General features: G+C 37.6%; 1 long non-coding RNA gene across 2 annotated transcripts; it reads right to left on the bottom strand.

Annotated features, from left to right (window-relative positions):
* Nucleotides 1-75,171: 75,171 nt before the first annotated feature.
* Nucleotides 75,172-124,504, bottom strand: LOC138826084 (uncharacterized). Of its 2 annotated transcripts, none has more exons than XR_011371556.1 (4): nt 124,418-124,504; nt 82,970-83,098; nt 80,072-80,178; nt 75,172-75,443 (listed from the first exon to the last, which is right to left on the bottom strand). It is a non-coding gene; the product is annotated as an uncharacterized lncRNA (long non-coding RNA). The 2 variants fall into 2 exon arrangements; XR_011371557.1 differs by lacking the exon at nt 124,418-124,504 and adding an exon at nt 85,053-85,120.
* Between the last annotated feature and the right edge of the window lie 19,675 nt (nt 124,505-144,179).

The following is a 144,179-nucleotide window of genomic DNA, read 5'->3' as shown; positions in this document are numbered from 1 at the left end:
AAATAGAAGTGTGTAAATAATAACTACTCCTCCTGGGACTATTATTAAGGATAAAAATCCAGGATATTCTCTCTGGCTTTCAGAACATAGCTGCCTCTTTCTTGGCCCATTCCTACTCCCAGAGCCACAATTCATAGCAGATAGTTTTGAATCTGAGCATCTGCTCACTGCCCCATAGTCCCTACAAAGCAGCATTTGAGTTTGTTATTGCCTTAGTTAATCCTCTGAACATGAAGAAACTTCCAAGCAGATTTTGTTATAGTTTCTTGTATATGCATGGGAACACACCCTTCTGTCACAATTTTCCCATCTGGCACAAATGCTCTCATGAATCTGTGCATATTATCAAACAAATATGCCCACATCTCTACATATAAGGGATAATCCAGACATTCTAGTTCTAAGAAGGAGGGTTAAGAACATAGGGAATATACAAGTTTCCAATAACCCATTAAGGAATATTGTGAGTTTTGGTTCTGCAATGATTCCCCCAGAACTCTGATGCACATAGAGAAATGTAAATTATCATCTATGTTCAGCAAATGCTAACGATGACAGTGAGCAGATGTCATCGTGTCTTCAGAAGTGTGCATAGGTGTCTCAGTGCTTCTTGATCAGTCAGAGCCCAACAACCTCAGGTCTTTCTCTACCACTTATCAACATTCTCTCCATAGTATCAGTCCTTCCTGTGTGACATCTCTAGTTATGACCTGATAGAACTGTTTCCATATGGTCACCTAGAGGCTCCACTATAGTTCTCTGCCAGTGCCATGTATCCCTTATACAAAGGAAGCCAGATTAGAAGTTTTTACCCATCCCAACATTTAAGCATTACCACCAATATCAGCATATGGTATTATTTTATATGCAGTTAAATGCATTCATTAAGGATGGAGCACAGAATGATCCTCAATAAACACTGAAGTAATGAACAAATTTCAGAACTACTGGTGCTACTACCAGCGCTACTTGCCCCTCAAAGTAAGCATTGAGCAAATATCTGTTGAATGTATATAATGTATATGCGTGCGGGTGTGTATGAATGGATATATTGCATAAAAGGTTAAATGAATTTAAGAATGATGATTTCTGGATTCCTTAATGTTTAAAGATAACATCACTTAAAATTAGCTGAATCATACTGGTATTGGCAGTTTAGAAACTAACAAAAGTTAGAATGTGCCATTATGCTGATGATGATTCATTCACATAAATAAATAAAAGATGGTCATCAAACTACTTTGGCTGTACTGTTTATGACAGTGCTGATTATGATCCACAAATTTAACAATTTATAGAGCCTAATTTTTAATTTGCTGCTTTAAACTAAAACTTAAAAGTCAGAGAACATATTTTACTAAATTGTGAACTATTAAAGAGTTTGATATATATATACATATAATATATAATGAATGTTCTTAATTGATGCAAAATACGACATCTAGATTTAAAATATAGCCAGGTGCCAGTGGCTCATGCCTGTAATCCTGGATACGCAAGAGGCTGAGATCTGAAGATCAAGTGTTGAATCCAGCCCAGGCAGAAAAGTCCATGTGAGACTCTTGTCTCCAAATAACCACTCAAAAACTGGAAGTGGAGCTGTGGCTCAAAGTGGTAGAGGGCTAGCTTCTCTCTCTCTCTCTCTCTCTCTCTCTCTCTCTCTCTCTCTCTCTCTCTCTCTCTCTCTCTCTCTCTCTCTCTCTCTCTCTCTCTCTCTCTCTCTCCACATATATGTGTGGGTGTGTGTGATGCAGATATATAACCATATATACATATATGTATATATTTAATTTATATGTACATGCATATGGATATATGTATAGGTTGTATAAGCATAGATACATATAAACATATATACAAATGTATATACATGTGTATAGGTTATACATATTTTGGGGTTATATATACATATGTATATATGGTGATATACATGTGTATGTATATACATATATATTTATATATATGGTTATAACTAGTCAGAAATTCAAGATTTAGGTTATAGTAATACTTTTGGGAAATGGAAAATTATTATCTGGTTTCTAAATAAACTTTATTCTTCCCTAATCACTTATGTGCTGGATATTGCTGTAGATTGTGTGGATTCTGGAATATTTTTATTGTTACTATAAAGATGATGAGAGTACATTTCTTTTTGGATGTCACCTCTTCCATTCATTGTTCTCTCCCAGTGTTTTGGACAAGACAAAAGTCTCTGTCTTCAAAGACTTTAAGTTCTTATGAGAAAGACAAGAAAGAATAACCATTACAAGAAACGTCTGCTTAGAATTTCATCATAATGGTATTCCTTCTTTATATTGCTCATATTCTTTGTCCTTGTTTTATAAATTGAAATGGTATTACAAATCAAAAATCATGATAGCATACCAATAAATAGAAGTAGGTCATTATTAGATTTAATTAGAACTGATCTCTATTTTAAGATGACATTGTATTTCACTTTGAAAGATATTATGACTTCTGCATACTTTTGAACTTTAACAGTAATAACAATTGTCAAAGTTGACTGATGTCTAAATCAGTTGTATTACATCAGCAAACTAGGTCTAACAGTGTGGACTTAATCACATATGGCTATTTTAAATACATATGCATGGAATAGAAAAAAAGATCATTTTGTTCCACAACATGTTTGCATTAGGATGAATAACATATTTTGTGTGAGTTCATTGCAACTTGACATTTTCTCTTGAGGAATCTGGAGCAATTTGTTCCTGGAATGGCTTAGCTTATCATAGCACTCTTGCTTTGAAAATATCACTAATTAAATATTTATGTTCAGTCACATAAATTGAGGCTCACTATGATAAACTTCATGGTCTAATCACCCTGATTGTTATCTTTCCAACCCTTCCTTGATGACTTAATGGAATAATATGTGTTAAAATTACTAAATATCAACATAGCCAACTAAAATATCATATCAAAATAAAATAGTCATATTGTAAAAAGTAATATATAACAAAAGTCCTACAATAAGAAAATATTCATAGGTAATTTACTTTTGGCTATACAATATATTATAATGAACAGATTTGTTCACTCTGATTCTCTTAAAGTTTTATTTCATCTATTGGATCTCTCAAAGTCTATAAACAATAGTTACCGCAATCAATTAAAACTCAATGATGGCAGTGCCTGATTTGGATGTTTCTCTAGCCACATATCTTAGGCTAAAAATTTGGCAGGAAAGCAGAAATGCCATGCTAAAACAGCACTACTTACCCTGGGGATGTTTTTAAATTTTATATTCATTACACACTCTTGGTCTTTGTGTTCTTGATTGTGGCTAAAAGAAGCAAAGTAAGACGAGTGAGAATAGCAAAGGCAAGACATAAGCAGGTAACCTGTGGAGAGCAACACTGAAGGAAAATGTGCTATCATCCAAACACTTAACATAATTTGAAGCAGTGAGTAGTTTGTGTCTAAAATTTTTACACAGTATGTGTTTGCAATTTTTCAGAAGCAACAGCTTAAAAATACCTGTTTGATTGAAATCATCAGGTTCTATCTAATGTAGACCTGCCAGAATCATTTGGCCTCACATATAAACATTTTATGAGACTTGGGAATTATAATTTTATAAGATATATAATAATATTATATGATATATATTATGTCATATTATATAATATTGTATACAGAAATTGTAATATTGATTTTTAATAGTCTATACAAAAAATGTTAAAAGGTATGTGATTTATAAAAGGTATTTTAAAACCATCTTTTAGTACCAAAACATGAGACACAGGAGCTAAAGGAGAAAAAAATGTCATAGGAATTCCAGGAAAATGTGAGTGACAAGGACGGGGCGGGGGGGGGGGGTGGGGGGGAGGGAGAAACATGACCTCTCTGCCTATCTATATGCTATTTTCAAGCAACTTTGCATCGTAAGTGTAAAATCTCATTAGAAATAACAAGCAAAGGATAGGAAGATCATTCACTTTTTCAAAAATAAAGAATTATATGTCTCCCCATATAAAATATATGTCTCCTCATATAAAATTATGAGAACTGGGCAGTGACCGTATAAACCTATCCATTTGAATGCAATCAGTTTGCAGTTTAGTTGATATGGGAAGTTCTTGTTTTTCTCTTTTATGTTGTTGTTTATTGTACCTTTAGGTGGTGACTTATCTATTGGGAGGCTCTCCACAAGTGAACCATCATTACCAGCAATAACCCAAAGAAGTACAGGGCAAAATCATCCTCCCTCTCAGATGAAACAACTGATTTTAAGTGAATCAAATGATTCTGTGCATAATCCAAGTAGTACCACTTGCTAGATTGACTATTAGATATAATGAAATTCAGAAATATTATTTTTAAGGTTTAGTGCTAGATAAAACACCAGGAAGATAATTTTTCCCATATGTTTTCTTTTCCTATGATTCTGAAAGGGGCAGTGAATCACAAAAATATCCAATGCATTCATTTTATTCCCATAAATAGCATATGTTTCATGCAAGTTGGAGGCACATTACTTCATATAATTGAGTGGCAAGTGGGACTCAGGCTTCCTGGATAGTTTTATCCTTCATAGAACTATAAATTCTAATCTCTATCACACGCCGTCTAAACAAATGTTTTATTGCTGAGTGAACTTGGGGCAATAATTTATACTGTGGGGAGATGTAAAGATTCCCTATGCTGCAAGAGGGCAAAAGGCTTAAAAAATGTATTCCATCTAGCTGTGTTACAAAGTATGAGACTAGATTCTTTTTGATTTATAAATCTAATAGGCACGGGCAGTATATTATAGAAGATATTGGCTTCCAAGTAAACTTAGAACATATTCTTTATGACCGAATATATTTCTTTCAATTGTAGTCAGCAAAATATGACACATTAACTGGCCAAGGAAGAAGGGGGGGGGGGGGAAGCCTTATCAAAGACAAAAATATCTAGAGTGTTCTCAGATTTCCCTGTAGAAGCAAATCTTTAACTGATTTACCTGGAGTCAAAATTCTTTTCCTAAACTGTATTCAGATCATACACATATGCAAAAAGATCTAGTAAAACTATCAGTATCTTTCAAGAGTTAATTTAAAAATAAAATATTAGATTTTCAGCAAATCCTGTTCCAAGAAATTATTCTATTGGTCTTCTTTTTTTCTTTTTTCTTTCTTTCTTTCTTTCTTTTTCTTTTGTCAGATGTGGGGCTTGAACTCAAGGCCTGGTTGCTGTCCCTGGGGCTTCAAGACTAGAGTTCTATGACTTGAGCCACAGTTCTACTTCCATTTATTTTGGTAGTCAATTGGAGATAAGAGTCTCACAAACTCTACAGCCCATCAGGCTTTGTACCACAATCCTCAGATCTTATCCTCTTGAGTAGTTAGAATTACAGATGTGAGCTACCAACACCTGGCTCTCTACTGACATTTAAGATGAGATAAGAACTAGATTATTGAAACATTTTTATTGCAAGTAACAAGCATCCATCCTGAAAGAGTTAAGTAGAGATTATATTAATGATAAGATGCTGGTTACCTAAGAAAACCCAAAATGAGGAGTAGGACAAGATCTCCACAAAAACAGAACTCGTAACCTGGTATACCCATGTAGCTATTCTTGTCCTATGTACTCTTTTCTTTAAAGTTGCTCTGTTCTTCTCTTCCCTCCCTATAAAGCCTTTTATCTTCTCAAGATCCTGTTCAGGCATACATTCTTACATCATTTTTATCTACAAATTCAAATGGAACCAATCAATCCCTCATTGCAGAATTCAGAAGCTCATGTTGAGTCTGCAGCATGAATTTGTGGGAGATTTTAACTAATGACATTATTTTTAACTGTAAAACATTCTCTCTGTAATTTATGAAATGGTCGGGGACTACATCTCCTCTGAAACTTTCCATACCTGTTTATAAATTCAATTTAGCATATATATAAGATTTGTGATATCACCTCCACATTGGTGGACTTGTAGATTTCAATTATTAAAAAAAAAGAGGAAGAAAGTTTCTGATTGTTACAGATGTTTTATCTTCTCAACCCTACAAGGAAACTTTATGCTACATAAATCATGTAGCAAACTTACATCAAAGTTATGTTAAGCAATTTATTGACAAGCAATGACAATAGATTCAAGACTCAGGTCATTAAAATCCATGGATGGACAATTAAGTGACCAGCTAAATAAAATTCTCAGTAAAAAATTAAAATTTCTGGTAATATTTTAGTATGAAAATTTAACAGTACTGTTTCTAATGTACAAATATGCACAAACAAACACAAATGGACTCAAATTTCTAATTAAGAATTATATTTTTCTCATTCAGATTAGATTGTTATCTAACATCTAGTTTTCATAAAAGCTTAGTAAATAAACACATGTGTTTGATGGGGACATATTGTATTCATGCACTAAACCCTTATTGACACTCCTTGTAAATTAATAAGCGCTAAAAAAAAAACTTTTCAAAACATTAGAAATAAACATGATTCCTTAAAATAATAATAAAAGACAAAGTTTAAATTTCCTTTTCTAAATTTCTACTCAGATATTTCAAGTTTAAAAATTTTTTAAACTACTACTAGACTGGGAAGTTGGCTCAGTGGTAGAGTGCTTGACTTGCATGCATGAGGCCCTGGGTTTGATTCCTCAGCACCACACAAACAGGAAAAGCCGGAAGTGGCACTGTGGCTCAAGTGGTAGAGCACTAACCTTGAGCTGAAGAGCTGAGAGACAGTGCCCAGGCCCCAGAGTTCAGGGCCCACAACTGAAAAAAAAAAAAACCTACTACTGAGATTTCCTTATAAATATATTCATCATTGTTATTTAAGAATTTATATTTGTTGGTACCAAATCTGCATGTAATTCATACCTCAATTTTTACTTAATTAAAAACTTGAAAATTAAAAAATTATGCAATAAATATAATAAAAATTGGTTAACCAGAAATGTTGAAATACAGTCTTGTGATTTTTAGAAGTTTACTTCAAAAAGATATTAGGATTATTAATTAAGGATAGAAGTTGAAAAGCATTAAACCATTAAAGCATTCATTTAGCTAATGAGATTGAGACAAATGTGGCATTATGTTAACCAAACAAATTTTATTCAGGAGGCAAAAATGAATTAATATCTACACCGGCAGCACTGAATATTTTACAAAATAGTTGATCCATGAAATCTCTTAGGCAGGTTTTAAAATATGTGAATGTGGTGTTATATTATTAGCTTTGCAAACATTAGAACAAAAAGACCATTTCTTGTGAGCTAATTATTTAAGTCAAATAAGACAGAAACCATAACATCTAAACAAATTTACATATCTCTGTCTCCTCATCGAACAGTGCACATGTCACCTTTGGCCTGAGAACTGAGTGGCAGACTGCTTTGGGAAGCACGTGACTGTGCTCTCCTGGGAGTCAATGTGTTGTGCTTCCTGCTTTGCCTCTTCAAGGTCAATGTCATGTGATTACCATTCCCCACTTCATTTTCCTCCTGAACCTGCAGTGAGACAGCATGTCCCCTTCTCTCCATGTGCTTTCATTCCAAAAATTATAAATTAGACCTACGCTTGATCTTTAAAGACTGGTGAATTTTACGATAATTTGTGGTGATTCTTTAAGCTTTCAAGTTTTTTTTTAATTGAGTAAAAAAACTGAACCAGGGATGGCATAGTAATAATTTTTAAATGTGTGACTTGTTTGAATAGGCTAATGAAAAATAAACTTTTTTAATAAGTTTTTTATTGTGAAAATAGCATACAGAGGGGATTACAATTACATGAGCAAGGTAATAAGTACATTTCTTATCAAGCATTGTTGCCTCCTCCTTTATTTCCTCTTACCATCCCTTCCCAACTCCTGCACCCCCCCTCCCCTCATTCCCTACCCCTTCACCCCACCACACCAAAGTTGTAAAGCTCGTTTTTCGACATAACATCTCATTGTTGCAATGGGTCCACCTGTATCCCTCTTTAAACAATTTGTTTCTTTCCCTTCCCCTCCCCAAATTTTACCAACATCAAATACAGTGAAAACAGGGGTTATACCGTGGGGGAGGGACATACAAAGCAACAAAACAATCACCTTATAAATATGTTAGAAACAATAGCAAGAAAGAAAAAAACACCTGTGTCCTTATCTGGGGTTCAGTCTTTTAAAACCAATATATTTTAAAGCACAGAGCATGTCTGTCATGTTTCTCGTTATTTTGATGGCACCTGTCATGTGGCAACTCCCTCACAGGCCCTCCCCAGAAGCCAAACAGATGAGATCACCCAATTGTGGACTTCCAGAGTCCAAACTGTAACTAACATAAACTTCTTTATATGTACCCTCCCTAAGGGATTTTATTGTAGCAACAGCAAATAGACTAAGAAGGTATATATAAACATCAAAACACTATGGGGTAGCAGAATTTTTTTTAAAAAACTTTCCTAAAATATCCCAATATTTTTCCACCTTGTTATTTTTAAAAGTGGAAAGTAATCCATGCGTTGTTTTAAATGTGTAGTTTGATACAGTCCTTTGGTATAGATAAGTACAGTATTTGCTCATTCTTCTTTATCTTATGTCTAACAATTTCTCAAGTCTCAGAAGACTCTGCTGATGATGAGTCTAAGTCTAACTGATCCATTCTCCTTTCTGTTCCTCTCATGTTGGATCTGAACTTTCGGCTTTGATATTTCAATTGAAGGCATATTCCAATCAGTATACCTGATTCTACTTCTTTGAATATATTTCACAAAATTTTGCCTGCAAAAAAAAACAATTTTTAAGGAGTAAAGTGAAAACTTCATATCATTATTTTGATTAGCTTGCTTTGGCTATCTTCATAGAATTCATAGAGTGGTAGAAACTGTCACTCTGCAATAAATGTCTCCTGCTGCCTTAAACACTCAGGTTTCACATCTCACTGTATATGCAGCACAAGAGGTTTATTGCCTTACACAACATCTCCAGTCATGGAATTATTACTTACAGTGTTGACTTGTTTGAAAAGGAGAATATGGCTCTTCAGAACCATTGGCAGGTATTTTCCTCAACCAGGAGAACAGACTCACAAATTAGAAAGAAGATAAAAACTGTAGGTTGAGACATTAACTTGGTTTTATTACTAGCCCCAGAAAAAAATTCCTTTTTCAAATATCAAATCTGAGACAAAATAAGAAAAAGGAATTAAGACCTATGAGTGAAAGTTTGCAAATATTTCCAAAGAACACATATAAAAATCCATATTTCTAAAACTCTTGCAACTTAACTCTACATGGGGACATATTTTTTTCTTTTTTGTTAGTATCTCCCCATGATTCTGTTGTATCGTTCATAGATCTCAAAGCATAAAGGAGAGGACTTTTCATTTCACTGACATTACAGGAAATTAAACATTGAATTCCTATGACACTGAATCTATGTGCTGACATAAGAATTCCTTTGGCTTATAGAATTTAAAATCAGGTATTGTAGCAAGATCTAAATCATGTCTCAGAAAAATGGGTCTCCCAAGGCTCTAGATTGAGTTTCTGTCCTCCTCTTATGTTGAAATCCTACCTTTCACTGCGATGATAATTTGGATGAAAAGCCTTCAGAGACAGTAGCATAGGGCCCCTTTAGAAGACAGGAAGAGACCTTGCCCTCCCCTCTGACTCTATTGTATGATAAGAGACAACTGTGAGCCCTCATAAAGCCCTAACTATGCCACCATCCAGACCTTAGACTTCTAAACTCCACAACCCTAAGAAATAAGTATGTGTTATTTAAGCCTCCCTATCTATGCTATTTCATTACAGCAACCTGAACCAACAGAGACACCCATTTAATGTTTTCTTTGACATGTAAAAGATGGGCCCCGAGGTAAAATGAATAAATAAGAATCTCTACCCAGGCACATGGTGGCTCATGCTTGTAATCCAAGCTATTCAGGAAGCTGAGATCTGAGGTAACGGTTTTTAGCCAACCTGGGCAAAAAGTCCCTGTAAGATTCTTAGCTCCAATTAACCACTCAAAAACCAGACATGGGACTGTGGCTCAAAGTGGTAGAGTGCTAGCCTTGAGATAAATGAGCTCAGGGACAGCGCCCATGCCCTGAGTTCAAGTCCCACAACATACCAAAAAAAAGAATCTTAACTAGATAAAATACTAGGCTTCTTACCACAAAAGTATCCTCATATAAAGTAACATTATTTGTCGATTTTCAAAGCAACAGAGGCCTGTCAGAAAAATAATGATGATGTAAAAGAGAAGATTTGAAAAGCAATGATTGTTAATGGGGTTTCTCTTATTGAACAGCAATGAAGCAATATCAGTTAAGCTTTTACTATATGTAAACTGGGAGGGTCAAGTTTTGTTTTATTTCTGTCATGGATCTTCAATTCAGGTCCTGGAATCTGTCCCTGAGATTTTCTGCTCAAGATCAGTACTCTACTACTTTGAACTACAGCTCCATATCCAGTTTTCTGGTGATTAATTGAAGATAAGAGTCTCATAGACTTTCTTGCCCAGGTTGGCTTTAAATTGTGATTCTTAAATCTCAGCTTCCTGAGTAACTAGGATTACAGGCAAGAGCCACCAGCGCCTGATGAGTTTTAATTATTTTTTATTCACCATTTAATTTCTAGAAAATTTATCCTATGGAAAATCATTTAAAATGTGCAGCAAAGTTATACAGTAGAAAGTCCAATTAAACACAAAACAGAATTATAGATTTTGTATAAAAATGAATAATGACAGTAGGCATGTAAAAACACAATGTGCCATCTGTTCAAATAATGTAAATGAATATGCAATGATAATAAAAAGTAGTCATGAAATACTACTTGAAAATATAAGTTACAAACTGTAGACCACATGACATAATATGCATAGAACATTCCATCCAATACACTGTTCCATCTAGAACACACTGTACACAGAACATTCTCTAGAACTGATCAGATACTAGGCCACAAAACATGTCTTAATAAATTTAAGAAGACTGAAATCATATAAAATCTCTTTATCGCCAGGCCCAAAGAAGCATAGGTCCCATGGTTTCCCTTATTTGCAATATCTAGTATAGATATGAGTCAAGCAGAAAAGGTCAGATAATGTGATGTTAGGAAAATGAACCCTTAAATATGTATTTTAATGTTTTCGTTTCTTTCATGTATATGTTTCTAACGCATTTATAAGATTATTTCTTTGTTGCTTTGTATGTCCCTCCCCCACAGTGTAACCCCCGCTTTCACTATATTTGATGTCAGTATAACATGTGGAGGAGATGGGGGCAAACAAGTCGTTCAAGGATTCAGGTGGACCTGTTGCAACAATGAGAAGTACAAAATGTCATGTCAAAACCAGCTTTACAATGTCGGTGGGGGGGGGGAGGGGGGTATAATTGGGTGGGGGGAGGGGGGAGGCTGGGAAGGGAGGTGAAGGGTAAACAAAGGAGGAGGCTGCAATGCTTGGTAAGAAATGTATGCATTATTCTGCCCATGTAATTGTAGCCCCTCTGTACAGTATGTTCTCAAATAAAATAAAATAATATTAAAAAAAAATCTCTTTATCGTCCTCAATGGTATGAAACAAGAAACCAATAATGAGAGGAACTTTTAAAAAGCAACTAGTATAGGGAAATTTTAAAACAACCCATTAGGTCAGTAAAGAAAATAAAATTAAAACATGTCTTGAGATAAACAAAAAGGAAAATATAACATACCAAAACTGATGAAATATGGTTTAAAAAATTCTAAGAGGGAAGTTTATCGCTGGTAAGAGCTACAGGAGGAGCAGGAGGAAGAGGAGAAGGAGAAGGAAAAAGAGGAGGATGAAGAGGAGAAAGAAGATCTCAAATAACCTAATTTTGTACTTCAAGGAACTAAAAAGGCAAGAACAAACTAAGCCAGAAATTACTAGAAGGAATTTTTTTTAATCACAGCAGAAATAAATGAAATAGAAACTAGAAATAATAGAAAAGATGAACAAAACTAAGTTGAGGGATATTTTTAAGGATAAAGACCTATCTTTATCTAGATTAATACAAAAAGAGACTCAATTTTTTTTAATTAAGATAAACAGGGAGATCTCAAAACTAATAAAAGAGAAATGTATAGCCGGGCTCCGATGGATCACAACTGTAATCCTAACTACTCAGTAGGCTGAGATCTGAGGATCACAGTTCCCTTGATCTGAGGATCAAAGTCCCTGAGACTCTTACCTCCAATAAACCACTAAAAACCAGAAGTGGTGCTGAGGCTCAAGCAGAAGAGTGCTCACCTTGAGCTGAAGAGCACAAACAAGGACAGAAGAGCCCAGGCCCAAAGTTCAAGCCCCATAACTGATGAGAGAGAGAGAGAGAGAGAGAGAGAGAGAGAGAGAGAGAGAGAGAGAGAGAGAGAGAGAGAGAGAGAGAGAGAGAGAAAGACAGAGAGAGAGAGAGAGAGAGAGAGAAATGTAAAGGATTCTAAGAAATTATTGTGAGTATATCAAGAAGTTGGATAACCTAAAAGAAATAGATAAATTTTTTATACAACCTACCAATACAAACTTTAAAATAGTTAAATTTAAATTTTCAATAATGAACAAGGAAATTGAATCAGTAATAAAAATTTTTCCTAGCAAATTTTCATAGAAAAGCTGAAGCTGATTTTCTGCAGAAGTCTCTCAAACATTCAAAAAGCACTCTACACAGTCCATGCCTTTCGATGGCTTTATTATTTTTTTCAATATTATGATGACTTGTTTTTAGAATCTATAACCCCATTTTGACACCTAATACACAAATTTTCTGCAAAATAATTTCCACCATTGCTCCATTTTAATTAGTGCCAGCCCTAAAGTCAAATGATTCCTTATAAAACTATCAAGAAATAAATTGCATTACTGAGAATCACACAACCACTGTAACAGCATGGTGATAATGTCCCATACATCAAAAATGACAGCCCATTTTCCATCCACTATTATAAAAAGGTATGACTGATATAAAGTCATTGCATTTTCTGAGTTCATACTACATCCTAGAGCCAACCTGTCTCCTAGTTTGTCAATTTTTTCTAAATGAAGCAAATAAGTCTGCCACTGGCTCATGCAGATAAAAGCTCTTTCATACTGGCCTAAACATTATACCATTAGTACACTAAGCAGCTTTCCCCCTACCAAAACAACTAGATTTGACTGTTACTACTTAGTTTATTTCCCCTTAACTGTTTTCCACAGAACAGATCTCTGATATCAGGAGAATATAGTCTTTCTGTCTTATGAAGATAATAATAATAGCACATACTTAACAATTTGTTGAGAATTTTATGTAATGCAAAACAACACGATGTCAAACACTCAGTGTTCAATAGCATTGCAATTATTTTTAGTTCTTATATTGGGAAAACAGAGTAAGAATCAAGACCAAAGAAAAAATAGGAAAAGCAACAAGAATTCAAGACAGTGGAGCTTACTTTATTGCTAAGATGTGTCTCCCTAGGCACTTTTTTTAAAATGTAAACTCAACAGAGGTTCCATATAAGAATTTGAGTAGAGGTGGAGGAACTACTATCACATAGATTTCTTGGCTAGAGCTTGAGACCCTGAAAATAAAGGATGCCAGGAAAGAAAGGGAGAAAGAAGGAAGGAAGGAAGGAAGGAAGGAAAGAAGGAAAGAAAGAAAGAAAGAAAGAAAGAAAGAAAGAAAGAAAGAAAGAAAGAAAGAAAGAAAGAAAGAAAGAAAGAAAGAAAGAAAGAAAGAAAGAAGGAAGGAAAGAAAGAAAGAAAGGAAAGAAAGAAAGGAAGGGAAGGAAGGGAAGGAAAGAAGGAAGGAAGGAAGGAAGGAAGGAAGGAAGGAAGGAAGGGAGGAAGGAAGGAAGGAGGAAGGAAGGAAGGAGGAAGGAAGGAACGAAGGAATGAATCAGCATTTGGAAGATGTGATGTGATCTAAGGGTAAAAAATCAGTATTACCTGTGCAGAAGTTTATGGATTATAAACTATATCTATAAAAACTGTAACTATAATTTTATGGGATATATATTCTACATATAATTATGAGTTATAATTATGTGTTCATCCATAATTCTATAATTGAAAGCATAGACACCATCCATTCCTACTGACCCCTCTCAAATTGCAGTTAAACACCCAGTTGCTGAAACTAATTACCCACCTTGTGGTGATCCTTTATGGCCTCAGTAAATTGACACAAAAGGAAAAAACAAAAGAGCCTTCACTTATTTACTCCAGAAGAGTAAATATTGCACAAAGGAACTTAGAAACCTAAGAACAAGTAAAACGTAACAAAGACTTGAGGTTTTACTTTTTTGCAAGGATGCTTTTACATTCTTTGTATATTCAATACATAATTTTTAGTCTCTACTATTAGTGGGATATGACTTCAGGGCATTGTTATAGGACTCAATACTTTAGTTTTCATGGTAGAACTTCTGCCACTAGACACAGACTTCCAGTGGTTTGAGGCACAATGCAGGCCACCAGACAGAGTCCACCTAGTGGAATTCTGGCAAGGTTAGTCATTAAAGGTCATCCAGAAGATAAGAACACATTTTCTTTTTTGCTCTTTTACCATGTGTTGGACTTTATCTTACTGTCAAACTCCTTGGCGGGTTTAAGCACAATAGGAACTGGAAACAAAATTATATCATTTAATTCTTTCAATAGCTAGATAAGTGGGAAAAAATCACTTTTTTAGAGGAGACTGATGTTGGCACTAGCAGAGATAAAATTCAGAAATAAATCTAGACCTCTTCAACTCATTATTGTGTATTTCCCTATCTGCACTAGAAGTATAGTTGCACCTGCTCACACCTAATAATTGGTTAGAGTAAGTGCACTAGATAAATTCACATAATATACTGTCACATAAGAATCTCTATGGTAAAGCAAAGAAACCTTGATTCTGGGCTCTAACCACACATAGATTTCTTCAAAATACCTGGGATTGAGAGCTCAGGGCATGATCTATTAGTTAATCAAGCACTTCTCAAGTTAAAAATGCTTTGTGAACTAACTACCTAACAGACTTTATTTTAACAGAGAAAAAAAACCAACAGGGTTGTTTTAAAAGCAGCAGAAACATATCCACAATAAAAACAAATATGCAATCGATTCCTGAAATATTGTCGGCAGGGAAATGTATTTGATTTCATAATATACAGAATATTTTAAATCCATGATAGAAGAAATACGATAGGAGTCAATGTGAAGTCATTTTCACCAAAATAAATTTGGATTTCTTTCTCCAGGATGCTAAAGATTATTAGTAGAGTCATGGAGGAATGAAACGAAGAAAGAAGAAATACACATGACAGCTTGCAAATCACACAAAGAAAGAACAACAGGCACGTTGCAACATGAATTGAACATAGGCCACAGATTCCAACAGGCTGAGGCCTTCATATAACCAGCCTTGGAAGAAGGGAAAGCCCTCACTAGAATCCTCAAAAGCCAGTGTGAGGTTTGCTACAGCTTCAGTACATGGGCATCAGATGCCAGAGGCCTCAGCTTTGGAATGCAGAGTTTCACCAGAGTTCCCACTTTCTTGGGAGCTTTTAGGCTTCCAAGTGTGTCCTTGAACTTGAGCTGATCCAACCCATCCTTATTGTCAAAGGTTCAATCAAAAACTGCCAGATTTTTTAACTGAGTCCTATTGGCTGCTCTGTTTGTCCATCCTGAAGATGATCGTAGTGGGCCCTATGCATATGATCAGAGTCCAGCCTTTGATCATATAAGACAATGTAATAAATGATATATATATATATATATATATATATATATATTGGGTGTGCATGTGTGCAGATGTACACAATCACAATCACATATATTCTATATATTTAGAACTTTTCCTCCAAAGTACACTGGCAAATATAATACCCTTACTCTATGAGTCAACATTTCAATCTCAATATATTCTGGGGTTTTGTTTGGTTGGTTGATTTTTACATTTTATATGTTTTTGTGTGTTTCAGTAAAACTTTATTGATAAGAGCAGATACAGGGCTTACTTTGAAGTTTTACAAGGAAGAAAGGCCTTCATATTTCTTGTGAGTATCCCACCTAAGAGAAAAACCAGTGTCAGGAAGTAGCCAACTGTGGCAGCCACTTGGAGTCCTGACTATCATTGTATCTCTGCATTTTCATTTTGAAGTGTTTTTCATTTCATTTTATATTTTTGTGGTGGTGATTACTTTGTTTGTTTGTTTTTGGCAAACTGGCTTTAAACTCCTCATACTACTGTCTCACCTCCTAGTTACTGGGATTATAAGTGTGCATCACCAGGCCGTGGTTCCTACATTTAGGTTTCCTTTTCTTTCCTGTTTCTCTTTCCACATTTTTATTTTTATTTTATTTATTTTATTGGTCAGTCATGGGGCTTGAACTCTGGGCTTGAGCGCTGTCCCTGGGCTCTTCAGCTCAAGGCAAGTGCTCTACCACTTGAGCTACAGCGCCACTTCCTCCACATTTTTATGTAGACGGGATTCACATACAGGCATACAATGTACCTTAATCATATTCACCCAAAGCATAATTCTTCCACTTCCTCTTTCCTCTTCCCAATTCAATTTCAACAAACTTCATGGTTCCATTTGGACATAAAGTATTTTGACTGTGTTCACCCTCCTCCACCTTCTCCGATTGCCGTACCTGCCTACTAATAAGTACATGACAGACAGATTCTGTTTTACCTCTTTCATTTTATTTTATTTTATTTATTTATTTATTTTTTTTGGTGGTCATGGGGCTTGAACTCTGGGCCTGGGCGCTGTCCCTCAGCTCTTCAGCTCAAGGCGAGTGCTCTACCACTTGAGCTACAGCGCCACTTCCGGTTTTCTGGTGGTTTATTGGAGATAGGAGTCTCACGGTCTCTCCTGCCCGGGCTGGCTTTGAACCGCGATTCTCAGATCTCAGCCTCCTGAGTAGCTAGGATTACAGGCGTGAGCCACCAGCGCCCAGCTCTTTCATTTATTTTTTAGGGATGCTAATTGTTCAAAGTAATGTTCACCATGGTATTTCTCACATGTATATTTAGTGCTTTTGTATGATTGACCCTCTCATTTCCTTCCACTTTGCTATTCTCCCCACTACCTAGTATGTAACATCTTTCAGTGAGTTTTCTCTTGCTATCTTCCTTCTGAAATGTAAAGCATTTCTGGATATTTCACCCTCTAACATTCTCCCCTTTATTGTTTCAAACAGTGTCCTAGTAACTCGGGAGGCTGCGATCTGACAATTGTAGTTCAAAGCTAGCCCAATCATGGAAAGTCATTGCAACTCTTATCTCCTATTAACCACACACACACACACACACACACACACACACACACACACACACACACACAATAGAAGTAAAGCTGTGGCTCTAGTGCAAGCAAAGCACTAGCACTGAGTAAATAAGCTTAGGGACAGTACCCAGACAGTGAGTTCAAACCAGTATTGGCACAAAAAGGAAAAAGAAAAGAAAACATGCCCAACAAAAATTTTCATAGAAAAGAACGACTTGCGTGATAATTTCTTCTTAGCTATTTTCCTCATAAAAGCCCAAAACTATAAAGGACTATGGGTATATAAATAAGAAAATATAATGTATAGTGGAATACACTCAGCGATAAAAAGAAACAACACATATGTAACAGAACAGGTGAATCTGAAAAACATAGTAAATATATGTTGTATCACTCCATTTATTTAAAAAATCTGCAGACAGGCAAAACTAATGTTTGAAAATGACACCAGACCCACGGTGAATATTCAGAATAGATAAGAAATCTTGTTTTGAGTCGTGAAAGCTTGAGAATCTTTTTTTTAAAAAACTTAGGAACTTTACTGCCACAAAACCTAACCCATCTTTTGCTACAATCACAAAGTAAAATCACCCCTGCCTCCTTGAAAACACATAGCAACATAAAACCAACCATCCTTTGCAAATCCAATTCTTAAACAGAAAGAACATTGTGAAAATATTAGTTCATAACCAGTCCACATAGGAAAGACAAATGTCCCTACTTAGGAAATGCAGAAGTTGGTTAAGGCATTTCGTGATACAACATGATGAGGAGAAAAGAACCATGGTTCAGAGATGTATGTCACTGAGAGTACACATAATGGACAGGGTGAAATTTAGTCTTGTTAACAACAGAAAGCAATGGTAGCAAGACCTTAGCAAAGAAGGGGTGAACACTCCAGGCTGCAATCGATATCCAGTGGCCGTCAAAGGAGCTATGATTTGAGTTGGTTCAAAAGATGAATTGCTCTTTTATCGACAGCATTTCGCTCCTGTGACCAGTCTACAGAATTGGATGGAAGCTAAAGGGTTGGCAAATTATCAGGGAAAACACATTCATCTCAGGAGAAAACATTTTTGTGAAGATTTTTGTAAATAATGTTTTTATTACAACACTTAGAAACCACAAGATCCATTCTCTACAGATTAGTTAATCCTAAAACTATAAACCTATTTATAATGATGGCCTGGAAGGGTCATTGCAGCAATTATTTCTCTTTTTGATCCCCAAGGATTCTTGACATTTGATTAAATTTTGCGGAAACTTCCTCAACTTTCTTATACTTAACTTTATCAAACTCCAGCAGACTTTTCTTTTGCCTTATAAGTGCTGACATATTGGGGTTACATAATGGTTAGATTTCTGAAATATTAGACTTGTTTTTCTAAAATTTTAATTAAGTGGTTACAAAAGATGATACCAAAAAAAAAACTTGAACCAGTGTCTGGTACATAACAGATTCTCTCCTCGCCTCTCTTTGCTATATAAACAGCATGTCATTACAAAACTCACAATTTCATATTTTAAACTTTGGTACAGTAATAATTAACCTTCCATATAATACAAAGTGTTTTGAAAAGAAAAAACAGCAGTATTACCTCCAAAATCACCTTTCCAGTTGTCAGAACACATCTCTCCCAGAAGCCAGGGGAAAATGAGAAAGTGATTTCTTAGGGTCATGTTTTTCTAAAACATAATCTGCCATTTTTCTCAGTGTGATATATCAGATTCAGTATGTCTTCTTCCAAGGTTTGAGACCCAAACCTCTCAGTGTTTTAATCATTAAAAACATGTAATGTGTCAATCATCACTTGCCGCTGTACCGTAGCACTTATATTGAAAATCTCCTATGAAGCATGCTGAGGTTTCTGTTTATGTTGCTCATACTTTTCCACCTCTCCTTTTACAGCTGACAAGCCATAACAAATGTGATTTTATTGTCCATATTGACAAGCTGCAGACAATATTTGAAATAAAAGAAACAAGCTATCTATTCCCGAATTCACTTCTCATAAGCCAGTAGTTCTGTTGTGCCCAGGTCGCAGGACCCCCACCAAGAAGACCACGCAGAGTCAGACTTTACAGCTGTTTTAAGGTTTTATTTAGACCAGCTGCAGCTCGGGCTTCGTCCTACTCCGACACAGCAGAGTCTAGGAGGAGAGCCCTGAGCTAAGGATTTGCAGGGCTTATATAGGCACACACCACCACGTGTTGCTCTGCTAGACAGAATTTGCTGATCTTAGGTTTAGTTTAAAACAGCAACAAGTGGTCACTGCCTCAAAACTTTAACCCTTCAGTTCATTCCACAGATGACATATTCTTTGTTGACATTTATTTAAATATATGTTTTATTGTAAAAATACTGTACAGAGGGGTTACAGTTACATGAGCAAGGTAATGAGTCCATTTCCTATTGAGCATTGTTACCCCTCCTCCTTTGTTTTCCCCTACCATCCCTTTCCTCCCCACCTCAAGACTCCTCCCTCCCCAACCCCAAAGTTTTAAAGTTCGTTTTCAACATAGTGTCTTACACATCTCATTGTTACAATGGGTCAACCTGTATCCTTATTTCAGCATTTTGTTATTTCCCTTCCCCTCCCCAAATTATAAAAATATATATACAAGATGCAGAGCAAGAATGACATTGCCCCATTTGTTAGGAAATGGAAAGAGTTAGAGAAAATTATATTAAGTGAAGTAAGCCAGGCCCAAAGAAACATAGGTTCTGTGGTTTCTCTTATTTGCATGACTAGTATATGTCTAGGACAAGCAGAAAAGGTCAAAAACTATGTAAGATGATGCTATATAAGATGATACTAAGTGAAATGAACCCCAAGATAGTAACACAAGAGGTTTTTTTCTTTCTTGCTATTGTTTTTAACATACTTATAATGTACTATGTGATTTTTTTTGTTTGTTTTGTATGTTCTTCCCCCATGGTATAACCCATTTTCACTGTATTTGTTGACATTTTTTAACCAATGAGTTTTTGGTCAACAATACTTTTTTTCTACAAAGAAACTGAGTGTTGGGCTGGGAAGGTGGCTCAGTGATAGAATGCTTTCCTTGCATGCATGAGGCCTTGGGTTCGATTCCTCAGCACCACATAAGCAGAAAAAGCTGGAAGTGGCATAATGGCTCAAGTGGTAGAGCACTAGCCTTAAGCTGAAGAGCTGAGGGACAGTGCCCAGGCCCAGAGTTCAAGCCCCACGACTGACAAAAAAAGAAAGAAAGAAACTGAGCGACTGTGCAATCTATTATAACATCTATACACATATAGATAGATATTTATATAATCTGTACAACATTATTTACTTCAGGAAATATTTATTGCTTTATAATTAATGTGCTAGTAGGGAAAGATCAGACTTTCACCTAAGAAACACTGGTTTCATATTCTGACTGTATCATAATGGATTATGTGGCTTATAGGCAAGTACTAAATATGTAGTACCCTCAGTTCCCTCATCTTTAAAGTAGGATTCTTAGTAGCTGTCACAAAGGACTTTTATATAAAATGACAGGAATAGTGCATGAAAATTTCTTTTTATAGGACCTGACATATTGTAGATAGTCAATAAATATTACTTTCTACAATAGCAATCTTACCAAATTCTTTTCTTTTCAATTACCTAATGAGTGTAATGTCCACCCTTTTTTACTTAAGTAACCCCATGACACTAGTTCTGAGTGATAAAACTGTTGACCAAAACCGAGAACAAAGGTCTACTAAGTCTTTTCTCCTACCATAGTCAAAAAATAGAATTCTTCTCTTACTAACATATTTCCATAACTAAGATCAATATATTGCAATTAAAGGTACAAAACAGCCTTCTACATCTATTCTATGCCTATGAATATTCATACCACCAGTAATAGTTTCCATACCAGGAAAAAAAATCATTTGAATTGTGGCTATAAAACTAGGCCCTCAGGCTGGGAAGGTGGCTCAGTGGTAGAGTGCATGAGGCCCTGGGTTCGATTCCTCAGCATCATATAAACAGAAAAAGCCAGAAGTGGCACTGTGGCTCAAGTGGTAAAGAGCTAAGGGACCACATCCAGGTCCAGAGCTCAAGCCCCACAACCAACAACAACAAAAGAAATCCTTAACTTTGGGCTGATTTGAAAATCTCTGTCAAATGATCCTTTTTTAAAAATTTTTATTTATTTTTTATTGTGAAAATACTGTACAGAGGGGTTACAATTACATGGGCAAGATAATGAGTACATTTCTTATCAAGCATTGTAGCCTCCTCCTTTGTTTCCCCTTCCCATCCCTTCCCATCCTCCCCCCCCCCCCACCAAAGTTGTAAAGTTCGTTTTCAACATAAGGACTTGTACTTCTCGTTGCAACAGGTCCACCTGTATCCTTATCTAAACGACTTGTTTTTAATGGATCCTTAATTGATTCTTCCAGGGAGGGTCGTTGTTTTCCGTAGAACAAGAAATCATCAGGAAAGATGCATTGTCCTTAGCACAGCTCTGTTGTGTTTATCCATGTCAGTTTCTTAACACACTAGGACAGAAGCAGTCAGGACAACCCTTTTCCAGTGTTTTTGGGAAACCCTGGGATTTAAAGAAACTCATTCGCTGTTACTCAAATATTAAATGTGAAGAAACTAGAAAATTTGAAAAACTTTGTTTGAAGGAATTATTATGAAAGGCCATTTGTTCCAGATTAAATGCAAATGTGATTTTGAGTAACATTTGGCTGTTTATTAATAATCAAAATAAAGAATGCTAGTCATCTCTATTATTTGTTAATGCTCTTCTTTCATGATTTTCCATGGCATTATAATGGTGCTGGCTTTCAAAATGAGCACTCGGAGAAGCAAATTCTCTGCAATGAATTTCAGTTTTGTACCTGTTTGTAACAGGCATTTTGATCTTCCCCTCAAACCTTTTTGTAAGCATGGAGAAACACAAGTATAATGTATTCGTGCAAGAAATTGCATTGGAATTTTAGCTGAGTTGTTCTTGATGCTTATTAATATGTCATTACAAAAGGACTTTTTTCATACTGAGCAATGATCTTTCTTTTACAAGTAAGGAAGATTTATTTGGGCCTTTCAGACATCTCAGTCCATGTTCTCTTGGTCTATTTGCTGTGGATCTGTCTTGGATTTGTTTTGCTCGTACTTTACCACCTGTACTATTTCAGCCTGCAAACCCTAACAAACATGATTTTGTTTTCCATATTGACAAGCAGCAGACAATATGTAAAATAAAAGTGACAAGGGATCAGTTCCAGAATTCTCTGAATGTAAAATAAAAGTGACAAGGGATCTGTTCCAGAATTCTCTGATAGTGAAAATCATGGTGGGAGAATATGGTTTTTTTCTTGGTCTCGTTGCTTCCTGGCTTCCATGACAGGAAAGAGAAGCCGAGGTCCAGGCTTCTCTTTTAAGGGCATGTGCCCAACAAACTAACTTCCTTTCTCTAGACTCTACCTTTTAAAGATTCCACCTCTCCCATCAGGGTGGTTGGAGCCAAGTTTTCATGGCAGACAGGCTAGATTCAGACTATAACACCAGACAACAAAGTGCTAATTGATTTATTCTGTTGATACTGGAAGTTTCCCGTCAGTACATTTTGTTGGGAAAGTACTTAAAACTCATCAGATTGCTTTTCTTCCTCCTTGACCTGTTTAATAGAATTTGTTCAAGTCACATGCAGATCTAAATTCACACTTGGATTTCACAACATTGGAAGGAGCCAGAGTACACCTCAAGTGCTTTCATGTTATTAAGATGCCACTGAAAAGAAAACAGAACTTGAGAATTTGAAGATGGGGTAAAAAAAAATCTTGTATTTCAGCAAAGGTTATTTCTGCTAGAGAGGTGAGATGTATTTGCTGCATCAGTGAGCCAGATAAAATCCACCATTCTTGATGGAGGTCAACAGACTTCAAAAAATATTTGCTTAAACAAACGATGTCCCTTGCAAGGCTCCTTGAAGCTTTCTTTATAGGGGCAAAGTTCAGCCTCCACATTCAATCTAATTATACAAAAGTTATATCACTGTCTGTGCTAAATAGGAATATTCTGTCTACTCCATACTGACCTGCCAACCCTTTGAGGGCTGTGTCAGTATAAATTTACAAACTGAAAGGCTGCACCTTTCACAAATGACATGTGTAGAAAATTTGAATGGGGCTCTGTCAGATAAATATAAAAAGTCTACATAAGCATGCAATGCCTAAGTATGAAAGCAGGGCACACACTACTATCATGATTTATATATGATGGCTCTGAAATTTTAAAAAGAATTGGTTAAAATAAGGGAATCAAGGATTTATTCCATATCAAAGAATCGAGGAAGTTCAATCTCTATAAATGCTAGGCTGTACCTGAAAAGTAGAGTAAAATAAAGCCACCTAATTAAACCAATGGAAACATAAGGAAACTGTTGAAATACAATGAGAATAGGCCAGAGTTACTACCATCTTTGACAGTACATGATTTGGGGATATGCAGGAGGATTTTAATCTCATTGTAGAACACAAGACATCCCTGGCTTTCTTCAAATGAGAATATATTCAGAATATCAGAAAGAGAAATAATACTCTCTACACTCAAGCACTTGATCAGTCAATTTTATTCTAGAACCCTCATTGTACTTTCTTTTAAATTACATATAAGCACAGACGCGTATTTTTTAGCACAGGCACTTTAAGAGCTGCTCTGCAGCTGGTCTTGATCAGTCCTCGGATGCAACCCTGTGTTTCTCATGTAAGGCCATGTTGCTCTACATGTACAAAACACCGGGAAAATGCTCACGCAAAGCCCAATTTTCATGTCATTCTGCTATTTGTTTCCCTTCACTGCTGTATTACTACTTTCTCACATCCTCTCTCAGACTCTACAGATACTCTCACTACCTCTTTACTGCTCTTTCACTATGAAAATTCTTTCCTATCTTCCAACATTCTCCCTCCACAATTCTTTCTCTTCTTCCATTTTCCACAAAGCTCCTCTGTTGCTCATGAAGATCTAAAATAAGTTGGAAACAAACTATTTGTGCTAAAACACCCAAGCAAAGAATGTTTGATGTGACACTTCCCTCGTGCCCAGTACTTTTAACTTTCTCAAACACACTCACATTTTTATCCTGAATACATTCTGGAATAAATACACATTTATCCTGAATACATTCTGGAATACATTCTGTTAAAAAAAAATCATGATTTTTGCTGGGCACCTGTGGCTCATGCCTATAATCCTAGCAACTCAGGAGGCTGAGATCTGAGGATCACAGCAAGAAAGTCCATGAGACTCTGATCTCCAATAAACAACCAGAAAAGTGGCCCTGTGGCTCAAAGTACTAGAGCACTAGCCTTGAGCAAGAGAGTTCAGGGACAGAGCCCAGTCCCTGAATTCAAGCCCCACAACTGACAAAAAGAAAAGAGAAAGAAAAAAATCATTTATATAACCTCAAGAATATTTTCCTCAAAATTTATACCAGGAGCAAACATATAAAACAGATGAAAACAGAAGTTATTGTTGATCTATGGCAGAGAGATGTAAACCCCAGCCCTTTATAGCCTCTCTCACTGAATAGTTCCAGGCATTCGTCCTCAGAATCTTAAAACTTGATTCTCAGAGGGAAGACTCAAAGCCAGTGATGACTCTAACATCCTTCCACAGTATAAGACAAACTAAGGTCAAAAACACAATTCCGGTACTAGTGGTTCACACCTATAATCTTTGCTACTCAAGGGGCTGAAATCTGAGAATCTCAGTCCAGACCCAGCCCAAGAAGACAAATGCAAGAGACTATTCTCCACCAGAAAACCAGAAGTGGCACTGTGCAGCAAAAAAGTGCAGCAAAAAACTGCAATTGGAGACTTGATTCTAGTGCTAGAGCAACAGCCTTGATCAAAAAGCTCAGAGAGTGGCTTAAGTGGTAGTGCAGAAGCATTCGGCAAAAACAGCTCAAGCACAGGTCCCAGGCCCTTCACAATGATACATAAATAAGTAAATAAATAAATAAAAATAAAACATGTATGCTCTTCTCACCCATTCCCAGTATTCTATGGTCCATTCTTGTAAAAAGGAACAGAGGACAAAATCACTACAAAACTCTTTTCCTTCTACATCCAAAACTTTTGATGAACTCTGGTACCTGGAATACCCCAATGTAATCTCTGACCTACCTGTGCAAAGGAAGCAGATATTGCCAGTACAGGAGAAGATTTATTCTTCTATTTTTTTTAATGTTTTGATGTGCAGCTCACACTTGTAATACTAGTTATTCAAGAGGCTGAGATCTGAGGACCATAGTTTGAAGCCAGACTGGGCAGAAAAGCCTATGAGACTCTTATGTCCAATTAATTACCCCCAAAAAAGCCAGAAATGGTGCTATGGCTAGAAGGGTTGAACATTCGCCTTGAGCAAAATAGCTCACAGAACAGCACCCAGGGCCTGAATTCAAGCCCCAGGACCAGCACAAAAAGAAAAAATAATTAATTAATAATAAATGTTCTAGTAAACTACTACAAAAAGCATAATCACAAAGGTTGTTAATACTTATAACTTAGTAATGGTCAATAAGTTAATTAAATAGCAATGCTGGAATTCAGCCTATGCAACGTAGATTTGGAAGTTCTACTGGCCACAAAACAATACTGTTTCACTTATGGTAATAACTGAGCTCTACCACTCCAGTCATTTCTGCTAAAATTCTAACATGGTAAATGGCTTTTGATGTAGTCCAATGATGTTGGCTGGTCTGTGAGCTAGATATAGATCCCTTCTATCTGACTCATGGCATGACTCCAACCAGAACCCAAAAATCCAAATCTATCACTTTGTGATACTGTAAGATAATCAGTGGTGCTGTTTTAAACTATTGAGTTTGTTGATAATTTGATATTAAAAGATATACAACTAAGACCCAGCGAGTTATCTTTGGGTAGCTTTCCCTCATATGCTTTATCCAGTCTGTTGGTGAATAGTGTTGTTTCTTCTTTCAAAAGATAGCTAGAATCTGATCACTTGTAAATGCCTACACTGAGACATCCTGATAAATGCCTCCATAATCTTTCTTATGCATTTTTATTGTTATTATAAAGGTGATTTACAAAAGGGTTACCGTTAAGTCAGACAGAGTTCTTTTTGAACAATGCCACCCCTTCCCATTTCTCTCCCAATTTTTCCCTCCTGTCCTCACCCACAAATTGTATAGTTCATTTTCAGTACAGCATCTAGTGAATGTGTCCATAATCTTACACTGAAATATTATTTTAAAAATTAAAACCATACTCAGGAATAGAAGACAAAGGCAAAATGTCTATGTGCATCTGATCATATAAAATAATATTTACCGAAACAAACTCCAGAAAATGGAAACAAGAGGATTTTTTTCTGTGTTGCTGTTTTTGTTCTCTTTCCTTTCCATCTGTATATTCGTTTATCTGTCTTTGAAAGGATAAGATGGGAACAGAAACAGAGAGACAAAGAATAAACAAATGCAGCAGTGATACTCATTGGACACACTGTTGAAAATGAACTATACAACTTGTGGGAGGAAAAAACAAACTGGAAGAGAGTGAAGGAAGGGGTGACATTGTCCAAAAAGAAAGGTACTCTTATCTAGCTTATGTAACTGTAACTGCTGTGTACATCACCTTTAAGATAACCATTTTTTAAATCCTATTAAAAACATTAAAAACCTTTTAACGGGCTTCTCCCAAGGCTCTTAAGAGTCTAGCCTTAATACAACAACCAGAATGATTCTTGTTAAAGTAAAAATCAAGCTTTGCAGCAATGGCAGCCACCTGATCCTGAGCAGCATTAAAACGTATAGGTGACTAAAATCTGACTAAGATCCGGTCTGTCTTCATCTTTACGTTTCCAGTTACTCACAGCTAAAGCCAAGAACAATCTTGCGTGTTAGAAAGCAGTAAAATATGCAAATATATGTGTCAAAGAAAATGCTGTCCTTTCCTAGAAGAGAGATAATAGCTGTTGACCCACACAGGCCCAGGGTTTATCCTGTTGCTGAATTTGTCTTTTTTTCATTTCCTTTCCAAAGCTACAGAAATGAGGATATGACCTTAGAAATGGGGTATCCATGGCAAAGGAAGAAAATAAAAACAAAAATCCTCAATTCTTAACATTTGACATCTACAGAAATTGAAAAGCACTTCATAGAGTTTAAAGATTTCTATAATATCTAAACTGCAGCACTAGACTTGGGAAAAATATGAGAGTTTCTGCCCAATTAAAATTGATTGAACTGATAATGTTTCAGTAGAAGCACGTATCCAAACTCCCCAAACAGGAGCAGGAGCCTACAGAGTACACTTTCCAATCTGAATTCAGATGATCATGTAAAGAAGAAACATATTAAACAGGCAAGAGAGTAATACTTCAAATGTACAGTAGTACTTAACAACAAAAAGACAGATTTATGATTATGCAATTTTTCCTTTCACAGTTTGATGTCTTGGATCTTAAAGAAAAAAATCAAAGAATAATATAAAGCATGTTTAAAGGAATACACATAAAAAAACCGTATACAGAACTGACTGATATATATATTCCTATGAACATTACAACTTGATTATTGAATAAAAGAGTATTGACAGAGTAGGAAAGCTTCTATTTGCTATATCTGTTTTTAATTTTAGTCTATGAGGAAAATGAGCTCAATGTGGTAAATTGAAAAATAAGTCATAAATAATTTAAAACAAAATGGCCTGAATAAGTACAGATACCTTATAACCAGGAAAGAAAAATAATGTTGCCTCTGATAAAGTTTGCTCCTGTATTTAATTTGGTTGAGACCAAAAGTAATCTGAAACTCAAACTCAAGGAAGATACATAATAGGTGGCTGAATGTTTCAAGAACTGAGCCATTTAGATAAGAAAAAAAATGGCACTCATCTTTCAAAGACTGCATACATTTCAAACATTTTGCTTCACTGGTTTGGAGAAATAAGACATTCATTAGTTTTGTGGTATTCCTGATAAAACTTCATATGCATATGTTACAATAATATTAGTTCTGAGAATAACTTTTATATCAGAAAAAGGGGGCCATAAAGGACATAGCTAGCAAGATCAATAGAAAGCCCACGGATTGGGAGAAGATCTTCACTAGCCATACAATGGACAAGGGTCTCATATCTAAAATATACTTGGAACTCAAAAAATTAAATCCTCCAACAACAAATCCTCAAAAAAACAACTGCCCAATAAATAAGTGGGCTAAAGACTTAAAGAGAAACTTCTCTGAAGAAGAAAGAAGGATGGCCAATAGACACATGAAGAAATGCTCAACATCCCTAGCCATAAAAGAAATGCAAATCAAAACAACAGTAAGATACTACCTCGCCCTTGTTAGAATGGCTAAAATCAAGAACTCTAATAACAGATGCTGGAGGGGATGTGGACAGAAGGGAACCTTACTTTCTTTGTTGGTGGGAGTGTAAACTTGTTCAACCACTTTGGAAAGTAGTATGGAGGTTCCTCAAAAGACTCCACATAGAGCTCCCCTATGACCCAGTAATCCCACATTTGGGCATTTACCCAAATGTTTACAAACAAAACCACACTAAAACTACCAGCACGACTATGTTTATTGCAGCACTATTTATATAGCTAAGATATGGAACCAACCCAGATGCCCCTCAGTAGATGAATGGATCAAGAAAATGTGGTATATACACAATGGAATTCTATGCCTCCATCAGAAAGAATGGCATTGCCCCATTTGTTAGGAAATGGAAAGACTTGGAAAAAATTATATTAAGTGAAGTAAGCCAAGCCCAAAGAAACATAGGTCCCATGGTTTCCCTTATTTGCAATATCTAGTATATGTATGAGTCAAGCAGAAAAGGTCAGATAAGGTGATGTTAGGAAAATGAACCCTAAGATATGTATTCAAATGTTTTTTTTTCTTTCATGCATTTGTTTCTAATGCATTTATAAAATAATTTCTTTGTTGCTTTGTATGTACCTCCCCCACAGTATAGCCCCTGCTTTCACTGTATTTGATATTGGTATAATTTGTGGAGGGGAAGGGCAAAAACAAGTCGTTTAAATAAGGATACAGGTGGCCCCGTTGCAACAATGAGAAGTACAAGTTGTCACGTCGAAAACGAACTTTTCAACTTTGGTGGTGGAGGGGGAGGGGAAGGATTGGGGGGGGGGGAGGGGAAGGATTGGGGGGGAGGCTGGGAAGGGATGGGAAGGGGAAACAAAGGAGGAGGCTACAATGCTTCATAAGAAATATACTCATTATCTTGCCCATGTAATTGTAACCCCTCTGTACAGTATTTTCACAATAAAAAAAATAAATAAGGATACAGGTGGACCCGTTGCAACAATGAGAAGTACAAGCTGTCATGTCGAAAACGAACTTTACAACTTTGGTGTGGGGGTGGGGGAGGATTGGGTGGGGGGGGGTGGGGGGAGGCTGGGAAGGGATAGGAAGGGGAAACAAAGGAGGAGGCTACAATGCTCGATAAGAAATGTACTCATTATCTTGCCCATGTAATTGTAACCCCTCCGTACAGTATTTTCACAATAAAAAATAAATAAAAATTTAAAAAAATAAAACCAAAAAGAAAAAGGGGGCCATAATGCACAATTACTAATTAGTTTATATGTTAACTTTTCTGTCATATTTTCTTTTGAGGGACCATTATTCTACCTGCTTTTGAAATCAAAGATATTATTAATTTTAACAGAATCTGTAACTGAAGTTCAATGTGGGTAAATATGACTTCTAAAATATTACCAGTTCTCATTTTTAAGTGAAATATTATTGATTTTTACTTATTACTCAGATAAATATATGTTTAATGGGGAAAACTTAGAAAATATGGATATGACCAAAAGTCACCTAAATGCTACCACAAAAAATAATGAACACTAACATTTTTACTTTATGTTTCTCATCTTTATTTCTGAACCTCAAAAGTTGTCCGAGGGGCTTACAATTTAACATGTCCATCTAAGAGTCCAGTTCTTTTTTTTTATTTTTTATTTATTTATTTTTTTTTGTCGGTCGTGGGGCCTGAACTCTGGGCCTGGGCTCTGTCCCCTCAGCTCTTCAGCTCAAGGCTAGCGCTCTACCACTTGAGCCACAGCGCCACTTCCGGTTTTTTTTTCTGGTGGTTTATTGGAGATAGGAGTCTCACGGTCTTTCTTGCCCGGGCTGGCTTTGAACCGCGATCCTCAGATCTCAGCCTCCAGAGTAGCTAGGATTACAGGCGTGAGCTACCGGCGCCAGGCCAGTTCTTTTTGATCGGAGTCATCCCTCTCATTATTCTCCCACATACACATTTTATGTTTCTGATTTCCTTAATACATTGAGTACATTGAGTGTACATTGTGTACATTGAGTAGTTGATATCTTTTCCAGATGTTATTTTTACAAAAATAGTCTTACAATGTTCACTAAGAATTAACTATATCTTGAGTCCTCTGTTCTATTTTTCCCTACAGGACTTCTGTGGGTTTTATTTAGACTCTTGATTAATTTTGCCTTGAGTGAAAAAGCCAAGCAAAAACACGAGGAGCACAAGGTCCTGAGTTCAAGCCATATTACTGAAACATGGAGAGAGAAGAAAGAGAGAGATAGAGCTTCTTAAGTGGGAAAAATAGAAATTTACTTCTATTTTTAACTATTGTTTTACAAACTATTTTAAGAGTTATTCTATTGTATAGATATGTTCGAAATTGTCATTGCATTTGATTCCATTGTCCCACATCTTGTATATACATTTTTCTAATTTGGAGAGGGGAAGGGAAATAAAATGCTGAAATAAGGATACAGGATGACCCATTGTAACAATAGGATGTACAAGACAGTACGTTGAAAATGAGTTTTACAACTTTGCACGTCAGGGGGCAAGGGGGAGGGGGAGGGAGGAGTTGGGAAGATGGGGAGGAAAGAGATGGTAGGGGAAAAATAAAGGAAGATGTAACAATGCTCCATAGGAAATGGACTTGTTGCCTTGCTCATGTAACAGTAAACCCTCTGTACAGTATCTTTACAATAAAAAATGTATATTAAAAAAGAAATCCATAAATAATCAAAAAGAAGTGTGATAATGATTCAAATGTCATTCTAAATCCATCTGATCATTTCACTTTCTGTATTGGAAGTCATAAAATTGGTAGAGGTTTTTAGCTATCCACCAAAATCTATTCTTCCTTTCTTCCTTAAGTCATTTGTGGGAACCATATCTCCTAATTCCTCTGAAGAACATATATCATCTCCAGCCCTTGATTTTAAAACACTGTGTATATGCTTTCCTGCAATGTTTCTCCCCCAACTATCCCTGCCTATGGTTCAAGTGAAACTAGAAATCTGTATTAACTTTGAATTAATCAAATAGAGGAGACTTCCCCTATACCACTCTGGGACAAATGTGAGGAAGAGAAAATAATCTATTTGTCCTTAAAATTATATTATTGATATTGTCGGATCACTTTGCTACGCTAGCTAATACATCTAATTTACTTTTTATCCAATGGAGGCTTATTTACAACAAATGTTAACCTCATTTTGTCAGCACCTATTGAAACTTCCTCTGCCTAAAATCTTTAGATCTGTATCAGAAAGCACAATCATTACTTCCATTTCTCAGTCTCTGGCAATAGTGTGGAATGAGCCCCATTCTTCAGTTTGTTCAGTTTGTTCAATTCAAATTAGGAAGATTCTCATTGTTTTCTGTTTCTAGTGTGTGAGCATTCAATAAAACAAGGAATCATCCATACTCACCTCTAAAAACTCATTTTAGCTAGGACCCAGTCCTATCATTGATATCTCATTGTTTTGTATGTAATTATAACCATAATATATGGATTCTCAAAGCACTGGAATTCAAGTGAAGCACATTGTTTTTGCAGAAGTGGAAGGTGATCAGAGTGGTTAAATTGCTTTGCCCAGCATCACACAGATGCCAAAATCATTGAAAAAGAAAATTAGAGCAGAGAAATACTGATTTCAAATCAAGAATGCCTTCTACTCTAAAAGATGAAAGCCAAATGAATCCATTTTCCCAAAGTTCTGACTTTAAATCTCCAGCTACATCATTTTCCCCATGCAACCAGCACTTCAAACACACTATGGTAGCCCCAAATGCTCTACCAACCAATGCAAAAAACTCTACATTATCTCTGAAACAAGCCAGATTGCAATCATTCATTCATTGAACAAGTCCCACAGACTTGGTACTGGTAAGTAGGGTACAATTCCTGCCTAAAGAAGCATGTATCAGAAAAATAAGTAATTGTTATATTACTGAATTGATGAAGTATGGAGACTCAGGGAAAAGTAAGGTTTTCCTGGCTTTATAAATTTACAATCACTAATCCAGTTTTGAACGTTAATAACTTTTCAAAGTTTTCCTGCGGGAGGTGAGGGCAGGAATGCCTCAAATCTGATTCTTAACACAATTTGTAGACCACAGCCACATGGAGAAGAAGAGCCGAATGGGAGTACTACACAAAACAGAGTACCAATTTGACACCTGGCCCTGTTCCCCTTCAAATTCATTACCCTCTCTTCTGCCCACATTCTTTTTCATTACTCCAATTGCTGTTCCAAGTGACAAGACAATACTAGTGATGACCATGAAAACATGTAAAATCTTACAGGCCCCAGAGACTTCAATTTAAATAAAAGTTGCTGGGAAGAACTTCATTTTTCTTCCAATTGACGCCTCTTCTTTGCCATCACATTAATATTCTCTGCAAAAGTAAAATATATGACGCTGAAATGATTCGGTTTTTTCATGCATGAGGGACCATGATTTTAAAACTTTTCTCTACAACGCCTTCAAAGACTGATGAAGCTTTGAACCATTTGTCTTGATGTTGGAGGAAATGAGACTGCAGTGAGACCTGCTACATCAGACTCGATAGTTAAATAATGAGTTTTCCCAATTGAAGGCACAAGTTCCCATGACATCGTGTACCACTGGCCTTCAAAAACACCTCAACTATAAATATGGAGGCTTGTTGCGTCCTATCAAATGTTTAAATTACTACTGAAGTTATTTATGTCCCATGTATAATAATAAAATAACATATACGATGTGTATTAAAATGGTATCCTAGGGCTGGGAATGTGGCTTTGTGGTAAAGTGCTTCCCTAGCATGCATGAAGTTCTGGGTTCAATTCCTCAGTACCACATAAACAGAAAAAGCCGGAAGTGTCATTATGGCTCAAGTAGTAGAGTGCTAGCCTTGAGCAAAAGAAGTTCAGGAACAGTGCCCAGGCTCTGAGTTCAAGTCCTAGGACTGGTAAAAAAAAAAAATGGTATCATAAAGCTTTAAAACTATGTAATATATATATAAGAGAATATACTAATTCAAAAATTATATATATATATATATATATTAACCACTTCCCAAGAAAACAAAATTTATATATAGTATATATATATATAAAATGATGGTGTTCAAACTACCTAACATACCATTATAAAGAAATCTTCCTTTCAAAAGTGTACATTTTGAAAGTTCATAATAATACACCACTTTGTTAGCCTCATACAATAAAATTTTAAGCAAAGATTATTAAAATATGACATGGAACACAATCAAGTTTTTCTACATATAGCTGAATAAAAAAGAGTTTATTAATAATGAAAAGCAAAGATACACTGGCTCTGAAAAGATGAAAAAAATAATTAAAAGAAAAGTAAACATGCCAGTATTAGTAAAACTATTATTCAGTGGATAAATTAAATTGTAAGTTTTGATTGAGGGATCTTATCAATGTAGCTAAGTTTCAAAATAAAAGTTTACACAAACAAAAAATCAAGAGGCATTGTACTTAAAAATTAACATATTAGGAAGTGGCGCTGTAGCTCAAGTGGTAGAGCGCTTGCCTTGAGCTGAAGAGCTGAGGGACAACGCCCAGGCCCAGAGTTCAAGCCCCACAACCGACAAAAAAAAAAAGAAAAATTAACATATTAAATATTAACCCCTTTATACAACCACTTAGGATAATAGTAAAAAAAAATTTTTTTAATTACTATATTAAAAACATAGTATAACCCCTGCTTTCACTGTATTTGATGATGGTATAATTTGTGGAGGGGAAGGGCAAAAACAACACATTTAAATAGGGATAGAGGTGGACCCATTGCAACAATGAGATGTACAAGTCGTTATGTCAAAACAACGAAGTTTACAACTTTGGCATTGTGGGGCGGGGAGATGGGAAGGGAAGGGAAGGGGAAACAAAGGAGGAGGAAACAATGTTTGATAAGAAATATATTCATTATCTTGCCTGTGTAATTGTAACCACTCTATACGGTATTTTCAAAATTAAAAATAAAATAAAAATAAATAAAAATAAAAACAACAGATGCAATATAACCAGATAGATAAGAGTTTTCATAACCAAACTTTTCTTGATTTGTGGTAAATTATGACTTGAAGAACAAGATATTTAAATTTTTCCTATAGAATTAAATCACTTTATAAATATTAGAAGGGCAATAATAGTGCTTTTTTCATCACTACTTTAAAAGGTAATTTGTGTGAAATTGTTCTCATCTGAGAGTTAATGTACTCCAGTGGCTTCTGCTATTCTTGCCTCTTGCCTCCAATCACTGGAGTCAACTTCCATTTGTTTCAAGAAAATGAGTAGTTACATAGATATAATTATGGAAAGTTTAAAAAGCAAAAATAATCTTACCACTCAGAATTCTCATATAATACGAGAACATAATATAAACGTAAGACAAAGTTCCTCGTTCATATTTATAATCACATAAACCAGAGAGAGAGGGAAAAAACACAATTTAACATGATAGACTGTTTCGTGTCTCACATTGATTGTTTGATGTTACACATCTTTCTGAATTGTTTTAAGTACCAACTTCAAGAGTATAAATCAAGCCAGATATAGTGATGTATACCAGTAATTCCATCTACTCAAGATGCAAAGACAGTAGGATCGTTGGTTTAAGGCCATCCCTGCAAAAGGTAGCTTTTTTTTTTCCTTTGAGAACCTGCCTCAAAAACAATATAAAGCAAAAACAATGGGGTATAATTCAAGGGGTAGAGTTGCCTAGTATAAAGGGCTAAATTCAATCTACATCAGTATACACAGAGAGAGAGAGAGAGATTTTAAAACAAACATTAATAACATGTTACATCAGTGAAATACATTTATTCCCTGAACAACCACCCCATCTTATTAGGTCTTTAAAATGCATCTAAAGTTTGAGTTTCAAACAAATTCTGTCTCTGTAAATGTATCCCCAGAAACTGAAACACTCAACTTCCTAAGGGAGTTTCTTGCACACCTTAAACTCAGGTTTGCTTCTTTTTTTATATAAGTTTTTGTTGTGAAAAAACTGTACAGAGGGGTTACAATTATATGAGCAAAGTAATGAATACATTTCTTACCAAGCATTGTTGCCTCCTCCTTTGTTTTTCCCCTACCATCCCTTCGCTCCCACTTCCACAACTACAATCCCCCCTCTCACCTAAATTGTAAAGTTCATTGTTCAACAGTGTCTTGTACATCTCATTGTTACAATGGGTCAAACTGTATCCCTATTTAAACCTTTTGTTTTTTCCCTTTTCCTCCCCAAATTATACTGACATCAAATATAGTGAAAACAGGGGTTATACTGTGGGGTTCATTTAGGTTAACATTATCTGATCTGGTCATATGTACATAGCTTTTGAATTTTTCTGCTTGTCCCAAACATATATTAGTTATTGCAAATAAGGGAAACCATAGGACCTATGTTTCTTTGATCCAGGCATACTTCACTTAATATAATTTTTTCCAAGTCTTTCCATTTCCTAACAAATGGGGCACTGTCATTCTTTCTGATGGAGGCATAGAATTCCATTGTGTATCTATATCACATTTTCTTGATCCATTCATCTACTGAGGGGCATCTAGGTTGGTTCCATATCTTAGCTATGGTAAATAATGCTGAGATAAGCATGGTTGTGCTGGTAGCTTTAGTATGGTCTTGTTTGTGATCATTTGGGTAAATGTCCAAAAGTGGGATTGCTAGGTCATAGGGGAGCTCTATGTGGAGTTTTTTGAGGAACCTCCATCCTACTTTCCAAAGTGGTTGAACAAATTTACACTCCCCCCAACAATGCAGTAGGGGATTCTTCTGGCCACATCCCCTCCAGCACCTGTTGTTATTAGAGTTCTTTTTTATAGCCATTCTAACTGGGGTGAGGTGGAATCTCAATGTTGTTTTGATTTGCATTTCTTTTATGGCTAGAGAGGTTGAGCATTTCTTCCTGTCTTTATTGGCCATTCTTATTTCCTCTGCAGAGAAGTTTCTCTTTGTCTTTAGGCCACTTATTTATAGGGCAGTTGTTTCTTTGAGGATTGTTGTTAGGGGATTTAATTTTTTTAGTTCCAAGTATATTTTAGATATGAGACCCTTGTCCGTTGTATGGCTAGTGAAGATCTTCTCCCAATCCATGGGCTTTCTATTGAGCTTGCTAGCTATGTCCTTTGCCATGCAGAAGCTCTGCAGTTTCATGCAATCCCATTTGTCCAACCTTTCTTTCATTTGTTGTGTTTCTGGATCTCTATTAAGAAAATTTTGGCCTATGCTAAGTAGTCCTAAGGTTTCTCCTATTCCATCCTGCAATGTTTTCAGGGTGTCTGCTTTGACTCCAAGATCTTTGATCCATTCCGAGTTGATTCTGGTGCAGGGTGATATATAAGGATCTAGTTTTAGTTTTCTACAGGTGATTAACCAATTTTGCCAGCACCATTTCCTGAAGAGGCTGTCTTTCTTCCATTCTACTTTTTTAGCTCCCTTATCGAGGATTAGATGGCTATAGGTCTGTGGGTTCATTTGTGGATTTTCAATTCTATGCCATCGGTCCTGAGGTCTCTTCTTGTGCCAGTATTAAGCTGTTTTGATTACTATGGCTTTGTAGTAGAGTTTGAAATTTGGTATTGATATTCCTCCAGCACTGTTCTTTCTATTGAGGATCATTTTTGCTATTTGGGTCTTTTATTGTTCCATATGAATTTTTGGATTGCCTCTTCTATTTCCTTGAAGAATGAGGTTGGAATACTGATAGGTATCGCATTGAATTTGTAGATAGCCTGCATCAAATTGGGTGAGCCCCAGTCAACAACCCAAAGCACACTTAGCTTAATAAACTATTTCCTTAAAAAGGTAACATGTTTCACCTACAGTGTCATTACTGGTCAATTCCTAAGCAATCATGTCTATATAGTGTTTGAACAAGTCTTCAATTGCATAATTTGTCCTGTAAGATCTATACAACTTCTTGTTAATATGTGTGGCAGTGCTAACTGCCCTCCTTTCATCAACATCAACACATCAACCTGTCTGTAGTCCCAAATCTCCCTGAGATTTTTTGACTCAGAGCTACTATTTGAGCAACAGCTCCACTTACAGACTTTTGGTAATTAATTGGAGGTAAGAGTTTCAGAAATGTTCCTGCCTGGGCTGACTTTGAGTCCCAATCCTCAGATCTGAGGCTCCAGAGTGGCTAGGATTACAGAAGCGAGCCACTGGCACCTGACCAATTTCTCCTTTATTAAACTCATCTTTTCTTATATTTTACCCGCTGTGAAAATCCCCTGTCATTTCTTTGAAAAAGGACTGTTCAGACTTTCCAGACTTTCCTTCTGCAAACCGAGTAAAATAAAGTTCAATGCCACATACTGAGCCATTCATTTTTCACCCAACTAAATGTGTTGAGAATTGAGTCAAATCTGCTTCCCTCTATTTTAATCTATCAATGTCACTTCTAGAAGAACCCTCAGGACAAAGACAAATTTCCTTTCCATGTGACAATCATTCAGACAGCCTATACCACTGCTCAATAAAGAAGGTATCAGCTACAAAGTAACTACTGAGCACTTAAAATGACCTGATCAAAATTGAGGTGCAATTTATGTTAGTGTAAAATAAACATAAGATTTGACATACACTTTAATAAATTAATAAAATAAGGAATGTAGCTGGGTTGCTGGTGGCTTATAACTGTAATCCCAGCTACTCAGGACACTGATATCCAACAGATTGTGATTAGAGGCTAGCCCAAATAGAAAAGCTCATGAGAGGACTGGGAAGGTGGCTCAGTGGTAGAGCACTTGCCTTGCATGCCTGAGGCCCTGGGTTCGATTCCTCAGCACCACATAAGCAAAAAGAAAAAAGCCAGAAGTGGTGCTGTGGCTCAAGTGGTAGAGAAGTAGCCTTGAGCTGAAGAGCTGAGGGACAGCGCCCAGGCCCAGAGTTCACGCCCCACGACTGGACCCCCCCCCCCAAAAAAAGAAAAGAAAGAAAGAAAAGCTCATGAGAAGGCTGGGTGCTGGTGGCGTGTAATCCTAGCTACTCAGGAGGCTGAGATCTGAAGATCATGGTTCAAAGCCAGCCCAGGCAGGAAAGTCCATGAGATTCTTATCTCCAATAAACCACTGGAAAACCGGAAGTGGTGCTGTGGCTCAAACGGTAGCGCACTCGCGTTGAGCTGAAGAGCGCAAGGACAGCGCCCAAGCCCAGATTTCAAGCCCCACGACCACACACAAAAAAAAAAAAAGTCATGAGACTCCATATTCAAAATAACCAGCAAAATGCTAGGCAGAGGACATGTTTTAAGTGATAGAGTGCCACCTGAGCATGAAATTTGATTAATCATACGGTCTTGAGTTCAGACCGCTACTGACAAATCAATGTGCAAATATCTCATTAGCATGCTAATATATTGCATGTTAAAATAATATTTGAGGTATAGTTGATAAAATAAACTAAGTTTTGACACTATTAAGATTTGAACTCAGAGCCTCCAATTTGCTACTCTGGCATGACATTGAGTCAACTCTTCAGGCATTTTTTGTCAGGCATGGGGCTTGAACTCTGGGCCTGAGCCTTGTCCCTCAACTTTTCAGGTCAAGGCTAGCGCTCTACCACTTGAGCCACAGCAACACTTCTGGTTTTCTGGAGGTTATTTGGAGGTAAGAGTCTCTTCCTGCCCAGGTAGGCTTAGAACCATTATCCTCAGATCTCAGCCTTCTGAATAGCTAGGATTACAGGCATGAGCCTCCAGCACCTGGCTCCAACCATTTTTAATTGGTTCCTTTTTGAATAAGGTCTTGCTTCATACCCAGGACTACATGTAAGAATTTCTTGTCAATGCTGAGATCATAGACCCATAGTAATGCATCTGACAGTGCTCCATGGGGATGGAGTCTTGCAGATTTTTCTACCTGGCTAACCTGAACCTCTGATCCCCCTAACTTCTACCTCCAATGTATCTTTGAATGACAGGTGCATGCCACTGCACCTAGCCTATGGGTTGAGAAGAGATCCTACCAACATTTCTGTACTTCACACAAAATGCTTTTTTATTTTATTTATTTTTTATTGTAAAGATACTGTACAGTGGGGTTACAGTTACATGAGTAAGGTAATGAGTTCATTTCCTATCGAGCATTGTTGCCTCCTCCTTTGTTTTTCCCCTATCATTCCTTCCCTCCCCACCTCCCCAATTCCTCCCTCTCCTCTTCCCAAAGTTGTAAAGTTCGTTTGCAACATAATGTCTTGACATCTCTTTGTTACAGTAGGTCAACTTGTATCCTTGTTTCAGCATTTTGTTGTTTCCCTTCCCCTCCCCAAATTAGAAAAATGTATATACAAGATGCAGGGCACCAGAATCAAATACAGAGATAACAAGGGATATACCATAGTGGGAAGAACATACAAAAGAAACAAAACAAGAATGGCTATAATCAAGAATTCTAATAACAAGAGATACTGGAGGGGATGTGGCCAGAAGGGAAACCTACTGCATTGTTGGTGGAAGTGTAATCTTGTTCAACGACTTTGGAAAGCAGTATGGAGGTTCCTCAAAAGACTCCACATAGAGCTCCCCTATGACCCTGAAATCCCACTTTGGGGCATTTACCTAAATGATCACAAACAAGGCCATACTAAGGCTACCAGCACAACTATGTTTATTGCAGCATTATTTACCATAGCTAAGATATGGAACCAACCCAGATTTCCCTCCGTAGAGAAATGGATCAAAAGAAATTATTTACCTGTTATTGTGGCTATTAGAAAACTTTAAAACACCCCCATGGCTTGCATATGTGGCCTACATAGTATTTTCATTAGACAACTTATCCCGGGGCTCTAGTCACCTTTCCAGACCATCTCCCCTTATTCAGACTATGCAGCGACATATCCTCCAGTCATTTTCTAACAACCCAGTTTTCTGACATCTTCACATTTCTAGCTCTTTCATCTGACATATTTCAGCTTGCTGAAATTTCAAATAAACCATTTACCCAGAATCAAATAAACTAGGGTAGACGGAAGTTCTTTATCTCTTGCTTGGGGAATTATACTTTCATTTATCAGAAATGTATATCACTACTATATTATAATAATTTTTTCATATGACTTGCTTTTAAACAAATTCTTACCCACTTAATGTCTAAATTATTTGTTTACTCAACACACATACATGTGCACACAAGCAAAACAAAATATATATTGCTGTTATTATTTCAGCCATGCTATCAAAAACTTTATTTTGAAGAATGCCTCTGCTATCGAGATGTTGAGAACAAACAATTTTGAAAGAAGAAGGTGAGATCCATTGGGACACTGAACTACAGAAAATAGCTTAGGATGACATTGAACTTTAACTACACCCCCAACTTTTATCTAGCTGAGGTTACAAAGCCAGTAAGTGAGTCTATATCCTAGCTTTATCACCTGAACTCAAAATACATTTACAATGTTCATCCTTTCTACTGGCTTATGAAACCCTTTATTAAAAATAAGTCAGTGTTAAATTTAAATAAATCCTTTATACATATTTATGAACTATATGAAAATGAATCGGCATTAAGCTTACAAAATTTTAGTCTCCATAGATTAAATTTTCTTCTTTTGAAATTTGTAGTATATTTCCACTTGTAGACTATTGATAGATACCCAAAATAGACTGGTATACTATAAAAAGAATGTACTCAAGAGGAACATAGTTCTTTAGGACTACAACATTTGAACAAGTTGCTTCTCCATAGAGATTCAGGTTTTCTCATCAATAAAATGAGAATGATGAAATCACTTGCTGAGTAAAGACAATGAAAATGTGAAATTGTAGGGTGTGATGCTTTAAAAGAATGGAATTGTTACCAAAAACAAAATAAAATCCTGACCAGGGTGCTAGTAGCTCATACCTGTAATCCTAACTACTCAGGAGGCTGACAGCTCAGGATCACGGTTCAAAATCAGCCCAGGCAAAAAAATCTGTGTGATTCTTATCTCCAATAAACTATTCAGAAAAAGTTCTGTGACTCAAATGAGAGATCTCTAGCCTGGAAAAACAAAGAGGCTTGGAGACAGTACCTAGGCCCTGAGTTCAAGCCCCAGGACTGGCAAAAAATAAAAATAAAACCATGAAGCAAATATGACAAAACAGTAAATCCATATGATGGATACATGAGTACAGGGCATATTATCTTCTGTACTTATTAGTGTGTTAAAAATAATTTCATCATTTTTAACATATGAATAATTGAACATAGCTTACCGTAATTCTAGCAATATAGTAATAATAGTAGATTATTACATGGTTATCTCAAATTATTACAAAACTTACAGGTAACCAATAATGTCAGTATTCCTAGGCTGAAAGAGACCACATGTCATATGAAGAACACACCTTCAAATCTGTACTTACATCTCTATTTTAGTTCTTACTCAGCCTCTAGAAAGCCTGGTACAGACTTGGAAGATTTTATTGCTTCTAGGAGCTTTGTGATAAATTAAATCAAATAAATATCAAAAGAATATTATGAGAATTATACATCATGTACTGTGTATCACATACCTGACACTGTGTCCAAGTAAATTCATAGTTGTTATTATTAGTACCTTGAGATGTGATTGTTTTCCAGATGTTAACAAGTATTTATTTAAATTAGCAGTACACCTTTCCTTGATCTTTTTAAAATACTTTTGTTGTTGCCTAATCACATCTTTAGGTATCATTTTTTCATTATTCTGCTAGCTAAGTGACATTTGATGTCTACTCCTCCCAAATTGCTCATTTTTAATTAGCCAACCAGTCTTATTCAATCAACTGAAGTGATGTTTCATGCCATGTAACTTTTCTCCTTTCCTACTCCCTCCCTCCTCATCCAGATACTTCATTGACTCCCATCTGGGCTATTACAATGAATACTAACTCCTGTTTCTTCCATCCAATCAATTCTCGACACCAATGTCAAATTAATCTTCTACAGTTCAGAACAAGTTGTTCTCCTGCTAAAAACCTTCAAAGACTCCCCATTGTCCATAGAATAGAAATCTTTCCCTTACTTTCTTACCCTTCATGAAATGGTCTGAACTTTCTTTTCCAATTTAATTTCCCACAGCTTTCTGGATGTATACCCTCCAGGCAAGTGGGTAAAAGACATTTCAGGAAATCATGGTTTCTGACTTTCTGATGCATATGAGTTATTCAAGATAAAAAAGAAAGCTGAAAGGAAATTGAATAAATAATAAATTAATTCAATGAAAGTATCATTTTATCCTATTTCTTAGTTGAATTTCCTGGTTAGTAAAGTATTAAATTTATTGCTGGTGACACAGGCTATTTTAACCAGGGGCACTTAATTTTTTTCTTTGCTATTGAGCATATATTCTTGCCTTCTAAAGTAATATAGGAAAACATTTTTGTTTCCTTATTCAGTTATCTGTCAGGATCACAGAATTAAGAGAAGCATCAACATGCATCAGTCCAGTCGCTGCACAAATGGTAAAAAATAAAGTTCACAGAGCAGCCATTCAAACTTCTCTAGGACAAAGTTACACAGAAGAGCGCACAAGCTTTAGTTGAAAGGATGTACTATAGACATGTTACTAATTCTTGCTTTAGAGTCAGACTAGATTAAGGTCTAGTCCCTGTTCTTCAGAATAAAACAATACCTTATAGCAGCTGGTACCTGTCAGTCCTATTTGTGTAACTTGGTAAGCAAATATACATAGATCATGGGCAATACAATGATGAAGGATTGATATAAGAGAAAGTGTGAATTTTTAAGAAAAGAAAAATGCTATTTAAACTCTACTCTAGTGAAGGAAATCTAGAAAAATAATAGAAAAATTCTTTGCTCATGGAGAAATCCTTACTTCTGCAATATACTACCACTCTATGGAATATAGTCAACACAACTTAGAAACTATCCGGTCTTTTGTGTGGTTTAGAGAGAAAGAAGCAAAACTCCATTAAGTCCAAGGACCTGTCTATGGGCACTGGAAGTTTCTCATATAGTTCGGACTGTCTCCTGGTCCAGTGTCCATCCCTCTATATGATGAAGCCTTCTGCGATCTTCCCAGGATTAATGAAGTGAAGCCAATGGTTTCCTGGAGTGATTACTTGCTTTAGCACAAATTGTCATTTATTTTGCAGAGTATCACAAGGAGCCATCTTCTCAACTAACTCATTACCACCTAAGTTATGATTGGAGCTCACACTGGTTTTTAGTAAGCACATTTTATAAAAGATTGGCGAGGGAGGTGGGATGAATGTGTCTCTTATGCCTACTAACAAAACCACGTCTTGAAAATAACACACATTGCAAAATTAAAACTGAAGTGCATAGTTGCCTAACATAGTGCATAGTTTCACTCAAAAGAAGTATCACATGCATGATGTTCTACTACTGTGTGTTTCCTACATGAAGCTGCAGCAAACAGTATGGATTAAATAACCTCCCCAAAGCCTTATAAGTTGAGCATCATCTGCATATTTTCTCTAACAGCAGTGAGTTAAAGAAAAAGCAATCCAATAAAAATTCCGTGAGGGCCTCCTTAGAGCTGCCTGGATCTAAGGAAAACACCTTAGAAGAGTCATTCCTGTGAGTAGCCTTCCAGAGAGTAGCTAGCTCACACTTTGAGATTACTGATACTTATTTTTCCTAGACTTCTCTTATAGGCTGCTAGACCTTGAAATAACTACGGAAAAGGAAGATTCCTTTGTCTGACCTGACTTGGAGAAGAAATGAACCTCACATAACAAAAAGAGTAAAGGTCTTTGGTTTAGTTTGTTGTTGTTTTTTCAGTTGCAAACTGTCTCATGTATAAGCTCATACGAATATCTCAATTATCTCCATCTTTAAAATGCATATAAGGAGACCTACTTGAGGGAATGATGCTTTTTTTCACAGTGTGGATTAAATGAGATAGTATGTAAAAAATCATTCATCAAAATGTGTGGCATTCCATAGGCGTTTTCAATTTAAAATATTACTTGAAAATATCATACTTGGGGGATCATGGCAATACTCTATTTTTGTGTTGGGATTATTTTTAAACAAGTCCATTTCAAAATCCTGTAACTCTTTGGAAAACTATAATTGTATTACCATAATTGGTATACAAGCATTTTGCAACTGTGAAATTGTAGATTATGCTTAGAGGATTCGTGTCCCTCAAAAATTTATATCCACCTGGAACCTCAAAATGTGACCTCATTTGGAAATAGTAGTCCTGTCCATATAATTAAGGAACTTGAAATGAAGCCACCCTGAACTCTGGGGAGCCATAAATTCAATGACTGATGACTTTGTCCTTAGAAGAAGAGGAGGGCTGTGTTTGGTGGCACAGACGTGTAATCCTGAAGGTACTTGAAGTTAGAAGGAGGATGCTAGTCTGAGGCTGCCCTGGAGAAAAGCATGAGACCCTGTATGACAAACAACCTAAAAAACAAGACATGGGGGCCTGACTCAAGTGTTAGAGCCCTTGTCTTACAAGTACAATGTCCTGAATTGATTCCTTGGTACCATCCAAAAAAAAAAAAAAATAGGAGAAGGAGAAGGAAGAAGAGCAAACAGAGAGACATTGAGAGCATACTATGTGAAGAAGAGACATTGAGAGAATACTATGGCAGAGCTTGGAGTAAGACAGCTAAAGTCAAGGAATGCCAGCATACCAGCAGCTGCTAGGCACTGGATCCTAGCCAGAGGCTAGATAGGATTCCCCCTAAAGCTTTCAGGGGAGCATGGTCGGTCAATACCTTGATGTCAAACTTCTAGTGTCAAGAATTGTGTGAGGAAAAATATGTGGCATTGTTTTAAGCCATCAAATTTACGGTAATTTGTTATAGCAGCCACAGGAGTCCACTAGAGCATGATTGTTTTCTATGCAATAAAGAACAAAACTTTTAAAATTACAGTTTTAGTCCCCAGGGAGACAAGAACCAGTCCGGTTTCTAATTTAGTAATCTTATTTCAGAATTCATTTTTATGTCTACTGATTAACAGCAGCAGCAACAAAATAAGGTTCCTACTGTTCTTTTGCGAAGTCCTTTTATTATATTTTTGGTTCCCTCATTAATGCATTAAATAAAAATTTAATATACACTTATATTTGGTAGGAGAATTATGATTTTATCACCCTAAGAATTACATTTTGATAAAGCACAAGATGATGATGAGTCATGATGAAACTGTCAGATGATGTTGAGGATGGAAAGAGTTCACTGTCCTCATTGTGGCCAACCTGCACAAGGGAACGAAAGGGGGTGGTATGCAGCCTCTGGAGGCAGCCCATGTGTCAACATGAGGCCAGGTAACTGTGAGAGCCCCTCAAGCCACTAAGAGTGGTGTGTTGTAGTAGAGACTGAGCTCTAGAATGATCTCGAGGGTACTGGAACTCAGATTTTAGGGAAATAATACCAGAAGTTCCCACCAGCTATCTTTTTTTTTTTAATTTTTATTGTAAAGATACTATACAGAGGGTTACAGTTAGATGAGCAAGGTAATGAGTACACTTCCTAATGAGCATTGTTACCCCCTCCATTGTTTTCCCCCTCCCGTCCCTTCCCTCCCTACCTTCCCCGAGGTTCTTTTTCTTTTTAATTGTCATTAACTGATTACATAATCTCCCAAATTTCACAGTATTGTGGATTAATGATGCTCATTTAAAGTCATAAGTTCATTCTAACTTTCCTGGAGCAAATTGTCTATCACAGTCTATAACATATAACAGTATACACATATACACCATACATGTGATCAGCAGCATGGGGATATTTAGTAGTGGTTCGACCAGATGCGTGGGAGTTCTTTGTTTCTTAAGTCCTGTTAATTTTGTCGTATCACCTAACATTTTGGATTTAGCATCCACTTATCAGGGAGACCCTGTACCGTTTGTCTCTTTGCTCTTGGCTTACCTCGCTCAACATGATTCCTTCTAGCTCCATCCATTTCCCTGCAAATGCCATTATTTTGTCACTTCTAATGGCAGAGCCATCTCTTAAAGAGCTTCCCACACTGGACCAACCCAAGGAGGCTTCATGGAAGATTCATTCTGCAGCAAGTTTTATATGAAAATAACCCAAAGTAAATTGCTTCCATATATCCAGATGTGACGTTCTTCTAGGTGAAGGCTGATAATCATAAAGAGAAATTTTATTACACTTGAAGTTGCGAGGTCTGCCGCTCTCAGAATATAGATTTACAAAAACCATGCTTTATCATCATGATAAGCAGGGAAATGATTCCATACTCAAAAACTTGAACCAAGAAAAAATGTGTCACTATGGAAGAGTTTGCATACTGTTGTGAGACGCTTTATATTAGTTTTCTCCTAAAAGAAGAAGAAAATAAAGGAATAATGACAGAAAATAATAAAATATTCCTTTAACCTGTGTTCCTTTGGCCTCCAAAACCCCATCTTGCCAGGCTATGATTACTTTGGAAAGAAGTGATGAAGCATAATACTCCTGGCCGGAAAGAGGAATGTGTCATTAGGGAGCAATTCAGCCCTTCTCCCACTGCAGTCAGCCAGGCTCAGAGTCTCTCAGTCCATTCCACACCTGGGGTGGCAGGTTACTCCACCCCTCGCAAGCAATCTGTGCTGATTACCGCAGAAATGGGGATGTCCATCTTCCCCTCTGTTTCATTATAAAATAAATGGATGGCTTTCGGTTGTTGATCACCCTGGGTAAAGCATTTTATCCATTTCAGAGCAATTAAGAGTGGTAATTGCCCCAGGGCTATTCCCCCCCACTCTTCATTTCTTGCTTAAGAGAGGTCAACAGCATGGCCTCCCTTCCTGTGCCCTCCCCTGGAGTCTCTGAGGAAGCAAAGCCGAGAAAGTCACACTCCAGGGACACAGCTCCATTTTTGACAGCAATTTTCTCACTATGCTCCCCTTGCTGCAGGCTAAATTACCCATCAGATTAGTAACACCCAAATGACAGGCTCTGCAGAAATCCTCCTGGGGCAGGGTGTGAGTAGCATGAGTCTTAAGACAGGAGTCACTTACTGAGCCTCTAACACAGCCCCGGCTCTTCAGGGAACAGAAGGAGAATATTGGCATCTGCACTGATGTGTTTTCATAGGATCTATGTCAACATTACTTCTGTTAAGACCTAGGGAAGATGAGTGACTACTTGCCTGTTTTAATAATTAAGGTGAATGCTTTTTTAAAAAAAAAACTCCATAAATCTGAAATATGGAATATAGTATAGTTATTTAAAATGTTTGTAAAGGACTTTTATTGGCATAGAAATGCTAGAACCTCCTCATATTGAGGGAAAAAAACTAAGCCAAAACTCATTTTTCATTATGTTCAACCTTTACTAAAAAGGAAATTCATCAATGTTTAAGTGGTCATCTAGCTGAGTTTACTTTCTTCTTTGTATATTTCTTAATTTTCCAAAAGGGAAAATAATTACTTTATGATTACATTGTTCGTCTATTATATGTAATACATTATATATAATAATGTATACTATCTAAATGAATATATATCATATATTTATATAGCATATATAATGTCTAAACAAATAAATATATTACGTGTTATATGTAATATGTGCTATTACATATAAAACCTGAATGTGTGGATATATTTCCATTGAAAGTGTCTTGAAGCTACTTCTCTCTTAGGAATTCTGTAGCTCTCACCATCTTTTTGTCCTACCTTTCTCCCAAACTGGCAAGTTCAACTTAGCTCCCCAAAGAAAGACTTTGTTTGAATGCTACCTATAAAGAAAACTAGGTCAGTTGTAGAAGTACTAAAGAGAGAGAAGGTAAGTTCTGTGTCCTCAAAGACCAAAAAAAAGCCTTTGACCACCAGGATGGGTACTTGAGAAATGCTTATATCCCCTGCTGGATTTATAGTTCATCTTGGGCTTCATTTCCAACCCCAGTGATTTAAAACCCTACCTCAAAACAGATTTTCTTCTTTCTGTAACTTCAGCTTTTAAAACCTATAAGCATGATGATGAATCTGTTAACCCAGCCCTGTCTTCAATCCAGGCTAGCTTCAATTGCATATCAGTTAACAGCAGCTAAAATATTAGAGAATCGATAACCAAACAACATTCTGTGACAATGTCTACAAGTGTAACCCATCAATCATTCATTAGGCATGTGACCTCAGAGACTGGGGGTAAACTCCCTTACTGATATTATGTAGGAAACAACAAAATTAAACATACTAAACATATACCTTGATTATAAGTCTTCTGAAGGTTGTAAACATGCTAATGTGCATTGCACTGCTCATATAGGAAGGTGATGTATCAAGCATTTCCCCAAAATAAGGGCTTGAACTCAGTGGCTTCAGCATCTTGCTTAGCTTGCTTGCTCCTGGCTGAAGGTCTATCACTTGAGCCATGTTTCTGCCTGGACTGGCATGGGACCACAATTCTTTAAGTCTCAGCCCCATAAGCAACTAGGATGATAGACAGGAACTACTGGAGCTTAGTCTGAAACTGGTTTTGTTGTTGTTGTTGTTGTTGTTGTTGTTTTAATTCTCTTGAAACTCTATAAAGTTTCGAGAAGTACTATCCCAAAGGGTTGAAGCAGTTTGTGAGTTTCCAAATGGGCTTTTCAATATGTGGCACTGAATCAGAATGAATCAAGCAGCCTAACCAACAGCACTCCGGTGAGTGGGTAGTTGGGGTAGCAAAAGGTTAAACAACAGACCAAGAAGAAAAGAAAACCTCAGCCTCGCCCATTGTTTTGTGCATGCTCTTAATAGTGGAACGTGGTAAGATTAATCTTTCCTAGAGAAGAGCCCCAGAGACTCCATCCTGCTTTATTCATATTCCAGTATCTTTCCTCCTCCCTTACCTCCAGAGAGTACGATAAAAACTGCTTTAAACTGAACATTGATGGCCACCTAAGAAAATCTCAGACTCAAATATTTTTGTTGAGCTAGTGGTATGGCTTGCTGTTAGTGAACTCATGTCACATCTAAAAGTAGCAGCTGCCTATCTATTAACAGATGGCTACCATGAAGAAATGCAGTTCAGAATTTCCAGATGGTTGGTATTGTGAGAAGCAATGAAATATGCATTTTAATAATTTCACTGTGTATAATTCAATATTCCATAAAATTCCCCATTTACAGCACATGCATCTAGTGTATTCACACAGTTGAGTAGCCATCACCACGATCTGATTTTATCAAGTTATTAAATTAACCATTCATGTTTAAATTAAGGCTCAAATATATTTAGGATAAGATACAAATGCAAAAAAGAAAGTATATGTACTATCCATATTCAGCATTTAAGCTATAAATTGGTAGCCTCAGGTGCAGAAAAAAATTAAACAATTGCCATATATCCCTGCCTCTTTCTGAAATGATAACTGGTAGAAGAAAGCTAGAATAAATGTGGCTATCATTCTAATTGGAAACGCAGTTATTACACAACTCAGTCCAAGTCTATATACCTGAAGAAGGAAACCTGAGAAGCTTAAATTTGAAAGTGCTAAAATACAACAAAGATAAGAACCAAGTCTGATTCATCCTAACACTACCGGTATGTATCACAGCATCTGACAGATGCCTCAGGTTAGATCTATGATGACTCAACTCAAAATTTTGCATCTAAAAGTGGGATTGTGTTCTTTTTACTAATTACTAGCACTATCTATCAACAAGAATGTAAAAGAAGATATTCTGGGCTAGATGAGAAGTCATACTAGAACCCTATTAAACTCCATGACTTAGCTCCCTTGGAACATTGTGTAGGGAATCAGAAATTCATTTTTTAAAACTTTCCTTGATCTTACAACTGTGCAGGAAGCAGAACCCTAAAACTCTAACCATTACAAAGACATCTGGCCAACAAGTATTCATTATATAATCATAGGATGAGACGAAGTAATATAGCCCTGAAAACCATGGGAGTCACAAAATTAGGGATAGGAACTGAACAAATTTGTTCTTGCTGAACAGAACAACAAATTGGTCCAGGAAATTTATTCAGGATCATTATCCAGAAGTATTATCCTCTAGCTCATAAAGCCCTGAGCAAAGCCAAGTCAAAAGCCATACCCAACTCAAAGCAACCACAGAAGCGTGGCTAATACTCTCTCTAGCTCATGGTCACAGTGACCATCAGCATCCTAAGCAGGAAGACTAAATTTGATCTCAAATACCCATACACCTCTAGCCCATACAAAATAGGGTGTCTCCTACAGGGACTCCTCAAGCCCTTTGAACCTACTCTAGACAGGGAAAAAAAATCCAATTCATCAGTCTTGCTGGATGGCAACTCAAATGCAAAGTTATAATCAGAAAAGTCTGATTGGTTTGGAACACTGGATGTTACAATGAACTGAATATTTACATGTTTGAAGGATCAAGATTAGAAAAGACTGGTAGGAAAGGAAAGAAGAAAAAGTAGGGGAAAGTAACTAGTGTTTTCATTTTAGGCTATGTAGCCACTAATTACGGGTCAAAAATATGATGAAAAACTAACAATATCTGGATTCTATTATTTATGAATTTCTAACATTAAGGCCAAGTAAATTTTCTTTGCAAAAATATGAGATTGGATCACCTATACTAATTCATAACTCAGATCTATCTAAAAAGCTACAAGTAAGCCTGGCCCTCAATTCAAGCCCCACAACCAGCAAAAAAAAAAAAAAAAAAAAAAAGCAACAAAGGAAGTATTACTATTTCCTCCTACTAGGAGAGCATGGAGAAAATCATCCACCTCATTGGCCAATTACAGATACAAATATTGGTTATAACAAAGGATTTTTAAAGAGGCTGCCTGTTAAAATTACACACACTAAACAAAATGTAAATGTTTTTAAGGAAGAGTTTCTTATCTATAAATATAAATATTATATAAAACATGCATTACACATGTATAAATATGTCTTCTTAATTAGTCAGATATTTTTCTATAATCTGCTTCAATAAGCTTTTCTTCTTGCTATTTCCACCCACACATTCCACTGCTAAAGACTTTGGGAATTCTACCAAAATTTACCATTAATTTTATTGTTTATTTTTTTCCTTTGGAAGCTGCATTTGTCTACTTAAGGAGTGTGAGCAATTTCTCCACCAACATACTATCAGCTATCTGTAAATATGGGCATGTAGGCAGCATCTTTCCCCACAGTGGTTTTTACTTGCTTGCCCTTTCTCTAGATAACTTCAGAGTCTGAACAACAGGAAGAGAATGTGGATCGGCCATGCATGCAAGAAGTGGTGGGTCTGGACCTCAGTGTACATTCTCCATGCCTTCTCATGAAAAATATTAAGAACCCAGAGAAATCAAAAAGAAATTTCTAACCTGCACACCTTCTTTCTCTATGATGTGGTATTTTGTAAGAACTAGCCATCTCACTCTAGGTCACCATCAACCCCCTTGAAACGTGAGAGATGAAGAGTTATTAGAAGTTTAATTTCATCTTACCCCCTAAGCCTTTTCTTCTCCATGACACTCACACTGACAGTTTAAAGAAAACGGGGAGGGGGAGTGGCAAAATTCTTTCGGGGGAGGGGGGGAGAATTATCCACAGTTCTTAACTAAAAAGTGAATTTTATGACAATGTCTGATCAGAGGTTAAAACTGGCACCGAAAATGATACTTTCCGTAAAAAATGTAAATCAGACAGTCCAATTGCTACAACCAGACAACTTTTTTTGGTGCTCATTTACATACAGTATAATTTCACTTGTCCTTAACACAGACATCTCGGTCCTTCAGATCCAAAGGAGAGAGAAAGGAAATCTAGGCTTTCATGTTTCCAACAATTTCTCTTAACTTAGTCTTCAAAGTATCATTTGTCAAGAGGCTTTTAAGGCATTGCTGACTTATTTTTAATAGGCATTCTTCTTGCATGTTGAGTTATTTGATTCATATTCCTTTTATTTTCTTGTTTTGAATTATTTGATTCATATTCCTTTTATTCTAAATTCTCCTGACCAGCTAGATATAAATTAGAGAGCATTCACATTCAAGTTCACATAACAGAGATTTTTATTTAAGGCATGTAATATGATGTTTTGATATTCATATGAAATAATTTCTCAGCCAGGCTACTGTAAGGTTACTGTAAGGTTCAGCCAATAGGAGACTGCCCAATGGTTCAGGCAGAAAAGAGTTTGGGGGGGGGGGGGGCGGGGAGGAGCTACTGCCAGCCTGCACAAGGTGGAGGTTTGCAGGGGAAGGAATGCAACGGGGTGAGGGGAGAGAGGGAGGAGGAGCAAAGGAAAGGCCACAAGGGCGCTAGAGGCAACCAAACAAAAGGGGCGGAGCTAATGATGGAAACTGATATATAGGGAGAGGAGGTGTGGCCGCAAGGAAGACCTCAGGGGGAGACCTCCTATTTCTCCCCAGGTATGCCAGTTACCTGGGCAGGGGCAAGGACTTTCTAGGGAAGGAACCGCATGTGCACTAAGGGAGACCAATGGGAAAGAGGCCATTTTTCCCCAGGCAGACCTAACAGTTACCTTTGTTTGTGTGGCAAACAGTACCTAGAATCTCCTCTCAGCAAATGTCTACAATATATTATTGTTAGCTGTAGTCCTCATGCTATAGATAGACCTTCAGATTTATTCAACGTCTATAACTACAATATTGTGCTATAGACTTCTCCTACCCATTCTCCCAAGCCAGTTTTATCCCTCTCTGCTCACTCAATACTTGGAAGCCATTCTTATCGTCTCTGCTTCTATATATAGGTCACTTGTGCCTATTCCACATAGAAGCAAAATCATGAAGCACTTGTTTTTCATAGCGGTGTTCTTTTTTAATTTTTTAATATATTTCTATTGTATAGATACTGTACAGAGGGATTACAGTCACCTGAGTAAGGTAATGAGTACATTTCCTATCCAGCATTGTTACCCCCTCCTTTGTTTTTTCCCTACCATCCCTTCCCTCCTCACCTCCCTAACTTCTCCCTCTCTTTCCCCCCCAAAGCTGTAAAGTTCGTTTTCAACACAGTGTCTTGTATGTCTCATTGCTACAATGGGTCAATTGTATCCTTGTTTCAGCATTTTGTTATTTCCCTTTCTGGAAAGAATGACATCGACCCATTTGTTAGGAAATGGAAAGACTTGGAAAAAATTATATTAAGTGAAGTAAGCCAGGCCCAAGAAACATAGGTCCCATGGTTTCCCTTATTTGCAATAACGAGTACATATGTAGGACAAGCACAAAAAGTCAAAAGCCATGTACAGATGACCAGATAAGATGATGTTAAGCAAAGTGAACCCCAAGATAGGGACACAAATATTTTTTTCTTTCTTGCTATTGTTTCTAACATATTTATAATGTACCATGTGATGTTTTGTTTCTTTGTAAGTTCCTCCCCCAAGTATAACCCCTGCTTTCACTGTATTTGATGTCGGTGCCCTGCATCTCATATATACACTTCTCTAATTCAGGGAGGGGAAGGGAAAAAACAAAACGTTTAAATAGGGATACAGGTTGACCCACTGTAAAAATGAGATATACAAAACACTATGTTGAAAACAAACTTTACAGGGGGGGGGTGGTAGTTGTAGAGGTGGGAGGGAAGGGATGGTAGGAGAAAAACAAAGGAGGAGGCGATGATGCTCAATAGGAAATATACTCACTACCTAGCTCATGTAACTGTGCCCCTCTGTATAGTACTTTTACAATAAAAAAAAAAACATATATACAAGATACAGGACACTAATAGGGACACAGAGGTTTTATCTTTGTTGCTGTTGTTTTTAATGTACTTAGCAGAGTTCTTTAGGTCCATGCAAATGGCAGGATCTCCTTTTCAGAGGCTGGATAAAATTTCATTGTAGGATTTAGAAAGTGGCTCAGTGGTAGAGTACTTGCCTTGCATGCATAAGGCCCTGGGTTGGATTCCTCAGCACTACCTAAGCAGAAAAAGCCGGAAGTGGTGCTATGACTCAAATGGTCTAGCCTTGAGCTGAAGAGGAGAAGGACAGCACCCAGGCCCAGAGTTCAGGCCCCATAACCAACCAAAAAAAAAAAAATCCAGTGTGTTTATATTAATACATCATCTTTACCCACTCAGTCTCTTAAGTTGTTTTCATATCTTCACTATTGTGAATACTATGCAATCAACTTGAGAGACCAGAGATCTTTATAAGATGATAATTTCACTTCCTTTGAGCATATAAGCAGAAAGAGATTCCTGGGTCTTGACAATAAAGCTAAGCCAAAGTGGAAAGACCTATAGCCTTTGTTCTTCCACATGCCACCAGGGAGCCTGTTGAAAAACAATGTAGAATGTCACATTCTATCCACTCTAAGCTTACTAAATCAGCATCCTAATGCCAACAATTCTTCAGAATTCCCCAGCCTCATTCCTATGTACATTAATTGATGAAAAGCACTTCTGTAAGCTATTTAATTGATGTGTACTTTTATGCCATAATGTGTAGATTTCAATATTTAATCAAGAAGAAATAAACAGTAAGTTCTTTTTCTTAACATGGTACTGGGTTACATACAATTGGGTTTCCATAGTTGGAATATATACTTTTTAAAGGTTTAAGCTTTAATATAAATTAGTGCAAAAAAAAAAAGCAAATAGCACAACATTTAATCTAGGTCCAGAAAAGACAAGTGATTTACCAGCAGCCACACAGCCTTTTAGTGGTGGTATTAAAAAAAAAAAAAAGGCAGCCATGCCTGTTATTTTGGTGTGTTACCATGTCTACCAAAGTGTTACATCCTATTATGCTGGCCAAAAGTGGAAGTGCAGGAGGGAGGGACTAAAACAATTTATTACTGGCTCTGTGTGTATTTTCTCATTTGATCTTGACAATAAAAGTACAATACCAATAAATCATTATTCTTATTTTAAAGATGAAAATACTGAAACTTTAGGCTTATGTACTGGAATGGCAATTTCACTTCTTTTCTTTTTTTATTTTTTTGTCAGCCATGGGGCTTGAACTCGGGGCCTGGGTGCTGTCCCTCAGCTCTTCAGCTCAAGGCAAGCACTCTATCGCTTGAGCTACAGTGCCACTTCCAGTTTTCTAGTGGTTTCTTGGAGATAAGAATCTCACAGACTTTTCTGCCAGGGCTGGCTTTGAACTGTGATCCTCAGATCTCAGCCTCCTGAGTAGCTAGGATTATAGGTGTGAGCCACCAGTACCCAGCTTCAATTTCACTTCTTAGGGGATCAGGTGATACCTCTGACCATCATGTCATTAATCCCATGATTTTTTTAATGGCAGTATTCATTCCCCTTTTATCTTTAATCCACAGAACCCAGCATACTTGTTAATACAATATGTGACCTTTAATTCATTTATTCTTTCAACATACCTCACTACCTTTCATTCCCTTGTGGTGATGGCCAAATGAGAGCAAAGAGAATCTATGTCTCATAACTCAGCCCTGTGTGGACTGATTTCTTTTACAAATTCATTATTTCACATTTCCAAAGAACTCATAGAACCTTGCACAAGAGTTCATAATGATTAGCCAAAAGCCATGACCTTTTTCTAGAAGCAATGATTTTCATTTTCCTTACTGGTCAAATGAATGGAAAAGTCTAATATCTAGTTCTATCAAATACATTTTCATGGGAATTCCACTTTATATTTATTGTAAGACTCAAATAATATAGGTCACAAGAAGGTCAGACAAGATAGAATGTGAGAACTCCTGTGTCAGGAAAGGGGATGAGGAAGATATGGACTAAATCAGGTGATTCATAAGGCCTCGCTCATGGATATCAAGGAACAAGGTCTGGTCTGGACATAAAAAATAGAAGATGCATCTGATTCTAGATTTGGAACTGACTCTCACCATGTTATATAAACTACTTGTCAGACTCCCTGCTACTTTTAAGAATGGCTTTGTTATCTACAAAATATGTATATATATATATATGGATATATATCCATATATATATCCATATAAAAATGTAACATTTTAATGCAAATACTCCAACACTGCATTTATTTATTTCTGACAGAATACTGGCTTACGCTTGAGTTTTATGAGTAACTAACATATCTAAGGATGGACCACGTCACTTGCGGTCCTGCCATGTGTCCACAATTCTCAATTTAGGCAAATACTTCGGGATTGTTTCAGCTATTTTTCTTAGCTTTCTACTCATTTTCACACACCAATTTGGGTTCAGTGTTCATGTCTGGGTAATGGTCTTCAATTTTAATTCTGTCATTAAAACAGATCATCTGTTCTTCCCAATGTGTTTTCCAATGATATCAAAAGCAGATTTATCTACAACTACTACACAAAACACTGGGAAGTTCAGTGAAAAAGACTAATTTATAGACCACACCAGATGAGAACTCTCCCCAGAGCAACACAAACTTATTGTGTTTGGCCATCCAAACTCTGGATGATCTTCATGCTCTGCATCTGTGCCCAGGTCTATCAGTGCTCATGATGTGTTCTCTATAACATGGTTGGTGGCCCTGTCCTGCTGGGACTGGCTTTAAGCCACAGTTTTATTTCTTTATTATTGCCTTTCAAAGGAATCTTCACCATTTGTAGTTATGCAAAAGTTTCACAGTGGCCTGATTATTAGCTGAATGCTGTTGTTAGGATATATGTTCTTTGAAGAACAAAAATGTTCCTGGTGTCATCCTCAGTATTAATCGCAGTATTAATAACCTGAAGTCTGTAGACTGGATACTTTTGCTTTGTTCTTTCATCAAAAAGAAAACAATATCAATATTTTAACCATAGCTTTTATACTAAATATAAGTTCCTTAAAGTGGCTGTGACTCAGTTTACCCAATGATAATGAAATGGTTGGAACTGGGTGCTAGGGACTCATATCTATAATCCTAGCTACTCAGAAAGCTGAGATGTGAGGACTGAGGTTTAAAACCAGCCCAGACAGAAAAAGTCTCTGAGAATCTTATTTCCAATTAAACCAAAAAAAAAAAAAAAGCCCAGAAGTGGCAGTATGGCTCAAGTGGTATAGCACTAGCCTTGCACAAAAAGCCAAGCAAGAGCAAAAGGTCTTAAGTTCAAGTCCCAATACCAGCACAAGGATGGAAGGAAGGAAGGAAGGTGGAAGGAAGGAAGGAAGGAGGAAGGAAGGAAGGACTTTTTGCAATGTAAGAAATAGAGAAGTCTCAGAATTTGCTAAATATGTTTATCTGAAATATAAAAAAAATCCTCCCAGATGAAACATCTCCCAGTTATTCTATAAGAACAAAGACAGTGAAGTTTGCTGCAATGACAGGTGCAGCATCTACTGTAGAATCAGGAAGATAAATCTACCTCTCACATATTCACTCTAGAAAAACAGCACTTCCTCTCCTGACAGACATTAAAATGCCCCTTGTGACACCTAATAGGAATAACTGTTTAACCCTGGCTAAAGTGGACTGTCAATACTTATTGCATTGACCTGTTAGCTTCAAAAAAAAAATAAAAACCTCACAAGGTTAACTGTGCAATAATTCAATGACATTTATCTAAGGATAAGAATATTATGAGATTACAGTCCAGAAAATAATACAGATGTCACACTTGTTATAGCTGTTCAGCAAAAATAAAAAAAAAATTACAGCTGTGCTGCTTTGCGTACCCTGTGTGAAATATTTATCCTGGGGAACTGCTGTTCTCAGATTAATGTCATTCAATCATACTTCAAAGGGTTGACAGTGATTTCCCTCTTCCTTGCTAAGGTCCTGCCTAATGCCATATGCCAGAAGGGCCTCCTCTATAGCACCATCAGAGCCCTTTTACCAAAAAAAAAAAAAAAAAAAAAGTGTGGAGGAGCTATCTTCCCTTCAAGATAAAGAGAGGGCATCAGCTTTACACTGTCTCTCTCTCTCTCTCTCTCTCTCTCTCTCACACACACACACACACACACACACACACACACACACACACACACAAAATAGCATGAACTCTGGAGCCCAAATGAGCAGATAGCTTAAATGAACTCCTTATATGCATTAATAGAATGCTTAAATGAATTCCTTATAAGAAACCATTAAAAAAAAAAAAAAAAAAAAAACCTATCAGTCAACACTATGCCTGAAATTCCAGGCAAGCTAAAGTGCCTTCAGGGAAAACAGGAGTTGTTTTCAGGAGGAAATTGAACTGGTGGTGGTTTTTTCAATGTCCTTGCCTCTGCTCTCTTCACATATTGTAAACATTCCCTTATTAAGTAATCCCTATATAAGAGAGATCTGAACATACCAAATGTTTGTCTTTGCTTCAGATCAAGAATAAACAAGCATAAGAGCCATCTGTGTCATTCTCCATATTTAGTGCTGATCAGGCCACTCTGGGTTGAGTTTTGGGGATTTTTTTTTAAGATTTTCCTCAGGCTCTTCATGGGTGAAAACATAAGTCATGTGGAACAAGTCAGCCATTACAAAGGCCTCGATGAGGTAATCATCCAGCAACAAAATCCTCTGGGAATCAACCCCCTTCTGAGAGAATGAACAATGTTTGCTAACATGGGCAGAAATAAAGCCCTCAATTATCACTTTCACCCTGTGATAAAACCAGAGTGGTTTGTATAGTGTGTACCCTCAATAGTGACTGAAACATTTTTATTTATTCTGTACCTACTATGTTTCTAAAATGGATAAAATGATATTTATATTGTCATCTGGGACAGCAAAGACATAATAATATAATCAAAAGTCAATATTAGAAAAAATGCAGCCATTAAAAGACATTAGGGCTGGAGATGTAGCTCAGTGGTAGAGAATTCACCTAGCTTGGGCAAAGACCTATGTTCCATTCCCAATACCACAAAAATAAAAAAACAACCTGGCACCTGTGGCTCATACCTGTAATCCTAGCTCCTCAGGAGGCTGAGATCTGAGGATCACAGATCATAGCTAACCCCAACAGAAAAGCCCCTGTGAGACTTTTATCTCCAATTAACTACTCAAAAAACAGAAGTGGAGCTGTGACTCAAGTGGTAGAGCATTAGTCTTGAGCACAAAGAGGCTCAGGGAAAGATCCCAGGCCCTGAGTTCAAGCCCCACAATTGACCAAAAAAAAAAGTGAAAAAACAAAAGACCTGTATTATAGACTTTTAAGTTCTTTGCAGACTTTAGAAAAGAAAGCAATAAGCTAAGAAAAACACTGAAGGCTTTTTGAAGGAAATGTATACTGATCTATTCCTATATAGAGAGTGGGTAACAACAACAATCTCTCTCATTAATTTTTTTCACTTCATACATCTTGTCTTTGGGAAATGTCACTCTCCTTTTATCAGAATCCTCAAATAGAAAAGGAGTAATAGTGGGAATCAAAGAACAATACTCAGTGTCAATAAGAGAACACAACTTATAATTTGTGTTTAATCTCAAGTTTTCCTTCAGTACTAGTGCAAAAAAAGAGCTCTGGTATCTTCTATACTGAACTAAAAAAAAAAATTCTTGGCACACCCAATCCCACACATTGTCATGCATTGAAGTTAGACCTGTCTGTTATCATGTAATAGAAAGAATATTCTTAAGTCCTATTTAGAGACTTCCCTTCCCCTCCTACTCATGAAGTGTTCATTTCATAAAGAAATAAGCTGGTACTGTTCTTAACCAAGTGAAAAATAGGCATTTTCTCTCACAGGTGTTCCTCAGAAGGGACCAGGCTGGTCCCAGAGCTTCTCTGTATCTGATTTTCTGATTCCCCAAGAGGTTACCTATTCCTTTCTAGCATGGGACAATTTCAATAAATGACTATCAGGGCTTCCTTATTGTTCAGAAAAGGTCAATGGAAAGCTGAATTTTTCCCTTTATCAAAAAAGAAAAATGTGAAATACATAATTTGAAATTTGAATTTATCCAAGTGTGTTGTAATCTAAATTCTCATAGTAAGTAAACAGAAAGAATTTTACAAGTCAAACCAGAATATCTGTCAATAACTGTGAATATTCCTCAAAATAAAGATGCCCCAAACTTCACATTGATGGTTGTCTATTCTTAAAGGATTGGTCTAGCGTCTTTTTCTGTCTCAACAAATTCCCCAAAACTTGACAGATTAAAAAACCCAGTAGCTACTATTTTAGACTTCTGTATATGAGAAGCCCAACGCCTCAATGGGTTAAACCCAAATGGGTTAAACTAGGGCTGCATTTCCTACTGAAAGCTCTAAGGGATGATCTACTTCAGCTTTTTAACTTGAGTGCCTCTCACTTATAGAACTCAGGACCCATTTCCCTGCTGGCCATGAGCCAAACTGCTTCTTTCCAGTCCCTTACACTGGATGCTCTGTATCTCAAAACCAGCAGCAGAATATCTAACCCAACACCAGTCTTACTTTCACCAGAGAAATTTCACCTAATTCTGTGTTGAATGACTCCCATGATTAGATTCAATATTAGATTATAGATAACCCTGTATAATCTTCCAATCTTAACATCTATTACCTTAACTATATCCAAGAAGTACCTTTCGACTATAAAGCTGACAAAATAGAAAGATTAGATATGGATATCTTTGGGAGAAAGAGTGTCATTTTAACTGTGGATAGTTTTGCCCAGCAAAAACACATTTCACCCTAGGGAGAAACATTGGTTTTGCTGATTTAGGCATTGGTTTTCTTTATCAGTGGAAAAGGTGATATTTTAACTGCTGGACTTCTTTAATTAGCACAGTTTTCTAATCATCCGAGCTGCCTCTAGTCACAGTAGCTTTGGAAGACATGTATTTTAAGGGACTAACTGTTAGCACACTAGAGAAAGTAATCACTATTTCTGTCTTGATTAACTCTACTGGGAAGTCTTCAGTTCTATGAGACTGAGCTCCACCAAAGCATAGATTCCTGTTCAAATTTTGTAACCTTCACATTTCCTCAGACATCCTCCTTCACCACTGGATGGAATACTGGATGAAAGTCTCTCACGACCATGATGGCAAGTTTTGTGTTCATCTTATTTAATATGAATCATCAATGCCAAGCACGCCATCTGGCCCAAAGGCCTTCCAGCAAATTTTTGTTAAGAAAGGAAAATTGTAATTGAATGAACGAATGAAATAGATTAAGAGAGCTTTTGAGTGGAATCAGTACAAGTAAACTGCAAGAAAAATTTCAGATTGTAACTCATTTAATGAGTCCTGAAAGTTTTCCATTCAAATCAGAACTTGATAAAAATAGAAGTATAAATTTGTCTGGATACAATCCACACTGCCAAAGCATTAAACCATTTATTTCTTAAGTTTTCAATTGTCTAGCAAAGAGTAGCTGAATCAATTCTTAGTCAATACTTAGTCCATAATAACCAAGTAAAAGTCAGAGTCTAATTGAAGCCAAAGTGTTCAGATTTTGCTAACTAAAATACGTACTTAATTGGATAGTCAGCAAATATTGCATTTTTGTTGCATCATAGAGACAATAGAACAAAGGATTGGATTCAATGCCACAAATGGTCCACTAAGACCATTCCCAGGACAATAGAGACATAGAGACAATAGAACAAAGGATTGGATTCAATGCCACAAAAACATATTGTATTAGAGGTCCACTAAGACCATTCCCAGGATCAATAATTCATGAGAAGTCACAGGACTTAGTGTACAGTCATACTTCTATGATTTATTACAGCCAGAAGATATGACACAAACCCAGAACCAAGTTCAGAGAAAACTAGGCACAAGCATCCATCTTCTCCTAGTAGAGTCCTCCAGGACATGCCAATACTCACAATTACTTGTGACAACAAAAGTGAAATTTGTCTACTAGGGAAGATGCCCAAATTTTAATGATCACCTGGGCACCCATTACATAGGACAGAGGAAATAGGTGCTCAGCATAGACTACGACATTTGCACAGTTCAGCAGTGAGGCAGTGAGCTGTGAGGGTAATGGAAACCCTCCAAAATTTTCATATGGCAACAAAGAGCCTATGGTGACTGACCTCAGCCTTTCAAAAGGAGGCTATTAGGCCCAACTGCATTAACTCTTTTCTGAAGAAAATTGAATTTACCATAAATGTGTAGTATCCTCAGCCCTCATATACCAAACAATGTATATCTGATTGATTTTCCCACTGTTCCTCAAACTGTGAGTCTTTCATGTTTCTGAATGATTGCTAATGCTGTTAGATAAACAAGGAAGCATTCAAACAGAAATCCGTATGACAAAATTGGTTAGTGTTAAAATCCTGATAAATTTTACATTGACTTAGGGAAATAAATTTGTGTTACATCAAGAAAGATGAATATTATCATGACATTAATAGGTAGCTCTGAAATATACAACAATTTAAATTCAATCATGTGAAACTGTTTAAAGAGATGTTTTATGCAAGATGTTTGAGAATACATTTAAGAAAATAAATGCATTATGGATATAAATTTATGAATAAAAGAGCTTGCATAGAAACTAGTAAACTAATTTTTAGAATATTAAAGCTAAGTTGTTAAACAGATAATTTATCTTACATATATTTATTTACATTGGTGTCATATATCTCTTTGTATATACTTGATATATAATGGTAATATACAATCTACAATTTTTTTTGGTTGGTCATGGGACTTAAACTCTGGGCCAGGGTATTGTCCCTGAACTGTTCAGCTTAAGGCTAGGCTCTACCACTTGAGCCACAGCACCACTTCCAGTTTTCTAGTGGTTTATTGGAGGTAAGAGTCTCCTGGACTTTCTAGCCTGGGCTGGCTTTGAACTGCGATCCTCAGATCTCAGCCTCCTGAGTAGCTAGGATTATAGGCATTAGCCACCCATGCCTGGCTAATCTACACATTTAAAAAAAATAACTTTATCTTTTGTTTATGTAGTACTAAGGAATCAAACCCAGGGACTCAGGCATGGTAGGCAAGCACTCTACCATGAAGCCACTAAGCCACATTCCCAGCCCACCACATTTTATTACTGCTCTTTTATTCCTACACTGTTTTACAAGATTTATTTATATTTGTATGTATTTGCTTGTGTTACAAAAGTTCCAGCTACTCAGGGTCATTATTGTTACAGAACTATTTTATGTCATTATCTGCTGGGCACAGAGGTAATGGATCAGAATCTAGTCTAAATTAGCATTTCCTTTTTACATTTTCTTTATTTTTTTATAATTTTTTATCTTTAAATCATTGTGCCAAGAGGGTTCAATACAACATGTCAGTTTAAGAATACAATGCATCTTGATCAATGTCACTAATTAGCATTTCTTGTCATGGAGATTTTAGTGCCTTGTCAGTAATATGAATAAGACCTGATTTGGCCCTGCTATGGATGGGGTTTGGTTCCCTGCAGTTTAACTTCTTTTGCAATGATTCTGACTAGATTCCTGGTCAGAAACTTTTCTCTATAAATCAGAGTGGTAGTCTTCTTTTTCTTGCATTTTTTAGCACTTTCTATAAAAGAGAAGTTTCCTCTATGTGAAATGCTTGAGAACAGAAGCATTTCACCGTTTGGGAGTTTTGTGATTTGAGAATATTGCATATACATAATGAGATCCCTTGGGGACAAGACCTAAGTTCAAACATAAAATTCATTTGTTTCATATATACTATATACACATAGCCTGAAAACAATTTAAGCATATTTAATAGTCCTGCATTTGAAACAAACTTTTATGGTGTAACATCGTATCAGCCCTCAAAAAAGTTTGTATTTTTGCAGTGTTTCAGATTTCAGATTCTCAGATTGCAGCTGCCAAACTTCAAGTAATCTGGAAGAATACCAGTTAATTGGCTTTAACATAGTAGTAAGTAATCAATTTATCTGTTCCTAGAATGGAACCTATATCAGATATTTTCTTAGCATACTTCTGACTGGCATGTGAACTTCAAAGCTACTAATCTATACTTCTTTATTAAATAATGAACACATTTATTTCTTTCAATAAGTTGGTTGTCCTGTTCTATCAGTTAATTTCCATTCAGTGGTAGAATTGCTTTGAATAAGATGCCAGTGTGTCAGCCAGTACGGGGATATTTTTAATGGCAATAATTATCATTTATCAACTTCTGCTAATATTAGGCATAAAACCATATACCTGACACACATTATTTGACACAATCTTCATAATAACTATCTTGGGTCCCTTCACATTCTTATTTCACAAGAGGCTTAATAATGAAGTCACTTGCTAAAGGTCACGCCATATAAATGGTAGAATTCCAGAGCTGGAATTCCAATAAAAATCTGATGATTGCTAAAGCTAAGAGGATAAACATTGTAGTTCATGGCTATTCAATGTGGATGCAGGGTCATTTTTTTTCTCACTTACAAGGAGATAGCAGTCTTTCAATACCACTGACAGGTACAGATGCCACAAATCACATGGATAAATAAGCTTTAACTTGTTTCTTTTTTGTACTCTTGTTCAGATTAATTTATTCATGTTTTACACCTAATACATAGATTGCAACTGGCATGTGATGAAACAACTGGAGTGAAGAAATAAGAACTCGGCTTAAAATCTTAAGTCTGCTGTATTATTTCATACCCTTCAAGGGGTGAGAAAGTGGAAGGGAGCGGATAAGTGGCTGGTAAATAGTTGCACCAATTCTCCCATATTCATGTTAGTAGATTATTTAGTCTTCTCCACAGAAGTAAGAGGAGACACTGTTGTTTCAGAGAAAAAAGCTGGAGAAAGAATCAGATGAAGGTTCTCATCTAATGAAACTGACTGGCTCTAAACTGAACTGAGATCCTTTCATATGGATGATCCCAAGAGCTCTTCTAACAACCAGAAGGATGTGTATCTCCATTTGAAAACATCAGCCCTGTCTCTTCTACTATGTCAAGACTAGATTTTCTAGTTATTTCATTTCAAAATCAATGACAATTTTTGTTTACACTTCTTCTTACAAATTTATCCAAGTACATCATATTTACGGCTCTGAGAGAAGAACATTGCTGCTATAGAACCGATGCCTCTAACAACATTAACATTTTTCCCTGATAATGAATAGGAAGAGACATACAAACCATAAGAAATAAGGAAACTCCTGAAACTCGGCACACAGCTGTTTTAATGGAGCATGATTAGGAAAAGAACTAAGAGCTAGATGTGATTCAAAGAAGCTGTTACACCCAAAGAGAAGAAGCCAAAGGCTGAAGAGGCTGCATCATTTTATTCTATCCTTACTGGGCAAATTGTGAGTGGTGTACAGTGCTAAGGACAGGAGTTGAAAAATGAATCCCGTCTTAGTCCATTCTGGCTGCTGTAGCAAAATACCATAAATTAGGTGGCTTTTGTATTACAGAAATGCATTTCTCACAGTTTTGGAAGAAAGTAAAATTATCAAGGTGCTTGCAGATCTGGTCAAGGCCCAGATGCTATTTCAATAGCAACAGTCTTCACTACAACCTAAAGGGTGAGGAAAATAATCTCTCTCTTCCTTCATAAGCACATTCTTACCATTTGAATGTTTTTTCCCCTTCAAAATTCATGTAGAAACTTGTCTGTTTTGGTAACCACATTAAGAGGTGAAACCTGTTTAAAAAAAATAAAAATATTAGGCTGAAAGGGTACCACCCTCATGAGTAGAATTAATGCCTTTAACTTACCCCCAACACCTGTCTGTTTGACCTTTTCCCTTCTATCATGTGAAGACTTATGGCTTCTACTTCTGTAGAGAATTCAGTACTCAAGGCACTACCTTGAGTACCTTTGGTACTCAGAACTACCAAACATCTGGTCCTTTGAAATTGGAATTTCCAGCTTCTAGGCACCATGACCCAACAAGATCAAGATACAAGGAAAGGCCAAATGCGCTTCCTCTGCTTGACAGTCCGCGCTGAACCTCACCTGTGAAGTCTCTCAGCTTAGTCACCATGCAGGCACGAAGCCATTTCCAGATGATTCCAGCCAGAGCTGTCTGAATCCACCATTTGAAGCTTCCTAGATAAGGCCAACATCCATGATTTGACCTGTCCAAATACTGGCGCAATCTGTGAGCAAATTTAGTTTGGGAACCTGGCTGAACCCAAACGTACAAACTAATCAGACAGTGTGAACACAGCATAGCTCAATACCTGAGCCACAGCCACTGCTACTTCCCCTTCCCTTATAAGTGGCTATTCCAACTGAAATAGAATAAATTCATAAAGTATTAATTATTAATTACAGTAGTCCTATTTCAAGTGTTAAAAAGCTTATATGGCTAGTTCCTATCATATTAAACAGCAAAGAAAGATATAGCTTACCTCCATAATTGCAGAAAGTTCCTTCAGACAGTGCTGGTCTACAAGATATAGGTTGTATGTGTGATTTCACATGGGTTACAAACTCAAATGTTTTTACCATACCAAACGTGATGTAAATAAATGGAACAGACTTGGTGTAAACAATAGAGACAGCCAAGATTAAAACAAACCTTAGATCAGAAAAGTTCTCATGACTAAATATTGTTAAACACCTAATGGGACAAGCAGTACACTTACAATGGCTGGATATGGGCTTCCATCTAATAGCTTTTGACTCAGAACATTACAAAATATTAGAAATCAGAATTTTCTCTTTGGGAATCTAGGAAGCTAGACATAATTGATATGAAATTATAGTAGGTTGGTAAGCTGAAGGGATTTTTTTTACTCACTCTTTTTTTATTGTGAAAATACCGTACAGAGGGGTTACAATTACATGAGCAAGGTAATGAGTACATTTCTTATCAAGCATTGTTGCCGCCTCCTTTATTTCCCCTTACCATTCCTTCCCATCTCCCTAAAGTTTGTTTTTTGACATCTCATTGTTGCAATGGGTCCACCTGTATCCCTATTTAAACAATTTTTTTCCCTTCCCCTCCACAAATTACACCAACATCAAATACAGTGAAAACAGGGGTTATACCGTGGGGAAGGACATACAAAGCAACAAAGAAATCATCTTATAAATATGTTAGAAACAATAGCAAGAAAGAAAAACTATTTGAGTCCTTATCTTGGGGTTCATTTCACCTAACATCAACTTATCTGTTTCTGCTTGTCTCAGACATACACTAGTTGTTGCAAATAAGGGAAACCATGGGGCCTATGTTCCATGCATGTCCATAACTATTGTCCCTCATGCATTTTAAGTTTATCATTAAATGTTCTTGCTTTTGGGAATTAAATACATTCAATTGCAACTGGTAAGCAATGTCATCCAGAATATATGTAAGGAAAAAAAATTGAGAAAATTCACTAAACCACATTAAATAGTTTGAGTTGAAAGGCTCCTATGCAACTGGAAGCCTAATCTGTTTATTTTATTCATGGAAAGAATAAAAGCCAGGTGGGTTAAGTGGCTGGTTTAGTATCAAACAGATAGCTATTAGCACAACCACCAGGGGCCTCCTTCCTATCTGCAAACATCAGTGAAGTAATGTGAGGTCACTCAATTGATAATTGAAGACTAAAGTATTAGATGACTTTCCTATTTTTATCTCAGTCCTGACATGCCAAATTTGTATTGGACTTTGACTGGAAAGTATCTTCTTTTTAAAAATAATTTATTAGCATAATTTAATTTTACAAAGGGGTTTCACTGTGATATTTATTTACATGTATAGAATGTACTTTGATCAAAGTCATTCTATCTAGAAAATGTCTACTTAATTTTTTTTAAGTCTAGTTTCAGGTCTCCCTAATCCTAAGATTAGAGAACTTCAAGGCCCTCAAATAACTCAAAGCTAACCTTGAATATGCAGACACAACTCAGGAAAATAGATCAAAAAGAACTCTACAATATTATTATAATAACTTTTAGAAATAAAACACATTTAAAATAGCCTTGAAAGTTTGAATTCATTCTTGCAGTCCCCAGAATGTTTATTGTGCACCTATAAATCCCCTATTTTCCCTATGCTTTCTAAGTACAATCAAATATAGCTACCTCAACAAATACTAGCTGCTTTGGAAATTGGCTCAACCTTCCTAGTAAAGTCTGAGTCCTCTTCCTTGCCACTATAATTCTGACAAGATAGAAGTTATCTAAAAAATTATAGGAAGCAAATGTATATTTCTAGGGTATAGTAAATATGTATTTGATTTTTGTCCCTGTCTTGTGACCCTGATCTTCTAAATGCTTGTAATTTCCTGAGTGATCACAACATCTTTTTATTATTCATAAGGAGCCACCTTTGATAACACATGAGTTTATGCTAAAGCAATGATTTAGAGTCAACTTGCAAGGAAATCTTTGAATGGAGCTGGTCACCAGAAAAAAAAAGCAGGAAATAGATTATTGTAATTAAAGTCCCCAAGACTGAAATGAAGTACTACAAAAATGCTTAATCAGAAAGATTTTATGAACTTCAGGTTGAAGTACACACTTGCATGTCAGGTCCAACCCAATTCCTCGGGAACAGAAGCTCCTTGTCACCTGGCCAAGGTGCATCTTTATGTTGTCCTTCTCCTGCAGACTTTGTGATATTCTTTATAATGATCTGATAAACACAAGGATGGTAAGGGAGGCTCAGGAGCCATCAGCAGACAATCAGGAAAGGCAGACCTAAACACTGATAAGCAAAATCTTCTGCACAGCCTAATTGGTAGCAGGGAGTTACAAAAGAATGATGAAATTAAAGGAGCAAAAGTATAAGGAAATAAAGATGGAACAGTAAATCTTTGGCACCACAACATTACAGGAAGCAGAAAAAAAAATCAAGCCCTGTAACAAAAAAAGATGGCTAAAGATGGTCCAAGATGACGAAGGTCAGCTAAAGTGTGTTCTTCAGTGGCATATTCATGCTTCCTTTCTATATCACATTTCTCCTCCAACAAACTTTCCTATCACCTTTGCTTAAGTTTGCATCTTGGCTAAATCCTTGCTACACACAAGAACTAAAGTTGTTTACCTCCCCTAAAGTCTCTGGTAACACATTTGGTGCATTGTCAGGAAGTTAGAGGTTAAGTATACTATTTTCTAACTTGGACCCATCAAATGGTTACATATAGTAAATGATAAAACCTAGGGAGGGAGCTAAGGGACCCTTAATGTGTATCCAAATGTACAGCCAGGACCTTGGGCAGCTAAGTGGAGGGCAGTGTTTGCAGACTAAATCCTTAACCTGTGGGCTTTCCTGCTAATTCCTAGTTCTAAGTGTCAGAATTAAATTGTGGAACACTGTTTAGATGTCCAGAGAATGAAAGAATTGATTGGTGTGGTAGGAAAGACCACATTTGGCATCAGAAGTATTATTAGAGAAGAATAGTGTTTTCATCAGGTGAAAGATAGTGACTCTTCTCTTTTGCCCACAAATTGGCACCGTTAAAGAGGGGGAGGATGTTCCCTTCACACAGTTCGTTCAAATAGTAAAATGTTCCAGATGCTAATTAAGGCTCTGTTAGGGGCCTGACCTTCAATAACGAGTTGCTTTTTAAACTCCTGTGGTTTTAGCCTCTGACTGTGATAGAACTAGATAAAAATCTTACTTAAATGCTGCTAAGAAACCATTTTGGCTAAGATCTTTGATGGTACCTGTGCACACAAGAATCCAATCTTACATAATATAGCAACAAATCGATAGGGTTTCTTTTCACCTGACCCCCATCCCTTCCTTCCCACAAACTGGGCTGAGACTTTTTTTATTTTCTTTACTATCACTTCCTAAGTCTTAAACAGGTGGGACTCAGTTTATTATATCTATTAAAAGTATGTTGTCAGGAGGTTTTATCTTTCCTGCTGTTGTTTTTAATGTACTTATAATGTACTGTGTGATTTTTTTTTTTGTTTCCTTTGTATGTTCTACTCCCATGGTATAATCCTAGTTTTCACTGTATTTGATTCCAGGGCCCTGCATCTTGCATATACATTTTTCTAATTTGGGGAGGGGAAGGGAAATAACAAAATGATGAAATAAGGATATAGGTTGACCCATTGTAGCAATGAGATATACAAGACACTATGTTGAAAACAAACTTTACAAATTTGGCAGAGTGGGGGAGGGAGGAGTTGGGGAGGTGGGGAGGGAAGGCATGAGAGGGGAAAACCAAAGGAGGGAGTAACAATGCTGGATAGGAAATGTAGTCATCACCTCACTCATGTCACTGTAACCCCTCTACAGTATCTTTACAGTATCTTTAAATAAAAAATAATAATAAAAGAAATAAAAGAGTGTGTTGTTTCACTGAGTTTTATTTTTTAAGTTTTACAACACATAGAGGCAAGTATGTTTTGAGAATTTTTGGAACCAAACCAAGAGATCAAATAAATGATTTTTAAAAGACCATGACTCTGAAAAAGAAAATTAAGATCAGATAGCCAGCTATCATAAATAAGACTCGAGTTCATCAAGACAACAAATACAAGTTTGCAGAGTGACAATTCACTATAGAGTCACAAAGTTGTACATGGAACTCCTATTAACTTCTGAAGACTACTGCATCCTGTGTTGAACAGCACAAATTCCTTCAATTCACTCTCCTTCCTGACAGTGTGTATTTCAATAATTTCTATTGTTATAGAAATCAAAGCTTTCTGAAAACTATTAGTATATTGGGACACATAGCCCTATTTTCTACTTTCTTTTTGTTTGTCTGTCATGGGCTTGAACTCTGGGCCTGGGCTCTATACCTCAGCTCTTCAGTTCAAGGCAAGTGCTCTACTACTTGAGCCACAGCACCACTTCCTATTTTCTATTTTCTTCAGTAAAAACATTGTTATACTTGACAGGGAAGTCTCCTAAACCTTTTCTCTAGGCTGGCCTTGCACTGTGATCTGCACAATTTCAGCCTTTTGAATAGCTAGGATTACAAATATGAGCTACTAGGCCTGACTTACTTTTTTAACTAAATTTAATTCTGTTCCAATAAGTTTGCCCCTGGGGAAGAAAATACATTTTTTACAATACTAAAGAACTAGCACCAGATTACCATGCAGAAAATCAATTCAATGACTATTAATAATAAATGTGAGTCTGTTAAGATCATCAGCCATCTAATGCATTCACTTGTCCATTCCTTCTTTATCAATGAAGACAGACAAGAATTTAAAAAAAAAAAACTATTTCGTTTCATAAAATAGCAACGCCAAATTTGGAGCACTCCTTAAAAGAATTTCTATAGATGACTTTGGAGCAACAGAATCCATAATGCAAAAGTTAATTAAGAAGGTTGGTAGCAAAAGATTGGGCCTGAGTGATTTTTGTAAGATAAGAGCTTATTGTGTAGCATAGTGGCAGGGAGAGGAAGCATGGGTTGGAACAGAACCTCCCTTTGGAAGCCAGCAGAGCTCAATTAAGATTCAACTGCAGTTGTGAATGACATGCTTTATTAATGCATTTCCAGTAAGTGTTTTTTTCTTGACAACCCTAATACAATTTCCTGAAAGAGAAGCCTTTGCATGGAAAAAAAAATGTTGTGTTTTACAAAGGGCTGATTTGGGTTCTCAACAAATCATAACTGCTACTTCCCCTGGCCTAGAAAAGTGTGTTTGTTATTACCTAGAAAAATGGAAAGTGTTTCAAGATAAATCTCTATAAAACAATTACAAGAAATGAATTATTAGGGATTGTACATGTATCCGCATAGGAGTTTTTTTAGGAGCTATTTAACAAAATTAACTTTACATTTCTGCCAAGAACTAATGAAATAAACAAGTTACATTAATGTTATAATGTGATTTTAATAGCAAAAAAGAACTTAGCAAATGCCTACCTCATCAACTTCAGCCTCCAAAGAACAATTCATTGCTTATGGTCATTAAAAGTATGCAAGTGCATTGCTCAAAATTAGATTAATTTATTAACTGAGCCTAAATTATAATGACTTATTTTGTTGATTTTTATCAAAAATTTGATATTAGAAACCTTAGTCTTACTGGGTCAGATGCAGTTTCAATTAGGATGGGATACATGGCTAGGGAATAGCTGATCTAAATTAGATGATTCTTTGATTTAACAAAACTGAATTATTTTAACTTATCACCATTATAAGGATTTGAATAACAGAGAAATGAACTTCTCACATAGATTCTCCCTCCTTATCTCTGCATTCTGGAGCTGGGAATAGAGAAACAAAATCAGATATATACTCCGCTGTTATCTTATTGCCAGTCAAGTTTCTCCACTACTGAGAAAATTAATCCTGTAAGGATTCTGGCAACTAGTGGGCTTGGAAACCATCAACATGAGCACTCACTGACTGACAGCTCACTCATTGGATGGACTGGGCTGCCACTTAGACTGTTGTTTTTGTGTGAAGAAGCACAATTTCACCATCCCAGTGGAGTTCTGCTAACAAGATCTTGTTTTCTGTTTTAAAATCTTATATGAGTGTAGTTCATTGGCTGTGAGAGCCACTCTAACTATTTTTAAGAGTCTATCTCAATCCCAGAGTCAGTCTCTCAGGAGTGGCTCAATCAGACATTAATATAGTTGTCCCCTGGGACAGAACTGCTTTCAAGACTTGCAACATACAAATACCAAATTCTGTGTGTGTTCTAGAGCCTCATATTTTTTAAATGGGGTAATATTTATATATAACTTACACATTCTCCTGTATACTTTTTTAAGGGACAGGAGTTCACTAAGCTTCTTGCTCAGGCTGGCCCCAGGCTCCTGTATTCAAATTATACTGTTGCCTTAGCCTCATCTGGAACTACAGACATGCCTCACCATACTTGGCTCCTCTGACATAGTTTACCTCATGTCTCGGGTACTTATGATATCTAATATAAGTTAATGGTTATATAAATAGTAAATTATTACTCAAGGCATTTTGATACAGATACTATTGTCTCTCAGATATGTTTAGTCTACATTTAGCTGAATGTGCGATTATGGAACCTGCAGATAGGAAGAAGCAAGTGTCATGAGAATAATGAGCAAAAACTAGCCTGACCATACAGAATGGAGAAAGCACATGTCTCCTTTGGCAATTCTTCTTCCTGTAAGCCTTGATTTCCTCATTCCAAAACAAATTCTCATCAGTAAGAAGAAGCAGACCTATATAGGTGGCTTGTGAGAGAACAGTACTAAAGAAACAAAATGGTTCAATGTCTAAACTGTAGAGAAGCTTTAAGATGTTTAGAGATCAGTAACTTCAATGCAGTATCTATAGAGTGCCATATGAAATATGACCATATGAAAATATGAATTGGAAAAAAAGAAAGCCGGGCGCTGGTGGCTCACGCCTGTAATCCTAGCTACTCAGGAGGCTGAGATCTGAGGATCAAGGTTCAAAGCCAGCCCGGGCAGGAGAGACCGTGAGACTCCTATCTCTAATAAACCACCAGAAAACCGGAAGTGGCACTGTAGCTCAAGTGGTAGAGCGCTCACCTTGAGCTGAAGAGCTGAGGGACAGCGCCCAAGCCCAGAGTTCAAGCCCCACGACCGACCAAAAAAAAGAAAATATGAATTGGGTCCAGATGCTGGTGGCACCTAATCCTCGGCTACTCAGCTACTCAGGAGGTTAAGACCTGAGGATCGCAGTTCAAAGCCAGCCTGACCAGGAAAATCCATGAGACTCTTATCTCTAATTAACCACCAGAAAACTGCAAGTGGCAATGTGGCTCAAAGTGGTAGAGCACTTATCTTGAGCAAAAAAAAAAAAAAAAAAGAACACATGGACAACACCCAGGCCCTGAGTTCAAGTCCCATGACCGATCAAAAAGAAAAGGAAGACAGAAAGAAAGAGAGAAAGAAAGAAAGAAAAAAATGAAATGGCCTGCCACTGTTATCTTTACTATTGTAAGTTTCCATTCTACTAGCCTTTCCCTTGGAAGTGGATCAAACTTACGTTGCCACTATTATGATCACTGTATAAAATTGAGAATAAAATAGCATTTCTCACAATAGACAAAAGATGGAAACAACTGAAATGTCTCGTAGTTAATGCGTGGATATGCAAAATAATATATCCATAAAAAGGATGTTATTTAGCCACATAAAAGAATCAAGTGCCAGTACTTGCTATAGGATGAATGAACCTTGAGAATATTATCCTAAGGGGAAAAAAAGCCAGGCACTCCATCAGAAAGAATGGCATTGCCCCATTTGTTTGGAAAAAATTATATTAAGTGAAGTAAGCCAAGCCCAAAGAAACATAGGTCCCATGGTTTCCCTTATTCGCAATAACTAGTATATGTCTAGGAAAGTAGAAAACATCAAAAGCTATGTACATATGACCACATAAGATGATGTTAAATGAACTAAAGGCTTCTGTGGGTCATCTTACTCTTCAGCATTTTATGAGTCATCTCCTCAGGAGAAACCAGATCTCAGGGCAACAAAGATAGAATGTGGCAAGCCTTAAGAGGCCAGCTCCAATGGCTAAGACAATTCTATGAGTTACATGTTCATTTCATTCGTGGTGGTAGACTATTCTGCAAATAAGACTAAACCCATCCTTTCTCCCAGTAGTACTCAAAGGGAACTTAATTCCTCTTCCCATCTTCCACACCTCCAAAAAAAATCTTAAATTGATGAACTGTGAGATTATCTCCAACTACTAAAAGGAAGGAAACTGTCGAGAGTTAATTAATTGTCTCCTAGATATTGCAATGGGATGATAGACTAACAAAGCAAATTGGATTTGGACATAGAAGTTATGCAGTCCTGAAATCCATATACCAATAAATGTGTGACCTAAGCAACTCTGTAAAATGGCAGTAAGAAGATGCTGTAAGAGCTAAATGAAATATTTCCTGTGAGAATTATTTTGAAAACCCAAAAAGAATCACATAATGCAGGTTGCATTGATTTGTTTAGAATCAAAGCAGAGTAAGTACATTTTATCACGTATTACATTTATGGTAGAAAGCAGGTTAAATTTAATTTAAGGGGAGGAAAGCCCTAAATTAGAATAATTTAGACTTTAATATTTTTAAGCCTGAGATCTTTCTCTTCCACTGAAAATAAGTAAAACGCCTACACTGAAATATCAAAAACAAGATCACTTTCAGAAAAATTTGGAGTTTTCTCTTAGGGCCTGAGTTCAACTGTGACCTCAAAAGGTTGTTTCAGAAGAATCCACGAAGTGTCTGTTCCTTGATTTCTCAGGCAATCAATTCCAAAATAGCCAGGCAGCCATCCATGATCTCTGTTACCTGGGAAAGAAGCTTGGAAAGAAATAGTTTCCACTTGGTTAGCAGTTCTTGTCAAGTACTATTTAGAAAGAACCTCTTTATATTTTCATTGTTATTGTAAAAGTGATGTACAGAGGGGCTACAGTTAGATAAGTTAGGTAATAGATACATTCCTTTTTGAACAATGTCACCCTTTCTCTTGTTCTCTCCCAGTTTTTCCTTCCTGTCCCCACCCACTAGTTGTATAGTTCGTTTTCAACATTGTGTCTGGTGCATATCACTGCTGCATTTGTTCACCCCTTGTCCCACCCTTCCTGTGCCCCTCATTATCCTCCCAAAAACAGACAAACAAACAAGACAAAAAGTTAAAGCACACACATAAACAAACAGCAACAAAGAAAATAAAAAATCCTGTTTCCATTTCTTGGCATTCCTTTCAATAAACATTATTTTCTATGATCATATACACATTGCTCTTAAGCCTCTGTATCCTCTCCTAAAAATATCCTCCTTTGGTCTCACTGTGTATCTACAGTCTTATATAATTTAGCATGTCCAAATGTATTTTTTGTCTTTTACTTTCTAATGTGTTTACTTGTAGATGTATAGGCAAATTCTAGTTACCACAAGTAAGGGAAACCATGCAATCTGTTTCTTTGTGTCTGGCTTACTTCAGTGATAGAATTTTTTCCAAGTCTTTCCATTTCCTTACAAAGGGTGCAATATCATTCTTTCTGATAGAAGAGTAGAATTCTATTTTGTATATATACCACATTGTCTTGACCCATTCATCCACTAAGGAGCATCTGGGCTGATTCCATATCTTGGCTATGGTAAACAATGCTACAATGAACTTGGTTTTGCTTGTAGACTGAGTGTCGCCTTGTTTGTCTTGGTCTGTTGGATAAATGTTCAGGAATGGAATTGCTGAGTCATTGGGAAGCTGAATCTTTTTGAAAAGGCCAAAAAGAAACAAGAAATTTAATGTTTGAAACAATTTAAATAAAATTGTATTTTTAACATCCCTTTAATTTAAAAAATGCATCAATAAGCTGTAAATATTATCAACAGCTGCAGCTTCAGAATCAGCAATGAAAGAAACTTTATTTATTTCATGTGTTTTGACCTTTCTGGACCAAAGGTGAGCTAGTAAAAGAATAAAGAGAAGGCATCAGATTCTAATTCGTTTAATTCTGATTTAATTTTAGTTATTTCTTTCCGTCTACTGGATTGGGGTTTAGCTTGCTGCTCTTTTTCAAAGAGGTTCACATGTCTCATTAAATGATTGGTTTCAGATCTCTCCAATATGTGGATATAGGAATTCAGAGCTATAAACTTGCCTCTAACTACTGCCTTTGCTGTGTCCCAGAGGAGCTGGTAATTTGTGTGTTCATTTTTGTTGAATATCATGAACATTTGAATTTCCTTTCTAATCTCTTCCATGACCCACTGGTGATTCAACAGTGTTGTTCAGCCTCCATGTGTTACAGGACTTTCTTTGGTGGCTTTTGGTATTGAGTTCTAATTTTATTCCCTTGTGGTCTGAGAGAATGCAAGGTATAACTTCAATGTTGGTATAATTTGTGGAGGGGAAGGGAAAAACCAATTGTTTAAATAGGGACACAGGTGGACCCATTGCAACAGTGAGATGTACAAGATGTTTGGCGGAGGAAGATGGGAAGGGGAAACAAAGGAGGAGGCAACAATGCTTGATAAGAAATGTACTCATTACCTTGCTCATGTAATTGTAACCCCTCTGTGTGATATTTTCACAAAAAAAAACTTAATAAAAAAGAAGGCATCAGACACTACACTCTCATGTAGAAGATTATATATTAAAAATGTCTACCTTATTGTTTTAAATTTTAAGCATCCAAAGAAGAATGGGTTCTCTTGGATGGTGGTTTCTCTGTTTTTATTTCCAGAATATAACTTCCTGTTGGTGTTTTTACTACAGTTGTCTTATGCCTACATCTTACTTATATGTAAAGTGGTAGGGTTTTTTATTTTTAGAGCCAAAGACTATTTTCTACTTTCTTTTACACGTTGCATATGGAAGAGGTCTTCAGAGTGGATCTAGAATGTGCAGTCTGTCCTTCAAAACCCTAATCATCACCATCCTGCAGCCATGCCAGGCACTTTGTGTTTGGCAGGATTTGTTCCATTTAATCCTTACGAAATTGCCACAGAGTTGATACTATTATTGTATTCCTTGTGCTAGCCAAGAAGGCCTTAAAGTCCCCTTCAGCGTCACTAAACCTTAGACAAGTTTCTTCCCGACCTCACTTCAGAGAGAATTTGCTTCAGAAAACTTGTAGTTCTTTCTCTCCCCCTTTGAGATGTAAATCTTCCCTCAAAAGTCCTTTGAGGTGTAAATCTTCTCTCAAAGACCCTTTGAAATGTAATTGTCAAGAAAGATAGTGCCCTAACACCTCCCAAGTTCCAGCAGGGAGGGTAGGAGCCTAACTTCTCTAAGTGCCAATTAGCAAACACAGATAGTCTAATCACATAGACCAGACTCCAGGAGCCATTCCCCAGGGCTTTCCCACCAACTCACTCCAACACCGAAAAGTTCTCCTGCCTTTTGTTTCAGAAGAATTGAGTTCTCTCTTCCTGCTATTGTTTGCCTCCTGACCTTTCTGCAGCAGTCTTGAATAAAGTCTACCTCGCCTGTTGAGTTAGGACTGGTGCAATCTCCTCCAGCTGTTCAGATGAACAAAGGTTTGAAAAAGTTCATTGACTTGTCTGATGTGGCTAGCTTAGCTGTGGGCTAGAACTCGATCTTTACAAGAAGAGCACAAGTCACTGATGCCTCCAGGCAAGAAAGGCCTCCGGTCTTCACAAGAGAAAAGTGAAAACCCACCACAAGGGACAGCCGCAGCTGTGTCCGCCTCCACGTCCCTGGCAAATCACTGTGAGATCAACTGCTCTTCTATTCTCCCACGCGGCAGACCTCAGAGGATGAGAAGCAAAACATACTTTCCTGACTTCTTTGGGTGGGGGTGGGGCTCCCAAAACTTCCAGGCTGATCCCCTCAGCCTCTGAAAGCAGACAAAGTTAGTCCCAGTAAAGAGAATCCCCAGCATCCCGTTGCTATGTGAGAACGTGGTTCCTACCCTATCCAGTTGCTGGAAAGTGGCCTGGTGGAGCTGATCCTAGAATGCAGGCTGGAGGAAGACTGGATGGGGCTGTCTGAATCAATACCTGGAAGCCCTCTTGGCATTTTTATTTTTTGGTCGGTCGTGGGGCTTGAACTCTGGGCTTGGGTGCTGTCTTTGTGCTCTTCAGCTCAAGGCAAGGGCTCTACCACATGAGCCACAGCGCCACTTCCAGTTTTCTAGTGGTTTATTGGAGATAAGAGTCTCACAGACTTTCCTGCCCAGGTTGGCTTTGAACTGTGATCCTCAGATCTCAGCCTCCTGAGGAGCTAGGATTACAAGCGTGAGCCATCATTTTTTTAAAATCGCAAGACAGAAGGGATAGCAGCAAGACGTCATGATTTCTGCACAACTAGAAAGGAATTGCCCCACTGGTCAGAAGCTGATGTCAGCTCCACCTGACCTTTTGCATATCTAATAAATGCCTATTTTGGTATGGAACCAGTTTGTTTAACAGTCTGGATCTCCACCTTCAAGATCCAAACTTCTTTATGGCACTAGACTGGTTCAGGTCCAGAAAATAAGTTCCGTTATCCTCTCTAAACTGTGGTCTTGTGCTTTGCTGATCTCCATTGCCATCCCAAGCTAATCCCACTCCCTTAGAGGGTTAGCCCCCAGAAAAGTCCAAGGCCCTTTTTATGGGCCAACTGACCCTTACAAATTATAACATGTGGTAGCCCTTCCCATGGGACTAGACTGGCTGCAGCTATTCCTGCTTTCCTGCCACCTAGACAAGAGGAAGCTAGTTCTCTAGTTCTTGCTCTCTCTCCCTCCCCCTTGCTATCTCTTTCTCCTCCTCTGTCATATCCTGCTCCTCCTTCTGCTCTTTCCCTCTTCTTCCTGCATTCTTACACACATCCATACACTCTCACAGACACAACTCCCATTATGTCCACTCCCACACCTCTACTCATCGCCAGTGTAAAACACGGCTCTTGCTCCAAAGGGGAACATGACATAATTTATTCTGAGCCAAATATATGTGACCATGACTCTGGAACACAGATAGAGGTCACCCTGAATGACATATTCCTCTGTGGAACCGTTTACATGAACTTTGAGAATCAGAAAACAAAAGGAGTTTATAAATTGTGCATTTACCAAATAATATTGGTTGGAAAACAAAAGTAAGTCATCCATTATGCATTTACCAAATCCTATTGTTTGGAACATCAGAAAACTGGCTTAGAGCATACTGGGGAAGTCTCGGAGGTGTCACATGTTAGAATACTCTTAGCTTCCGTGTTATGGGAAAGTGTGCTAAATGTAATCATATATTCCAACAAGTTTTACCTAGTTAGTACTCACAAGGATGTTGGGTCAGATACAGAGGTTGATAAATAAATGAATAGTCAAAGAGCAAAAGATAGGCCATGGTCATTTTGACTCTCTATCTGCAATGCAACAGCTCTGCACATCCGTGAAGTTCTAGGCAGGAAGTCTACAGAGTCCTCCACATCAGATGTGACTTTTTCAGAGGATTTCGGTTCACAACACACATACCTTATTTAGGCTCCTTACTTGAGCCCTCAAGTGAATTAAAAACGGGGAAAATGCGTAGTATTCCTTCCCCCACTTGTCTCTGTTTTCCTCCGCTCTCACCTAAGGCTCTGGAAAGGAAAAGACTAATGGGTAATATGTGTAGGAGAAGAACTGAAACTACTTGCCCTCCACGGACCATGCCACCCACACAATAGTGTATACCTAATAGAAAAATCACCTATAACAAGTAGGCTGCATAGCAAAGCAGGGGTAATCATCTCAGGAGAACCAGACTGCTCCGCTCAAGGAGAGACAGCAATAATAGCTTCCCAAAACCCCTCCACTTAATAATGACCACCTAAGCTACACTTCAATCAGGACTGCTTGACCATTATGCATACCTTGTTGTTGTTGTTTTTCATCCCCTCTGGCCATCTACCCTTATTACTGTACCCAAATTCTTCATTAGAATAAGCTTCTGTTCTTGGCCTCAAAAGGAAGGGTAAGACATTTCATAGCTATGAGTTCAACTAAAACTGTTAGTGCTACTGGAATCTGAGGTCCAAATGCTTCCTGCTCAGCCTAAAACTCAGAATACAGAAATGAGTGGAAGAAAACAGGTTTATTCAAAGCTAGCCCTAAAGAGCAATTAGAAGTCTCTCCATCTCAAGTTTCTTCTCAGAGGCCTTTAGGACACAGAAAGCATTTCTAGAAAGAGGAAAAGGGGCATCCCAAGAGACAATTAGCAGGAGACCAGGAACTGGGAAGGGTCTTCATCATTTCTTCTTTGGGAGGAACTTCAGCATGGACTTTGCTTTCCTCCAATTAGTTAACCAGAACCTGAGGAAGGGCTTCTCTTCAGCAAAAAGGGGAATAGTTTAAAATAAACCCCTGTTACATTAAGACCCTTTTCATAAATGTCAAAGCCCCTACCTATATAATGCTTGGCTCTGTGCACAGAGAGAGAGAGAGAGAGAGAGAGAGAGAGAGAGAGAGAGACTGACCCACCCATCTTGGGTGGTTCTACATTCTCAAAAAGCACAAATTTCAGTGTTTTGCTAAGAGAATCCAGATTCTTTCCAATTTATTTCTCCAAGCCATAATCTGTCCGCTAAAACATACATATTTAAAACTTTTTAAGCAAAATGTGGTCATGCCAGTCAATTTTATTTCAGACTTCTACAGAAAAAATTCAGCCTGCAATTACTGGCTGCAGATCTGTGCTTTATTTTTAAAAAATAAAAAAATTTTTAAAAGTCAATTCAGGCAAAACCTTCTGTGGTTCCAGAGTGCCATCTAGAGTCTAAGATCAAGAGCAACAGCCTCCATGTCTGACTTTTTGTGGAAAGCCAAGCAGGGTTCTACAGTACACAGACGTTCCTTCTCTTTTCTGAGTGGGTAGATTGTGGAGTCATGGTATCCCAATTCATGATACACTTAGAAGGATGGAAATCCCATGGAGAGTATAAGATGAAATGATTTAACTAATCTTAAAAGGATCCCTTTCTGAATGGTCTGTGGGAAGCAGTCCTAACAGAACAAGACAGGAGGTGGAAGAATCATTGAAAAAAAAAAAAAGAACAGAACAATGCAGGCAAGATGTTGTAATAGGTCACATTGGAGTAACAGTAGTGATGTTCTGGGTGTCTTTGTGGAAAATACTAATGGCATTCCTTAAAATGTTCTTACCACAAGGTAAAAGAAAGAGTCAAGTACATCTCCCAGGTTTGTAACCTGAACAAGTAAAAGAATTGTATTGTCATGTGTTGAGTTGTAATGGACCAGAAAAATCTCAGTCTGAAGAAATCCTATAACTCTCTATAGATAGAGCCCTATTTCAATAGGTTTAGGTGGTATCATTAATTCATTTAAATAAAGACTGATATTTATGACTGGGCATGCTGATACAAGCCTATAATCCCAGCTATTTGGGAAACAGAGGCAAGGGACTAGACTGGGCAAAAGCATAAGACCCTATCTGAAAACTGAAATTAAAGTAAAAAGGAAAGAAGGTACTAAAAGTATGGTTTAAGTGGTAGAGCATTCATCATACCAGCGTGAATCCCCGAATTTAAACTCCAGAACCACCAAAAAATTTGTTTTTTGCTCAGTCATGGGCCTGAACTCTGGACCTGGTCTCTGTCCCTCAGCTCTTCAGCTCAAGGCTAGCACTTTACCACTTGAGCCACAGCACCACTTCCGGTTTTCTGGTGGTTAACTGGAATAAAGAGTCTCGTGGACTTTCCTGCCTGAGCTGGCTTTGAACCAAGATTCTCAGATCTCAGCCGCCTGAGTAGCTAGGATTACAGTGTGAGCCACCAGCCCCCAGCTACAAAAATATTTTTTAAATGATGATGAATGTCTAGAAAGAAAGTGAGACTGTACAGTGTGATCCATAGAGCTCTTCAGATATGACCAACAGTACACAGCACTGTGCTCAGAAAATACATACATGAGTCTTTTACAAAGGCATACTCATCAAAAACAGTCCATATCATAGCTCAGTAGGTTAATCTCAGGTCTATTGACTACAAAGGATTTAATGGAGTAAAGAAACATGTAAATTTTAGTCTTCTTTAATTTCGCAAAACTTTTGAATGAACTACAACTAGTGTCCATGACCCAAGTTGGTAGCCTGGTAATTAATGAGTTTTTATTAGATTCCTATCCAAAACATTTCCTGTAACTACCAGGTACTGCAGATTCAGGGAAATTAGTGCCCTCTCCTCTTCATCTGATTTGGGATTTTAAGCTCTGCCCAACAGAGGAAGTTCAATCAACATGACAAGTTAAAAAAAAAAAAAGACAAGGCTCTCTTTCTGAGGAGCATTGTTCTGTTTGATTGATCCCACTTACACAGATACCCCCAGACTTGGGTCAGTTGTGTGTCTCATGGAGGAAACTACTTGCATAGCTCACCCTCTTCTGTGGTTTCTGGGACATGAGGGCCTCCATGTATCTGTTGAAAAGATGTTCAATTTTTGCACCTGTCATGGTGCTAGATTTCCAGGTTAAAGGGCGACCGAGACAGTCCCTTGCATAAGGAACCTGATAGAAGAGAAAAACAAAAAGGAAAGAATGAAAACTGTGTGATTAAAAATATATATATACAAAAACTTTGTGATGAAATTTTGTATACGGGGATGATGGTGCACACCTGTAATCCTAGCTACTCAGGAGGCTGAGGGGGTAAAGATCATCTGAGGACAGGAGATTGAGGCCAGATCTCATCTCAAATTTTAAAAAAAGAATAAAATAATATGTACTTTATATTCTGTTTAATACATGAGAACTTATGAAATGATAGTTTCATCCAAAAAAAATCTCAATTTAACAGATTTTACCAAATTTAATTGGGAGGAAAAGAGGTAACCCATTTTCTAAGACTCCCAGGGGGCCTTGATTGCTTCTTTTCTGCACCTCCTACATCTCATAGGCAGCCTGATCCTCTTGTTCTTTCTCTACAATATTACTGTTACTCTTTCCACCTGCCGTTGCCAACTCCTGATCTGGCTCCTGCTGGCTCCCTGTTACGCTAAACCAGATAACTTCCTCAACTGACATTTGAAGCCACAGTCTAGCTGTTTCCTCTCTATTGTCCCATCCTTTCCCTTCTTCTGTCACTAGTCAAACTTTATTGTCACAGGGCCTAGTGTTGCATCTTGCTGCCTTCTCAATTTGCCATGGCTAGGAATTCTCTCTTGCCATTCTGACCAGCAGCACTTCTGTACAGATTTGTAACAGACATCTTCCATGTAGATTTGTCTTATTTCCCAAATTGGCTATAGTAATTCTCTCTTTTGAGCCTTCCTAGGGTTATCTTGATATGTCTATTTCATTCTTTCATAACTTTACAGTTATTAACTTAGGTTTCATTTCCTCTCCCACCAGATTGTAAATTTCTCAAGGACACATCCTCATTTACCAGAGAAGATAGAAGAGTGATTAACAACGTGGGTTCCAGGTCCAAAGTGATTGGGTTTAAATATTGGATCTGCCACTTGCTAGCTGAGTGAAACTTGGCAAGTCATTTAACTTCCCGGTACCTCGTTTCTTCATTTGTAGATTTGCTATACATAAAAGTGCTAATGCATGTAAATCTGGCCTCCACATCTGGTAACAGACTATTAAAATCAGATTTTCTTCTCTCAGTTTTGGTTGAGATCTAGAAACAATAAGTACCATAAAACTACCACATACAACTTGCAAAAAATAAGTGGCACAAGACAGATCTTCCAACACTTAGATGATCATCTACTTCCGCTATAAAAATGTGTGGGTAAAATTAAAAGACAATACAACGTTTGGCAATGGATGCCAAGTGCTGGAAATGAGGATACCATCCCCTTTTGCTCAAGTCTACTGTGGAGTGCTCCAAGGAGATCATTGAGTGAGCTCATGTGCTCCCTGTATTCCTGAGCATATCAGACTACATCAGTTGTCTGAGGGATTGGAAACCCAGCATTTAGACTTGCCAGAGGCTGATGACAGATGAGTCAAAGGAGAAGAGGTCCCATCTGTCATTCAGCAGTGGTCCCATCTGTCGTTCTGGAGTATTAGACTTTGTGATGCAAAACAGATGTTTCCTTGGAAGGAAAGGATCTATCCTTAGAGCTTAGATCCAGCCAGACAGGGTCATCTGGAAGGAAGGGAAGTACCCTTGGATTCTGATGAACTGAAGAAGGCTGAGTAATAAGCTAGTAAAAACACTTCGCCCAACTAAGGAAACTGTAGGCAAAAAGACCCCATCTGGCAATGCGGGAGAGGAGAATGTGAGGAGGTAGTCTAGAGCCTAGAGTCAGTGCTAAATGCCTGCCTTGCACAGACAGTCCACAGTGAAGTTCTGACTAGGTAAGAACTCCTCGGTTGCCCACTCTTTTTGGTTATGCCAGCCCGAGGGCCTCAGAAATTATGGTTAGCCAGGTGAGTCACAGAGAAAGAAAAGCATTGGAGGAGGAGAGTGAGGAAACTAACCAGATTCCCTTCTGAAACTGTGCCTTACCTTCTTTCTGTCAGGCCTGAGCCAGGAGAGGAAAAGACTCCTCAATGTTAAACCAAGTTAAACATTTCTCTCCTGTAACAAAGGAATGGCTATTTTGATTACTTGTCTTGCCCAAACATAACCAATGACTGAGAGGAACATTTTTTTTTAAATGCAAAAGTCGAGGTGCTTTATAATCGCACCTATGACTCACGCTTCCTCAAAGTTACAGTTGAGCTACATAGTTTAAGCCTAAATACTCAGGGAATATTTTCTATTTGTCTTGTATTTGTTCCCATTTGTGTTTTATAGTAGCCTGAATATAAGAAGCATTTGTTTACGTTATTAAGTGACTGGTATGGTAGTTTATTGGCCAGGAACAAAAGATTAACCAGAGTTTTAAGAGATTACAGTGACACAACCCTTATCTCCATGAACACAAAATGCTAATGAATTGATAATAAGTAGCCAAAAAAATGAGAATATACAGTATGAGAGGCCATTAAGTATACACACAGTAGCAAGAGAACAAAAAAGGAATGACAAGTACCTGGAAAGGCAGGAGGATGAGATAGTAAACAAGCTGTTCGCCCCCTCTAGGTATATTTATTCTGAACTACTTCCCCTTGGCTACCTTGAAAATTGCTTGAATTTAGAGGGAGCAGGAATTGGGACAGATCAAGGACATATTGATGGATAAAAACTTTCTGATGGGCTTAGGGTAAGGTAGAGACTCTGGGGTGTTATCAGGTACAGGGCAAGGATAAGCTAGTCTCTTACCTTCAAAGTCACCTCAGACCAAGAGACTATTTCAGAAGTACCTAGATAGTACCTTCTTTCAGGTACTACAAAATACTTTCCCATGCAATACTTCAAATTTGGCTGCATATGTTACTTCATCTTGTCTTTGAAAAACTGGCCTCCCTCGAACCTTACTGCATTGTTGGTGGGAGTGTAAACTTGTTCAACCACTTTGGAAAGTAGTATGGAGGTTCCTCAAAAGACTCCACATACAGCTCCCCTATGACCCAGCAATCCCACTTTTGGGCATTTACCCAAATGTTTACAAACAAAACCACACTAAAACTACCAGCACCACTATGTTTAATGCAGCACTATTTATATAGCTAAGATATGGAACCAACCCAGATGCCCCTCAGGAGATGAATGGATCAAGACAATGTGGTATATATACACAATGGAATTCTATGCCTCCATCAGAAAGAATGACATTGCCCCATTTGTTAGGAAATGAAAAGGCTTGGAAAAAATTATATTAAGTGAAGTAAGCCAAGCCCAAAGAAACATAGGTCCCATGATTTCCCTTATTTGCAATATCTAGTATATGTCTGAGTCAAGCAGAAAAGTCAGATAATGTGATGTTAGGGAAATGAACCCTAAGATATGTATCCAAATGTTTTTTTTCTTTCATGCGATTGTTTCTAACACATTTATAAGATTATTTCTTTGTTGCTTTGTATGTCCCTCTCCCACAGTATAACCCCTGCTTTCACTGTATTTGATGTCCGTATAATTTGTGGAGGGGAAGGGGAAAAACAAACAAATCGTTTACATAGGGATACAGGTGGAGCCATTGCAACAATGAGATGTACAAGTCGTTATGTCGAAAATGAACTTTATAACTTTGGTGGGGGGAGCCGAGAAGGGGGCAAGGAGGACTAAGTAGGAGGGCGGGGAAGGGGGTGGATGGGAAGGGATGGGAAGGGGAAACAAAGGAGGAGGCTACAATGCTTGATAAGAAATGTACTCATTATCTTGCCCATGTAATTGTAACCCCTCTGTTAAATAAATTTAACATGAAAAAAAAAGAAAAACTGGCCCCCATTTAAATGCAAACACCTCCAGAGAGGGCATAGATTATGACACTTACAGTCCACATTTACACTTTAGCATGAAAGAATGGTTAAGTGAATTTCCTGAAAACAAAATCTGCTAGAAAAGAAGGAGCAAGTATGACAGTCCAGGGTACTAAAGAAACGAAAAATCACCTTGTTTTCAAGGTTTTTAAGAAAACAGTCTCTGGGGTTTGCATGCAAGAAATCTCTAATGAATTCCTTTAGAGAGAAAGAATTGGAAAAGGGAGAGGAACAAACTGTGAACTGAAATGAAATCATGACAGAGGCATTTGTGGAGTCTATAGAACATTCTTTAAAAAAAAAAAAAAAAACCTTCAGAATTCGCTCCATGAGGTGAGGGGCAGATTTTTATTGTAAACATCCACCGGGACAGACCTTCTCTCGTGAAGGAGTCTTGCCCACTACAAGCAACATTAAAGCTACTGGAACAGGGAAAACAGAAATTATGTCTCCAGTTGAACTCCAACTTCCCATATTTTATCTATTTTTCCACTCATTTGAACTACTCTCAGTATTAATAGTCTATAATACACAAGTCTCCTTGAAAAAACAACTAAGAAATATTATATAATATCCTAGAATTTTCCATACTATTTCAGTGTCTACAATGATTTCAGGAGAATTTAACAGGAGAGCAAAGAGAAAATGACTCAAGGATGAAAGTGAACAAGAGGATTTGGGCATCTCTGCTCAGAAGTACCCTTTTGAGGACTGGTCCATGACATGTGAATGAATAGCAGGTGCTCAAACACACCTTTCTGTACATCACCAGAATGCCTTTCACTTATTGCTTCTTATGCTATAGGCGCCTGGAGGTAGTTAGATGCTTCATGAGCCAGAAATTTTCATTTTCCATTTTATAGTTCCCTAACGCCAGGAAATTTGCCCAGTACATGAGCCAAATCCATTGGGTTTAAAAGAAGCTGATGTCTTAAGACCCCTTAGAAATAGCTGTGTTTTTTTCTTCCTTTACCAAACAGAAATTTCCTGTGCCCATTTTTCATCAGGAATGGTGCTTGGCATGGTGAACAAAGAGATAAGCAAGATACCCCCTGCATTCCACAGCCTCAAAAGGTTGTCACTGGAAAAGGGACTCCATACCATAGAACAGAGCACTGTAGACTTGCTGGACAGATAGTCACTTGCCAGGCCAAGGGAATGCATTCTTCCAGCAACCCACTAAACTCTGCCAAATGATGCTAATATCCATTGCCAAAATCTCAACAGCAAAAATGATCACCAAGCGGTGATGGGTTTCCTCTGAAATAAGCAGTATCTGAAGTCCCCTCGACTAGCAGGGAGCTCTTTATGAGTCCTGCAGTTTGTTCTATGATGGTGAATTTCCATTCTTCATCCTAAAGCAAATAGCTCCTTTGTGCCAGGTCCTTTCTTCCAAGTTTAAGCTTACCCATCAGTAGAGTCTGCCCCAGTCTAAAAGAGAACACTGAGATTTGGCAGCATCTGAGGAGAAACAGCACCATGTCTCAAACTCTGATTCTCCAGAACAATAAGTTAAGATTGCAGCCTTTCCACCTTTTCTAATTCTGCATCAATAATTAATCTTGAGCTCCAAACAATGCAATTAATGGAATCCACAGGAAAGGTAATTCTGTACCATCCAAATTACCAAAACCCCTAGGAAGGAAAGTATTTGAAAGTTCATTTTTAGTTCCAGATATGTCATTAAAGAGATGACTGGCAGCTTTTATATATCAGACATATCAATTATGGAATTCTGCAAGTATTCATCAGCTGCTACTCTCTGTGATGCAATGTGCTAGGCTCATAGTGAGAAGTTACAACTGGTTCCGGTAAGCCCACAAAATAGAAAGCCAAAGAAGCTAAAAGAAACTATTTCACTTGGTTCTCTAGATGGCAAAACACTAATGCGGCTCTCTGAGCAGAGGAAAAGCATAATGAGAGTAGAATTTTGCAAAGTGCAAATGATTGAAAGAGTGCAGAGTAAACTGAATGGAGTCTGGGAACGGTCCTGATTATAGCTGATTTCCAAGGAAAACAGATGGTGGCATACAAAGAGGAACAGAAAGCAATGATAAATAAGTAGAGACATTCAATGAGAGATACCCATTCTATTTGGGTTCTGTTTTGTTTCTGTAAAACTTTGTACAGTCACAGTCCCTATTCTACCTTCTACCACCTACTAATTGAACAACCTTGAGGATGTTAGCTTGTCTAGACCTCAAAGATAATTTTTGTTGTTTATTAGATTGTTTGGTACGGTACTGGAAACCAAATTCAAGGCCTTGAGCTTGCTGGTCAGGCATTCTCAGACTTGAGCACTTAGGCTAACCCTAATATTCAGTTTTTTTATCTGTAATAATACCTAGTGCAAAGGGCAATTGTATTATTAAATGACATTAAATAAAAAGAAAACCAGCAGAATGACTGCTACATAACAAGTACTGAATAAAATAAGGCTGTTGTTATCATCATCATTAGTCAAAATGCAAATGAGGTAAGCTTGATTTTTGCTTTTTAAATAATATTCACGCTTGAATTCACTACATATTTTTTAAAGTTCCCACAAAGAGATTATTCAAGCAAATAAATTTCTTTATTTTCTTCTTCTGTTCTGGCAGTACTGGGGTTTCAATTCAGGGCCTGATGCTTGCTTAGCCAGTACTTTACCACTTGAACCATGCCTCCAGCCTGGATTTTGGCTGATTATTCCAAATAGAGTCTCTCAGACTTTTCTACCCAGGCTGGACTGAAGCTGTGGTCCTCTGGATCTCAGCTTCCTGAGTGGCTAGGAATATGGTGTGAGCCACAAGCTCACCTGTTTATTGCAAACCAATATATTTTTATTTGTAGAATATTTCTCAAAGCTGTGTAAGAAAGAGTTATGATGTTAACTTCATGGCAAGGCAAAGGGACCAAAGCACTAGATCACAGAGATTGGAAAGAGATGTAGCTTTATTAGAATTATTCAGTCCTGATAGAATATTCTTAATCATGTACATATTACCTATTCTAGGTAATAATCATTTGAAAGGAGTAATCTGTACCTACACAAGAAAGGAATTAATATCAGATAGCTAGATGCTTACATAGGATGGAGTTACAATCAAAATCACAGCTAATATGCACCTAGCACCTATGTGCTTTGCAATGTTTTAAATTTTTTCACATGAACTCACTTAATCACTCCCAGGAACACCACATGAGCTAGATAAGATTTGTGTCCTCAAGCATTGATGGTCTATATTAGTATTCTCTGCTTACAGGGAAGACACAACAAGGTCTGATGCTTGTCAGATTTGCCTAGCTAATTAACAGAACCATGACTGAACTCAAGTGCTCTGGCTCTACAAGTACATAAATTTACATATGCATCACTTGAAGAAAAAAAGAAAAAGCTTTTAAGCATCTGTATATACTTAGGAGGCATAGTGAACAAATGTACTGTGGGATCTTATTGGACCCAAAGAATAGAAAACGACTGTCACAGGAAAACGAGAATAATTTTAAAAAGTGTACATGTCCAAAAGAATGGGTAATATACCCATTAGTCCCTGAGTGTTGGCAAAGTTATATGTGGTTATATAAGATGATCACTTTAGGGAAAGTAGGCCAAAGAGTATAGGAGAAATCTCTCTACTATATTTGCAAACTATAAATTTTAAATTATTTTTGAAATAAGTTTTTAAGACTATATAGGATTGCAGCTGTCAAGCACAAGTACAATGTGAGAAAGAAGCTTTCACAAGTGAATCCTATGATGCTATCTTGTTTACAAATTCTGATCTCTTCCTGTGTTTGATCATCCCAACTCTATAGCTCAATGACTAGTCATATCTGAACAACCTATTGATATTCATGATATTGTAGGAGAGTCTGAAGATTGAAACCATTTTCAGGAGAAAGACTGACAATCTAGCTCATCTTTTAAAAAATAGTAATAAATATTTTTGGTGCCAGAATATGCTGGAACTAGTGTTCTTCCTTATATCCAAATTAAATGTCAGGGTCCAAGAGAGAATAAATAGTAAGTGCTTTCCTTGTTCTTCCAAGATGTTATAGTTCCTTTTTAGATCTGTCTACTCTGTACCTGCCAAATGAATTATTGAATATGTGAGAGTGAAGTGAAGCCAGAGCTACTGATCAGTGAAATTGGGTGCGACTAGGTGGAAGAGCTGCACTGCTGAGAACTCCAGCAAATGGCAACATTACTCAAGACATGCAATGTTTTTGCTATGAAAACATGACATTACTTGGATGCTTGGATACATAAGGCTTAAGGAAGAGGTTATTTTTGGAGCCTTCTGAAACTTCTATATGATGTTGAGTCTGTTGCTCTCCAATGAAATAAGATCAGAATTTGGAGGAAGTGTAGCCTAGCTGTGAAACTGGGCTTTATTTTGTCAAAGTGTTCCATCAAACCCTACATCTAGAAAATATAAGTTGGAAGTATTTTGTTATCTGCCCTTTGAGAACTATCTAATTTCACAATCTCATATTTAACCAATAGCATAAGCAGATTTTAGAGGCAAAACAAGTGTCACAAATGTGTGTGTAACTCTAAAGTGGCCGATTATAACACCTACCAGGGTTTGACAAAACACTTGAGAACATAGGATTTTTCTTCAACTTCCTACAGCTTAACGGAAAGAAACTCTAGAAATCTTAAGCTCCTAGGAAAATAAATTTGATCCACAACTGTCATTTTATTTTCAAATGAAGACAATCAAAGGCGCATGTTCAAAGACTAAGAATACCTATGAGATATTCTTCAGCATAAAAATGAGTTGTTATTTTTCTCCAACACTGAAGGCTCCTTCCTTGTAAACATAGTTGATCATAACTGAAAAGGTCTTCAATCAAATTCCCTGGAAGCATATCCTAAAGTGAGAATGCATACAAAACTGATTCAGTTAGGAAATGTTACTACCAGTAACCATAAGGACATAGGAGAAGCAGAACCAGAAAACAGAAGAAACCATTCAAGGATGGCAGAGTCCCAAAGCAGCCTGATGTTGCTAGGGATTCTCACAGCATGTTCTGATTTGAGACATGTTGCTGGGCTTTTGCACTGGCTAGACTCTGAACAATCATGGCTCCCCCAACTAAATGCCAGTTCTCAAGCATTTCTGTGTAAGCAAAGTACTTGAAGGTCACCTACAAGAATCATAGATGTGGGGAAATAAAGCAAACATATGCAGGTTAGGGATATAGACAAAGGATGCACAATTGAAGAGGTGGTAGAAATGTTCAGAGGTGTTCACTGGGAACATACTGTTTTGTCTCCTGCCTCCTCCTATATTTCTCCTTCCTGGCTGCCATGAGGTAAATAGACTCATCCAGCATACCCACCTGCTACCATGATGTTGACTCTCCCCACAGGCCCAGAGCTTACACTATTTCCCTCAGATATTTGTCACAGCCACAGCAATGAAAAATCTAAATAACACTAAGTAACTGCACTGGGAGGAAGCAGTGCACTTCCTGGGAAGATCTTCAAAAGATCATGTGCTCTGGAATCTAACAGACTATAATCCAATACTGACTCTTCATGTTATGAGTCATACATTTTGCTCCTTGTTTACTTATTTAGTTATTTATTCATTCATCCATCCATGCATTTATTCAGTGTGGTAATGGGGTTTGGATTCATAGCTTCATGTTTACTAGGCAAGTGCTCTTCTACTAGAGCCCTGCTTGCTCTGGTGACTTTTGAGTTAAGATCTCATGTTTTTTTTCCCATTAGCCTAGACTCATGATCATCCCAATCTCAGCCTCTCCCAAACCTGGGATGCCAGACGCATGCCACTTATACCACCCACTCATTATTGAGATGGATATTTCAATTATTTTACCCCAGGCTAGTCTCAAACAGGGAAGGAAATTTTTTTTAAAAAAACTGTGATTCCCTCAATATTCATCTCCAGAGTAGCTAGGATTAGAGGCATGAGCCTGTAATTTTGTGCTCCTTGCCAAGCTTTCTGTGAAAAGAATGAGTACAGCACCTCACAAATCCGTAAGGCAGAAACTTTGCATAGAATCCCTACAGCACTGAGAATCAGGGATGATGAAATTGGAGACATTCTCTGGTGATGTGCCAAAGCCAAGAGAAAAAAAGTGAAACTTCGTGGGAAGGTTAGTTGAGTATTCCACTAGATTCACCCAGTATTTACCAATAAATCTATGTAGTTGAAAATACTAATACCGAATCAAATTGCACTGTTATTTATGTACTACAATGATTTAAGAAGGCTATTTCATTTACCTTGGCTCCCATATCCAGAATCAAAACTGTTTTGTTGTTTATCTCAGGATAAGACTAATTTCTCTAAAATTCAGAAGACTCTGGATGTTCTCTCTCTCTCATAAATATAATATATACATATATATCCATACATAGACACATATATATTCATATTCATTCAAAAAAAACATGTTTTTCAGACTCAAATGACCTCTTTAAAATGACTGCAAGAAAAAGTAGAAAGGAAGAACACAAACATTGCACAATGTATGGAAACATTACAGAGAAACCATTAATTTGTACAATTAATATATGTTAATAATTTTGACAAGAAAAAGTGGACACATCAAGGTTGAAAAGAATGCATTGAATTCCTATTGGTTAGCTGACTTTTCCACTGACAATACAAAGAATTTATGCACTACAATATACTGTATTTATGTTCATTCAATCCTCACAACAATCATAGGTTGTAGATACCACTATTTTCTCCATTTTACTGGCAAAGCAGATCAAACAACTCATCTGACAAAACCCAGCTGGGTTTGAACCTTTTTCTCTACTCTATTACACTGCTTCTCAGAGCCCACAGGAAGAAAAAAAAAACCATGAAAATAATTCATCTAAGCTGTGCCTACACAACACTGAAAAGCCATTTAAATGTCATTGATTCCACTTAACAGTCAAGGAATGTTTACCGAGCATATCCACTCTGCCAGGTGCTGCTTGTTTGCCATTATTTCTGGTTAATTTCGCATTAAATCCTGGCCCTGCTCGCTGAGTAGGCTGAGTGCTGGGTAGGCTTACACAATAGAACACCTGTGTCAGTGCATTCTTCATTGAACTCCCTTGGCAGTCAGTTCCACGTAACATAGCTTTATTTTCTAGAATGGGCAAAGATACCACCTTTGGCCCCAACTCACCAACCTATCTAGCTTTCCTGGGAGTGTTTGATCTCTGGGTCAGGCATGCCTGTTCAATCTGTTGATTTGTGACAGGATTGCTGGAATCATGTCGGATGAAAATTTGCAGAAAGTCACATGTAATACAGAGTAAGTCTATGTGAGTGAGTGACATTGTAATACCTATCATTATGCTATCACACACTAAACATCCATTCAATTATAGCCCATCTGTTAACCTATGACTGGGAACATTATGATGATATCTGGAGAACCAGAAGATTATTCCTTTCATGTGAATAAAAAATTAGATCAAAGATCTCTCCCTCCCTCTCTGTCTGTCTCTCTCTCTCTCCATCTCTCTCTGTCTCTCTCTCCCCCCCAACCCCATGATACTGGGTTAAACACTTCTCTTTTTTTAACTTCTTCCAAGTAAGACAATGTCTTTAGGTAGGGAGCTCTTCCTAGTTAAGTTACATTCTCTATGACATCGTCACATGCTACCATTCATTTATTCCACCCATAATTATCAAGGAGCAGCCATGACCTGTGCTGATTTGGGTGCTAGTGCTGGTGTTGATGGTCTCTGACTCTGAAGAGCTTGTAATCCAGAAGAAAAGACACCAAGCAACATATACAACCATAAAAAGCAATCATTGCTTTCAGTAATTTCAAAAGCCACAGAGAATGCTATCATTTTTGCCATCATGTCTGTTTACTTCATGGATGATTTTAAACTGCTCTATCGTCTCCTCATGTCGTACATTTTCTCTTCCTCAAACTTGCTCATTTTTCATTGGCTATCAAACCCATTCTCCTCCTTTCTCTATACTGCTGTATGTGTCAGGGTATGTATAGAGCATATCAAAAAGCTCCCTTACCTGTGGCTTTCTGTTGTTCAGGGGCAAAGCCTAGCACTGGCCAGGGAGATTGAAAAAAAAGAGACAGAAACAGAGACAGAGACTGGGAGACAGAGACAGACAGACAGACAGACAGACAGACAGACAACAGACAGTAATGGTATGTCCTAACTCCCTAAAACATCATTGTGGAATGGTTACAATCCTCAAATGAAGAGCAAGTTCCCATCAGACAAATCTCTCCACATAGTTCTCTTTCTTCACTCCCTACTAACCCTCATCAAACCCCAGGTTCTGGTTACAATACAAACCCCCAGGTATTGTGCTATTCCTTGAGTTTTTAATTAGATTCCCCCTTACCACTGAAACTAATCCTTCACTAAACTGGCTCTCAAAACTCACATTTTGAATGTGCCAGCTGGTTCTTGCAAGGAGCCCACTACAGCTGTTTCGGCTTGCTCCTTCATCATGTTATTTTGCCCATGCAGAGAATTCTCTGTGACATTTTGTGAAGTATTTCAGCCTTGTCCATTCAATAAACCTTTACTGAGTGTTCATCATACGCTTCACAGTTCAAATGCTGAGATAGAAAGATGATGAAGACATGAGATCTACCTAGGAAGTAGGTCCACAAATACAATGCTCCAAAATTTTAATATTTACAATATATATTTTAAAGGAGTTGCTATGAACAGTAATAGGACAATATGCATTGTAACAATCCCAGACTGATTCTACGTACCAACAGATCACTGTGTTATTCTATAACGAGCACTTAGATTGAATATAAGAAAGCAGATAAGCAAAGGTAGGCTACCCAACTCATCTGTGAAGAGGGGTCAAGAGAATACATCTCAAAGAATGCTTAAGCCTGTTCCTCCAAGACCTCACCTCTCTGTTACATATCAGGATGCTAGAAACTCACCTTAGTGAGAGATGTCTGCTTAAGAACTCAAGATGAGCTACAGCTTGATTTCAACAAACACTTTTAAAGCATATAGGCAGAAATGTGCATGCAATGGCAAACATTTATAGTTGCTATGTACCTCAGTCCACTTATATTTTCTTATTTCCATTTGGATGATAGGGATATTATTGAGGTCCTCCTAAGCCTTCTCTTTATTGTCAAGGTAATGTACAGAGGGGTTTCAGTTACTTAAGTAATGAGTACATTTCTTTTTCTTTTTGGTTAAGTCACTTTAATTTCAGATTTACAGAAAATATTGCAAAGAGAGTAAGCATGAGATAGCCCCCAAATATCTCATGCGTAGGTTTCCTTATCACTAATCTCTTACATTACTCTGGAACATCCATTACAATTAATGAGCCAATATTGATACATTATTCATTGAAATTCATCCTTACTCAGATTTCCTTAGTTATTACTGAATGTCCTTTTTTTTCTGTTCCAGGATCCTAACCAGAATGCCCCATTACATGTAGTCATCCCATATGACTGCATTTCTTATCAACCTTGTTATCCCTTTCCTCAATTTTCTTCTTTCTTTCCCCTAACTCCCTCCCCAAGTTGTACAGATCATTTCCAACATATTGTCTTGTGTATATCGCTGTTGCATCGGTTCCTCCTCCTTGTCCTGTGTCTCACCATTCTGTTGTTCCCCTTCCCTTCCCTAATTCCAATCAACGTAAATAAAATACCAGGGTACCTAAATCAAATACAGTAACAACAGAGGATATACCATAGGGGGAAGAATATACAAACAACAACAACAAAGGAAAATCTCAGCCGGGTGCTGGTGGCTCACACCTGTAATCCTAGCTGAGGATCCCGGTGCAAAGCCAGCCCAGGCAGGAAAGTCTGTAAAACATTTATCTCCAATAAGCCACCAGAAAACTGGAAGTGGTGCTGTAGCTCAAGTGGTAGAGTGCTCTCCTTGAGCTGAAGAGCGTGATCAGGCCCAGAGTTCAAGCCCCATGATCAACGACGACGACGACGAAGAGGAAGAAGAGGAAGAAGAGGAAGAAGAGGAAGAAGAAGAAGAAGAAGAAGAAGAAGAAGAAGAAGAAGAAGAAGAAGAAGAAGAAGAAGAAGAAGAAGAAGAAGAAGAAGAAGAAGAAGAAGAAGAAGAAGAAGAAGAAGAAGAAGAAGAAGAAGAAGAAGAAGAACTACTCTGAAAAGCAGTATGCAGGTTCCTCAAAAGATTCCACATAGAGCTTCCTTATGACTCAGCAATCCCACTTTTGGACATTTACCCAAATGATCACAGACAAGGTCATACCAAAGCTACCAGCACAACATGTTTATTACGGCATTATTTGCCATAGCTAAGATATGGAACCAACCCAGATGCCCCTCAGTAGATGAATGGATCAAGAAAATGTGATATATATATATATTATACATATTATGATTTAGTTTGTTAATTAGAAGCTGGTTATCCAACCAGAGTGTTAAGTATGAACAAAACAATATGACAGTTTCCCTTATTTGCAATATCTAGTATATGTATGAGTCAAGCGGAAAAGGTCAGATAATGTGATGTCAGGAAAATGAACCCTTAGATATGTATTTTAATGTTTTTTTCTTTCATGCATGTGTTTCTAACGCATTTATAAGATTATCTCTTTGTTGCTTTGTATGTCCCTCCCCCACAGTATAACCCCTGCTTTCACTATATTTGATGTCAGTATAACTTGTGGAGGAGATGGGGAAAAACCAGTTGTTTAAGGATACAGGTGGACCTGTTGCAACAATGAGAAGTACAAGTTGTCATGTCCAAAACGAGCTTTACAACATCGGTGTGGGGGGGGGGGGAAGGAGAAGGATTGGGATTGGGGGGGAGGGGGGAGGCTGGGAAGGGATGTGAAGGGTAAACCAAAGGAGGAGGCTGCAATGCTTGGTAAGAAATGTACTCATTATCCTGCCCATGTAACTGTAACCCCTCTGTACAGTATGTTCACAAATAAAATTAAATTAAATTAAAAAAAACAATATGACAATCCTTGGAGATTGTAAATACTTAAATACTTGTATAATACATATATGTAATATGTATTATATATATATATATATATATACACACAATGGAATTTTATGCCTCCATCGGAAAAAAAAATGACATTGCCTCTTTTATTAGGAAATGGAAAGACTCAGAAAAAATTATATTAAGCGAAGTAAGCCAGGCCCAAAGAAACATAGGTCCCATGGTTTCCCTTGTTTGCAGTGACTAATACATGTCTAAGACAAGCAGAGTAGGTCAAAGGCTAGGTACATACAACCGTATGAGATAATGTTAAGCAAAATATATCTCAAGACAGGGACACAAGAGGTTTTTTGTTCTCCCTCTTGCCAGTGTTTTTAATGTATTTACAATACACTATGTGATTCTTGTGTGTCTATTGTATGTTCTTCCCCCATGATATAGCCCCTGTTTTCACCGGATTTGATGCTGGTGCTCTGCACCTTCTATATATATTTTTGTAATTTGGGGAGGGGAAGGGATATTGCAGAACACTTAAATGAGGATGCAGGCTGACCCATTGTGACCACAAGATGTACAGGACACTGTATTGAAAATGAACTTTACAATGTCGGGGAGGGGCAGGAGGAGTTGGGGAGGTGGGGAGGGACGTGATAGTAGGGGGGAAATAAAGGAGGAGGTAACAATGCTCACTATGAAATGTACTCATTACCCTACTCATATAACTGTAACCCCCTTACAACATTTTTACAATTAAAAAAAATTAATAATAAAAAAAATAAAAACCTCTTCTGTCCATGTCTTGGAATTCATTTTCCTTAGCATCATCTAATATGGTCATATGTTCATAGTTATTGAGATATTCTGTTCATCTGCTAAGTTAATCCTAGACCTATACTAATTATTGCAGAGAAGGGAAACCATGAGACCTATATTTCTTTGGGTCTATTAAGCCTTTTCTTGTCAGTTTGTTTTGTTAATGTGTGTTTAGTGATGTAAGGCTCCATAGAACCAAGGGTGCATAGCTCCTCAATGCTGCTATCCAGCATTGAATAGAGTTGGCAATTTCTCTCCACTCTGAACTAATGGGCCTCCTCATAGCCTCTGGCCTAGATGTAAACTATGCCTACTTTTCATTCTGATTTCAGCCATTTTCTGAGACCAGATATGAGGAAAAGTAGGTTACAAGCCTTCTTCTTTGGATCTCACTGGCTTTGAAGTGCTGGTAACACTTAACATAATCAAAAGAACTGCTCTTGTATACTAGTTTTCCAGATACTGTCTTATGCATCTGGGTCTATGATACTGAACATCAAGACACTAGAGGGCTTTTTTTCCCCTTGTTACAATTTTCCTCATCATTCCTACAATGAAAAAAAAAAAAACAAGAGAGATGGCTGGACAACCACAAAGAAGAAAGGGCAGTAATGGTGTTGAGGATGTAGCCCACTCATAAAGCACCTGCCTAACATGCTCAAGGCCCAAGGTTTGACCCTCTACACCACAAATAAAACCAATCAGTAAGGGCAGCTGCATCAGGTGTTATCTGGTAGGAAAAGAAGGAATGAAGCTAGGTGCTGATGGTTCACACCTGTAATCCTAGCTACTCAGGAGGCTGAGATCTGATGATCATGGTTCAAAGCCACCTGGGAAGGAAAGTCCATGAGACTCCTATCTCCAATTAATCACCAGAAAACTGGAAGGGGAGCTGTGGCCCAAAGCGGTAGTGCACCAGCCTTGATCAGAAACTCAGGAACAGTAGCCAAGCCTTAAGTTCAAACCCACAACTGATTTTTTAAAAAGCAGGGGTAGTTGATATCCATTGACACTTAGCACTGTTCCAATTCAGATTCATTGAGGCAACTGGAGAAAAAGATAAATATGAGATGTTTGCTCTCCAGAAGTGTGGAATGTACTATGACATATGGGGCTAAAAAAAACTATTATTTAAAACGTAGCAAGTATAGTCCAAAAACAACTGGACCTTCAGAGACTGAAAAGTACATGAAAAATGTTATTCACATATATATGAACATCAGCTCTGCCTTTTCCTTGTCTAGTCCTTTAAACTGCAACACATTCTCCAAAGCTCAAACATATGGATTGCTAGCATAAATTTTATCCGATCAACTGTTGACACACACCATGTGCTTTGCCGTTGTACAGCTCAATTGCTAAAGTGGCGATAATTAAAGTTCCCAGATTTGGCAAGAATCTAGCATGCAAGGTGCCATCAACAATTCTCACCTTGGTGATTTACTATTTTACTGGCATGAAAGCATATTCTACAGAAGACACACTGTTCTGGCTCCTCTGCTGAGGATGGAGAGCTCTGCTTCCATGGTTACTAGGATGTGTACTCTACATTCTAGTATCTGTATCATCAAATATTTTTACAAGAGGATAGAGCTAGGAAGGCAACCTAAATAGCTTTGATAAATTAATTAGTAAGCAAATCATTATAAACATATGGGACGATGCCAACCTGATAGGTAGGGTGACAACTCTCAACTGGGTCGATGATTCCACTTCTCTTAGTTCAGTTTTTTTTTTTTCTTATTGTATTTTATTTTATTTGAGAACATACTGTACAGAGGGGCTACAATTACATGGGCAGGATAATGCATACATTTCTTACCAAGCATTGCAGCCTCCTCCTTTGTTTACCCTTCACTTCCCTTCCCCGCCTCCCCCCTCCCCCCACCCAATTTTACCCCCCTCCCCCCACCCAATTATACCCCCCTCCCCCCCACACACCGACATTGTAAAGCTGGTTTTGACATGACATTTTGTACTTCTCATTGTTGCAACAGGTCCACCTGAATCCTTAAACGACTTGTTTGTCCCCATCTCCTCCACATGTTATACTGACATCAAATATAGTGAAAGCGGGGGTTACACTGTGGGGGAGGGACATACAAAGCAACAAAGAAATAATCTTATAAATGCGTTAGAAACACAGGCATGAAAGAAACAAAAACATTAAAATACATATTTAAGGGTTCATTTTCCTAACATCACATTTTTAAACTTGCTACGAAAGGGGAAGTGGTTAAGATGTGGTCATTTCCCCTTCCACTCAAGAAAAACATTAAGGACTAACATTTCTCTGACGTGTTGGGAAGCCCTCAACACACTCCAGGTTGTAGTAATTGGACATGAAGTCCCAGCAGTGCACAAGTGGAGATTTGGCTATGCTTTTAGATAGAGAACTATCACCCAGGCAATCTTAAGGATTAAATGCCCTATAGTCACCAATTTATATACATAGATAGAATCTGCTCTCACTCATAAAGTGACGGTGGCAGCTTATCACCCACATAATCCCACTGGATCACTAAACCAGCCACAAACTAGGAGGGGTCCATGAAGCCTCTGCCCTTCAGACCACAATGTCCTGCGCATAAACTTCAAGTAGACAGTACCTTAGATTTAGAGCTCCAGCTTGATTTAACCTCAATCCATTTTATAAAAGAAAATCCATCTTTTTTTTTTCCTTGCCAAACGACTTCAATAGCTATCTGGCTAACTAAGAAATCTTACTGACAGTTATAGAACAACCAATGTCAGAGTCACCGTAGAGGAACTGACAAAATAGAATCGCTGCAATCTTTGCTGACAAGCAAAATTGTAGAAAGGGTGCCCTTGTGTCTGAGAAGTTACAATTAATCTGCAAGCCTCAGGAACAAACAGAAAAGCTCAGAGGTGTCTGTAACCATTGCATAGGAAACAATAATTGGGAAAAGAAAAAAATAATTGGCAACTCTCTTATTCCCCTTTTGACTTCCTGTGTAAGTTTATGCTGTATCACCAACAACAAAAATTAATATTGGCATTATCTATCTGATACAGGTAAGTCAAAGCTTCATGGTAATATTTTAAAATATTCATTCTTGAGCTGTCATATGTGTGACATAAATAGAATCAGCCTAAACGTACTGTTGAGTCCTCTGAGTGAATTTTCATCAGCCAATACTTCATGGGGAAACTCAGATTTTATCCCCATATGTAGGGAGATTCGGACATAGGGAATACAAAAATAAATCACAGCCCATAGTTCAACAAAAAGTATTTAGGCTAGAAAGACAAACAGCTCAGCTTTTCTCTCTCACATAGATATTAGACTCAAAATAGAGCCTCCCAGGTAAACATATCTGAGGGTGTATGCATGCATGTATGATCAAGTTGACTAACGTATACTGCATGCAGGAATGAAACCTCACAGTGTTAACCCTTTGAACAATGAACAGTCCGTTTAAAGAAAACAACTCAGGACGCTGAAACATGTTTTGAATAAGGAAGGGGGTATTGGGAGGGGATGATGAATCGAAAAGGGAATGGCAGACAAATACTGTCATAATACTCAATGTACATGTGAGAAAAGGGAAGGGGAAATTTGATGTGACTGGCAGAGAAAAGAGCTAAGTAGGAGAGTGAGAGAGAATAATGGAAGGGATGACAACTGACCGAGATACACTGTCATATTAAATGGACATATTAAATTGTAACCCCCTTGTACAACAATTTGTGGATAAAACAATTTTAAAATGAAATAAAAACAAGTCAGAACAGTGTGTGTGTGTGTGTGTGTGTGTGTGTGTGTGAGAGAGAGAGAGAGAGAGAGAGAGAGAGAGAGAGAGAGAGAGAGAGAGAGGTTTCTGTGGTTGTTCAACCTTTAAGACATGAAATCAGCTAGGTACTGGTAACTTATGTCCCGTAATACTAGCTACTCAGGAGGCTGATCAAGACTTGAAGCCACTTGGGGCAGAAAAGTCTCTGCAAGACTCTTATCTCCAATTAATCACCAGTAAACTTTAAGTGGAGCTGTAGTTCAAAGTGGTATAGCACTAGCCTTGAGCTAGTGCTCAGGGACAGCACCCAAACCCTAAGTTCAAGCACCATGACCACTACCATCAACATCATCATCAACAACAACAGCAACAACAAAAGATATAAAATAAACTCCAAGAAAATGGGAAGATCAGGAGGATGGGAAGGGATGGGAAGGGAAAACAAAGGAGGAGGCTACAATGCTTGATAAGAAATGTACTCATTATCTCGCCCATGTAATTGTAACTCCTCTGTACAGTATTTTCACAATAAAAAATAAAGAAAGAAAAGAAAAGAAAAAGAAAAAAAGAAAATGGGAAGATCAGGTACCACACAAAAAAAGGATGAATAGCAAAAGAATACTTTTTTAACTGAAATTCTGGTGGAATAAACACAACACTAAATATTGATAATAAACCTTAGCGCAGCATAAAGACCAGGGGAGAGCCAGGTGCCAGTGGCTCACACCTGTAATCCTAGCTACTCAGGAAGCTGAGATGTGAGGATTGAGGTTGAGAGCCAGTGTGGGCCTAAAGTCTGTAAGACTCTTATCTCCAATTAATCACAGAAAAAGCTGGCAGTGATTCTGTGGTTCAAATGGTAGAGTGCTAGCCTTAAACAAATGAATCTTAGGGTCATACCCAGGCTCAAAGTTCAAGCCCAAGGACCAGTCCCCACTCCTCCCACCACAAAAATGGAAGGAATCCTTTAACATGACAAGGGCATTTATCATCTCCAGCAAGCTGAATAATAATGTAGAGATACTGTCTCAGGTCAGTAAAGAGAGGTTGGCTGTCATACTTAATCCTATTAAAATGGGAGATGATCACTAATAAAGAAAGAAGGAAGGGAAAAAAGGAGGGAGAGGAGAATAGGAACATGCGAAGAATGATGAAATAAATGAAGAGAAAAGAAAAGAAAGTCAATAAAGAAAGGAAGAAAAGAGAAAAGTTAAGAACTTTTTCTTTCTTGCTATTGTTTATAACGGATTTTAATGTACCATGTGATTTTCTTGTTTCCTTGTATGTTCCTCCCCCACCGTATAACCCCTGTTTTCACTGTATTTGATGGTGGTGCCGGCACCATATATACACTTCTCTAATTTGGGGAGGGAAAGGGAAAAAACAAATTGCTTAAATAGGGATATAGGTTGACCCATTGTAACAATGAGATGTACAAGACACTATATTGAAAACGAACTTTACAACGTTTGTTGGGAGTAGGGGGAGTCAGAGGGTGGTGAGTAGTTGGGGAGGTGGGGAGGGAAGGGGTGGTAGGGGAAAAACAAAGGAGGAGACAACAATGCTCCATGGGAAATGTACTCATTACCTTGCTCATGTAACTGTAACCCTCTGTACAGTATTTTTACAATTTAAAAAAAAAACATACAAAAAATTAAGGAAAGAAGCCAAGTACCGGTGGCTCACGCCTGTAATCCTAGCTACTCAGGAGGCTGAGATCTGAGGATCGCGGCTCAAAACCAGCCAGGGCAGGAAAGTCCATGAGACTCTTATCTCCAATAAACTACCGGGAAACCCGAAGTGGTGCTGTGTCTCAAGTGGTAGAGCACTCACCCTGAACTGAAGAGCTGAGGGACAGAATTCAAGCCCCAAAACCGACAAAAAAAAAAAATTAAGGAAAGAGAATGGTATCTTTTGTTTCTTCAAATACTATGATTTTTGTCCACACAACAAACTCAGGAAAATCTCCCTACCAAAAATATGATACATCAAGGAAGCCAGGAAGACTGGCTGAATATAAAATCAATAGCAAAAAAAAAAAAAAGCCAACTATGTTCTATACATAATCACAATTAAATAACTTTTTAGACTACAATCTTTGACATGTTAAATTGTTTAAAGTGACCTATAAGGGGCTGGGAAGGTGGCTCAGTGGTAGAGCGCTTGCCTTGCATGCATGAGGCCCTGGGTTCGATTCTTCAGCACCACATACGCAAAAAGAAAAAAGCCGGAAGTGGCGCTGTGGCTCAAGTGGTAGAGCGCTAGCCTTGAGCTGAAGAGCTGAGGGACAGCGCCTAGGCCCAGAGTTCAGGTCCCACAACCGGACCCAAAAAATAAAATAAAATAATAAAGTGACCTACAAGAAACTTAGAAATAAATCTAGCAAAATATGTAGCAGAATTTTATTGCGGGAAACATAAAACTACATTGAAAGATTTAAAACTTAAGTATTTATAGATGGTAACAATATCAAGGATGTCACGTATTACCAAATTAAGGTATAAACTAAATATAATTCTAGACAAAATGTAACAGCATTTTGAATACAACTTGATATAATGCGTCTGAAATTTATATGGAAATAACCAGACAATTATAATCAACCAGAAAACTGTGAGAGAGAAAAAAACAATACAGGTATTTCAACTCAATATATTATATACATTGAGAGATTATACTAGCATAGCAATTAATAAATTAGAGTAGTTACCAAGACTAGACAATTGAAACAATGGAACAAAAGAAATTCTTGCTCATAGAGACACAAAATATACTGAACAAGAGATAATGACACATCAAAGGGGGTGAATAAAGTCTCCAGTCAGTGGTGCCAAAACAAGGAGTTAGCCATTAACTGCTAGACATTAACAGTGCACAGCAATGTCCAGTGTTTCTCTCCTTTTGACTGAAGTCTACACTTCTGTTCCACTTTTGCAGTAAGCCAGATCATAAAAGAGGCTACAGTCAATGACTGTGAACAGAAGAAATAGGACAGCAGGCAAGGGATTGCCCTGCCCAGCCCTCAGCATTGCTAGCAGAGGAAGCTGAAAATTCTGAAAGGAAAAGCTACAAAGCCAGGGAATCCCATCTGCTTGAATCTCTAAGAGACTTGTGGAGCAAAGACCAAACTATGCTTACCAAACCCAATGTTGCACGCTAAAGAGCAAAGCATGAAGCTTTGTTCCGTTAAATCGTAGAGCTTTAGGTCTTGATTTGCTACTACTTTATAATTAACTTCTTCTGATTAATGCAATTATACTATTAAAAATGATCCCTATCTCAGGCCACAAATAGATTTTAATTTGCTTTAGACATAAATATGAAAAAAGAAAACCTTGACAAAAAGGCGTAAGAAAATAAAAGGGATGCCCTTTTGACCTTCAGGCACATTCAGTTGCTTTAACTGAGACACAAAACAGGATTCTATAATAAGGGGAAGGATCGATAAATCTGAGTCTATTACATTTTCAAACATCTCTGTAACAAAATATACTATAACCAAAGTAAAAAAAATTCTCTACAATATGAAGAAAATATTTATAACCCGTAAAACTGAAAAAATTAAGATATAGTAAACATTGAACTAGAGCTATAAGACACTAAACATCACATCCTAAATAAATAAGATATAAATATTTCCAGTCTAACAAATAAAATATAATTATAAATTGTACATATTATGCTAAAAATAAGGAATAAAATCCCAGCTAAATTAAGTAAGTGTACATGCCTGTGATCAAAGACAACACATGGAAGATATGGTTTGAGCTTTGTCCCGTCACATCTACACTTAGTCCTGCTCACTATGGAGCTCTATTCTCTATAAACCAATAGGTATATTTAATTCTCTTTCTTTGTCTTTCCTTCTGAGTATAAAATCAATAGGAAAAAAGTAATTTTCTACATAAACCACAATTAGAAAATAACTTTTTAGGCCACAATTAGAAAATTGTCCTTATTTTTCCTTCATTCTTTTATTCCTTCCTTTCTCTTACTCTCCTCCCTTCCTTCCTTCCTTCCTCCCTCCCTCCCTTCCTTCTTTCTTCCCTTCCTCCCTCCCTCCCCACCCTCTCTCTTTCTTTCCTTTCTTTCTTTTTTTTTCTTTCTTTTCATTTTTCTTTCATCTAGGCTGCCAAGGGGTCCAACCCAGGGCCTTGCATGAGCATTTTGCCATTGATCTACATGCCCAATTTCAACATTTCTTTTTTTTAATCATGTTTGATTCTTGTTTTTCAGCAAGAATTTTTCACCTAATAAGAGTATAAACTTTCAAGACAGGAGTCGTTCAATCTACCAGCCTATTCTGCCTGAAGGTATGTTTTGTTTACCTGGCTTAGCACTTTCTCAGACATTTAATTTGAATGTCCTGTAGTTAAAGTGTGAAGCTCATCCATCCACAAGAGGCCCCATCATTCTCTACAGCCTTATCATCAGCCCAAGTCCCTCATCTGCTCCCATTTGACCTGTAACTGCCTACAGGCAGTGCTAAACCTCTATTTTAAACTGACAAATCTACCAAGTCTCTAATGGTCAATGTGCTGTTTGCTAGAGCAACAAGATAAATAAAACATACTCTCTGCCTTCTTTAGAGCTCTCAATACCTATCAGAGACAGACATCCAAATTAAAAAAATTATAGCATTACAGATAAGCATCTCTAAAATAAAATAGAACCCCGAAATCCAAACTGTTTAAAAATCTGAATTTTGAGATGTACAAGATGTTATGTCGAAAAACTAACTTTACAACTTTGGAGCCAGGGTGGGCAGGGCTAGGGGGATGGGAAAGGGATGGGAAGGGGAAACAAAGGAGGAGACAACAATGCTTGATAAGAAATGTACTCATTACCTTGCTCATGTAATTGTAACCCCTCTGTATGGTATTTTCACAATAAAAAAAATAATCTGAATTTTTTTTGTGTGCTAGTCTGAAACTCAAGGTCTGAGTGCTGTCCCTGAGAATTTTTGCTCGGAGCTAATGCTTAACTACTTGAGTTTTAGCTCCATTTTAGTGTGTGTGTGTATATACATTGGTAAATAAGTCTATTTGGTATCACTTAACTTGTAATAGATCTGAAGTTTTGGTTTGTGTCAGTGATGTACACTTAGCCAAAAATTCAAAATATTACTCCAAAGGAAGAAGCTAAATGAATTTATGTATTTGAAATTGGTATGTCTGTGGTGCTGAATGTTACTGACTCCTTTGTGTGCTAAATATATTTGTTTCCCAAATATATAAGCCTTTTAGAATGCAAAGTTTCAGAAAATGCTTTGTGGCTATTATCCTTTAAAATAAATGGTTGCTGATGCTAGCCTTTGGCTGGTTTGTGTATAAGTGTTCCTAATTCTAACAAGGAGAATCTGCGGGTGGGGAGTGGAAAACACATTACTGAAAAAGTTAAAGGACCCACTCAAGTCAATGCTTACTAAATAGCTACAGTTAGCAAGATAGGGTAGGCCTGGTGGAAAGACAGGCACATTGGCCAATCCAATAGTACAACCCACAAACAGAGCTCCATAATTATGTCTAATTAACATCTGGCATGAATTCAAAAGTAAGTCAGTGGTGTAAGGCTAATTTTTCAAACAGTTGATGCCAAAATGATTCAACATATGAATCATTAAGCCCCCAAATTAAACTTGGACCTAAATTTCATATATTATTCAAAATAAACTTAGAATACATCGTGGAATCAAGTGTTTTTATAAAAACAAAACCTGTACTACTTTTAGAAAAATTCTAGGCAAAGTCTTTATTACCTAGGATTTGATGATAAGACGTTAAATTTTTTTTGAGACATTAAATTTTATTCCAAAGGCACATGAAAGAAAAATTTCATAAATTAATTCCATCAATATTTGAAACTTTTTCTTGGCAAAATGCCCTATTAAAAGATGTAAAAAATAACTTATAGACTAGCAAAAATATATTTTAAACCACATACCAAACAAAAGACTTGTACCTAGAATATATAAAGAACTCCTCAGATGTACCAAATTTAAAAAAAAATCCATGCCAATTAGAGTGAGCTAAAGACATGAAGAGACATTCACCAAATAAACACACAGATGGTAAAGAAGCACTTGAAAGATATTCAATATCATTAGCCACTAAGGAAATGCAAATTAAAACTACAGTGATGTGTTGCTATGCACCTGTCAGAATGGCTAACTCAAAAGCAGTGTTAATACCAAATGTTAATAAAGAACAGGAGAAACTATACCAATCTTACAGTGCTGGTGGAATGTGAAATGACCCATTTCAATATATAGCTAGACAAGAAAGTTTTAAAATACTGCATGTATGTTTACCATATGACCTAGCAATCACACTCGTGGGCATCAATTCCAAGAAAATGAATTGGTTCACACAAAACTTTATTCAGGGCTCATCAGAGAAATAGAGCCAATAAGATGTATGTGTTTGTATGAGTGTGTGTGCGAGAGAGAAAGACAGACAGACAGACAGAAAGACAGAAAGACAGAAAGACAGAGAGACAACAAAGTGACAGACAGAGACAAAGATTTCTAAGAAATTGGATCACATGGTTGTGCAGGCTGGCAAAGGTAAAACATGAAGGATAGACTGGTAGGCTAGACACATAAGGAAGAGTTCATAGTCTTGAAGCTGAAGTCAGACTAGAGACAGAATTTTTTCCTCCTGAAGAATTTCAGGTTTTTCTCTTAAAACCTTGAACTGATTGGGAAAGGTCCACCCACATTAAGAAGAATAACCCATTTTACTCTGTGTCTATTCATTTTAATATTAATTACATCTGAAAAATATCTTCATGGAAACACCTAGACTGATATTAAACAAAGAAACAATGTTATAGCCTAGTTAAGTTAACATCTACAATTAATCATAACAACAGCTTTATTTCCTAGTAAGTAAAAAAAAAAGAGAGAAAAAGAAAGAACAAGAAAAAAGAAAGAAAAGAAGTGGAATGACTGAAATAAATTCATAGTACAGTAACTCCATGGACTCCTACTCAGCAATAAAAAACAAAGCATTGATGCATATGATAACTTGGATAAACATCAAAGGCACTAAGCCAAGTGTTTTTAAAGTCTCAAAAGGTACTGCATGATTCCATTTATATAACATTCATAAGATGAAATTATATAGACAGAGAACGGATTTGCAGTTACCAAGGGTTCTGGTGGAGAGAGGATTGGATGGGATTATGCTGGCATGACCATAAGAGCCTGATGGACTTTATGTTGATTGTTGGGGGAGCTAAACAAATGTATAGATGTGGAAATTTACATTGAATTATACACAAGTACATGCACAACTGCTACAAAATGGGCCAAACTCTACCACCATCATTGTACCACCATCATTTTCCTGCTTTGGTATATTTATATAAAATATATATTTATACAAGAGGTTACCACTGGGGAAAACTGGATGAAGCCCCCCCCCCATCTCCTTTTATACACTGTACATACAAAATCCTAATATTTCAGACTGAAAAGGTTTATTTTTTTATTGTGAAAATACCATACAGAGGGGTTACAATTACATGGGCAAGTTAATGAGTACATTTCTTATCAAGCATTATTGCCTCCTCCTTTGTTTCCCCTTCCCATCCCTTTCCATCTCCCCCCTCCCCCCTCTTCCTCCCCCCACCCCACCAAAGATGTAAAGTTCATTTGAAAAGGTTTATTTTTAATGCAAGTTTTTGAAATTGTTTGTTCTCCTAGTTTTTAGTTGGTACTAAACCAAATTGCTTATTCACCAATATCAGTGACTTGCTTGTTGCAATCACTGGTATTAGATTAACTGGCTATGGACAGACAATTCTGTGCTCCATTTTAATACTCCAAAGAACTTTGAATGTTTCTTCAAACTGTGAAAAACATGGCCAGCCCTACTTGCAGACATTTAAGAAGCTTCTAGTCATAAATCCATGTAATATAGGTCTATTCTATTGCCAACAATCATCTGGTATGAACTCTCCAGTAACTCTTGTATTTTACAGCAGGACCTTGCTAAAATGGAAAGGTCTTCCCTTGATGAGCTAAGAATGGGCCTTATCAGAGACTTTTCACTGCTGTGAAGTAGTAATTGAGTCCTTTCTCACTGCCAAAAGATATGCCTACAAATGCCTTGTTGCCTTTTGAAGGCACTGACCCATTTCTCATGTGAAATTGTTTCAGAGCCAAAAAGAAGCCTAGAAAAAAATTTGCAGGTGACCCTCACTGCCATGATCACAGGGTGACCTCAACCAAATACAAAACAAAATCATTTGCAATCTCTACTGCTGCACTAATAACTCATTCAAACCTACAGCTTCACAGCTGCCGGAAGACAAAAATGACACTAGAGCATGGCAGCGCTCTAATCACTGCTTTGTAATTTTGCTGCATAATGAGAATCTCATATTCCTGGCTCCTGTGTGCCAGACAGCCCTTACATGCTGTGACTTGACTGGCCATGGGTCCTTTGTTCTTCTCTTCTTTTACCCATTATTTTATATTTACTTAGGAAGGAAGGAAGGGTATTTCATTTGGTCAGCTTGGTATTTGGCTCATTTGGGAAAGGCAGCAGCCAAGGAGTAAAATCGGTCTCTACTGGGCAATTGAGAGATGAAGTAGCAGGTGCAAAGATAGAGAAGACAGGCCTAGATGACCAAGAATAGATCCTCTTCAGACTTATTCCATATACAAATGCAAATTACACTAAAGACAACAACTAGAGATATTATCTATTTGTGGGAGTTTTTGTTTGTTTTATGCCAGTACTAGAGGTTGAACTCAGGACTCCTTCTCTCACAACTGGTGCTCTAGTACTTGAGTCATGACCCACATATAGCTTTTTTTGCTAGTTATTTGAAGGTAAGAGTCTCTCAGATTTGTCTGCCTGAGCTGGCTTCAAATAGTGATCCTCATACCTTAGTCTCCTGAGTAGTAAATTATGAGTGCCCAGTGGAATCAAACTATAAGGTTAATTTCAAATAAGGATATATTTTGCAAAATGAGTATTCTGAAAATACAACATGTACAAAGATGTATTTATATATCTTATATATGTCTATATAGGTCCCCAATTAATTATAAATTCTTTTGAAAGTTGGATGACCCCCCCCCCAGCTGAACCTGGCTGCACTAATCTGTAAACTCAGCACCTTGAATTTCCTTCCTCCCTAGGTGGATATCAAATTCAAGACCAGTCTTGGCTAAATAGTGAGACCTTTATCAAGGAAGGAAGGAAGAAAGGAAGGAAGGAAGGGAGGAAGGGAGGGAGGGAGGGAGGGAGAAAAACTGATCCTAGAGCTATGGGGTAGGATACAGCCTTCTTTTCAACTTTGCAAAACTATGTGTTAATTTTAGGCAAATAGATGGAAAGCAGAACATTTTCCTAATCTGTTGCTTCTTAATTAGCTCCAGCCCAATAAGTCTTCATATTCTATGGTTTCCAACAGAAGAGAACATATATAAACATAGCATTAACTGCATTAAATGATAAAAACAATGAATTAGACCAAATTCTTGTGCTTCTGGAAAATAGAGATGATTAATAAACACCACCATCACCACCATACTTTTTATCTCAGAAATGGCTAACTTATTTTTGTCAGTCATGGGGCCTGAACTCTGGGCCTGGGCACTGTCCCTCAGCTCTTCAGCTCAAAGCTACCGCTCTACCATTTGAGCCACAGCACCACTTCTGGCTTTTTCTGCTTATGTAGTGCTGAGGAATTGAACCCAGGGCCTCCTGCATGCTAGGCAAGCATTCTACCACTGAGCTATCCTCCCAGCCTGGATAACATTATATGATGTATAGGAGACCAAGAGATAACTCATTTGTCTACCTGTGACCAGGTACACACAAACATTGGTAGTCTTATAAATGATTGGTTGAACAGTTTGTCCCCACTGACTAATCTGGACAAAATGCCTTCTAACTTGCCCAAATTGTAGAGGTTTCTCTTCTCCAGATCCCATAATTTCAGCCTAGCCTTAAGCTTAGGTACGCCTTGGGATCTTAAGGAAGTTTCTAGGAGATTTGCAGTCCAGACATTTGCAGTCCCGATGTCTAATCATCATCATATGCTAATCCCACTCCCTATATGTGGTTCTTTCTAGGCTTCTTTACTCACACTTATTAAAACCAAACAAAACCTCTCTTTCTGCCTGGCCTTTGAGAAATTGGAAGATACTTCATTCTATTGCAATAGTTCCTTTCTCCCTACTGGAAAGCTGGAATAGTCCTTCATCCCAAATTGCAAGTATCTTCTCAAATAGTCTCTCCTTACTAAGTCTGAATTTGTGTTTTTTCACACTGCCTAAAGACAGTTTCTAATACTTTCTTAGAACTGTATTTCAACTCTGTCATGTTTGCTTTTATTTATGATTTCCTTTTTATGGATTTTAAGTATTCATCTCTGAATCAGAAGCCTCATAGGCAGAGGGATCAAATCCTTTAAGGGCATTAGCTAGTTTTGTACATGTCTCTTTGGTTAAAATGGAAAAGAATAGGTAGGAGGGCTGCTTCGATATGCAAACACCTCCAGAGAATCAATTCTACTCTAATATCATGCTGGCTGAAGAATCACAGCTTCTGGGCCTTTTAATTCACTTCCAGCTAAAGCCTGGGGTGCCAGTGCATAACAAAGCAAAAAAAGAATAAAGTAGATAAAACTAAAATATTTGATCAGATCCCAGCAAGTTTAAAGCCTGGCCCTCTCCAAGCTTCACAGAGTATCTTTGTCATCATATCCCTGAACTGGCCAAATAAAATGTTTACAAGTATCTACAAACAACCCAATTTTATACTCTTGCAAACATTTATGTTATCCTGTGTGGTTCAATAACATCGTTTTGGAAAACAAAGGTGAGTTTACAGGTATTGGCAACAGATTTTTTTTTACATATGAGTTTAGTAATAGGTAAAGTTGTATGTTAACTTAAAAATTGTAAATCACATTTCATTATGCATATTTAGTGAGTTGCTCACTGAAATTCTAGTGAATGTTAAGCAGAGGACATGGTGTCCATACTTATTAGGTACTGCTATGGAGTGAATATGTATTGGAGACATGGTTGCCAGTTGATGGGATCTAGGGAAGTAATTGGATCCTAAGGATTCTAACTCAATCAATGGGTCAGTCCCTTCATGGATTCATAATATGATAGAATTATTGAGAGGTGAGTAAATGTAGAAGGTGATGTCTGTCAGAAGAAACAGCCTACTAGGGGCCTACCCCTGACAGTTATGCCTTTCCCTGGCTCCTTCCTCTATTCCCTCTGCTCACTGTAAAGTGAGTAGTTTCTGCCTCACGTTCCCACCATGTTCTCCAGGAAATATGAAACCTGCTTACCATGGACTGAAATCATATGCCAAAATAAGCTCTTCCTCAGGTTTTTGAATACAGGGCCCAAAACTAAGGCAGGCACATTTGCTAGATACTTATTCTGAAATTGGCTGATACTCATTGTCAATGCTTACAGCACCTGTAGTGTGTGAGAAATGTGTAACAGCTAGCTCTACGGGAAGGAATTAGGATCTGATGCTCACCACTTGCCAGTTTCCATGGGTAAATACTCTAACCATGACTGAATCCAACGTATCAATGTGACTTCATTGGAGCGAAGAAAGAGATAGACAGATAGACAGACAGATAGATGTAGATATACATACATACACATATATGTAACACATTTCTGCCATACAGATATGATAGATGTAAACAAATTCAACAACACAGATATGAGTGAGATGTAAGATAATAAGGAAATGATGAGTTTTTTCAATTCATTGCCCTTTTGTGCATTTTGTATTTTGTGCATTATTATGTATTTTAAATGTATGTTTGGCAGTACTTGAGTTTAAACTTGGGGTCTTACCTTGCTACACAAGCACTCTACCATTTGAACCATGTCTCCAACCCTACCATTGTTTTTACTATGACTTTTATATTCTAGCAGCTTACACACAATAAGGTTTATGAAAGCTTTATTCACAGTCACTAAAAAAGTGGGGAAAAACTCAAATATCCTTCATTGGATATACACAAACTACAATATATTCACAGAAATGGAACACCAGTAAGAAACAGCAGCATGGATACATTTTGGGGAAGTTAAGTGTAGTGAAAGAAGGCAATCTCCAGAGGTTACATCATGTATTATGACATTTCTATAACACTTTGATAGAGAAAAGTAGAAAAGAACACATCAATGTTTACCTAAGGCTGTGGCAGGATCAAGCTTTACTACAAAGGGGAAGTATACAGAAGTAGTTCTGGGTGATGCAGTTGCTCCATATTTTGATTGTCATGGTGGTAACACATAACTGTGTGTGTCAAAGTTTATAAAACTCAAGAAAACCTCAGAAGAGGTTCATTTATTTTTATCAAATACATATATAACTCTCCAATATATAATATAGACACATCCATAGATAAGTATAAAAAATGAAGTAGGGGCTGGGAATGTGGCTTAGTGGTAGAGTGTTTGCCTAGCATGCACAAAGCCCTGGGTTCCATTCTTCAGCACCACATAAACAGGAAAAGCTGGAAGTAGCACTGTGGCTCAAGTGGCAGAGTTCAAACCTTTAGCATAAAGAAGCTCAGGGACAGTGCTCAGGCCCTGAATTCAAGCCCCAAGACTGGCAAAAATAATGAAGTATATAACTCTCGTGTGTGTGTGTGTGTGTGTGTGTGTGTGTGTGTGTGTGTGTGTGTGTGTGTGTGTGTAAATACCTATAGACACACACACACATATATATACCTACACACACACACACACATACACACACACACACACACACACACACACAAACACACACACAATTTCTCACAACATGTGTTTTTTTTTTTGTTTTTTTTTGTTTTTTGGTCGGCCGTGGGGCTCGAACTCTGGGCCTCGGCGCTGTCCCTCAGCTCTTCAGCTCAAGGCGAGCGCTCTACCACTTGAGCTACAGCGCCACTTCCGGTTTTCTGGTGGTTTATTGGAGATAGGAGTCTCACGGTCTCTCCTGCCTGGGTTGGCTTTGAACCGCGATCCTCAGATCTCAGTCTCCTGAGTAGCTAGGATTACAGGCGTGAGCCACCAGCGCCCGGCTTACAACATGTGTTTTAAAACAACCTTTCTATCTGGGTTTCTGCCAGAAAAGCTGCCTTGGAAGGCCCTGCTACATCAATATTCTGTGAGCCTGGATTTCCACCTGCAAAACAAAATCAGTTTAGCACAGTGATTTTTCATATACCCTTTATCCCTAAATTGTGCCCCTAGGCACTCCCTCTGTGGAATGAATAGGTTTTAAAAGAAAGGGCCTATACCATCCACTGGGCTCTAGACCCACAGCTCTGCTTCAAATACAGCATTTGTATTTCTGCCTGTGATGCATGCTTTTGTTCAGCACACCTCCAGATTAGAATTGTTGGTCCCAAGTTACATCCCAGGCATCTGGGGAGTTAGAACAATCCCTGACCTACTGCTGAGGCCAACCTATTTTTCACTGAACAAGTGCCCTTGTGCTATTTAACCAGACCAAGGTGCTGGCTCTCATGGTCAGTAATCCTGAACAGGATATGTGAAAGACAAATGGCTTTTCAACCATTAGACACCCAATATGAAACCTAAAATACTGAAGCCTAGCTTTCCAGAAATAAGGTCTGAAGGTTTTTCTCCCCTGGAAGAATGATTTTTTATAAGAGCACTTTGTAAACAGTCAAAGACTGCACATAGTTGCAGAGAATGCAATTATAAGGAAGAGTATGCTGATACAGAATCAGAAGAGTGGAAGAATTTCACTTAAATAAAGAGCTGCCATTACTCTCTGCATGTGCTGTATGCTAGGGATTGTTGGATCCTCACAGATCTGTGAGATAAAGGCCGTGATGAACTTCCAGGTAGTCACATGGAGAAGAAGTAACACAGCTGGATCCAAGCCCACAATTCCCATATTACAAGCTGAGACCTTAACAGGAAACTCTGAAGACTGGCATCAGCCCTGCTCTCTTAGCTGGACCCCAGAGGAAAAAAGTCTTATGTCACCTTTCCTCAAAGTCCTGGAGGAAGTCGCTGAAGACACTTGGATAACTTGAAATTTGGAATAGCATTCAAAAAATTCTTAACTTGTTTATAAGAGGAAAGCTTTTTTTGAACATTTTTGTGCTTAAGTCCAATCTAGAAAACTAAAGTTGGGAAATTGTGGTTGAAGATGGGAGTAAGAATGGCTTGGTTGTCTTGGAAAACCCTTTGAAGGCCACAGATCCATTTATCTGGTACTTATTGTGAGAGATCAGAAGGAGCATGGTATCCAAGTCTCTGGCTTTGGTTTCCAATGAATGAGGTAGAATTGGGCTGCTAGGTGTATAGCTCAGGGAGGAAGCTGTAGAATTCCAGGCTGGCTACATACCTTGGTCCCTGCTTGCAAGTCCATTAGAGTGGATATCTATCACCTCTTCTCTGGCATCCACAGAAGTCATGACCGGCACCATCTCATATTTAGGGAGTTTTATTCCTCTAATAAATGGACTATAAGGTTCAAATGGGATACATCAATAAGGACTACGCCAAAGGCTCTGTGGGCAATAACTGGACCCAAAGAGCAATAACTCTCTCTTTTTATGTCTTTATAAGACTTCTTCTGATTTCCTGTAGTAACAAGAGCAGGATGTTCAAGTTGAGGTAGACCCACAGCAGACTTGTACCCTTTACCTAAGGTAGACCAGTAGGCCTCACAGTTTGATTGGGATTTTTTTTCCCTAGCCATCAAGAATCATCACTTCCCAGGGAAAATGGATCCTTGTATACCATATTCATGCCAAAGTGCTAGAGCTCTAACCATTGGATAACTTCTAATGGCCAGTGGTAGGCAAGGGAGTCAGAAGTCAGGTAGCTGTTACTTCATGATATAAGCAAGGCAGAAGGCACAGTACAGCAGCCTGCAGCCATGCTGCTACTCCAAACTGTATATGGACTCAAGGCTGAGGCCAGACAGGTTGTAGAGGCACAACATTGGTAGGTAGGTCATATGCACCTGTTCAGATGTCCTCATGGAATGCATTCCCTGCCACCACAAGGACACAGATGACCATGGTCATGCCAATGATTGCAGTGACCTGGACACTGGACTGTAAGAGCTCCTTACTGGTAGCAACTTCAGCATGATGTACATGCTACTGGTGATCTATGAGAGGACTTTGGCCAAGCAACTGAACTGGAGGACCAGTCACCAGCTGGGAGAGAGATGAGCATCTTCCTGCTGGGCAGCATCTGCAAAAACCTCTCAGCCAATGAATGGACAGATTTGTTGAGGAAGCAGCTACTCTTAAGTCTGGGAAAGAACTAAAGAAGCTTGCAGTAAATTTCTTTGAACATTTTAAATAAAAGTACAAACTTCTGGAGTCTGAAATATAACTATCTTTTTCTAAGCACAAACAGAAGAAAATTTGGGTTTACCATAGTAGATGTTAAATTCTGAACAAAAACCCCTGAAATGAGATGCTTTAGTATAGAAATGGATCCTAAAGGAAAACTATCCCTGGAAAAACTTAGGGCTACTACAAAGGCTCTGTGACATGTAGTCACCACAGGGCAGGTGAAGGTCTCTGCAAAACCAATCTGGAAGTTTCCACTGACTTTTGAAGAGCCATCTGTGTCTCCTTAAAAGCTGGCTTATGGTTCTCAAGTGCCTGTCCAGTCACTTACTATTGGTATTACTAAAACTTAAGGTTCGTGTTTCACAAAATTCCAGCCTAGATGCTTCACAGGTTGTATGAACTTGTCTGCAGCCTGATTTAGGATTCCCAGCTTCCAACGCTGTGACTAAAGCCCAGTTGTTTTAAACCACTTCATAGAGTCAGCTCTAGAAAACAAATATGCCTCTCTAGTCTTCTACTCAGAAAACATACTTTCCCAAAGAGCCAGGCTTGGATTCAATCGTAAAAAGCAGAATCATTTGCTCAAACCTGATCATTTTGAATGGAATTTGTAACGAACATCTCACAACACATTTTTCTAACCAGTCATTGACACCCACACAAGCTACCGTCAGTCCTAGGAACTGTTGGTCCTGCCCAATGTTTTCATTTATTGAGAAAATGGGAGTTCCAGAGGCAACCAGCCCATCGGGAGTTGCATGGCAAATAGCCATATCTCCTTCTTCCCATCCCACCCTCTTCATCCTAGCCAATTTCCTTGAACAAAGGACAGTTAGAAAAAGACAAACATGGGGAATGTAGAGGAAACCTCAACATGGCTTCTATCAGTCCCCAAGGTTTTTCCTCTGACTGCAGTTTAAATCATTTGATAGCTAAGAATAATGGCATACACCTCAAGTTACAACTTGAGCCAAGGAGTTTAAGACCAGACTATGCAACATAATGAGACTCTATCTCAAAATAAATAAATAAGCACACAAACAAATCATTTTAGATAGGGTGACTGAAGGCTGAAACTTTCATAAGCAATTCTGCTCTTCACTGTGACTTTGAAAGCTGATAAAGTGATTCATTCTGGCTGTTGTAATAACTGAATAAGCTACTCAGGGTGCTGGGATTGGGCTGTGACTATATCTATGTCAGGGCATACATCTTGAGCAGGAGAGGAAGAACTTCAGTGCTTTGATATTGCTTTTAAAAGACTCTGATTGATTAGTAAGCCCTCCTTGGTCAGAAAGACCAATGATGAATCATCAAGAAGCCCGAAATTTAACTTTGAAGTGAGTGGTTTTACTACATCTCAAAGAGTCTTATTCAGCCCTCAAAGATAGCCAAGATAAAGTGTCAAAAATTGGAACATGAAGAATTTATAAGTGCAATTAGCTAATACCTTTCATCTGAACAGATGTCCTTCCAGTTAAGATGCCCTTCCAATGAGATAACTTTGCTGACCTAGATTTTTCCGTCTAATAGCCCTATTTGCTTCTGATCCCTATGATTACTAATTTAGTTTTCATTCATATTCCTGAAAATAATAAATCTCTGACTTTTACATATAACCTACAAAGTTCTATGGGGAACAAAGAAGTTTCCTCACTGCTTAGCCAGAGATTGGAGAGTAATGCTAAGGATGGTAGTATACCTTTGTAATCTCCATACTTGGGAGATAGAGGGAGGATTGTGCCCCAAGGCCACAAACCTTCCTGAAAAATAAACCCAATGCATAAAGGGTGGGTTGATGGCCCAAGTCATAGAGCACTAGTCTAGCAAGCTCAAGTCCCTGAATACAATCCCCAGAACCAGAAAGAAGAAAAAGAAGAAAAGGAAGGAAGAAAGGAAGGAAGGGAGAGAGGGAGGGAGGGAAGGAGAGAGGGAGGGAGGAGGAGCCTAAATGCTCACCAGTAATGTAGCATTGGAGTTTATGTCTTAAAATCTGAATCTAGGTTACAACTAGATAACTTTGCTGAGATACGGGAAGAAAAAAGCATCAGGAGAAACCCTGGTTGATGCTAAGGCCAGAAAAATCAACAAATCAAAATTCTAGCCTGAGGTGTTATTATACTATGGTTTCTACCTGAAAAAAAATGTGTACTCAGTTTGTAGGCAAAAATCAAAAAAACAAGCAAAAAAAAAAAAACTCAGAAGTAGAATTGGAAGAAAATAAGGTCCCCTGGCTATGCAAATGCTCTAGCACATGGAATCCACTTGAAAGACTGACAAACTTCTTTTTCTTTTTTTCTTTTTTGCCAATCCTGAGACGAACTCAGAGCATGGGAGCTGTCCTTAAGCCTCTTTGTGCTCAAGCCTAGTATATTACCACTTGAGCCACAGCACCACTTTCAGCCTTTTCTGGGTAGTTTATTAGAAATAAGAGTCTCCCAGATTTTATCTGCCTAGACTAACTTTGAACTGCGATCATCAGATCTCAGCCTCCTGAGTGATGAGGATTACAAGCATGAGGCACCAGCTCTCAGATTGACAAACTCTTTTATTGAGACAAAATGTCAGTAAACCAAACTAGATTTAAGAATATGATTGGATGTTTTTCTAAGTACAAAAAAACTGGCCAAAGCCGGGCACTGGTGGCTCATGCCTGTAATCCTAGCTACTCAGGAGGCTGAGATCTGAGGATCGTGGTTCAAAGCCAGCCCGGGCAGGAGAGACCGTGAGACTCCTATCTCAAATAAACCACCAGAAAACCGGAAGTGGCGCTGTAGCTCAAGTGGTAGAGCGCTCGCCTTGAGCTGAAGAGCTGAGGGACAGCGCTCAGGCCCAAAGTTCAAGCCCACGACCGACAAAAAAAAAAAAAAAAAAAAAAAAAAAAAACTGGCCAAGCCAGGCACCAGTGGCTCACACATGTAATCTAGCTACTCAGTAGGCTGAGATCTGAGGATCACGGTTCAAAGCCAGCCCAGGCAGAAAAGTCCATGAAACTCTCTACAAACCACCAGAACTGGAAGTGGCGCTGTAGCTCAAGTGGTAGAGTGCTAGCCTTGAGCTGAAGAGCTGAGGGACAGCGCTCAGGCCCAGAGTTCAAGCTCCACAACCAAAAAAAAAAAAAAAAAAGTCTTCTCAAAATCACTTGCCTCCTTTGTCAGGAACAGTTCGTTACTTCCAATTTGTAAATGTGCCTTCCCACTCATAATTGTATAAGAAGCAGCCTAAGTGTGCAATTACCCACTCATTAATATGAGTGCCTGGATATATTAATAGTGAACACTAAGTTATGTGTCAATGTCACATGCCTGTAATCCTAGCTACTCAGGAGGCTGAGATCTGAGGATTGAACTTCAAAACCAACTCATCCAGATAGTCCATTAGACTCTTATCTCCAATAAGCACCAAAAGCTGGAAGTGGAGCTGTGGCTCAAGTGTTAGAGAGCTATCTTTAAGCAAAAAAGCTCAGGGACAGCACCTAAGCTCTGAGCTCAAGCCCTTGGACCAGCACACACATACACACACACACACACACACACACACACACACACACACACACACTAGAGAACACTGAACAAATTATTGTCTAGGCAGCACCCAGTCAAAGAACATTCCTCAAGGATCACATTATAAGGTATCTCAGCTGATGTAAAACATAGTTGAACTACAGGGCCAAGTAGACTTTGATCTCACCATTTTGGTGTAGATAGCATGATGTCAATGGAGAATCCAGCCCATAAAAGAAAAGAATGGAGAAACATAAAAAGTCAGACACTAGAGATGCTGTAGTCTAAAAACGAGTAAGAGTAACCCAGGGAGCCAGCTTTCTTAGGTCACTGGTGGTATAGCAATCATCAAAGTTTGTAGGAAAACCCATGGGTGCTTTCTTTCAGTGAGATCTCTGTATCCTTTCACCAAATTTTGGCTGGAGTTAATTTTTTAAGTTATTTCTACTACTTTAAAAGACTCCTAGGTGGACAGAGCTATCTTCTAAGAAAAACACAACTGTGAGGGAAAAAAAGAGCTTGCTAAGAACAAACATTAAAGAATCATACTTGAGAAGTAAGCCAGGCCCAAAGAAACATAGGTCCCATGGTTTCCCTTATTTGTAATATCTAATAGATGTATGAGTCAAGTGGAAAAGGTCAGATAATGTGATGAAAATGAACCCTTCGATATGTATTTTAATGTTTTTTTTCTTTTATGCATGTGTTTCTAATGCATTTATAAGATTATCTCTTTGTTGCTTTGTATGTCCCTCCCCCACAGTATAACCCCTGCTTTCACTATATTTGATGTTAGTATAACTTGTGGAGGAGATGGAGAAAAACCAGTTGTTTAAGGATACAGGTAGACCTGTTGCAACAATGAGAAGTACAAGTTGTCATGTCCAAAACAAGCTTTACAATGTCGGTGCGGGGCGGGGGGGGGGGGTGAAAGGGGGGGAAGGAGAAGGATTGGGATTGGGATGGGGGGGAGGGGGGAGGCTGGGAAGGGATGTGAAGGGTAAACAAAGGAGGAGGCTGCAATGCTTGGTAAGAAATGTACGCATTATCCTGCCCATGTAATTGTAACTCCTCTGTACAGTATGTTCACAAATAAAATTAAATTAAATTTAAAAAAAAGAATCATACTTGAAGAAAAAGTACCAACATATCTGCACACAAAAACCATATAAAGTTTTGTAGATTCTCTGATTTCAAGGGATAAGTTTAGCTATTGCCTTTGAAAGGCTGAAGTTAGCTTTACCCACAGAACACAATTGTTTAAAATGTTTTTAAATTTTAGTGATATACTTATCCTTTTTCATTACAGGAATATTCTAAGGGAAGGTGGTAATACCTATCCATTTCTATAAGATGAATTCTAGATGCAAAAAAATTAGGCAGTCAAAATCTTTTTTAAAAAGAAAGTAATTTCATCTCCATTTTATCATTTTCACAAAGTAGAAAGAAAAGTAGATCATCTTGTCTGTGAACTTTCAGTAGAAGTTAAGATTCAAAAGGAAGAAGTGCATTATAAAAAGAACATTTCTGATTTTTTTTACTACAGCATTCATAATTACAAATAAACCCAGAAGTATATAACCAGAGGTCTAAATTATCCAACAGGCATTTCTGGGTTTGACATGAAAACCTAGAGATAATCATTCCAATAAAAATAGTATTTAAATGACATGTTTAAGACCAAACCCAAAATACAATTGTACCAACAAAATCACAATAATAAAATGCTTTTTCCTCCTGGAGAAGAAAATTGTCTAGAAGTAAAGAGGATTTCAAAGGTAGCTAGAAAGTTCTACTCACATCACAGCAGTCTGTCAGGCTGTAGCTGCAGAGACAGCTCAGATCTAGCTCGCAGGATAGGTTAGTGTGGGATGGTTCTTTCCAAAGAAACCAAAACAATGTAATAAATGTCTAAAGCAGCTCGCAAAAACCAAACTATGAAAGAGAAACTGATACATATTTTCACTGTTATTCTCACTTCTTAAAGACATTTTTATTGCTATAATAGAAGAGATGCCTTTGTGGTTGATTTTATAATGCTGCCTTAGTCCATTTTGTGATGGAAAAAGGTCTCAAATTAGTATAATTAAGACCATAATAACAGCATAGTCAGACACAAGTTCCATAAATAGATCATTCTGCAAATCAAGCTGTTTATATCAACTCTGATTACCAGAATTTTGAGTACAATGGGCAGAAAAGATCCATTCATTATCGGTAACTAAGTGTACTTGAGTGGCATACTTAATGCAGAAACAAAAGAGAACAAAATGATTTGTTAGGAAGGAGAGATCCAAGTGCTGAGATGGGAATTGTATACCTAGTATTTAGTGGCTAAACTCATGTAGCTTAATGGTTACATTCTCAAAGCAAAAGAGGGTCTAGTTATATAATGGCTCCATTGTACACACTCACAGCAATGTAATCTGGGACAATGTATTTAACCTCTTCAAGATATATATATATTATATATATATATATATGATTAGAGAACTGTGCATAATAAAATTATGGACAGTTCTATGATCTTATTTGTTACTCTTTCTATTATCATATGAATTTTCTCACGTTTACTCTTCTATAATTAATCTATTCATGAAAAGTTAAGCCTGTCTCTCCTCTGAAGTGAGAAAGTAAATGCTTTCATGGAATGTCATCATTTTGTAACCGTTAGGCTTCATGGATATGATCTTTCCAATTCTAATGTTAAATTATTCAAAAGAAGAGAAATTACTACAATTGCTAGGCAAACACTCTAGTATGGCTGAGGCCCTGGGTTCTGTCAGGAAGGAAGGAAAGAAAGAAAGAAAGAAAGAAAGAAAGAAAGAAAGAAAGAAAGAAAGAAAGAAAGAGAGAAAGAGAGAGAGAGAAAGAGAGAAAGAGAGAAAGAGAGAAAGAGAGAAAGAGAGAGAAAGAGAGAGAGAAAGAGAGAAAGAGAGAAAGAAAGAAAGAAAGAAAGAAAGAAAGAAAGAAAGAAAGAAAGAAAGAAAGAAAGAAAGAAAGAAGAGAGAAAGAGAGAGAGAGAGAAAGAAAATAAGAAGGAGGAGGAGGAGGGGGAGGAGGAGGAAGATGAAAAGCATAGAGGAGGGAGGGAGGAAGGAAGGAAAAGAGACAATGAGGATTTAATCATAAGGCTATATAATGATTTCCCCTCTCCAATAATACCTACCAAGCACCTCAACAGGACTCCATTGTAACACAGTGGATGAAGACTGGGAAAGCTGCAAAGCACACAGGCAGACACTGGAGATGGAACCAGTCCACCTCCAACACATTCTCATAACAACAGTTGCTAAGGGGATGGGGTGCATTAGGTTCCTATGTTTGCTATTTCAAATTACCCCAAATTTGGTGGAAGAAACAACCACCACAACAAACAGAAATCACTTATACATACACTTTATTACATATCTGGAAGCCAGAAGTCCAAAAACAATTGCAAAGTATTGTATACAGGGCTCCTTCCTTCCACAGACTGGACAGGAGAATTTATTTTCTTCCCTTTCCCAGTTAAGAAGCTGTGTTCTTTGATCCAAGGCCTCTTACTCCACTTTCAAAGTCAGTAGCGTGAAACTCAGAATTCTTCTATCTTCTCTATGCTGCTTCCTATGAGCACTGCTTCTTCTGTCTGTGTCAAATCTCTCTGCTCCATGTTCATACCACCTTCGCCATCATAAATCCACCCCCTTGCCTTTCATAAGGAATCTTAGGTTTATATTTAGATTCCCTCCCCATCTCAATAGCCTTCATTTCAACACCTCTACAAAAATAAATCAATAACTAAACGATAAATATTTTTCTTAGCCATGAGGTAGCGTTTGAATGTTCCAGTGATCTGAACCCAGATATCTGTGGGACCATCCACTATCCTTTTACTAGAGCTGGTAGAAACAGGGGCACATTGCTTCATAGGATTTGTGTGGGAAAAGTTCAAGTGAAATAGAATTATTTATCTAACCATGGCTAAGATAATACCACCAGCACTTAAAACTTTTTATATATTCCTTTTTTATTTTTTATTGTAAAGATACTGTAGAGAGGGGTCACAGTTACATGAGGAAGGTATCGAGCATTGTTACCCACTCCTTTATTTTTCCCCTACCATCCCTTCCCTCCCCACCTCCCCAATTCCTCCTCGCCCCCCCCAAAGTTGTAAACTTCTTTTAGAGACCAAAATATGTTGTCTTGTTCATTCTGTTCCCACAAAAGAATTATGTGTTGAAATTTGCCAACTAATTTTCAACAGCCCTTTCACTCAAGAAAATTTTCCATCAATCAAGAAACTTTTCTATGTCCAATTGATGCACAGCCCAAGAATTATCATAGAAATGGAATGATTTGGTGAAAATTAAATGTTTTCCCTTAAAATGTACCTTGAAAGGTTTACCCATGGAGTGTAAGTCAGAAAGACAATAATTTGAGGCATGAATTGAATGTCAACATTCTAAACATGAACTATCTCTGTCTATGGTTGGAAGAGTCAGTATCCAAAGGGCATAGAAATATACATATTTTAATTGATAGCGATGATTTTGTCACTTTGTTTTACTTTATTTTAGAAAGTTTCAAATAAATACAAAGCAAAGGAATAATATAAAAACTCCATCTCTCCATCTCTAACTTCCTATTACCAATGCCCAGATTCTATTCTGGGTTCATATCACTTCTTAAATGTTAGCTCATATTACCAAAGGGCTTTGTAAAAAATACAAGAACTGATATATACCATTATAGTACATTTAGTACATTATAGTACAATTAACAGTCCTTTATTTATTTCTTGGTGGTACTAGAGTTTGAACTCAGGACCTCAAGCTTACTAGGCAGATGCTCTATCTCTGAACTACACCCCTAGACATATTTTTTCCTGATTATTTTTAAGATGGAGTGTGGCTTTCTGTCCAGGAGCACACCTGGACCATAATCTGCTTTCCCAAAGTTGCTGGGAGGCTAGGCCCACAGTACTATAGCCACCTTTCCTCAATTGAAATGGAGTTTCATAGACTTTTCCACCCTGGCTAGCTTCAAACATCAATCTTCTCATTCTCAGAGCCCCAAGTAGCTAGTATTACAGGTGTAAGAAACCAGGATCCAGTGAATAATAATTTATTTATAGCTTTCAAAACCAGTTGGCCTTTAGTTACCTCAAAAATACCCAGACCCAAAGAAATATAGGTCCCATGGTTTCCCTTATCTGCAATAACTAGTACATGTCTAGGACAAGCAGAAGAATTTTTTTAAAAGCTATGTACATATGACCATATATGCTGATGCTAAGCAAAATGAACCCCAAGATAGGGACACAGAGATTTTATCTTTCTTGCTGTTCTTGTTAATATACTTATAATGTACTATGTGATTTTTTTTTGTTTCTTTGTATGTTCTTCCCCCATGGTATAACCCCTGTTGTCACTGTATTTGATTCTGGTGTCCTGCACCTTATATATACATTTTTTCTAATTTGGGGAGGGGAAGGGAAATGACAAAATGCCGAAATAAGGATACAGGTTGACCCATTTGTACAAGACACTATGTTGAAAACAAACTTTATAAGTTGGGGGAGGAGGGAGTCAGGGAGGTAGGAAGGAAAGGGATGGTAGGGGAAAAACAAAGGAGGGGGTAACAATGCTCAATAGGAAATGGACTCATAACCCCCCTGTACAGTGTCTTTGCAATAAATATATATTAAAAAATACCTTTGCACATTTGAAAAACACCTCTACTTTATTCTAACTTACTTCATACAAATCCTAAAAAATGAACAGGTTCCTGTTTTTATTGGCTTCTGTGATTGGATGAATAATAACCCATAAAAATATCTAGCTCTTTTGTTTGTTTACTAGTTTGTTGTTTGTTATTTATTTGTTGTTCTTCCTTCCTCAGCCTGCTGAGTGCCAGGATTACAAATGTATACACTCAGCTTATATCTAGTATTAATCATTGGAACATGTGAATGCTACCTCATATAGCACAAACAAGGTTATTGTTTTCATTTTTAAATTTCAATCACTTCCTTTTTTTCCGCTGTAAATGTTTTTGATCCTTTTTTCTGATTAGACTTGCCAAAGGCCTACCATTTTCAGTTTCAATAAGATTCTTGATTATTTTCGGTGGCAGTTGTTTGATGTATTTTTTTAATGTGATAAAGATCACATAGTATGCCATTTCTATAAATTTTAAATCCCATGCATTAAGTACATTTATAGTGTGGGTGACTATCACAAGTACCCATGAATAGAACTTAGGATGGCTGGGAAGGTGGCTCAGTGATAGAGCGCTTGCCTTCCATGCATGAAGCCCTGCGTTCAATTCCTCAGCACCACATAAGCAGGAGCCTTGAGCTGAAGAGCTGAGGGACAGCGCCCAAGCCCAGAGTTCAGGCACATGACCAGACCCCCCCCCCAAAAAAAAAAAGAATTTAGGCACAGTTTTATAGAGACTCAAGAAAGGGACTTTTCTTCTTGAAGACCATTTCTTGGATAAGTGACAATTTCAGCATATTTAGAAACTCATTAGAAGTTTCCGATATCATGACAATTTTTAAAGCTATGACCTGGTTCAAAGTTAGATAGTCTTAACTGGTATTTAATAAATGCCATTTACAAGAAGGCTGCATTACTGTATTAAATCTTCATCCAAGTAAATGTCAGGGTCCCATCCTGAGGTAGTATCCTATTTGGTATTGATCTTTTGTATTCAACAGCCCATCAAAACAGCAGCACATAGTAAATGAAATTGCTGTTTTCATCTCGAGGCTCATTGAATTATAAAGCTGTTTATAAAGATTAATTTGCTAATGAATGGCATCTCAATTTATAAGATCTGGTTTACTCCCTGAAATGTTTGCATCCCTCAACAGTCATGGCTTCGCTTAGCTATTTTCCTTGCTATTATTATTAATTACAAGTGAGACAATCAATTCTTAGGAGTATAACAAGCAAGCTGTTGGCATCCCTCACAGATAACATATTGAGACAAAACAATTAGCAAAACATAACTTGATTAAAACAATTGGTAAAGTGAAAAGAATCTCAATGATAAATTGCCCCACTAGTTTGTCTGTCAAAACTGACATACAGTGTGATACTAATATTTTGCCAACTAAGGATTTAGTCAAGGAAATCAAAAAGGTAAGAAACCAGACCTGCTGAACTTAGATAGACTATGCCACATGAAACTATCCCAAAATTTCCCATTTTGGAAAATGTGAGGGATTCAGTGGTAGGCAAGCCATTACGAACTGTGATAAATGGGCCACCCTGAAAATGAGATTCTTTTTTGATTGGAAAAAAAACTTCACAGGATTGAAGAGGAGAGGGGAGAGAAAAAAAGAAATCCTGGATTTGTACCTCATCCAAATATGAAAAAAGTGTTGGAACACCTGGAAATGGAATAAAGTATGAAATTATGTTCACAGTATATGAACATCATGGTCACTGCTAGTCTGTCATAATATTCTGTAAGAGATGTTTTATTCCCGTGCCTTACACTTTAGCTTCTGGCTGATATCAGCCTACAAAAACATCAGTATGAACTGAACATGGAAGGATCACAAAACCCTGGATGAAACGGGTCAGGAGAGGTGATGGTATGTGGTTTCTAGGTGTACAATTGAAATGATTCATGATTTTAAAAATATCTTTGTCAGAGACAAAGAAGAAGCTTCACAGAGGGACAAACAAAGATGCCTCAAATGTAATCGACTTAACTAAATAGGAATGAGAAAAAGATAGTTGGTTGAACAATTTTTCTTCTGCAACTGATTTTCTGATGTATAGAAAGAACAGGCCAGCTGGCTTTGGAGCCAGTGCCTTAATCATTGATTCATGGAATGTCCAAGTACCTATCTTATGATGTTTCTATAATAGCGGTTTAAAATACAACAGGAAAATACAGATATGTTTCCACCTTCGTAGAACTTACGTCCTGGTAGGAGACAGATGACTGACCAAAAGTTACACTTCATTTTCTTTTCTTTTCTTCTGTGTTAGTCCTGAGTCTTGAACTCAAGGCCCAAGCACTGTCCTTGAGCATTTTTGTTCAAGGTTTTTTGCTCTACCACTTGAGCTGCAGCTCCACTTCTGGATTTTTTTGGTAGACAGTTGGATAAAAGAGTTTCACAAAATGGCAATTCTTCCCAAGGCTATCTACAAATTCAATGCCATACTTATCAATATTCCAACCTCATTCTTCAAAGAAATAGAAGAGGCAATCCAAAAATTCATATGGAACAATAAAAGACCCCAAATAGCAAAAAAAAAAAAAAAAAAGTCCTTAACAGAAAGAACAGTGCTGGAGGAATATAAATACCAAATTTCAAACTTTACTACAAAGCACAAGAACAGACCTCAGGATCAATGGAATAGAACTGAAAATCCAGAAATGAACCCACAGACCTATAGCCATCTAATCTTTGATAAGGGAGCTAAAAAAAAAGAATGGAAGAAAGACAGCCTGTTCAATAAATGGTGCTGGCAAAATTGGTCAATCACTTGTAGAAAGTAAAGCTAGATCCTTATATATCACCTTGTACCAGAATCAACTTCAAATGGATCAAAGACCTTGAGGTAAAAGCAGACACCTGAAACATTACAGGATGGAATAGGAGAAACCCTAGGACTCCTTGGCACAGTCCAAAATTTGCTTAATAGAGACCCAGAAACACAACAAATCAAAGAAAGGTTGGACAAATGGGATTGCATGAAATTGCAGAGCTTCTGCATGGCAAAGGACATAGCTAGCAAGATCAATAGAAAGCCCACAGATTGGGAGATCTTCACTAGCCATACAATGGACAAGGGTCTCATACCTAAAATATACCTGGAACACAAAAAATTAAGTCCCCCAACAACAAATCCTCAAAGAAACAACTGCCCAATAAATAAGTGGGCTAAAGACTTAAAGAAAGACTTCTCTGAAGAGGAAAGAAGGATGGCCAATAGACACATGAAGAAATGCTCAACTTCCCTAGCCATACAAGAAATGCAAATCAAAACAACATTGAGATACCACCTCACCCCAGTTAGAATGGCTATAATCAAGAACTCTAATAACAACAGATGCTGGAGGGGATGTGGACAGAAGGGAACCCTACTGCATTGTTGGTGGGAGTGTAAACTTGTTCAACCACTTTGGAAAACAGTATGGAGCTTCCTCAAAAGACTCCACATAGAACTTCCCTATGACCCAGCAATCCCACTTTTGGGCATTTACCCAAAATGATCACAAACAAGACCATACTAAAGCTACCAGCATAACTATGTTTATTGCAGCATTATTTACCATAGCTAAGATATGGAACCAACCCAGATGCTCCTCAGTAGATGAATGGATCAAGAAAATGTGGTATATATACACAATGGAATTCTGTGCCTCCATCAGAAAGAATGACATTTCCCCATTTGTTAGGAAATGGAAAGACTTGGAAAAATTATATTAAGTGAAGTAAGCCAGGCTCAAAGAAATATAGGTCCCATGGTTTCCCTTATTTGCAATTACTAGTATATGTCTGAGACAAGCAGAAATGGTCAGATAAGTTGATGTTAGGCGAAATGATCCCAAGATAAGGATTCAACTGTTTTTTCTTTCATGCAATTGTTTCTAACACATTTACAAGATTATTTCTTTGTTGCTTTGTATGTCCCTCCCCATGATATAACTCCAGTTTTCACTGTATTTGATGTTGGTATAATCTGTGGAGGGAAAGGGAAAAAGAAATTGTTTAAATAGGGATACAAGTGGACCCATTGCAACAATGAGATGTACAAGACATCATGTTGAAAAACGAACTTTACAATTTTGGGGGGCAGTGGGAGGAAGCAGAGGGGGTCATGGTAATTGTAGCCCCTCTGTACGGTATTTTCACAATAAAAAAGAGTTTAACAGACTTTCCTGCCTGGGCTGGCTTTGACCTACAATCCTCAGATCTCAGCCTCCGGAGTAGCTAGGATTACAGGTGTAAGCTACCAACACCCAACAAGAAGTTACATTTTAAAATAGCACTTATGAACCACATTTGGCGGAGGAACATCAAATAATTACAGCAATGCTTCTCCAGGAGATAGAAAGTCCCAACTAAAGTCCACCTTTGGAGTTAGATTGTGAGTTTCAGCTCATACCCAAAGATGATACATGGGACCTTATCTGCCACTGGCATAGTGGTTCTTAGCTGTGATTGTACATAAGAGTCACCACAGAAGCTTCTGAAATGTGTGGTATCTGTAGCTCCATCCCACTGATTTTGTTTTGAATGAATGGGGTAAGGAATCAGTGTAATTTTGGAAAACTATCCAAATGTTTCTGAAGTTTCAGCCAAAGCTAAGAAACGGCTATACTGATGCATTGGTGTAAATGGGTCATGAAAGACCTGAGGAATGCTGGAGGAGACATTTGTGATGATATACTCTAAGCAGGACCTTGTAGAGATTAGGTGATCTTAATATTTGAACCTTGGGTGGGTGGTTCAAAGGTTGGTCTTGGAGCAAGTGAGGGAGACAGTGAAGGGAATGAGAAGCATCAGCAAAAACAGAACTCAATTGAACAGTTCACTTTGACCTTGTGGCAAATAGGACAGCACATGGCCAAACCCAAAGAAGCAACTCAGTGCAGCTTGAGCAAATTGTTCCCAAGCAGAACACAACATAGACAGGCTGTGAGAAGTGTAAAACCCAACAGAGAACCTGGAGCTGATGGTTAACACCTGTAATCTTAGCTATTCAGGAGGCTAAGATTTGAGGATCATGGTTCAAAGCTAGCCTGGACAGGAAAGGCTGTGAGACTTATCTCCAATTAACCACCAGAAAACCGGATGTGGTGCTGTGGCTCAAGTGGTAGAGCACTAGCCTTGAGCTGAAGAGCTCAGGGACAGCACCCAGGCCCAGAGTTCAAGCCCCATAGCTGACCAAAAATAACAGTAACAACAACAACAACAGAGAGTCATCTTGGGGTTCCATTTTTTAAAAATCAAAATTGCTAAAATTATTTAAAATTTCTCTTCACACTTTGCTGACATTTTTAAATAATAAGTCAATACAGTCATCATTTATGATGGTTGATGACACTCTTTACTGAATATTTGGAGGCTTTCTACAAGAATAAGAATACAGGACTGGGAGACCGTGAGGGAAGGGGTGACACTGCCCAAAAAGAAACTTATTCTTTACCTGATTTATGTAACTGTAACCCCTCTGTACATCACCTTTACAATAACAGTTTTTTAAGTTTAAAGAATATAGGGCTGGAAATGAAGCTCTATGTCATGTTTTACTACCATGCTAGGATAACAGTCTTTTGTATTCATAAATATTAATTTTATTATATGTGACACAATTGTATCTAAAGGGATTTAAATGTGATATTTCTTTGTATGCCCTTAATTCCTTGAAGCCAGAGAAAGAAGATGTTAACAAAAGCTGTTCTCTTCTGAGAAAATAAAAAAATAAACATGCCAAGAATTGCCTGAAGTTGTTTTTACACCTAAGAACTGAAATCAGATGTACAAAAGTCATTTCTTCATATGTCTTAGTATAGACCATTAAAGTTTTCAACAAAATCTGGAACCAGAGCCAGAGCACAATAAAGAATGTCCCTTGGTTTCACAATTTTATTCCATTAATATATATTCCCTTTGGAGACTTTGAATGTTTAAATTGGAATTATATTCCAAGGTTTTGGGTCAAACACAAGTTGTGCCCTTTTACCCCATAGTTCTCCCAAATTTCAGAGCCTATGAATTTCTCTAATTAATTAGCGCTCTTTTCCCATCTATTTCTTTCCCTCAATCCTTCATCAATACTTCAATGGAACATTCAGTCCTCACTAATTATTGTGCAGTTTTTAAAATTTCAAAAGTTATTTTAAAATATCATAAAAATACTTCCAATTGGGGGATGAATGTATTGGATAGAGGCACTGTATTTTAGCTTTTATTTTTGTGGATCCTGAGATACAATATCATAATTATACATTTCCTGTAAAAAAAAATTACACATTATCTAAACCAAGGGAGAAATTTTTCAAATAATGATAATGAACTATGAACAGGAGAGGTGAACAGATGTATTAAAATGAAACAATCATGACCAGAGACATGTTTACTTTTCACGTTACAATCTCCTTTTGAGCTTTTTAACGGTAAAATGAACCAGAATCATTAGAAATGAGACCCATATGTCATTTGTTTTTAGCATCTTAGGTGATTTTTTTTATTTTATTGTAAAGATGTGTACAGGGGGGTTACAGTTACATGAGTAAGGTAATGAATATATTTCTTGTCAAACTTTCTAATGCTCAGCCAAAATTGAGAATCAATATTCTAAGAAACAAGCATTTCAGGACCATGGACAGCTATACTGTCTAGGGCCTAGGCTGAAGGAAAAAAGAACAGCAATAAATTGAAACATTTTTTAAAATAAATAAATTGAAACGTTTACTTTTTTTTTTTTTTTTGGTCGTGGGGCCTGAGCTCTGGGCCTGGACACTGTCCCTCAGCTCTTCAGCTCAAGGCTAGCGTTCTACCACTTGAGCCACAGCTCCACGTCTGGTTTTGTCTGCTTATGTTTCACGAGGAATCAAACTCAGGGCCTCATGAATGCAAGGCAAGCACTCTACCACTGACCCACCTTCCAAGCTCCGAAACATTTACATTTTTTTGGAGGGGGGGGTCGGTCGTAGGGCTGGAACTCTGGGCCTGGGGGCCGTCCCTCAGCCCTTCAGCTCAAGGCAAAACACTTGAGCCACAGCATCACTTCCTGTTTTCTGGTGGTTAATTGGAGATGAATCTCAAGGACTTTCCTGCCCAGGCTGATTTTGAACTGCAATTGTCAGATCTCAGCCTCTTGACTAGCTAGGATTATAGGCATGAGCCACCAGCACCTGGCAACATTTACTTTTGAGTGATTGCTTTTTATTAAGCAGTCATACACATGGGAGGAATCAGAAGGGTGGTGGGAAAGCACAAACTACCCAGATAAAACTTAATTGTTACTTAAAATATTATTCTCAAATCAAATTGATTCATAAAATCCAGGCAGAAAATGTTATCAAGAGAAGCAGGGAATATTTGTTGCATAATGGCAATTTTTCAACAGACATAGCCTTTGACTACTCTTCAAGTAAAAATGAAATTATTAAATTAAAATGAAAGGCATGATTTTCTTTTCCAGAAAGTGCCATGGATTTTACTTCATATATATTATTGTAAAGTTACTGTACAGAGGGGTTACAGTTACATGAGTAAGGTAATGAAAGTGCCATGGATTTTACTTCATATATATATATATATATATATATATATATATATATATATATATAATTGTAAAGTTACTGTACATAGGGGTTACAATTACATGACTAAGGTAATGAGTACATTTCCTATGAAGCATTGTTACCCCCTCCTTTGTTTTTCCCTATCATCCTTTCCCTCCCCACACCCCAAGTTGTAAAGTTAGTCTTCAACATCATATCTTGTACATCTCATTGTTACAATAGGTCAGTCTGTATCCTTGTTTCAGCATTTTGCTATTTCCAGCATTTATATGTGTGTGTGTGTGTGTGTGTGTGTGTGTGTGTGTGTGTGTGTGTATAGTGAGTCACAATATGCAACCCAAACTAGAACTGCAGACATAAAGCAACATTCCCAGTAACTCTTCCAATTTTAAAGAAAAATATTTCTAAGGTACAATTGCATTTCCTTTTTCATTCTGTTACAAAAAAACCCAAGGTTATTATAAATGGAAATTTTATTAGACAATAAACCTAAACAGAATGTATCTACAGGACAGAGCAATTTCAGCATATATAACATCAACTTGCAACCACAGGAAATTAGCAAAAATAACTTAAAGGATAAGAAACTTTCTTTCTCTCTCACTTTGAAATCAAGTTTGAATTAATTCTCAGGACAATGTACTATGATTTATGAGGTATTTTAAGGAGAGAGATCTTGTCACTATTATCATCCTTCCTGCTTCCCAAATTGTATTACCCAATTTCCATTTTCAAAGCACCTGTTGGATTCATCTCTGGAACTCATACAATGCAAAGAATTCTTGTGATGATCAAGGAAACCACAAAGCATTCAGGATACTCCATTGTCACTTTCATTAGAATGCCGGCAAATTATTCCTTGGAGAACCAGATAAAACAGTTTGCATTTATCAGGTAAAACCACAGTGGTACTATGAAAATGTCTCAACTTTTCCTGTCAAACGGGGTGTTTTAGTTCATTAATCTCTGAAAGCACCTGTCATTAAGTCAAGTCTAACTGTGAAAGCCTAAAGTCAAGAAAATTTTCATTATCTAAGCAATTACAGAAAAATAAAATATTTCCATATTATCTAGTTCATTGGTTATTAGTTAATGAAAATCACAGGAGCTAGGCACCAGGGGCTCACATCTATAATCCTAGCTACTCAGGAGTCTGAGACCTGAAGAGCAAGATCTGAAGACAGCCTGAGCAGAAAAGTCCATGAAACTCATCTTCAATTAATTATCAAAAAGCCAAAAGTGGAGGTATAGCTCAAGTGGTAGAGCACCATCCTTGAGTTAAAAAAAGCTAAGGGACAGCGCCCAGGCCCTGAATTCAAGCCCTACCAGTGGAACCAAAAACAGGAGAGATTTTTGTTTTCTCCATGAATAAAGTAAATCACTTGAAGTATGACTTCTGAAAGGGAAGTACCTTCCTGGTCTCTGATTTCTCTTACATATGCCGGAGAGCTGATGAGTTTAAACTTTTTGCTTTCATTAGAATTTAGCCTACTAAAATCAGAAGGGAGGTTTTTCAATCTCTCCCACTGTTGGTCGTGCAAAATCCAATGAGCTTTGTTTGGATAATACTCTTTCCAGAAAATTGTGAGCCCTGTGCTTCCTGTGACTTTGAAAACTATTAAGGTATAATGTCAGAAATATTTACAGTTTCCAATGATCCCATCCCGGAGCTAGTTATAAATACTGGACTAAATTCCAAAGGAATATGTATTAGATGTTTTCCCTTGAAAAAGAATTGCAATCTCTTATAAGGTCTGTAATTTTTTATAAAACCTAGTTTTGGAAAATATATGTCAGTTTTGTTTTTTTTTTTTCCTTTTCCTGGTTTCACCAGACTTCACAATCCATGATGGGGCAAGCCCCCGGGCTCATCTCTCCAACCCTCACCCCGCCCTGGGTGTATTTGCAAAACGTAGAGGCTTGCTTGGGTTAGCTTCAGTCCTGATTCCTGCCTTTTGAATAGTGGTTAATGTGCCCATTAATTAGAAAATGGAACGAGATCACTGTAAATATTGGAAGGCTAAGCAAAGTGATTTCCAAGGCATATATCTCTGAGATTGATTAACCACATGAGCAACCAGAGAATACCAAATGTCACTAGCACATATTTTGTTACACATCCTGTAATAAACTATGTGTTATTAAAGAACAAAACAGATAAAGGCTTCAGTGGTTTATAATACAACTAACGGGGTAGGTTAATGGCTAATTCAGAATTGGTATATCATATGTAAGAAGACCCCCCCCATGAGTAGAAAAATTTGCTTTCTAGTTATTTTGTCTTTTGTTAAGTAAAATTTATTATTTACTATTTACTATTATAAAGTGAACAATGTGGGTTATCTTTGTAGGGAGAGAGAGAGAGAGAGAGAGAGAATCTATGTGGGGGATGAGGTGGGAACTGGTACTGTGGTTTGAACTCAGGGCCTGCGCGCTCACTGTCCCTTAGCTTTTTTGCTCAAAGCTGGAGCTTTATTACTTAAGCCACACAGCTCCACTTCCAGCTTCTTCATGACTATTTGGAGATAAATGTCTCACCAGACTCCCTGTTTGAGCTGGCTTCCAACAGTGATCCTCAGATCTCAGCCTCCTGAGTAGCTAGGATTATAGGTATAGGCCATCACTACCTGGCTCTTTGTAGGTATTTTAATGCCGAGATTGACTGACAAAGTCATAAGGATGTTAAACACTAAAAGCTGACATCAACCAGGGTTTTTGTGGTGCCATATTTTTGTAATCTATTTATATCAAATGATATTCAACTGATTTCTCCCCACTGAACTATCATTAGCTACAACTAAAGCAAATTGACTATTCAATATATCCTTAGTTAACAGTAAGTAACAGATAAATCACATTATAAACAATTGCGTACATTTGGCTGATGGTCAATATTTTTAATCTACTTCTTCAGTGTCCTAGAGACTTAGCTCAGTAGTAACTTCACTGACACAACTACCACAAAAAAAGCAGCCCAGTGTTCTGGCCAGGGGACCTGACTTGTCTCTACCACTCCCCAGAGATTTCAACGTGCCTTCACCCACACTGATTTCAACTCTCCCATCTCCCTGTGGGAAGAATTATACCATTAGACTTAACTTTCCATTTTTACTCCACATTGAAAACTTGTAACAATACACAAATAAAATCTTCTTTGGGAAGCTTTCAAACCCACTGGTCTGAATCCTTCTTCTGCCTTGACTCATTCTTGATAGCCAGTCAATTTCTGTACTTCCATATTTTCAGGCCTTTTCTTACCACAAAATAAAAGGCCGTAAGATTCTAGACTTTTCTCAACTCTAGTCAACCCAGTGTGTTATGCTTCATTGATTGCTCGTGAGAATATAATAACCAGCTCAGAGCTAATAAGGGCAAAACCTGGTCATGACATTATTGTCACACTTCAGCCTCTGGTAACTAGTGACAAGACTTACTCTTGCCAGCCTGAAGGGGAACATGAATTAGGGGTGCCTGGGTGGCTTGATGTGCTCCTGTTATTTGAAACACCAGGTGAGTTTCAGCCACAGCCCAGGCTGGATCTCCCCTGATGAGATGCTAGTCATTCAATGGTTTTCAACTTAAATCTTAAGTCCTATGGCATGCAATGAAGCATTTCTCTCTGCACAACTATGAGACAAAATTGTACATCCTAGCCTCCTCTGTTCATCTCTCCTAGGATCCCTGGAGTTTCAGGCAAAGATGGTGAGGACTAATCATGACATCCGGTTTTAAACTCCAGATTTCACTTCTCTCTTAAAACTCATTGATGAATGAGAGGTTGAGATCCTCGTGGCTCCTTTCCATTACTGAAATGAATTGAAAGGCTTCACAAAAGCATTCCCAGCCAAATCATCAATAAGGTGGAAATACGATTGCCATGGATTACAAAAATAAATGTCTCTTTCAAATAGGAACGTCCTGTGTGGCCTTCCTGTGAGGATGTGGTAGGGGGAGGGGTGACTGATGGGAAGAGCTCATCCTCTCATCAAGACAAAAGTCACTCCAAAAACCACTCAGCAGCTCTTAACAAGAGCACGGCTGCCACCCAGTGCTTAAAGCAGGCATGAAAGTCTATAGGCATTCACAGAAGCAGCTCCTTTCTTGGGCATATTTGTTATACTTCCCAATGCAGACAGAGGGGCGTAGAATGGAGAGATATTCTTTCTGATTAAAACCTGTAAAGCTACAAACACAATCATTATTCAGTCACTCACTTGCTGAAGATTAAAAAATGAATTCAGGTAGGCAGGATGGCTCACGCTTACAACCGTACTACTCAGAGGCTAAGACAGGAGGATTGTGAATTTGAGATCAGTATAGGCTACATAGCAAGAAGACCCTCTCTCGATGAAAAATAAAAAGCAACAAACTAAACAACAACAAAAAAGTCAATGCAAAATGTCTGATCCAAGTGTACTTGAGCAAGCAAGCTCAAGACCCTGAGTTCGACCCCTAGTACCACCAACACTTACAATCAATCTACTTGCCTAACCCTCATTCTCACACAAAATTGGCAGGCAGAGCTATACATTTGCAGAGTCACAGATTTGCTCTAGGCAGCCATCTATGTTTTCTACACTCATATTTCACAAGCCTAAGACATTTTTTTTTCTTCGTGGCCTAACAGTAATTATATCTCAAGAACAATTAACAATAAGGAGCATATTCTTCGAGTGCTGAAATTCACATTTCACAAAATACAACCCACATTAGAATGCTCCATCCCTACAAAATAAAATACCTTATGTTTGTAGCCCTCAGGACTAAGCTTCTCTATCTCTCTAGGTGGAAATGATTTTAGAAAATCACTTATCTCTCACTTAGGGTTCTTCAGCTAGAAAACAAGCCTCAGTTTATCACAAGGTAGTTGTTGTGGGATAGCCTGTACCTGAAAGGTAATGGGCCCTGTAGAAGCAAAGAATCAGAAGTACCTGTGTGGCATAATGTCCTTTCCCTCAATCTGAGCAGAACTGTGCCATAGCTGATGAAACAAGCAATGGATCACCAGGTTATATATAACCTCAGAGAAAGGAACCTGTGGAGACAATCAGCCTTGCAGTCGTGGTCTCCCTTGTGCTATGTAATCTATCCTCTTGGCAATATCCAAGATTAAAGACAAAATAGCTATGACCCACTGGGAACAAATACAAAATTAATGATAGCAGGGGAAATTATTGAGCTACCGCTATGATTGACAATAGACTAACCTGATCCTTCCTCTAGTCACAATGTTTGGCCCACAAAGGGGACCTTTGGGCATTAATCAAGTACTTACTCTTTTTTTCTCCCATTCCTGGGACTTGAACTCGGGGACTTGGCACTGACCCTGAGCCTCTTTGTGCTGAAGGCTAGCACTCTACCATTTGAGTCACAAGGCCACTTCCAGCTTTTTCTGAGTAGTTTATTGGAGATGAGTGTCTCACAGACTTTTCTGCCCAGACTGGCTTTGAACTGCAAGCCTCAGATCTCAGCCTCCTGAGTAGCTAGGATTACAGGCGTGAGCCACTGGCTCCTAGCAAGTATTTACTCATTACTATGATCTATGCTTCACCCACAATTATTTGCATTTTTCCAGTGAGGTTGTACAGACTATCAGACTTTAAAGTCTTATGTCCCACTCCTGCTTCCCACAGCCCACACCATCAGATGAGAGGGGTCGAGAGGTCTTCTGGACATCCTGGGAGTTCCAGCCTCATGTTTATCCTCAGTACCATCAGTCACCTTGGCTGTAAGCACTGGGGAGAGAAATGTTTTGAGAACTTCAATATGCTTCAACCATTGCCCTTACTTAGTTGTGTTCATATAATTTGGTACCAATACTTTCATGATCAAAATCCATGTAAACAAGATCCAAGATCCTGACATCCCATGACTGGATGACATTCCATCTCAGGCCAGTGATCGCCTTACTAATATTAGTTTTCTTACATAGTCTTCCCAATCCATTACACACTAAATTTACTTTTCTAAAGACTTGCTACATACTACATCCTAACACATTCTCTTCTGAGGCTTAGGATAAAATTTGAGGATTTGAGGGGATTTTTTTTTTCAATTTTATCTCCATCTACGTACTGAACCTTGCCGGATTCTATTTCACCAATCTTTCTTCCTTCCCATCAGTCACATCTGTCTACTTTACTAGAAAAATTCTTTTGCTTACTCCTCTGACTTATTCCCATGCTAAACTATGCATATTTAAATATATATATATATTGGCAGGCGATACCATGAAAAAAAACCTTCTATCAGGAGATAATTTGAGTCTCAAATCAATCCCATTTCATGAGGATAATTTCTCCTTTCTACCCCTAAATTACTTGCTTTAACTGAGCCCACTAGACACTAAATCAGGCACACTTGTTATAATAGAGTCAAATTTAGGTGCTAATACAATGTCTGAATTGTTAAGATTGTCATAGTTTGAAAATTCTTTTCTAGAAATTAAGCCTCTAGATTTCACTACCAATTTATAGAAAATTCAGGGGTCTAGACAGGCTCAACAATACCTTGAAGAATAAATAGGTAAGATTCAGTATAGGAAGCATTTTACTTGACAAAATTGCCCTCATTTTATCAACAGACCCCCTGGCACACTTACAAGTCAGCGGCTAAGCTAAGACTCAATCCAGGTAGCCTGTAGTTTGCTCTAAAGATCTAGGCTCTGGTCTGCCAGGCTGTACTGCACATACGGTATGATATCATATTTCTCTCTTGAATTAGATTATCTCAGCCCAAGAGAGACGAACAAAAATCAATGAGATACTATTTAAACTTAAATCAGAACATAACTTCACTCTTCTTCAGAAAAAGAAAAGCCATTTTAAATCGCTGGTTCTTTTTCCTATAGTACAAAGACTTCTGACAGCTGGTTCCTGAAAGCTTGGCAAAGGGCCATGATGAGAAATGAAACCACGAAACCATCCTGGCCCACCGCTGACATCAGCAGGCCTGGACAGTTGCCATGACTCTGGAGAGCTGTGGACACTGCTGGCTTGCAGCTACAATCCTTCTCTATAGTTACTCAAGAGCCCCAATATATAAGAACTGACGTTCCTTTCTACTCGCCTGGATAGCATTGGTAATAATGCTCTGAGTGTTAGTTTCAACAACATGCTAGTGACCACAATTTGCCAAGCAATTTAAGACAATCTCATTTCAAAGGCAAGCTAAACTGATTACTAACCTTTTTTTCCCTCATTTTGATCCTTACACTGGGATTTTTTTTAATTTTGTTTTTGTCTTTTACTCATGTAGGTTGAACTATTTATTTCTCCCTAGTCATGGAAACATATTTCTACCGTGGAAAGTACTTGAAACAGCTTAGGAAAGACAAAGTTCCCAGGGTTTAAGTCAGTGGCTCCCAGGCCTCACTATTCCTAAGATCTTTGAGGTCAGATTTTCAAAAATGTAGGCTTCACCTTAGAATATTTAAGTCTGATTCTGGTGGGCCCCAATTTTTTTTTTTTTTTTTTTGCTGTTTTAAAACTCCAGGTCATTTTGATCTGAAGCCAGGATCAAGTTTTGTGACTCAAAAACAAGAGGGGGATTTTCTTTGTTTTTTGTTCTTCGTTCCCTCATTGTTTCATGAACTAGGAACTTCCACCATGAATTCCACACTTGAGATACTGCTATACATCTTCCCCCTCCCATCACTTCCTACCCCAGAAGAGAAAAATGACTTGGCTTCATTAGAGAAGTGGAAGAGACTAAGTAGTCATGACCTGTCCTCTGATCTCTGGTTATTGGTCTCTTCCAAGAAAGCTTGCTCCCATGCATCATCTTGAAGAGATTCTTCCAGAATACTCTGTCTTCAAGGCTTCTCTCTTGGTCCTCTCACTCTTTTCTCTCTACACTTAAAGCTGGCTATGATCCTTCAAATATTAGATAGGAAGCATCCACCATACAATCCTAACCCTGCATACACTGCCCAAAGTCTAGACTCCAGAGTACATAAAAGAAATGATCCAAAGCCTGGAGCTAGTGTCTCATGCCTGTAATCCTAGCTACTCATGAGGCTGAGATCTGAGGATTAGGTACAAAGCCAGCCCAGGCAGGAAAGTCAGTGAGACTCTTATCCCTAATTAATCACCAGAAAACTGAAAGTGGCACTGTGGCTCAAAGTGGTACAGCTCTAGTCTTGAACAAAAGAGTTCAGAGTCAGTGCACAGGCCGTGAGTTCAAGCTCCATGACCCACAAAAAAAAATGATCTCAATGTATGTGTATATGTCCCCCATATTGATAAATTGAAACCTGAAACCTGATCTCCAGTGTGAGATTATTTGGAGGTATGATATCTGGAGGTGAGTAGGTCATTAGGAAAGAGGCTTCATCAATAGGATTGGAGTCCCTAATAAACTAAGTCCCAAAGAGCATCTGTACCCCTTTCAGCATTGAAGTTATCTATGAACCAAAGCCGTGGGCCCTCACCATACATCAAATCTGCTGGTACCTAGATCTTAGGACTTCTAGTCACCAGAACTGTGGGAAATAAATTGTTGTTTGTTGTTTATAAACTACTCAGTTAGTGGTATTGTTGCTATAGCAATAAAACCAGACAAGGACAATCCTGAATTTTAAGTAAACTCAGGAATGCAGCACAATTAAAAAATCTTGCCTAGCACATGAGTCTTTTCTTTTGATTCCTTCACATCAAAAATAAATAATAAATAAACAAACAAATGAATAAAATAATATACACCTATTCCCTATAACTACTTACCAACTGGCTTCTCTAGAAGTCCTCATTCAGACCACTTGGCATTGAGTCAAAACACAGCTGAATGTCTCGTGCTGCATTCACCATTAATCAGGCAATGCCACACAATAGGCCCCAAAGCAAACAAAAAATGAGAGCCTAGAAGCATGGAAACGTTTTATGAAAGGCCCATTTCGGACTGCCTCTGGAAAACCTCCTTTATTTAGCAGATCCAGATTAGGGATGCAGGAAAAGAGAATTACATAGGCTAAAAATTGTGAAATTGAAGGGAATGCAGAAGACAAGAGGAAAGACTTTCCTTCAGCTTCCTTCCATGATGGGAGCCAGAATCACCAGCATCTAGATGTAGAGAATTCATCCTCCTAACTCTCCTCTCTTTCTTACACACACACAAACACACACACGCACACATACACACACACATACACACACACACACATACACACATACACACACACAGAGAACACATATGCACAACTTTTTTTTCCCCAGTGCTGAGGATTAAATAAAAGCAGCAAACACTTGTGTATGCCAGGCCAGTACGCTACCATTGAGCAGCTTCACCCCAAGTCTGGTGTTTAACTCTTTAGGTAAGCCTACATTCATTGTGTATAATAATATAGTAATTAGCATATATTAATTGTATATAATAATATAATTGTACACTCTGATTGTTAAGGCTATGACTATATTTAGGTGACCTTACCAGGCAAAAGCAGGGGATTGGGCATGTTGATTTTGCTAAATAACTTTCAGTGGGAATTTTATATATAATTATTGTACAAAAGAGAAATAGCTTTTTCCAAAATGATTGCTATTTTAAAAAAAGCTCCAAGCTCTAATTTCCTATTAGCTGTCTTTAGGCAAATTCCATTTCACTGCAGGTAGAAATAGAGAAGTAATTTTGATGTCACTTTTATAAAAGTGCCCCGATTTTTTCATTTA

Source organism: Dipodomys merriami, unplaced genomic scaffold (genome assembly GCF_024711535.1).
Source record: "Dipodomys merriami isolate MVZ:Mamm:240054 unplaced genomic scaffold, mDipMer1.0.p SCAF_14, whole genome shotgun sequence".
Lineage (NCBI taxonomy): Eukaryota > Metazoa > Chordata > Mammalia > Rodentia > Heteromyidae > Dipodomys > Dipodomys merriami.
Note: the sequence above shows the minus strand (reverse complement) of the source record. Positions and strands in the feature narration are given on the sequence as shown.